This window comes from Xenopus laevis, chromosome 1S (assembly GCF_017654675.1).
Source record: "Xenopus laevis strain J_2021 chromosome 1S, Xenopus_laevis_v10.1, whole genome shotgun sequence".
Classification (NCBI taxonomy): domain Eukaryota; kingdom Metazoa; phylum Chordata; class Amphibia; order Anura; family Pipidae; genus Xenopus; species Xenopus laevis.
The window spans coordinates 2571873-2677072 of NC_054372.1; the positions used below are offsets into that span (position 1 = coordinate 2571873).

Sequence of the window (105200 nt, forward strand, 5' to 3'; positions counted from 1 at the left end):
GCGAACTTTAACATCTAGAAAAGACATTTCTGGCCAGAAAAATGATTTTAAAGTTGTTTAAAGGGTGCAACGACCTGGACAGTGGCATGCCAGAGGGGGATCAAGGGCAAAAATGTATCTGAAAAATCTGCCTGTGTGTGCTTGGAAGAGATAGTGTAGGGGGAGAGCTGTTAGTGATTTCAGGGACACCAGTCCCACTCCCCAACACTGCTAGACTAATAGCACTGGGCTCTTATAGTAGTAGTAGTAGTAGTAGTAGTAAAACAACAAAAAAATAAATAAAAGCAGTCCTTACAAGGACTACTGTTATTGCAGCAGTCAGCAGATGAGATCAGAAGCAGGACAGCTGCCCACTGCAGCTACATACAGAGCACTGCAGTAGAAGGTAGATTACTAGCCAGCAAAGCTACCTAAGCTAAAATGTCCCTCAAACCCCTGCAGACTTCTGTCCCTCCAATAACAGAGCAGTATCAAAACGATTACTAGCCAGCAAACTTTCAACTGTCCCTGAAATCACTAACAGGCAGCAGCTCTCTCCCTACACTATCTCTTCAGCACACACAGGCAGAGTGAAAAAACGCTGCAGGGCTTCGGTTTTTATAGGGAAGGGGAGTGGTCCAGGGGAGAGCTTCCTGATTGGCTGCCATGTACCTGCTGGTCTGGGGTGAGAGGGCAAAAAAAAGCGCCAACAATGGCGAACCCAAAATGGCGAACGTCGCGCGACGTTCGCGAACTTCCGGCGAGCGCGAACACCCGATGTTCGCGCGAACAAGTTCGCCGGCGAACAGTTCGCGACATCTCTACTCCACATAGGGTAAAGTCTGAAAGTTGGGAGTATCTCTTCCTACTCTGTATATTCTCGCTCTCACCCTGTGGGGTCTACACTGATCATTGGTGCTGTGACTATATGCCTATCTCCTGATGTTACATGTCTTATCTCTCATTGAACTCCTATATGGATTATGTTCTTTAATAAATCTATGGCTACACTAAAAGAACCACTGGCACCCAATTATTGTGCACAGCATACAGTTGTAGTCGCCCAACACCCTGCCTCCACACGATTGTAAGGGCTCACCCCTAGAGAATTATATCTGGAGCATATATTGGTGTAAAGCTGTTAGATTAACAGTGACACTCAATTTTACTTTAGCCTTACTTTGCATTAGTTCACTCAAATTCCACTTTCATGCTCTTAAATTCGCACGTTGAAACATGAGGCCCACCTTGTTTGACCCAAATTGATGGGTCAAAAAAAATGCCCATTGACTTCAAAGTGTTTAGAGAATTTTCTGCCATTTTGCAAATTTTTGGCAAAGAGAAACAGGTCTGATTTGTCCATCACTATTAAATAGGCATTGACTCGGGGTCCACTAAAGAAGCCCAAAATCAGCCATATCGTCTAAACTATTGCTATTGTTGAGCTCAGCTCAGAAGCAATGTCATTTTGACTTCCCATTGGATTCAATGCATTCTACCCAATTTTGACAAATTTGAAGGATATTTTGGGAAACTGTATTTTTCATGGTAAAGAACTATTTTGCCATGGCACAGAGACTGCAATTGGTTCCAGGTTTTAGAATATTCTTCTCCTTCATTCTTGTGTCAATACGAATTACCAGTGACATCAACAAACTGAGAGGGTAAGTCTTAGGCCGGTAAATCATCCTTGAGGCCCTCCTTTAGGCACATTTCAAAAAGTCATCATTGTTCCAAGATACTTTAGTGACTAGAGCACTGCAATTAATAGTGTATAGTGATGGGTAGATTTCTCCTGTTTTGCCGAAAAATGTGCAAAAAGAAATTCGTGACACACACAAATTTGGAGGCGCGTTCCAGAAAAGTCATTCATGCCAATTTTGATGCCAGCATTAAAGTCAATGAGTGTCTGAATAGTGCTGACGTGCGCCGATTTTGATGCAATCGACTTTTCGGACAAGAGTCCAAAATTTTTTGACGCCGCCGAATTTTTGTAGGAGCTTAGCAAATTTATTCATCGGCGGCAAGATGCGAAAATTCACCGCAAATTCACACCAATTAGTGAAGCTACTAGTGAAGCAGAGAGAGAACCTCTGAACAATGGAAGAATAGCTCTCATTGTACATCCAAGTGCATAGAAAATCTCTACTGAAGATGGAGAGGAAGGCTATAGAATTTTGAATGAGAGGGTACCTACGTTTCCAAAATAGTGATAAATGAGTGATAGTTCCTGGGGAGTAGGTTCAAATTGTATCTTGCACTGATTCAAGAGACAATAACAGGTTTCAGAGTAATCCCCATACCTGATAGTGGCATCTTGTCCTCAGATACTCAAGTTACCCCTCTGGAAGGAACAACAGATGCTGGAGGGCGTTAGGTAGATACATTGCAGCAATGACTGATGAGTTTGGTAAGCATCAATATAATCAAAATACATTATATATATATATATAAAAAGATAACAGGTATAGCACGCACTCCAAGTAGAATAAGTATTTATTGATTAAAAGGAATCATTATAAAAGCATCAACGTTTCGGTTCTTGGCCTAGAACCTTTGTCAAGATGCAAAACCAAATGTTTGTTATATATATATATATATTATACATCTCTATATCTAGTGTTCCCCAACCAGTGGCTCACAAGCAACATGTTTCTCACTAACCCCTTGAATGTTGGTCCCAGTGACCTCAAAGCAGCTGCTTATTTTTGAATTCTTGGCTTGGAGGCAAGTTTTGGTGCATAAAAAACAGCTGCCAAACAGAGTCTCCTGTCAACTGCTGGTCTACAGAGAGGCTACCAAATAGTCAATCACAGATTTATTTGGAATGCCCTGGAAGTATTTTCAGGCTCGTGTTGCTCCCTAACTTTTTTTTTACATTTGAATGTGGCTCATGGGTATAAAAGGCTGGAGATCCCTGATCTAGACACTTGAGGAGGACATCCAGAATGTTTTCCACAGATATGGCTGGGGTAAAGAAGGTTCGATACTGGCCCAAATATATGTTCTGTAATATAATAACTCAGGTGGCTGATTGGAGCGTTTCTTTGTTTCATGAATCAGGGGACTCCTGCAAAGCACTCTTTTGGGGCCCTGAAACTCTACAGAGATCAGAAAGCCTAGTACATAGGTCAGACAAAATTATGAGCTTTTGAGCTGGAGAAGTATAAATATATTCTAGAAAGTTGTAAATGGAATAAAAACATTTGAAATTAAAAAGGAAATTTAGGCAGGGTGTTTTTTAAAAAATAGTTTGCCCTGTTCTGCATGTTGCTTACATTTGTATTGTGCGCTAAATTTCTTCTTAAAAACTCCTACAACTGCTTTCCTCACTAATTGTGGTTTCTGCAGCCTATCTCATATTTTGGCACTTCTTTTTGCCACAACCTCACACAGTTTTGCAGTATTTTCAGATTGTGGTACACACACTGCTTTGTGTTTAGTGATATGCAACACAGCGCAGTAACTTTAGAGAGACTATAGAAAAACGGAAAACATTTTCTTGAAAAATTAAATGATTTTTGATGCCGTTATTGAACATGGAAGGAATTGGTGCCAATTGGGTGCATTGCAGCTTCCTCCTTGGACCCAAAGCCAACCTTCTACAGTCTCTCTATGATTTCCAATTGTTTATTAATTTAAGGATCTAAGATATAAATGCATAGAAAGGCACGCAGTTCATGCTAACTGATAATTTCTTGGAAGGATTTAACTAGGGTGATTTTATTAAAATTAGAATTTGAGTTCATGTCACAATGTGATTTTTGTGTTCTATCAGGATTTTTTTTCACAATCAAGTTTTTCCCATTTGATTTTTTTTAAATAAACATACAAGCTGTCGAAGGAAAATATCACTAATGGCAAAATAAACTTGACTGCACTTAACTGTGTCTCCTTGAATTTTTAAAAAGAAATGCAAATTCAAACATTGATTTATCAGTATCCCCCCATTTAACATTGTAAAATATTCAGAATTTTACCAACCAATGCCATTGGCATGTTGACATTTATTCAATAATTATGTATGTCTGCTATTATTGGATGGCTTATTCTGGTTCCCTGTTAAATATTGTTTTGAGTTCATCTCTGGTTTTAACAAAATAATATAACATTTGGGTAGAAATATACAGAAGAGAAGCCCACAGCTTGAAGAGATTATGGCAAATATCTCCACTGCCACCATGTATTTGCCTTTGGTGCTCAGATAGGCCGGGATCATTGTGATCCAAACACTGCAGAAGAGCAACATGCTGAAAGTGATGTACTTGGCCTCATTAAAACTGTCCGGTAATGTCCGAGCCAAGAAAGCTACAATGAAACTCACAGATGCCAACAATCCCATGTAGGAGAGGACAATATAGAAGGCAACTACTGAGCCTTCGTTGCACTCAATGATGATTTTTCCTTGTACAGAAATTGTGTCCAGTTCCATGAAGGGTGGAGAAATGGCCAACCAGGTAATACAAATAAGAAACTGAATGAATGAGCCAATGAGAACAATGCATTTTGCCATTTTGGTCCCTATCCATTTTCTCCATGAGTTTCCTGGCTTGGTGGCTTTGAAAGCAATGCAAACCATGATAGTCTTGGCCAGGACACAAGAGACCGCTATGGAGAAGGTGATTCCAAAAGAGGTTTGCTGGAGCATGCAGGTTATATCTACAGGGCATCCTAGAAACAAGAACACAGAGAGGAAGCTCAGCTTGATGGAGACAAGGAGAATAAAGCTCAGATTGGAATTGTTGGCCTTCACAACTGGAGTATGTCTGGATAATATAAATATTCCCAGTGTAACTGCTGCTATCAGGAAAAGGAAGAAAGTGATGACTATAAAGGCAACACCCAGGGAATCAGCATAAGAGAGAAACTCAATTTGCTTCTCAATGCACATGGTTTTATCTTTATTAGGCCATTGACTAGCTGGACATTTTAGGCAGGTTTCTGTATCTGCGAGAGAAGAAAAATAATATTATCAATTGTGAGATACTGTTTCCAGTTCAATATGGCTCATTTATTAAGCTGATTTGTGCCACAAGATCCTTATGGCAACTATTGTCAATGACATGCGAAGTCCAATATTATAGCATAAATATTACTATCATTCCTTATATATTTATATTGCACCCACATCTCCCACAGCACTTGAGATTATACATCATTCTTAGTAGTTTTGTTAAATTACCACTTATACTGGAGATCTCCCCCTCTGAGCAGGGGGCACAGTCATAACAGCAGGGCGGCACTCTTTTCCTGGGGATTTTTCTCTGGCCAGGAGGGCAGTTGGCCGAGCACTGGGATTTTAGAGTCTGTCGATAAATATGAAAGTATTAGTGTAGAGCCAAAATGTCATCTACGCAATATGCCATTTTTGTACCCACAATGCCTTCTTCTTTTAGCCTGCAATGAGCGCAGACTTTTCCACACCCCGGCTAATGCACTTGTGGGATCCCACACACGCAGGACTGCAAATCATGTGACAAACAGACGTCTCCTGAAGAGCGGAGTATATATCTTAAATGCTGTACTTACTGCTTCCTTTGCTATACATTGCACATTAGTACATGGGGACCAGGACCACCATCAGAAATCGCAGGGCCCCATATGACAAAATTTCCTGGGCCCCCTGGGCTGCGCCCACCACAAGCCCCACCTACAGGTCCGCCTTCCCCACCACAGAGTAAAAAAACAAAAAAAAATATTGGCGGCTAGGGTTTCCACATGTTAATAAAAAATAAAAAGATATTGGTGGTCAGGGCCCCCCATAAAAAAACATTTGTGGCCAAAATTGGTGGTCAGGCCCCCCCCCCACACATTATAAGAAAATTGGTGGCCAGGACCCCTTAAACATCCATGCCTTCCCAAAGTCAGCAGCTCTCAGAAAGATGGGGGGCCCAGTTAATCTAGTAAGTGTGGTGTAGCCGGGGCCCCCCTTACCCTCGGGCCCCCTACAACTCTCCCACCTGCCCCCCCTGATGGCTGCCCTGACAGGGACTATGTTCTATAAGATTTGATCACGGGGATATTTGCCTGCTCAGCTAACACTTGTATGCGGCTGACTAAATAATTTAAGCAGAGTGGAACCAAGTGGTTTCTAATTGTGCAAAGATACTGTTTAATAAATCTCGCAGAAGTATTTGATGCTACAAAGAGGATTTCATTTACTGGTTTCCCTGCACAGTTTAAGTCTCTGCAAGTTGGATTAAAACAACCTGATTTTGATTTGAGCAACTTGGGAAATCCTTACCGACCCAATCCTGGGGATAATTTGGCTTTCTAACCCTCCTCCAGAATTTTTTAACAGCAATCCATTGATTCGGATATTAACTATAATACAAACTCATTTCGACACAAATTAATTTTATTGGGTGTATCATGAATTCATTTATCCACGTAAAGTATTTATAATGAATTGATATTTAGAATAATTGATTGTACATGAATTAGAGCAAATCATGAATTGTTGTAGATTTGTTCCTTCTATTTGAACTGCTAAAATTATGAATTGATGCTATATATATATATATATATATATATAATATCAAAACAGGGGGGTTGTGGGAGCTCTCTAAAGGCTTTAAAGTATATATATATATAAGTATAATAAATGCTATTGCATATGTACACAAAACAGGGGTTATTTTGTTACAAAGTTATGATCATAAAATTGATAAGCCACCATACCACGTCAAGGTAAACCCCGAATGGCGGTCCCTAACTTATTTTATATTTTATGTGCATTTTAGCATTACCTGTAATCAATGTCCGTTGAACGCTGTTTTTTCACTAAGGGCTACTACCTTGACGTGGTATGGTGGCTTATCAATTTTATGATCATAACTTTGTAACAAAATAACCCCTGTTTTGGGTACATATGCAATAGCATTTATTATACTTATATATATATACTTTAAAGCCTTTAGAGTGCTCCCACAACCCCCCCGTTTTAAACCCCCCCGTTTTGATATTGTATATATATATATATATATATATATATATATATAGATTCCACAGTTATATATATATATATACATAAAATGGGGATGTTGATTAATTGAAAAGACTTTTTAAGCTTTTGAATAAAATTGAATGGATTAATACTCTTGTACTGAGTGCAGGTTGAGACCTTTGTTGCTCTAAATAATTATCTTTATTTTTGTCTCTTGCACCGTTGGTTATTTGTGACAAGGTAGACTATTTCTGAATTGCAATAGAGTGCACAGCCATCTCTTTATAAAAACTTGCTATGGTAAGACTGAAAAACTTGCCCCCATTTGTAAATGATGCCGAGGTTTTAGCTGTGTCATTATGTTGTATCACATGGGTGACGTATATCTGTAGGTCCCCAGACATCTCTTCAGGGGTTGTGGAGAGTCAGTGGACATTTGTGAGCTACTGGCCAATGGTTGGAAAATGGGAACTACTGTTTTTCATAAAGCCCCTCCATTGCTGCACATTTGGGTTCAAGGGGTTAAAAAGATGTCAAGGACTAATTTATTTTCCCTACTTTTGTAAGAAGCAACGACTTGCACTTTGCCCAAGAATCCAGCCCTGCCTGTGGTTATTCATGAGAGGCATCTAAGCGGCATGTTACACCCTAAGCAATCCCTTTTACTTGCCTCCCTTTTACTTGCCTTCTTATTTGTGGCTTTTCTCCACGTTATTTTTTCACTGTTGACTTCAAGATTGCCCTGGGACTTGGACCAAGAGAATTCCCCAACGTCGGTTTTTATGATTCCCCGTTCTCTAGAATAAATCCAGTTGGTAATCAAAAAATACACGGGAACTTCTCCATCCTTGTCATATTCCATTTGTCTCCCCCAGGGATCCACAAAGTGCAGGTTTCTTACGTAATAGTGCAACTGTATAAAGAGATTATATGAATAGCAAATGCGATATATATGATACAGGTATGGGATTGTTAATCGGAAACCCCTTATCCAGAATGTTCCAAATTATGGAAAGGCTGTCTCTGATAGACTAAATTTAATCTAAATAATCCTAATTTTTGAAAATGATACTTGATAGTACTTGATCCCAACTAAGATATAATTCATCCTTATTGGAAGCAAAATTTGTTTATATTAATTTCCTAGTAGACTTAAGGCATGAAGATCCAAATTATGGAAAGATCTGTTATCTGGAAAGCCCCAGGTCCTGATCATTCTGGATAATTGGTCCCATACCTGTGTGTATATATATATATATATACGGATAAAAATCTTTATGTAGTGTCATTGCAATAAGTATCTCTCGCCTTTCAAGGTTTCCAATTATTGTGCTATATAAATAAATTGATTGATGATGATGATGATGATGATATGATAAACTTTGCCCACTGACAGCTTCTAACTGGATTATGCCCGGATCATTTCATGTAATTATTGTGCTATATAAATAAAATTATGATGATGATGATGATATATAATGATATGATAAACTTTGCCCTCTGACGGCTGCTACTCTAACCCTAACCCTAACCCTAACCCTAACCCTACTACTACTGGATTGTATCCAGGTCATTTCATGTAAATTGCTCTTACACAATTAATACAATAAATTAGTCCAGAGTGAGTTCTATTTCTGTAACTCTGTGTGCAGCTTTAATCACAGAATTAAAGTGGGGTATGTATAAAGATGGTTATTGTTCTTTAAGCCGCACCCCTCTAGACCTGGCGTTGACGGGACTATGAAAAGTGGTTGAAAAAGGAGTGTAAAAGCACCATTTATTTTGCTAGAATTACAGTATTGTTTCGTTGCTGTACAATTTTAGACTTTTGAACATAAATGAATGAAATCTATTACTTGATTTCTGAATGTATTTCTGTGGATATATTTCTGTGTGTGTCTTCCCAGCAGAGAAAGTCTATTGTGCAGCGCGTGTGCCATTGTGTAGACGGATTTGTACACTTTGTCCTTTGCTGAAAGAAATCGCCAGTTTTGGAAACTTTCCTCCCCAGTGCAATTCCTTTTAATGAATCCATAAAATTCTCTGAACAAACTGTTGTTCTCTTGATCAGGAGTCCAACATTCCAAAAATATTGCCAGTAAATCTGTGGATAACGGGTCCTCTGTGACGGATGATGCATAGTCGTTGAAAAGATTCAGTAATATCTCACTCTGATTGGCACGCTCATTAAACATGATGCTACCATTAAATAAGCTAATTATAGAAAGTAAAGGTGAAAACCATAGGACTGGAATCACCAACGTCTTTTCTTCAATTAGTTTTTCTAAATTTTTCATTGATCTAAAAATGGGAGCAGAAGGGACCCCACACAAGACTATAACCTCAGCAGTTGAGTATTTCACTCTTTCAAGCTTTATCCGGTTGTTGGATGAGTCTTCCGTTAAAGTTATGAAGGAATCAACGCAGGCGCCATGTTTGATGATCTCATTCTGGAGGTTCTGACTCTCTCCGCTGTCATCAGCAACTGCCACAATAATCACCCAGGTCCATCCTAAGCGTTCCAGAAGCTCGGCAATAGCAACATGTCGGATATAGTCATTGATTCCTGTACTAAAGAAGTTTGGAAACAACACTTTGTCTCTTAGAATGGGATTTGTGGCGCCATAACTGATCTGGAAACAAAGGAAAATAAGTACTGAAATACCAATAAAGAGAATAAGGGGCTTATGTATCAATGGTCGAATTTTAGAGTAATGAGATTTTTTTTCAATGCTCATAAATTCAATTTTATTCACAATTTGAAGGTGTTATTTATGAAAAATGTGAAATTCGATCAAATAGTCGACCGATAATTAAAATCGAATTTGAATCAAATTTGAATCGAGTTTTCCTCTGGAAAAAAAAATCAACTTAATTTTTTCAAAATAATTTTTTTTAATTTTTTTTATGGGTTGGACATTTTCGAAGTTACACTTGGCAAAAATTTGGCTCATCAAGACTATTAACATCTTCACATAGTTCAAGGGACCTCTGTCATTGACTTCTACATGAATTTGGCAGTTTTTAGGTGGAGAATAGTCAAATTAGAACTGTTTCCAGGGCTGAGGTGTGATCTCACATTTAAATTTGAGTTTTGACAAAAAAAAATAGAAAATTCGTCTTGATAAAGGCTTTTCGCCGAAACGTCTGGGTGATTCTCATTTCTGGCAAGGGTGTCTGCTCACTTGTTTGACTTGGTATACGCATTGTGAATTGGTGGGATGTAAATGCTCAAAAAAATTTAAAAAAATGTTTTTTCTCTCTTTGATATGTAAATACTCTGGATTCAAATTGACTGTATAAGTTTGTCAATGCAATTATATTATATAAAAAAAGCTTTTTAAGAATACCACTGTGTGAATATGGTAATGATTACTTTTTGAGTGTGCACGCCCTATATATTTTCAATAGGTTCACTATAGAGGAAGCAGACTCTACAGGGGGGCATAGAAGGTATAGTGGGCCCAGTGAGTTTTGGGGGCCGATTCACTAAGGGTCGAATATCGAGGGTTAATTAACTATCGACTATCGAATGGTCGAATAATCAAACGATTTTTACTTCGAATTCTTCGATTCGAAGTCGTAGTCATATTCGAAGGTCGAAGTAGCCCAAAAAAAACTTCGAAATTCAAAGTTTTTTACCTCCGAATCCTTCACTCGAAGTTAGTGAATCGGCCCCTAATGTATGTCTATGACAAGTGTCTTAAAGCACTTATACCGCTGGGTTCAATGACGTTAAGTCTCCTCTTTGGGTTTGATTAGACCTATTCTTGTTCATACTGTAATTTTTAGCCAGTCTGTATTCCCCCCTCCATCCTAAAATAACAGACTCATGATGTAAAGTTAAACCTACCTTAGTAGTACCTAAAATACTTGTGCATTTTTTGAATCCTTCATACACATTGCCTACCACCATTGCCCACAAATGGTTTCATTTGGTTTAGCTGTATCAGCTGTGTGTGGTTATAACACAGTATTGAATGTGATTGGTCTATATAACAACCTACCTGCAGTGCAGCTGAAGAGAGAAATAAGTACCACTGTAATGGAAATCTGTAAATGTGATCTTAATGTGCTGCTCTAAAATACCACCTGCCATGGCCTAAGGGCATTTAAGACCTTGTACAAGAAAGTCCAGTCAGGAGAGCACCTGGGATTGAAGGAGAAGTCCTTCCTGGGTGTTATCACATTTCCTTTAAATAAATCACTTGTGTCATGATACCCATAAGACTTTTCCCTGCCAAGCCTTCATTGACTATGTGTGCTACTGAGCATTTTATTGATCAGACCTTTACAGATCTTGTTATACTGAAGTACCACTCCCTGCTCTAGTAAACTGCTGACTGATTACTCCAGGTCGACTTGCACCCTCTACTCTGCCTTTTCTTCTGCAAGCCAGTTGACTGCATACAGCAGAGATCTTCCTATATACTCCAATCCTTTCATTGATTGGTCTACAAAAATGAAAACTCCAATTGTGTTTCAGCTCTCATGAAACATTTTTCTGTTGCCTTTGTTACACCCATTTCTGAACTTTTGTTTCAAGGACTGCTGATGTTCCCACCTCACAGACCCTACGATGGTTCCACCATTGGTCTTATTACCATATCTGTTCCTTCTCAAGGTACAATGTAATCTGTTTCAGCTTCTTTCTGGTCTAAGAACATTTTTTGGAGACTTTATTTGTAAAAACAATTCAGTGGCTGTAGCTGGGTTCTGCTTTTGCTGGAAGAGGGAAGTAAGTGGTAGGCATTGCAATAATTATTATGCTTAAACAAGATCACCATTGAACTTTTTCTTAAAGTTGCCAAATCTTTCTCCAGATTAGATCTTTATGGAGCATATAATCTCATTCCTATCAGGCAGGATTATGAATTCAAAACTGCTTTCAACACTCGAGCACTTATTCTTGCCTTTGGGCTATTTTTTGAGACTACATAAAGGACTTTGTCACCTTCTTTTGTCCTGTGTTTTAAATCTAGATTATATTGCCTTCTGAAGATGAACTTGTCTCTCTTATTTAGAAGGTCCATTTCTAAATAAGAGTTTCATGATCTTCTTTCTTGGGTATTTTATCTCTTCCTCTGGATTTGAAATGGATCCTGATAATGGTTTCTCAGATTGTGGTTTCCATCACTGCCCTTACCAGAAGGGGAACTAAAAGGATCCCATGGTCAAAAGTTCAAGTGATTTTTGACAAGTTAAAACATGCCTTATGTCCTGCTTCAGTTCGGGTTCATCACACGCTCCCCCCTCTTCATTCTAGAAGTAGATGTCTCTAATCTTGGCTTGGGAAATATATTGTCTTTTTACTCTCAAAAAGCTCTTGTGAGAAAAAAAATGATTATATTGGCAATTTTGTACTATCGGATACCAAACTCATCTTGGAGAAATAGCATCATCTTTTGGAGGGATACTCTGAACCTGTTGTCATTCCCTCTGATTATAATCTCTACTAAGTCTCTACTTAAAGACTTAACCCTCACCAAGACCAATAATCTTTTTTTTATTCTGCAGGATTAGATTACTTTTGGTTTGTTAGCATTCTGCCCCAAAGAATACTAAGGCTGTTCCCTTTTTCAATTACCGTTCAAGCTCCAGCTTCAATCAAACCATTGACAACGTTTCCAGAAATTATTGATGACTTTTTTGATTCAGGATTTCACACAGGTTGTTTCTTTCTGCTTTCATCGTATGGTCCTCTCCACCCTTTCTTTGGTTCATGGTCTAATATTGCTATGGACATTGTTGATTTGGCCAAGTTCTCAAATATGGCGACTATACTGGTTGTGGAGAGTAATATAAAAAGTCTGAAGACCTTTGTCCTAGAACAACAGTAGATGTAAGAAAATGCAAAATAAATGCACTGTTTTTCCAACATCTACATGCAATATTTTTTGTGACAGCCTCCTGCAAACGGATACCTTCAGATAAATTATAGGGATGTTTGTTTATATTTATTTTTAACAAGAAAGACAAATATTTTACTGCTTTTTAACGGAAATATAGGAGTAAATTTGATTAACAAGTAGATTTACCTGTGTGTATCCATATACACCAAACAGCTGTGCTATAGGTAGAGATGGAACTGAAGACTGATCTCCAATAAATCCAGGGATTTCCCCTTTGTCCCTACAGGAATAATTAGGAACCACATTCCCAGGGCCAGATAATATCTGCAGGACACTCCTTATAGCGAGACGTGGATCAAAGCAAGAATCATATACATCATATCCCAGAGTGATGTTGGGTAACAGATCAGGGTTCTTGTTGATCTCATCAATGGCAAAGAGAAAGGTGCGGATTTCCTCATAATCTTCAATATATGGACTGTGGGGAAATATTATGTGTTAGTGAGTAACTACAAAGCTCATTCACAAATACAACCTCAAATGTGGCATGCAGTAATGGAGGCAAAGTTGTGCACAAACTGATGCAATTCATTCATGTGTCCAAGCATGTTCCTTGCACTTCAGCCTAGTTTCACCTATTTCTGCCTGATTTGTGTATTGCAATGCCTTTTAAGGGTAAAAACCCTGGAATTACTGACATCCTTGGTATGTAATGTAAATTCAGGGTTGCATCAATATCTGCTACTGACATGCACCAAGCAAAATGCGAACAAATGCTATTATTGATACAGGTATGGGACCTGTTATCCAAAATGTTCGGGACCTGGGGTTTTCCGGATAATGGATCTTTCCATAAGATCTAGAAAACCATGTCAACTTGAAATCAACCCAATAGGCTGGTTTTGCTTCCAATAAGGATTAATTATATCTTAGTTGGGATCAAGTGCAAGCTACAAGTACAAGTTGTATATTAAACTTTATAAACACTGGCAGGGTTATCTCTTTGGGTTCTAAAATACTGCCAATTTTTTCATAAATTACTGAAAGTTTGCCCAGGTATGGTAAACTTTGTGATTTTTTTAGTTACCAGCCTTTGGTTGCCAAAATAGGTGTCTGTGGAGTTTATTTATTTAATTAAGCAGCTAGCCTGTTTATTCAGCCCAAATTGGAAGAAAACATGTTCATGGTAAAATCACAGAGACTTTTCAAGGACTGATATAGCAGATATATGGCCATGCCCAAAGGAACGTTACTGTACTTGTACGAGTCAACTGCCAAGTTGGTACCATGCAGAGAAGTATGAGGATAAAGCACAAGTAGAAGAAGAAATAGCCAAGGTCCATGACCAAGTGACAACCCAGGGCTTTGGGGACAGTGCTGTAACCTTCAGTGAGAGGCCAGAAGAAGGCAGGAGATCACACACTAATCAACCTTCAATCGTTTCATGTTTCCATTCCGAGAAATAAAGGGATGCAGTATTTAATTCTTGCCTGAGGTTCTACCGTCTTCATAAAAGAGTTAATTATCCTACAATTCCTATTTATTCTAAATTGGCATACTAGTGGAGAATATTAGCTCTAATAAAATGACTTTGTTCGTTGAATTGCTGCACCTTATTGTTATTTCTACAGTGTCATCTTTCTCACAGACTAATACTGAACAACTGAGATGTTTGAAAGCTTCAGCTCACAGATCTAACAAACTAAAACACAGATAAGAAGACCTGGGACACACGCTATGTCAGATTCATGTGTAATGACAATTTCTATAACACTCACTCTATGCAGAAGGGTATGGATCTGATAGGCCCAATAGGAATATATTTCACTCCATGATTCATAGTGAACACTCCTCCAATGATGAGGTCTCCATCCTGAATGTATTTGTATTCATACTTGGGCTTTGTGATGTGAATACGGCACTGTAAGTCTGACCCACTCAGCTCAGTACTGCAATGCATTAGGCTCAGGGCTGCCAGGCACAATATCAGTTTAATATAATGCAGTGAGCAATTTCTCACTGAGTCCCACGTACAGATTATCATCTTCTCCTGTTTTCTTTATGTAATCGAAACTTAGAATAAATAACATCTAATGCTTGTTGAGTGAGGAGGTGTATTTAAACATCAGCATCCTTATAAATAGTCACTGCCTGGGGATATTTTTCTGGACTCATATGAGTTCTAAAATATGTAAAGTCCTTTTTTGTTGCTCTCTGCAAATAAACACTATAATCATTGCCAGTTAGTAGTTTTTAGCTTTCACTGAACTTCTGCCGCTCTTTAAACATTAATGTTGAAACTGAAAAAAAAGTTTAAATGTTCTTTAACCCTTTCACTGCCAGCCAATTTGGACAAGTTGGTACTTTTTTTGCCAGACCATTTTTGAACATTTTGTGCTCCTTCACTTTAGGGGCCTTTTCTGGGGGTATCTTTTAGTTTACCCAGAAAAACATGATATTGTTTTCAGGACAACCTAAGATTTCAAATTATGCTAGAATTGTGTTGCAATTCCACTTCTGTAAAAAGATATGGGCTTCTTAGGGGCCGATTCACTAAGGGTCGAATATCGAGGGTTAATTAACCCTCGATATTCGACTAGGAATTAAAATCCTTCGACTTTGAATATCGAAGTCGAAGGATTTAGCGCAGATAGTTCGATCGAAGGATAATTCCTTCGATCGAACGATAAAATCCTTTGAATCGAACGATTTGAAGGATTTTAATCCAACGATCGAAGGAATATCCTTCGATCAAAAAAACGTAGCCAAGCCTATGGGGACCTTCTCCATAGGCTAACATTGACTTCGGTAGCTTTTAGATGGCGAACTAGGGGGTCGAAGTTTTTTTTAAAGAGACAGTACTTCAACTATCGAATAGTCGAACGATTTTTAGTTCGAATAGTTCGATTCGAAGTCGTAGTTGAAAGTCGAAGTAGCCCATTCGATGGTCGAAGTAGCCAAAAAAAACCTTCGAAATTCTAAGTTTTTTACCGTCGAATCCTGTACTTGAAGTTAGTGAATCGGCCCCCGAGTGTATAAAAAAAAATAAAAAAACAGTGCATGATACAAACGCATATATCAGAAACATATTTTATTTTATGCACGAGAACACTGCAGATTTAAAAAGTTCTGTGTCTCCTAAACATGCCAATACCAAATATATATAGTTTTATGAAGATTTCTCACTTCTATAGATCAAAACCTAGAAGCAGCAAACTACCAAATTTCCACAGCACCGCTTCACAAAACTGCATTCATCTGATTTCAAGGCCAAACATTCCACTAACAGTAGGTTTACCCTAAAAAAATACACATTATTGGAAAGAACAGATTCTAACGAGTTCAAAATGGGTAAATATATAGTTGTACTTAAAACTACCAAGTTGCAATTCTTTCCTAAAATTAGCAGTTTATATGAAAATGTGTTACATTTTTGAAAAATGACTCCAAAGTGTCCAGTCTACAGCATTGTATCTCTAACATATCAATACATACCAAGATAAAAAACCCTAAACATGAAAGCCCGGGGTCCGCTGAACAGTTTGATGCCCAATATGCATAGGTACCCCTAAGTTTGATGGTGTATAGGGACCCCAGAATGACGACACCCCATACTAGTTATCAGTTCTGTTATTCCAGATACTGCAAAATCAGCACATTTACAGCATTTTTCAAGGGGCAAAAGTACAAAAATGTATGTTCACCCCAGAAAACGATATATTTTTAGAAAGTACACATTCCAACAAATCTAAAATGGTTATGCATGTCTTTCTACTCCAAAGTACCAAGCCGAAAAGCTTTCCTAAATTTGGCAATTTTTATGACATTTACGAAAATCTCATCACTACTCATCAGTACATACCAAGATAAAACACCCTAAATCTAAAAGCCCGGGGTTAGCTGAACAGTTTGATGCCCAATATGCATAGGTACACACCTAAGTATGTGGCATACAGGGGCCACAGAATGAAGACACCCCATAGGAGTAATTAGTAATTCCTGGCAAATCAGCACATTTACAGCATTTTTCAAGGGGCAAACATAGAAAAATGTATGTTCACCCCAGAAAACCATATATTTTTGTAAAGTACACATTCTGACGAATCTAAAATGGGTATGCATGTCTTTCTACTCCAAAGTACCAAGCCGCAAAGCTTTCCTAAATTTGTTATACATACCAAGATAAAAAACCCTAAATATGAAAGACTAGAGTCCGCTGAACAGTTTGATGCCCAATATGCATAGGTACCCCTAAGTATGTGCTGTATAGGGGCCCCAGAAAGAAGACACCCCATTTGAGTTATCACTTCTGTAAATCTAGATACTGCAAAATCAGCATATTTACAGCATTTTGTGACGGGCAAAGGTACAACAATGTATGTTCATCCCAGAAAACCAAATAGTCCACCAATAGACTCCAAATGGGTTCTAGGAGGTCCCCCATAGGCTAAAACAGCAATTCGGCAGATTTTAGATGGCGAATCGTTGAAGTCAAATTTTTAAAGAGACAGTACATGATAAATTTCGATATTCAAATTTTTTAATTTTTTTCAGATTCAAATTGAATTTGGACTATTCCCTTGTAGAAGTACACAAAAAATAGCTTGAAATTTGAATTTTTTTCATCTGAATATTCACCTCAACCTTTGATACATCTGCCCCTTGGGTTTATTAACCATGAAATGTCTATTGTAATAATACCTCTCGCCAGCAGGGGCGCCTGCTGCCTCTACTTCTACTCACAGACGACACGCACCGATGCTTTGGGGTTTGGCAAGCCGAGTCTAGAGGGGTTATTCTCACTATTTTCTGAAAACCAAATCCACACCAATTTTTCAGAATATTTATAAAATCGTGAAAAAATCCAGATCATACAAATTTTCAGATTTGTCACCGAAAACTGCAAATTTTTTGAATTTGTTGCTGAAACCTGCAACTTTTTTGGATTTGATGCCCAAAAACCACAAAATGTTGAGATTATTAAACAAACCCCAGTGCAGATCAGGATTTTAACAGGACATCTGCCATTGACTTCTAAGTGAACTCAGCAGGTCTGAGTTGGAGTACATTTTTTTTGGGGGGGCTTTTAATATAATCTGGGTTTAATAAATCACTAAAAAATTTGAGTTTTTATGTATGAAAATATGATGGTTTTCCCCTTTAAAAGCCTGACATAAATAACCCCTTGATGTCAGTGTCTTTTTCATTCGGCAAGCCGCGTGATGTCATCGAGCTTGGAGCAAAATTAAAATTTTAAAGGGGCCATGGTGAATTGTTCATTGCCCAACGTCGGTCTATTTCTGACCTACTGTAGGTGCGCTTCTAGTCTCTTTCTCTGTTCCTTGGCCCCTATTTGTTTCTGACTACCCTTCTATTGCTGTCTGAACTGACCTTTGCCTGTATTTGAATATTCTTTTTCTCAGGCGGCTCCTGCAATGCCGCCCTCTCGTCACTCAAGGCTGGGTCAAGCCGACCCGCACCCTATGTCCCAACATTGGCCATCGCGCTCTCCTCCCCATGAGCACATACTCCCCAACTGTGACTGTGCGTGTACAGGCCTGCAAAGAAAGAGGCTGATGTTCTTCTGCTTAGGAAATATGTGAGAAAGGTTTCTAATTTTATTCCTAAGCAGAAGAACATCAGCCTCTTTCTTTCTCCTGACAACTTCCTTGACTACTTGCTGGTCAGACTGGTGGGAAAATGACCAGCAGGTGGCGCTGTTGTAACAAAATTCATTCATATTAACAGTACATGTATCCCTTAATATCTTGGAATTAAAAATAAATAAATTATGAATGTAAATGACAAAAGTGCTTAGAATAGTCCCCTCATCAATTTTATATTCACTTACTTTAAAGGTTTACCTATGCTTTAAAGCAGCTTATTCTTCAAGTACTCAAAGATTATAAGCACAGAAGTCAGTATAGTTGATATATGTGTGTGTGGAGGGGTCGTGTGTGTGTGTGTCTGTGTGAGTATACTGAATATAAATAATATACACTGGGTTTCATTTAAAGGGGTTGGCCATACACAAGCAGATAGAAGCTGCCGATGGACTGACTCAGCAGATCTGGCCAGAAATCAACTAGATGTCAATCAGGCAGGTTTGATATTCCCATTGGATCAATTCTACATCTGCACACTGACACCGTCCTCGATCTGCCTGCATCAAAATGATAAGGGCCAACAATCGGATCAGCCCAAAATGGCAACCTCACCAAACAAGTGGATTTTCTCATTTGAAGTTGGTGCACATTTCATGTTTAGTTTTCTCTGCCATTTGCTCCTGACTTAACTTCTGTCCACACCCTAATATTTAACATGAATAATAAAGGGCAGATTTATCAAGGGTTGAATTGAAAAATCTAATTTAAATTTAGATTTTCAACTTATTTTTAAAGTACTTCGACAATCGAAATTTGATTTGAATTTGAAAAAAATTAGACTATTCAAATATTGAAATTGATCATGTACTGTCTCTTTAAAAATTCGACTTTGACTATTTGCCATCTAAAACCTGCCGAATTTGCATAAAGGGGACCTCCTAGAACCTATCTGGAGTCATTTGGGGGCAAATTTATCAAGGGTCGAAGTAAAAATTAAAATTTTGAGATAGTTTTAGTGTACTTCAACTAGGGAATAGCCCAAATTCGAATCTAATTTGAAAAAAATTTGAATATCAAAATTTATCATGCACTGTCTCTTTAAAAATTCTAAAACCTGCCGAATTGCTGTTTTAGCCTATGGGGGACCTCCTAGAACATATTTGGAGTCATTTGGTGGATTTTGAAACATCAAAGGTTTTTTTTTTGGAAAATACTTTGATTTGAATTCGATCGAATACGATCCAAATTTGAAACGAACGATCGACTACAGCCTATTCACCGAAGTTAAAACATTCGATTTTTTTTTAATAAATTTCTGTTGGTCTTTTTTTATTCGAATTTCGAGTTGATAGGAGTTAATAAATAAACCTGCCCCAAGGTCTCCTTTATTTTTTTCAGTTACGGAAGTAACCCACACTCTGGAAATCTATTCTGTATGAATAGCAATACAATTGCACAGTGAGTGGGTGCTTAATGGGTGCTGCTGCTGGAGATAATAGAAGTCACAATGAACACATCACACTGGGCTTACGAGAGTCTGTAACTGTCACAATGTGACAATAATTTGGTGTATAACTCGCACCTTCTTGAGCTGAACATTTATTGCTGGCGGAATTCACAGCTGATGATTCCAAGGAGAACTAAAAGGAAATAATGAAGCACTGGGGACATCTTGTGCATGAAACAGATACAGCAGTTAAGGAGAAGCAGCTGTTCAACGTTTTTAGGCCCAACATGAAGATCACAAGGAAAACATCTGGGCTGGAGTCAGTGATATCAGGGCCTGGAAATGCAGGAAACCTCGAGACTCCATTGTAACGAGAGAGCAGAGAAAGTTGCGAGTCATTAGTTGTTGTGCATCTTCCAGGCAATTCAATGACAGTTAGATGTCCTCTGCCTCAAGTAGGGTTGCCACATGGCTGGTACTACACTGGCCTAGCCGGCCAAGACTTGGGCCAGTATTAGAAATTTACTGGTAATATATTTGTTGGTAAATATGTAATTACTTCTTATTCTGTGTCCCCCTCCCCCACTTTCAGATCAGTCCTGTCCTCTCCTGTCTCTCAGTCACCTGCAAATTCCCCAAGTTTCTGCTGCATTTGGCCAAATCTGTCTCACCTCATTTCATTGCTAAAGGCAAATGGAGCTCATATTGGAGCAGGGGCTGGTGAGACACCAGGAGAAAAACCCAGTGGGACCCGCCAGCCAGACCACTCCCTGTATGACCTCTATCTCTGGCCCAGGTATTGACCGTAAGAAGAAAAAGATACACGTGGGGGAGCTGCTGTTGGAGTGGGGGGTCCGGGGGTCTCTGAGGCAGAAGTCCCAGTGGACCATGGGCCCCCCAGTCTGACACTGCAGTGGGATATAGAAAAGTTTCTGTTAGTGACAATGAAAAGATCAAAAAGAGAAAATTACAGTAAGAGCTGCCAATGTGTTGTCAGGGAATGTAAAGGCACTTTTGTTTATACGTTATCAAGCGAATAGAGACAATGAACAGACTGACCAGGCAACTGACTCACTGATTTACTAACATTTGTAAAAGTTTTTTGAAAAACATGAAATACATGAAAAACATGAAATAACTTAACTCTCGATCCTTTGACTGAGTTTGGAAAGTGCCAAAGAGCTGATTGTCGTGTACCTCAAGTGTATGGCAAAGAGCAATCACATGAATTAAACCTTCTGGGGAATGCAAATACCCATAACAATAGTGATGGGCGAATTTATTCGGCAGGCACGAATTTGCGGCGAATTTGCGCGTTTCACCACCGCAAATAAATTAGCAAATTTGCAGGAAATTTCACAGGAACTTGGAGAATTTCATGGCGAATCGAAATGGGAGAAATCCACCCATCACTACCTAACAATTAAGTGAAGCAATGATGAAAACTAAAGACTTGATTAACTGCCATTGCTCTTCCTAGACAAGGGACATCTGAGAGGGACAAGGGTGAAAAGTCTCACTGACAAGAGAACCTGACCTGTCCCCTCATCTGCATTGGACATTGGCCTAATCACAATAATGAAAGAGATCCACTGGCCGACATTCATATCAATTGAACTGAATCTGGTCTTGCGACTCCCTTATTCTTCCTCATCATTATGAATATTAACATGTACCGGCCCATTCCCACCTGTAACTGGTTCTTGGTAGTCAATATCCTTAGTGAATAGGCCGGGATCTGCACTTACTTTCTCAATGTCCCCATCATGGTTGAACACATCTATTTTTAAAAGGTGGATTTAAATGATTACTGTTGACATAATTTATCCTTAATGATTTGCGGTATTTCTATCAGATTGATTGTCCCCTATGGGCCCATTATCTGTATTACATGACACGTTATAACTTTTTCCTGCACAAGTACTAGGGGCGATTGTTCCCAAGTTGCTTTCTTTGGATGTTCTGGAATGTTAGTTTCCCCCAACAGCATTTGTTTCAGCTTCTGGGTTGACATTATAATTTAGGACCTCAGTTCTCTCATTGATTCTTCTGGCATCATCCACAATCAGTTCCTCATGCAAGTTCTCCTTAGAGAATGTTGTGTTTACACTTAGCTGAAAACATTTTCCACCTGCTTTCAAGTTGCAATTCTCTTCATTCTGTCTGACTTCTTCATAAGTCTCCTTGGCCTTTCTTCTTTCCTATTATCTTCATTCTGTCTGAATTCTTCATAAGTCTCCTTGGCCTTTCTTCTTTCCTATTCTCTTCATTCTGTCTGACTTCTTCATACATCTTTTTGGTCCTTTCTTGTTTCCTATTCTCTTCATTCTGTCTGACTTCTTCATAAGTCTCCTTGGCCCTTTCCTGGTTCCTATTCTCTTGATCCTGTCTGAATGCTTCGTAGGTCTACTTGGCCCTTTCTTGTTTTCTATTATCTTAATTCTATCTGAATTCTTCATATGACTTCTTGGCCCTTTCTTAATTCGTATTCTCTTCATTCTGTCCGACTTCTTCATAAGTCTCCTTGGCCCTTTCTTGTTTCCTATTCTCTTCATTCTGTCTGACTTCTTCATACATCTTTTTGGTCCTTTCTTGTTTCCTATTCTCTTCATTCTGCCTGACTTCTTCATAGGTCTACTGGACCCTTTCTTGTTTTCTATTATCTTGATTCTATCTGAATTCTTCATATGACTTCTTGGCCCTTTCTTGTTTCCTATTCTCTTTATTCTGACTGATTTATTCATAAGTCTCCTTAGCCCTTTCTTGTTTCCTATTCTATTCATTCTGTCTGAATTCTTCACACGTCTCCTTGGCCCTTTCTTGTTTCCTATTCTCTTCATTCTATCTGATATCTTCATAAGTCTCTTGCCCCTTTCTTATTTCCTATTCTCTTAATTCTGCCTGAATTCTTCATAAGTCTCCTTGGCCTTTTCTTGTTTCCTTTTCTCTACATTCTGTCTGACTTCTTCATAAGTCTCATTTATGGGGTGCCGTTTGTCCCAAATACATTCTGTATACAAAACTATCCCTAATACACAGAATGAATGTCTCTCATGGTATATAAGTATTTGTGACCATACACAGAGAAAAAAAATATACAAAAGACTTATTTCTATTAAAGAATGAAAACAAAATCTGGTTAGTGCACAAAAGGATGTCATTATATCACAAACTCCATTCTGTACAGTTTAACAAGCAATCTGTCTCACAAATGTATAACCTCCATGTAACGGACGCACTTATGTGCAAAGTTACTTACAGAATGAATTATGTAAAAACAAAGTTGGACATAATTTATAATAGTGTAACTAACTAGTGCTTGTCAAGCTAGATTTGACTGACAAAATAGATATCTGTGACAGAAAGCAAGATTTTATAGTACAGGATTCATTCTTTCCACAAAATGACAGTTTTGTTTCCCAAAACAGATAAAATAACCATTCTGTGAAGCAACACTGTCAGTCACATTCCTGAACCAATAAGAACAAAGCTTATTGCCATATACAAACAAGATGAGAAGTGGCCAGCTCTGCTCCACATGGCTAAGCCAAAGTATCTGAACTGATATAGAGGCGCCTCTAATGTCCCCTGTGCTGCATAGTAATAAACATGAACAAACCTTTCCTAAAAGAGCTGCTGTTAAACACTACAGGTTCATAAATGGAAGTGTGTACAAATGGCTGAGAAATATAATGCTGCTGTCACAGCCGGCACCCAATACCAGAACAAGTGCCAAGTACCCTGGTCTCGGCTCGGCTTCACCAGTAGTGTGACCACCGTTGGGCTTCGGGAGGAGCCCTCAGCTTACTTGGGTGCCACCTGGACTTAATGAGGGGTACAAGGCGAGATGTTCTGGCTGGCGAAGGGGCACGGCTGTTAGCAAAGTCTTTTTGGGCCGAAGGTCACGGTACAAAGGATTAGGCAGAATCATAGTCAGGCAGGCTGGGTCGAGGCAGGCGGATAGCAAGGATCGTCAAACAGGCAAAGGGTCAAAACCAGGTGATCAAACAAGGGGTTAAACAGAAGCGTTGTCAAAAGCAGGCAAAGGTCAGGTTCCAGAAGTAAGAATAGTCAAAATAGCCAGGCAGGGGTCAAAACTGGTTTAGAATATAACAGACAGATTAGCACAAGGCTCAGGAGCTCCAGGAAATTCAATCCTATCACGGGCAATGACAAACTGTGGGAATGCCCCTTTAATACTTTCAAATTTGGCGCCATTGCACGCTGACGTCATCACGCCAGTGCGCATGTGCCTTTAAATCCGGAAGTGCGCATGCGCACACGCACTAAGAGAAACCCGGAAGAGGAGCAGCGCGGGGCGCCGGGAGTCCCCGCCGAGGGGGCGGCAAGCGTCCCTGCCGTCCCCCCACTAGACCACCAGGGTGAGATTTCGTTACATTACCCCCCTCTCTAGGGGGGGCCACTGGACCCCCAGGTTTACCAGGAAATTTGAAGTGGAATTGCTTCCTGAGGCAGTCAACCTTGATGTCTTCAACTGAGACCCAAGAGTTATCCTCAGGACCAAAGCCTTTCCACCTAGTAAGGTATTGTAGCTTACCACGCACAAGACGGGAGTCAAGGAACTCTTGGATCTCATATTCAGGCTGACCTTCAACAAACACTGGGGGAGGAACAGACAAGTGACGAACATTAGATGCAGGTTTTAAAAGGGAAACATGAAAGGAGTTAGAAATTTTGAAATTAGAAGGTAATTTTAGACGAACAGAGGAAGGATTGATTATGGCAATGATGGGATATGGACCAATGAACCTGGGACCAAGTTTGGGAGAGGGAACCTTCAGTTTAATATTCTTTGTAGATAACCATACCAAGCCCCCCACCTTGTACTGAGGTGCCTCTCTACGGGATCAGCAGCTTTTTTCTGAGCCGAGGAAGCTGTGGACAGAGAGTTGTGGACCTGGGACCAAATCTTAGAAAATTGTTCTACAGAAACATTGGCAGAGGGTACAGGAGAGGCAGAACCAGAAAAAGAAAAAGCTTTGGGATGTAATCCATTAACTACAAAAAAAGGAGATTCCCCAGAGGACGAGTGGGAAGCATTATTATATGCAAATTCAGCCCAAGGCAACAGTTCAGACCAAGTAGACTGGTTATGGGACACATAACATCGAAGATATTGCTCAATGGATTGGTTGACCCTTTCAGTTTGGCCATTTGTCTGGGGATGGTAGGCAGAAGAAAAGGATAACTCCGTACCCACTAAAGAACAAAAAGCACGCCAAAATTTAGAAACAAACTGAACCCCTCTGTCTCAAACAATATTTTCAGGAAAACCGTGTAACTTAAAAATATGAGTAATAAACAGGTCAGCCAGGGTTTTAGCAGAAGGAAGGTGTGGAAGAGGAATAAAATGAGCCATTTTACTGAACCTGTCTACCACCACCCAAATCACAGTTTTCCCTTGAGAAGAGGGCAAATCCACAATAAAATCCATGGAAATGTGGGACCATGGTTTGGCAGGAATGGATAATTGATTTAGCAGACCCTGGGATAAACTATGAGAGCATTTAGATCTTTGACAAATTGTACATGATTTAACAAAAGCTTTAGTATCCAACTTAAAAGAAGGCCACCAAACATGACAGGCAAGTAAAGAAGTTGTCTTTGCAATACCTGGATGACCTGCCACCTTTGAATCATGAACCTCCCTCAACACTTGTTCTCTAAGCTCCTCAGGTACAAACCATCTACCAGATGGAGTTTCAGCAGGAGCAGAAGACTGTAAAGGGGACAATAAGGAAGAGAGATCAGATTCTAAGGCTGCCTTTTTTGAAAACACATCTGAATAACTAGAGTAGACAGAAGGTAACCCTTCGAGTATGGTAGTGGCCACTATTGAAGGAATACAAACACCCCCACACTGAGACCCCCACTGAGTAACCTCCCCAGCCACCCAATCAATAAGGGGGTTATGGACCTGGAGCCAAGGTAACCCCAAAATAAGAGGGGAAGAAGCACCTTCAAAAAGGAAAAAAGCTATTTCCTCACAGTGAAGATTATTTACACACATAGATAATAACACAGTCTTTCTGAAAATTTTACCTGACCCTAAGGGTCTTTTGTCCACCGCTAATAGCTTCATGGGAACACTTAATGAGACGGAGGGAATATTATGTCTGGCTGCGAAGGCAGCATCCAGGAAATTACCCTCCGCCCCCGAGTCCACAAAGGCGGACACCAAAATAGAGCTCATAGGCCAGGTTAATTTGACCGGTAATAGAAACCTTGAGGCAGATTGGGGAGAGGAAACTCCTGTACCCAAATGGAGCTCCCCTTCTCCATTTAGGCTTGGGAGTTTCCCGGCCTCTTAGGACACAAGTTTAGAAACTGGCCCTTCTCTCCGCAATATAGGCAGAGACCCAGGAAGCGACTGCGTGCCTTTTCCTCAGGGGATAGATGAGTAGTGCCTATTTGCATAGCTTCCTCCTGAGGAGAGGGCACAGAGGCCTTAGAGAACTTATCAGAGGTAACTAAGGCAGATTTATCACTGGAAGCTCCAGGAAAATTTGAAGAACCCTTTTCACCCCTTCTCTCCCTCTGTCTCCTATCCACCTGGATGGCAAGGGACATGAGATCGTCCAGATTAGAAGACAGAGGATAATTAACAAGACTGTCTTTGACAAGATCAGACAGCCCTATACGGAACTGGCTACGTAAAGCCAAATCATTCCACCGGGTCTCTACTGCCCACCGGCGGAACTCAGTGCAGTACACCTCCGCATCCCGTTTCCCCTGGCGTAACTTACGAATCGCAGTATCGGCCAAAGAGGCACGATCCGGGTCATCATAAAGTATGGCCATGGTCTCAAAGAAAGTATCTAAGGAGAAACGGGCTGGATCAGAGGCGGGCAGTCTAAGAACCCAAACTTGAGGGTCACCCTGTAATAGGGTCATGACAAACCTTACTTTCTCCTCACCAGTTTGAAACGAGTGAGGGAAAAAACCAAGGTATAATTTACATGCCTCTTTAAAGACAAAAAATTTTGTTCTATCCCCACTGAACTTATTGGGAAAAGCAATTTTGGGTTCCTGGGGTCTAGCAGAATTACCCCACATAGCAGAGGAACCCCCAGGGGAAGAGACTACTGGACTGATTGGCTGCTGTGTGGTTTCAAGCTTGAGGGTCAAATTGTGAAACCCCTGAAGCAAGTGGTTTTGTTTCCGCTCATGGTCCTCCATGCACTGTAGCAGGGCAGTAAGGAGCGCTTCGGTGGTAGTTGGAGGAGGCGTAGCGGAAGCAGCAGCAGAAGCACCGTCTAGACTTTCGTCCTCCATGGCCCGTGATAATGTCACAGCCGGCACCCAATACCAGAACAGGTGCCAAGTACCCTGGTCTCGGCTCAGCTTCACCAGTAGTGTGACCACCGTTGGGCTTCAGGAGGAGCCTTCAGCTTACTTGGGTGCCACCTGGACTTAACGAGGGGTACAAGGCGAGATGTTCTGGCTGGCGTAGGGGCACGGCTGTTAGCCGAGTCTTTTGGGCCGAAGGTCACGGTACAAATGGAGCAGGCAAAATCGTAGTCAGGCAGGCTGGGTCGAGGCAGGCGGATAGCAAGGATCGTCAAACAGGCAGAGGGTCAAAAACAGGTGATTAAGCTATCGCCCCATATCACTAATTAATACTGATATAAAGATCTTTGCTAAAACTCTATCTGAACGGTTAAATTTGCAGCTACCTAAGCTGATACATTATGACCAAGCGGGGTTTATAAGGGGGCGAGATGCGGCTGATAACATTAGGAGAACAGTAAATTTAATGGATATAGTGAATAAAAAAAGGTTGCCGTCTATTGTGATATCTCTGGATGCCGAAAAGGCATTTGATCGGGTGGACTGGAGGTATCTCTATGCAACACTTGAGATCTTTGGCATTAGGGGTCCATTTCTAAACGCAATCAAGCGCCTTTACGGTAAACCAATGGCAGAAGTGAGAGCTAGTAACATTAAATCTGGAGCTTTTGAAATTAAAAGTGGGACACGTCAGGGGTGCCCACTATCTCCCCTCTTGTTTGCCCTCTGTATAGAACCACTGGCACAGTATATTAGGCAAAAAGTGGATATTACAGGAATAGAAATCGAAGAGGAGGTTTATAAGTTAAGCTTATTTGCAGATGATATTTTATTAACATTGGGCCAACCACAAATTTCATTACCGAACTTATATAAGGCCCTAGATGCTTTTGGCCGATTCTCGGGATATAAGGTAAACCTATCTAAATGTGAGGCATTGAATCTGAATATTCCTTTGGAAATTGCAGAACGGTTGTCAGAGTCATTTAACTTTAGATGGCAACCGGAGGCGGTTAAGTACTTGGGGGTAATGTTAACTAAAAGATACCAAGATCTAAATAGATTTAATTATGTACCGTTGATAGAAAAGCTTAAAAAAGATCTGATAAAATGGGAAGGTTATAGTATATTGTGGTTGGGACGTATTTATAGCGTGAAAATGAATGTTTTGGCAAGGATTCTCTATTTATTCAGAACAATTCCTACTAAATATCCGAGGATGGAATGTAGAGCTCTACAAAAGGCTATAGAAAAATTTGTGTGGGAAGGAAAAAAGGCCAGAATAAGCAGAAAAATCCTATTTAAGCATAAGCTTAAAGGAGGGTTGGGGCTTCCGGACCTATTCTCCTACTATAAGGCGGCCCAATTCGTACAATTGCAGGCATGGCATCTAAAGGAGGAACAACCAAGATGGGTTAAACTTGAACGGGATCTACATGTAGAACTAAATCTGTTTGATTGTATATGGAAACCCCATCAATTAACTGAGATTAAGCAGTCTACTTCCTGCGTAGCTCACTCATTAAAATTATGGGCAACTTATAAATGGAAAGATAAGCTATGCAACCAGGGATCCTTAATGACTCCTTTGTTTCGGAACGAGGATTTCTTACCAGGTACTATTGTATCCGATTTTTATTGGTGGTCATCAAAGGGGTTATTAAGGGTAGGGGATTTAGTTGAAGGAAATAAAGTTGTTACTTTTAATAACCTTAAAGTATTATTTGATATTCCCATACGTGAATATTTTAGGTATTTACAATTGTCACACTGGTTAAAAGAACTGATAAAGAAAGGGTGTGCAGTTAATTATTCTAAATATGAATTGGAGTGTAAATATGGACAAAAAAGGAGTGAATCTATCTCTCGCCTGTATTATCATATGATTCATAGTTGATAAACAGTCTCCAATGTTTCAGTCTAAATGGGAAGTAGATTTCGGGTGTCTAATAGAAGAGAAACATTGGAATAAAATATATGAAAATGTTTCCAAAATCTCAATAAATACTATGTTAAAAGAAAATTGTTATAAAACTATAATGAGATGGTATATGACTCCGGAGAAAATTAATAAAATAAATAGTATGATACCTTCTCTCTGTTATAGAGGATGTGGACAAAAATGCACTTATCTACATATGTGGTGGGAGTGCCCACAAGTAAATAAAGTCTGGGAGTTGGTATTCCAGGAAATTAGTTTGATATGTAATATACAGGTTCACCCTTGCCCTATAATTGCTCTTCTTAATTTAATAATAAAAAAGGAGGACTATACGGAAAATATAAAAATGAAAAAGATATGCTTGGCTTCAAGATTAGTTATTGCAAAACATTGGAAAGGCCCAATACCTCAGACCTGGGAACCCATACAAGCTAAAATAGGGGAGATTCTGGTTATGGAAAAAATAACAGCTTTATCAAAGAATGAGCTGGAGAAGTTTAAAATAATATGGGAACCTTATATTGCCAGATTTCCAACTGATATGGGTCTAGGTTAATGAGGCTTAAGAACTATTTTTTTTTTTTTTTTTTTTATAGGAGATGTAACGTTGCGATGTGCTCTAATCTACATATAAGTGGATACATATGATTCGGCTTCTTGCCCCCCCTTTTTTTTTTTTTTTTTTTTTTTTTTTTTTTGGGGTTTAGTTTTGATTTAATGAAGGGGTAGGAGGGAATGAAAAAATAATAAAAGAAAGTGATATATTGTGATAAAAGAATATTGTAATTTGTATTTATGCTGATGTGTATTTGATATTCTTTATTTTATACGCAATAAAAAAGAATTTAAAAAAAAAAAACAGGTGATCAAACAAGGGGTTAAACAGAAGCGTTGTCGAAAGCAGGCAAAGGTCAGGTTCCAGAAGTAAGAATAGTCAAAATAGCCAGGCAGGGGTCAAAACTGGTTTAGAATATAACAGACAGATTAGCACAAGGCTCAGGAGCTCCAGGAAATTCAATCCTATCACAGGCAATGACAAACTGTGGGAATGCCCCTTTAATACTTTCAAATTTGGTGCCATTGCGCGCTGACGTCATCACGCCAGCGCGCATGCGCCTTTAAATCCGGAAGTGCGCATGCGCACACGCACTAAGAGAAACCCGGAAGAGGCGGCGGGCGGGCGTCCCCGCCGAGGGGGCGGCACGCGTCCCTGACGTCCCCCCACTAGACCACCAGGGTGAGATTTCGTTACAGCTGCACTTATAATGATTGTAGAGAAAGTAAAGTATGCAAAACATAAATATGATCATTTTATGTGATATTGCTATTCTTATAGTAGTAACCTGCTTGTGTGGCCATTTTGGTTAAGGGCATTCCTGCTGTTTTGCCATTAACTTATGACTCACTCCTGTTCCTCTTCCTGTCTAAGCTGAGAGCAATAATGGGACAGGCCACACCCACCTGCCATGTTGTATTAAATGTACCAGAAGTTACTGTGCTTGTCTGGCTGCTTTGCCTGACTCTCAGAGTCAGTTATAAGTTTTGTATATGATAGTTAGACTCCAATGTCTCCTCCTAGCTGTAATCTTGCACCAATTAGCTTGTAGTAACCTCTTAATAATCTTCTTAGCTATAGTTCAACTACTACATAATAGCTTTAGCCAGAGACTTGGGACTGATCATATGCACACATACCTCCCAACTGTCCCTTTTTCAGAGGGACAGTCCCTCTTTTGACAGCTCAACCCGCAGTCCCTCATTTGTACTGGAAAGTCCCTCTTTTCTCTGCACTGAACAGCCAGAAAGTTTCTAACTTAATTGGCTTTTGGCAGAGAGGCCAGTACAGCTAACAGGTGCAACTAAGATACTTTATAACAATTTTGAGATAAGAAAATTTTAACAGTTTAGATAAGGAGAAATATTTTCACATTTTTTTAACCTGCCAAACTTTGTAAAATGAACATGGTAATTAGGGGTGTGGCCACAAAATGGGTGTGGTCAAAAAAATTGCTGCACTACATGCAAAATAATTTTTTGTCTCTCTTTTTATTTCCAAAATGTTGGTAGGTATGGTCCAACTACTACATAATAGCTTTAGCCAGAGACTTGGGACTGATCATGTGCACAGTGCATACCTCCCAACTGTCCCTTTTTTGGAGGGACAGTCCCTCTTTTAACAGCTCAGCCTGCAGTCCCTCATTTGTACTGGAAAGTCCCTCTTTTCTCTGCACTGAACAACCAGAAAAAGAAACAACATTTCTAACTTACAAGAAGTCATCTGTAGTGTGGGTACTTCAATGTGGTAAACAAATTACTCACCACGTAAGGGAAGTGGCCAAAGTGCAGTGCCCTGAGCCCTCAGCATAGGGGGCGGACAAACCGAAATGTAAAAAGGAGCAGGCACTCAATGAGCGCAGACTTCCAGCAGGCACCAATTCAAAGTGTAAAGATCTTTATTGTATCCAAAATTTCTAACTTAATTGGCTTTTGGCAGAGAGGCCAGTACAGCTAACAGGTGCAACTAAGATACTTTGTAACAATTTTGAAATAAGAAAATAAGTAATTTTAACAGTTTAGATAAGGAGAAATATTTTCAAACTTTTATAACCTGCCAAACTTTGTAAAATGAACATGGTAATTAGGGGGTGTGGCCACAGAAAGGGATGTGGTCAAAAAAATTGCCTCGCTACATGACAAAAAAAATTTTTGTCCCTCATTTTACTTCCAAAATGTTGGGAGGTATGAATTACTGGGCTGTCCAGGTGAAAACCAGGCAGGTGGCAACCCTAGGGGTAGAGCAGTGGGAAGAATGAAATAAAGGTGAATACGTTGCCTATTTATTGTGTAGGTTGTGGGTCTGTACAATGGGCCCCAGCACTTACTTTCTGTTCAATAAGGCCGTGCTTTATGGCATCATGAGCCTCGTTTACTAATGTGAGTGACGTGCAAAAGGTTCAGTTCCCCATCAATTTCCCACAATGCTCCATACAACATCCAGGCACAATGGCACCCGCTACACACAGTTATATGGCAGATTGGCTCAAAATACATTGTACTTGTGCCCCCCGAAACTCTCTCATCTCACAATCTCATTCACATTGATGGTACAAGGGGCACATTGGCACTAGGCCTTTTGCACTTTTTGCTCCCATTTTTAAATATTTTAATAGTAAAAGAAACCCTGAGTCTATATGTGGGTGGGGGTCAAGTTTCTGTTACTGTTGGTCCATTAGTCGGGCAGGAAAGCCAAATTCTGGGGGGGGTCACTAGATTTGTCACAAACTCCATGAGATCCGATCTATAAAAAGCACATTATTGTTGCAGTAATAATAATGATAATAATAATAATAATGATAATAATAATAATAATAATGATAATAATAATGATAATAATAGTAATAATGATAATAATAATGATAATAATAATAATAATAATAATAATAATGATTATGAGATCCGATCTATAAAAAGTCAATTTATTGTTGCAGTAATAATAATAATAATAATAATAATAATAATGATAAAAATAATGATAATGATAATAATAATAATGATAATAATAGTAATAATGATAATAATAATAATAATAATGATAATAATAGTAATAATGATAATAATAATAATGATAAAAATAATGATAATGATAATGATAATAATAATAATAATAATGATAATAATAGTAATAATGATAATAATAATGATAATAATAATGATAATAATAATAATAATAATAATAATAATAATAATAGTAATAATAATAATAATAATAATAATAATAATAATAATGATAATAATAATAATAATGATTATGAGATCCGATCTATAAAAAGTCCATTTATTGTTTCAGATCCTACACAAATATTAATAATAATTCTAATAATAATACAAATATTAATAAAACAAGCAATATACACTGACAGTAAATAAATACAGTATATATCTATATATAGGGCTGGATCATTTATTTTCAGAGGTTTCTTAGAAAACAGGGAATAATGAATCAGATTCCAATTGTCTCTTCGGCTCCGTCTTCCTTCTGTGAGAGACAAGGTGGGGGGTTAAGGTCACTTGGTTCTGGTTCCGCCATTAGATGTTTCCCCCCTCACAGAGGTCACTGACCCCTCGGCTAGCATATAATAGAGTTAACCCAGCGCTGCAGAGAGGCAGAATAGGAAGAAAAATAATGACCAATAGCAAAGCCGTCTTGCCATTCCTGAATCTCTGTATTTATATTGAACCCCCCCCCCTTTCCTCCTTCAGAGATATGGAATTTCGGGCAAGTGTCAGGGGAAGGATTCCTTTGCAGGGCCAAGTTTGATTTAGGGGCCCATTGGATGTAGAAGAGTTACTTAAAGGAGAAGGAAAGGTAAAAACTAAGTAAGCCTTATCAGAAAGGTCCATATAAATATACCAGTAAACCCCCAAAGTAGTGCTGCTCTGAGTCCCCTGTCAAAAGAAACACAGCATTTCTTTCCTTCTATTGTGTACCCATGGGCTTCTGTATCAGACTTCCTGCCTTCAGCTTAAACCTCATTGCCCTGGGCAAGAGCATGCTCAGTTCCCTTCTCTACTGTAATCTGAGCCCAGAGCAGGGAGAGACTCAGGCAGGAAGTGATGTCACACCACATTAATACTGCAGCTCCTATACTAAACAAACAGAGAGCTTCTAGAGCTTTTTACTCAGGTATGATAAAACATTCTACAGAATAAATATAACATTCTAGCTTGCACTATTGCAGCTAATCTATTGGCAATAAAATGCCTTCATAGCTTTCCTTCTCCTTTAATGTACAAATGATATTGTTACATTGAACTACAAGTCCCAGCCTCCCACTTACAACCAATGTTCCCCCCATCCTCTGTGACCCCCCCTGTTCCCTATACTTCCAGCTGATGTTCCCCTGTTCTCTATACTTACAGTCAATGTTCCCCTGTTCCCTATACTTATAGCCAATGTTCCCTATACTTACAGCCAATGTTCCCCTGTTCCCTATACTTATAGCCAATGTTCCCTATACTTGCAGTCAATGTTCCCTATACTTGCAGCCAATGTTCCCTATACTTACAGTCAATGTTCCCCTGTTCCCTATACTTACAGCCAATGTTCCCTATACTTACAGTCAATGTTCCCCAGTTCCCTATACTTACAGCCAATGTTCCCTATACTTACAGCCAATGTTCCCCAGTTCCCTATACTTACAGCCAATGTTCCCCTGTTCCCTATACTTACAGCCAATGTTCCCCAGTTCCCTATACTTACAGCCAATGTTCCCTATACTTACAGTCAATGTTCCCCTGTTCCCTATACTTACAGCCAATGTTCCCCTGTTCCCTATACTTACAGCCAATGTTCCCCAGTTCCCTATACTTACAGCCAATGTTCCCTATACTTACAGTCAATGTTCCCCAGTTCCCTATACTTACAGCCAATGTTCCCTATACTTACAGCCAATGTTCCCCAGTTCCCTATACTTACAGCCAATGTTCCCTATACTTACAGTCAATGTTCCCCTGTTCCCTATACTTACAGCCAATGTTCCCCTGTTCCCTATACTTACAGCCAATGTTCCCCAGTTCCCTATACTTACAGCCAATGTTCCCTATACTTACAGTCAATGTTCCCCTGTTCCCTATACTTACAGGCAATGTTCCCCTGTTCCCTATACTTACAGCCAATGTTCCCCTGTTCCCTATACTTACAGCCAATGTTCCCCTGTTCCCTATACTTACAGCTAATGTTCCCCTGTTCCCTATACTTACAGGCAATGTTCCCCTGTTCCCTATACTTACAGACAATGTTCCCCAGTTCCCTATACTTACAGGCAATGTTCCCCTGTTCCCTATACTTACAGCCAATGTTCCCTATACTTACAGTCAATGTTCCCCTGTTCCCTATACGTACAGCTAATGTTCCCTATACTTACAGCCAATGTTCCCCTGTTCCCTATACTTACAGGCAATGTTCCCCAGTTCCCTATACTTACAGCCAATGTTCCCTATACTTACAGTCAATGTTCCCCAGTTCCCTATACTTACAGGCAACGTTCCCCTGTTCCCTATACTTACAGGCAATGTTCCCTATACTTACAGCCAATGTTCCCCAGTTCCCTATACTTACAGCTAATGTTCCCCTGTTCCCTATACTTACAGCCAATGTTCCCTATACTTACAGTCAATGTTCCCCTGTTCCCTATACTTACAGCCAATGTTCCCCTGTTCCCTATACTTACAGCCAATGTTCCCTATACTTACAGTCAATGTTCCCCAGTTCCCTATACTTACAGTCAATGTTCCCTATACTTACAGTCAATGTTCCCTATACTTACAGCCAATGTTCCCTATACTTACAGTCAATGTTCCCCTGTTCCCTATACTTACAGCCAATGTTCCCTATACTTACAGTCAATGTTCCCCTGTTCCCTATACTTACAGCCAATGTTCCCCTGTTCCCTATACTTACAGCCAATGTTCCCTATACTTACAGTCAATGTTCCCCAGTTCCCTATACTTACAGCCAATGTTCCCTATACTTACAGCCAATGTTCCCCAGTTCCCTATACTTACAGCCAATGTTCCCTATACTTACAATCAATGTTCCCCTGTTCCCTATACTTACAGCCAATGTTCCCCTGTTCCCTATACTTACAGCCAATGTTCCCCTGTTCCCTATACTTACAGCCAATGTTCCCCTGTTCCCTATACTTACAGCTAATGTTCCCCTGTTCCCTATACTTACAGGCAATGTTCCCCTGTTCCCTATACTTACAGACAATGTTCCCCAGTTCCCTATACTTACAGGCAATGTTCCCCTGTTCCCTATACTTACAGCCAATGTTCCCTATACTTACAGTCAATGTTCCCCTGTTCCCTATACGTACAGCTAATGTTCCCTATACTTACAGCCAATGTTCCCCTGTTCCCTATACTTACAGGCAATGTTCCCCAGTTCCCTATACTTACAGCCAATGTTCCCTATACTTACAGTCAATGTTCCCCAGTTCCCTATACTTACAGGCAATGTTCCCCTGTTCCCTATACTTACAGGCAATGTTCCCTATACTTACAGCCAATGTTCCCCAGTTCCCTATACTTACAGCCAATGTTCCCCAGTTCCCTATACTTACAGCTAATGTTAAACAAAAACACGGGTGGTGAAAGATTAAAGCGGAGCTCACCCTTCCTTGTGGCGTCTCGGCCGCAGCTCTCGCGATACTCCGGCAACTCCAAGCCGGCATCTGCAGGACAAAACTATGTATCGCTGTTCGGCGCTGGCCAGTCCACATCAAGACTCGCCACACTTGTTCTTTGAAAAAGCGGCTTTATTCGAATTGCAATGAGTGATAACAGGCAGTGGGTAAGTGGTGCGAACTAACGCGTTTCGTGCCCTCTCTATTGGCACTTCATCAGAGTTCAAAGTGTGTCTCGTGATAAACCATTATATAGAGTGTTAAGTGTTAAACACCTGTGTGTATAAATTAATTAACATAAATCCAATCCCCTCAATTGTATCAAAACATCCTATTGGACACTGGTGAATCCTAAATTATAATACTAGATGAATTCTTCTCAATAGATTGTCATATATTTTATAGGGAATACAAGCAGTGGATAAAATCAAAAAATAAAAAAATAAAGGCATAAATACAAATATAGACTTAAAATGATTTCTGTGGAATTATATATTTAAATATTTAAATAGTGATATTTGTGAATAAACCCATTTAATACCAATACACTATAAGACCAATACTTTCATTTGTTCACATCACATATGAATTAATTGTGTATATACATAAAATCTCAATTAAATAAATATAATACATACCGTGTAAATATAGTGTAACAATTAAAACCACCAAGCTTTTAAATAGGTGTTAAAAAGTATATATATGCATGTAACAGCATTAATATTTCATATATAGTTCATATATAGTTGTTTAATATTTACTTAAATTAATATAGCTGTATCATGCATATATAACCACATACATTATTCATTTCTGACACACGTGAAGTATATATAAATTCCAAATGTTACTTAACAACTTTATTCATTTATCTTATTGTATTTTATTATATATTATTTTATATTTTATATAAGAAGGGACACGGAGGAATTGTAGTCTCACCCTTGTCCTCCATAGGGCTCCGAAAAACTACAGCACTATCAAACGGGGTTGTAATTGTTAACACTCTCATCACTGCTTTTGATCACATCTATATTCTACCTAGATAATACTTCCTTTTTATATCCCTTTTATTCTATATAGGACTTAACATCACACTCTCTATTCAATCCTTCAGGTGATACTGTTTCTAATAAAAGTATCCACTTGATTTCCTTTTTGGACAACAGTTTATCAATATCTCCTTTTCTTTTCCCCAGACTGACAGTTTCAATTGCCTGGAATGATACAAAGTATTCGTTAGCATTGTGTTCACTTACTACATGAGCAGCTATTGCTGAGGTTAAATCGTTCCTATTTATACAGGCTATATGTTCTAATACTCTGTCTTTTAATCTCCTTTTCGTTTTCCCTACATATTGTTTTCCACAACGACACGTAGCCAAATATATGACATTCTCAGTACGACAATTGGCATACGTGTTGTTATTGTAAACTTTATTTGTAATGGTACTCCGTATATCTTTCGAAGGTTTAATAAACCTACAACATTTACAGATCTTTGCTCCACACTTAAATGTACCCTTAACAGTTAACCAATTTTTATTTGTTTTCCTTTCGGGTAACATACTCGGTGACAATTTGTCCCTTAAATTCGGTCCCCGCCTATATACAAACTGTGGTCTACCTATATCAAGTTTCGACAATATCGGATCTGATCCCAGAATTTTCCAATGTTTATTAATAATGCGTTGTATGTCACTCGCTTCAGAACTATATTGGGTAATAAATTTCAATTTCTTCACCTTGTCATTATTTTCTCGTTTCCTACACTTCTGTTTGTCACCTAGTTTCGCAAGTAATTCTGATCTATCACTCAGGACTGCCTTTTCATATGCCATTTTTATTTCCCCAGTAGTATAACCCCTCTGTAACAGTCTATCCCACAGTTCCATTGCTCTCAATTGGAATGCATCCCATGTGGAACAATTACGTCGCAATCTCAAAAACTGTCCAATCGGTAGGCTACGTAAAAGGGGTTCTGGATGGCTACTTTGTCTTAATAGAAGTGAATTTCGACTTATCGATTTCCTATACACATCAGTGTGCACCACCCGGTGGTCATGCACAAACCTTATGTCCAGGAAATCAATAGTTTTCTTGTCACTTGTATATGTAAACATGATATTCTTATCATTAGTGTTACATTGTTTGACAAACTGATCCAACTGTAACTCACTACCTTCCCATACAAGTATCAAATCGTCAATATAGCGATAATACCTTTTCACATTAGGGAATAATGGGATCCTATGTATGTGGAACTTCTCTAGCCAGCCCATAAACAAATTTGCATATGAGGGTGCAAACCGCCCCCCCATAGCTGTCCCGCATTTCTGTAAGTAATAGGTCCCACTAAACATAAAATAATTGTGATTCAGTAGGTACTCAACTGAATCAAGTATAAACTGATTTTGTTCCTGGCTGTATAATTGACACTGTCTCAGCCAATAATGTAATGCTTGCAAACCATCAGTGTGCCTAATCGAAGAATATAGTGCTGTGACATCCATTGTTACCCATAAATAATCGTGATCCCATTCAATCTCACTTATCTTGTTAATGGCATCACCACTGTCCCTGAGGTATGAAGGTAACTGAACGACAATCGGTTGTATTAATTTATCAATATATTCACTTAACCCCTCATTGAGGGACCCTATACCGGCCACTATGGGCCTGCCCTTAGGTTTTTTAGGGTCCTTGTGGACTTTAGGAAGTGTGTGAAAAATGGGTGTCCTCGGATGCTCCACCCATATATACTCAACCTCATTGTCATTCAGTATCCCCATACCTTTCCCATATTGGATCAGGTTACGCAACTTATTTTGAAAAATCTTAGTGGGATCTGCCTCCAATTTTATATAGTTACTACTATCATTCAGTTGTTGTAAAATATCCATTACATAGTATTCCCGATCTATCACAACTATGGAACCCCCCTTATCAGAATTCCTAATCACTATATCTTGATTGTTAATGAGAGATTGCAGAGCCTGTTGTTCAGACTTGGTCAAATTATTTTGTTTTTGTTTAGCTGTTCTGGCTTCCAAATTAGCTGAAAGTTGTCTCAAGTCTTTTACAACTAGGTCATAAAATCTCTCAACAAAGGGGCCCCTATGTCCTAATGGGTTAAAGTGTGACTTAGTTTTTAAATTGGTATGGGTCACTGTTCTGCTACTATCTACAACGTCTTGGGGCAGTATTACAATTTGATCATCATCTGCCTGTAAGGTATCTATCACCTCCAAAACATCCTGTGTAAGATAATTCTGTATATCTATATCCCCCATTATTTGGTTTTCACAGTTGTATTTGGGACTAAAAAATCTCTTAAGGGCTAGTAGTCTGGTAAACTTATTTACATCCACAATCGTATCAATTAATGAAAAATGTGTTGAAGGGCAAAAAGTCAATCCTTTGTTCAATAACATCTTATCCCCCTCTGTTAACATATAACCAGATAAATTAATTACCAGATCCTCAAAGTCCACATCATCACGTATTATCTCTTCTTCGCCACCATCTTGCTCTTGCCTTTCTTGGGTCCTGTTGTTCTTTTGATGTTTATTATTTCCTCCTCTCTTGCCCCTTTTCCGTTTTCTGTTCTTTTTCTCTTGATCAGATTGATTGATTCGTCGTCTTCCTCTTCTTGGCTCACATCCAGATCGCTGCCCGATGTCACTAAAAAAGAGACACTAGGGGAAGAAACTTCAGACCCTGCACAGGATATATCAGCATTAATTCTGTTTCCTTGACCTCGATATCTCTCTGTTTTTAAGGTTGGCTTCATACGCTCCCATCTCCCCCGTTGTGGATTCATTCTCATTCCCCAGGAGAATACTCTATTTTGGTCATAATCCGATTTATCCCTTAGAAATTTTCTCTGTTTCATTTCCATAATCTTGTTCTCAAGGGTGTCAATATCTGTTTTCATCTTCTTAATAAATTTTTCAAAATCTGAATTGCCCTTATACACATTCATAGTTGTTTCTAATTGAGTGATTTCTTGTCCCAGTCTCTCCTGTTCCTGCTGGTATTTATCTATAAGTATTTTCATCAGTTTCAATGAACAGTCAGTTAACACCCCATACCAATCATCCATTAGGCCCTTATCCTGTATTTCAAAAGCTGGAAATTTTTTGATCCGCAGACCACGTGGTACTCTACCCACTTTTAAGTAATTTTGTAGTGTAGTAATTTCCCACCAAAGCTTCAATTCTTTTATCGATAGTTTTTGAAACTTCTTTAGCAAAGTATGCATATTTGTATCCGGCTGTTCAGTTTCAGCCGTTACCGGGATATTACTCGTAACACCTTCAGCCACTTCAAATATTGTACGTGCTTTTTGTAATCTCCTGGTGTTAATTTGCTGTAGATTCCCCATCCCTTCTTTCGTTGTTAAGTCCACTCCCACTGCCTCACTCAATAATGCACTTGTAGCCATAATAGGCCTTACTGTGTGTTATATACAAATATAAATAAATATGCTCACATATCCGTACGTACACACTTCAGAATGATCCGTCGTACGCTTCTATCATCCAAGGCACATCGGGGTCTCAAACGCTTCCCATATCACACCCACGGAGTTAGCGAATTATGTGAAACAAAAACACGGGTGGTGAAAGATTAAAGCGGAGCTCACCCTTCCTTGTGGCGTCTCGGCCGCAGCTCTTGCGATACTCCGGCAACTCCAAGCCGGCATCTGCAGGACAAAACTATGTATCGCTGTTCGGCGCTGGCCAGTCCACATCAAGACTCGCCACACTTGTTCTTTGAAAAAGCGGCTTTATTCGAATTGCAATGAGTGATAACAGGCAGTGGGTAAGTGGTGCGAACTAACGCGTTTCGTGCCCTCTCTATTGGCACTTCATCAGAGTTCAAAGTGTGTCTCGTGATAAACCATTATATAGAGTGTTAAGTGTTAAACACCTGTGTGTATAAATTAATTAACATAAATCCAATCCCCTCAATTGTATCAAAACATCCTATTGGACACTGGTGAATCCTAAATTATAATACTAGATGAATTCTTCTCAATAGATTGTCATATATTTTATAGGGAATACAAGCAGTGGATAAAATCAAAAAATAAAAAAATAAAGGCATAAATACAAATATAGACTTAAAATGATTTCTGTGGATATTTGGGACTAAAAAATCTCTTAAGGGCTAGTAGTCTGGTAAACTTATTTACATCCACAATCGTATCAATTAATGAAAAATGTGTTGAAGGGCAAAAAGTCAATCCTTTGTTCAATAACATCTTATCCCCCTCTGTTAACATATAACCAGATAAATTAATTACCAGATCCTCAAAGTCCACATCATCACGTATTATCTCTTCTTCGCCACCATCTTGCTCTTGCCTTTCTTGGGTCCTGTTGTTCTTTTGATGTTTATTATTTCCTCCTCTCTTGCCCCTTTTCCGTTTTCTGTTCTTTTTCTCTTGATCAGATTGATTGATTCGTCGTCTTCCTCTTCTTGGCTCACATCCAGATCGCTGCCCGATGTCACTAAAAAAGAGACACTAGGGGAAGAAACTTCAGACCCTGCACAGGATATATCAGCATTAATTCTGTTATTATGAACTATATATGAAATATTAATGCTGTTACATGCATATATATACTTTTTAACACCTATTTAAAAGCTTGGTGGTTTTAATTGTTACACTATATTTACACGGTATTTATTATATTTATTTAATTGAGATTTTATGTATATACACAATTAATTCATATGTGATGTGAACAAATGAAAGTATTGGTCTTATAGTGTATTGGTATTAAATGGGTTTATTCACAAATATCACTATTTAAATATTTAAATATATAATTCCACAGAAATCATTTTAAGTCTATATTTGTATTTATGCCTTTATTTTTTTATTTTTTGATTTTATCCACTGCTTGTATTCCCTATAAAATATATGACAATCTATTGAGAAGAATTCATCTAGTATTATAATTTAGGATTCACCAGTGTCCAATAGGATGTTTTGATACAATTGAGGGGATTGGATTTATGTTAATTAATTTATACACACAGGTGTTTAACACTTAACACTCTATATAATGGTTTATCACGAGACACACTTTGAACTCTGATGAAGTGCCAATAGAGAGGGCACGAAACGCGTTAGTTCGCACCACTTACCCACTGCCTGTTATCACTCATTGCAATTCGAATAAAGCCGCTTTTTCAAAGAACAAGTGTGGCGAGTCTTGATGTGGACTGGCCAGCGCCGAACAGCGATACATAGTTTTGTCTTACAGCTAATGTTCCCTATACTTACAGCCAATGTTCCCCTGTTCCCTATACTTACAGTCAATGTTCCCTATACTTACAGCCAATGTTCCCCTGTTCCCTATACTTACAGTCAATGTTCCCCTGTTCCCTATACTTACAGCTAATGTTCCCCAGTTCCCTATACTTACAGCTAATGTTCCCCTGTTCCCTATACTTACAGCCAATGTTCCCCTGTTCCCTATACTTACAGCCAATGTTCCCCTGTTCCCTATACTTACAGCCAATGTTCCCCTGTTCCCTATACTTACAGCCAATGTTCCCCTGTTCCCTATACTTACAGCCAATGTTCCCCTGTTCCCTATACTTACAGCCAATGTTCCCCTGTTCCCTATACTTACAGCCAATGTTCCCCTGTTCCCTATACTTTCAGCTAATGTTCCCCTGTTCCCTATACTTACAGCTAATGTTCCCCAGTTCCCTATACTTACAGCTAATGTTCCCCTGTTCCCTATACTTACAGCCAATGTTCTCCTGTTCCCTATATTTACAGCCAATGTTCTCCTGTTCCCTATACTTACAGTCAATGTTCCCCTGTTCCCTATACTTACAGCCAATGTTCCCTATACTTACAGCTAATGTTCCCCTGTTCCCTATACTTACAGTCAATGTTCCCTATACTTACAGCCAATGTTCCCCTGTTCCCTATACTTACAGCTAATGTTCCCCTGTTCCCTATACTTACAGCCAATGTTCCCCTGTTCCCTATACTTACAGCTAATGTTCCCCTGTTCCCTATACTTACAGGCAATGTTCCCCTGTTCCCTATACTTACAGCTAATGTTCCCTATACTTACAGTCAATGTTCCCTATACTTACAGCCAATGTTCCCTATACTTACAGCCAATGTTCCCCTGTTCCCTATACTTACAGCCAATGTTCCCTATACTTACAGCCAATGTTCCCCAGTTCCCTATACTTACAGCTAATGTTCCCTATACTTACAGCCAATGTTCCCCTGTTCCCTATACTTACAGTCAATGTTCCCTATACTTACAGCCAATGTTCCCTATACTTACAGTCAATGTTCCCTATACTTACAGTCAATGTTCCCTATACTTACAGTCAATGTTCCCTATACTTACAGTCAATGTTCCCTATACTTACAGTCAATGTTCCCTATACTTACAGCCAGTGTTCCCTATACTTCCAGCCAATGTTCCCCTGTTCCCTATACTTACAGCCAATGTTCCCTATACTTACAGTCAATGTTCCCCTGTTCCCTATACTTACAGCCAATGTTCCCTATACTTACAGTTAATGTTCCCCTGTTCCCTATACTTACAGCCAATGTTCCCTATACTTACAGTTAATGTTCCCCTGTTCCCTATACTTACAGCCAATGTTCCCTATACTTACAGTTAATGTTCCCTATACTTACAGGCAATGTTCCCCTGTTCCCTATACTTACAGCTAATGTTCCCTATACTTACAGTCAATGTTCCCTATACTTACAGCCAATGTTCCCTATACTTACAGCCAATGTTCCCCTGTTCCCTATACTTACAGCCAATGTTCCCTATACTTACAGCCAATGTTCCCCAGTTCCCTATACTTACAGCTAATGTTCCCTATACTTACAGCCAATGTTCCCCTGTTCCCTATACTTACAGTCAATGTTCCCTATACTTACAGCCAATGTTCCCTATACTTACAGTCAATGTTCCCTATACTTACAGTCAATGTTCCCTATACTTACAGTCAATGTTCCCTATACTTACAGTCAATGTTCCCTATACTTACAGCCAATGTTCCCTATACTTACAGTCAATGTTCCCTATACTTACAGTCAATGTTCCCCTGTTCCCTATACTTACAGTCAATGTTCCCCTGTTCCCTATACTTCCAGCCAATGTTCCCCTGTTCCCTATACTTACAGCCAATGTTCCCTATACTTACAGTCAATGTTCCCCTGTTCCCTATACTTACAGCCAATGTTCCCTATACTTACAGTTAATGTTCCCCTGTTCCCTATACTTACAGCCAATGTTCCCCAGTTCCCTATACTTACAGCTAATGTTCCCTATACTTACAGCCAATGTTCCCCTGTTCCCTATACTTACAGTCAATGTTCCCTATACTTACAGTCAATGTTCCCTATACTTACAGTCAATGTTCCCTATACTTACAGCCAATGTTCCCTATACTTACAGTCAATGTTCCCTATACTTACAGTCAATGTTCCCTATACTTACAGTCAATGTTCCCTATACTTACAGTCAATGTTCCCTATACTTACAGTCAATGTTCCCCTGTTCCCTATAGTTACAGTCAATGTTCCCTATACTTACAGCCAGTGTTCCCTATACTTCCAGCCAATGTTCCCCTGTTCCCTATACTTACAGCCAATGTTCCCTATACTTACAGTCAATGTTCCCCTGTTCCCTATACTTATAGCCAATGTTCCCTATACTTACAGCCAATGTTCCCCTGTTCCCTATACTTACAGTCAATGTTCCCTATACTTACAGCCAATGTTCCCCTGTTCCCTATACTTACAGCCAATGTTCCCCAGTTCCCTATACTTACAGCCAATGTTCCCTATACTTACAGTCAATGTTCCCTATACTTACAGCCAATGTTCCCTATACTTACAGCCAATGTTCCCTATACTTACAGCCAATGTTCCCTATACTTACAGTCAATGTTCCCTATACTTACAGTCAATGTTCCCTATACTTACAGTCAATGTTCCCTATACTTACAGCCAATGTTCCCTATACTTACAGTCAATGTTCCCCTGTTCCCTATACTTACAGTCAATGTTCCCTATACTTACAGCCAATGTTCCCCTGTTCCCTATACTTACAGCCAATGTTCCCCAGTTCCCTATACTTACAGCCAATGTTCCCTATACTTACAGTCAATGTTCCCTATACTTACAGCCAATGTTCCCTATACTTACAGCCAATGTTCCCTATACTTACAGCCAATGTTCCCTATACTTACAGTCAATGTTCCCTATACTTACAGTCAATGTTCCCTATACTTACAGTCAATGTTCCCTATACTTACAGCCAATGTTCCCTATACTTACAGTCAATGTTCCCTATACTTACAGTCAATGTTCCCTATACTTACAGTCAATGTTCCCCTGTTCCCTATAGTTACAGTCAATGTTCCCTATACTTACAGCCAGTGTTCCCCTGTTCCCTATACGTACAGCTAATGTTCCCTATACTTACAGTCAATGTTCCCTATACTTACAGTCAATGTTCCCTATACTTACAGCCAATGTTCCCTATACTTACAGTCAATGTTCCCTATACTTACAGCCAATGTTCCCTATAGTTACAGTCAATGTTCCCTATACTTACAGCCAGTGTTCCCTATACTTCCAGCCAATGTTCCCCTGTTCCCTATACTTACAGCCAATGTTCCCTATACTTACAGTCAATGTTCCCCTGTTCCCTATACTTATAGCCAATGTTCCCTATACTTACAGCCAATGTTCCCCTGTTCCCTATACTTACAGTCAATGTTCCCTATACTTACAGCCAATGTTCCCCTGTTCCCTATACTTACAGCCAATGTTCCCCAGTTCCCTATACTTACAGCCAATGTTCCCTATACTTACAGTCAATGTTCCCTATACTTACAGCCAATGTTCCCTATACTTACAGCCAATGTTCCCTATACTTACAGCCAATGTTCCCTATACTTACAGTCAATGTTCCCTATACTTACAGTCAATGTTCCCTATACTTACAGTCAATGTTCCCTATACTTACAGCCAATGTTCCCTATACTTACAGTCAATGTTCCCCTGTTCCCTATACTTACAGTCAATGTTCCCTATACTTACAGCCAATGTTCCCCTGTTCCCTATACTTACAGCCAATGTTCCCCAGTTCCCTATACTTACAGCCAATGTTCCCTATACTTACAGTCAATGTTCCCTATACTTACAGCCAATGTTCCCTATACTTACAGCCAATGTTCCCTATACTTACAGCCAATGTTCCCTATACTTACAGTCAATGTTCCCTATACTTACAGTCAATGTTCCCTATACTTACAGTCAATGTTCCCTATACTTACAGCCAATGTTCCCTATACTTACAGTCAATGTTCCCTATACTTACAGTCAATGTTCCCTATACTTACAGTCAATGTTCCCCTGTTCCCTATAGTTACAGTCAATGTTCCCTATACTTACAGCCAGTGTTCCCTATACTTCCAGCCAATGTTCCCCTGTTCCCTATACTTACAGCCAATGTTCCCCAGTTCCCTATACTTACAGCCAATGTTCCCTATACTTACAGTCAATGTTCCCTATACTTACAGCCAATGTTCCCTATACTTACAGCCAATGTTCCCTATACTTACAGCCAATGTTCCCTATACTTACAGCCAATGTTCTCTATACTTACAGCCAGAAAGGAAAAGGCAGAGTGTGAATATCAGAACCAGCGCCAAACTGAGGATCTCCAGGAGCCGGAAGCTACAGGGTCTCTCCCTGCTGCTGCTGCTGCACAAACTTCCATAGGGAAATACAGACACTCCTGCTTCATCTGCACAACACAAATAAGAGTCTAATAATCACATCACATATTAACCATTGTGCTGCTCTTTGTATAACAAACTAGTAAATAGCAGCAGAACAAGGGGGCATATGTATCCCAAGCTATCCAGCTCTTTCTTTCCTTGCGTTCTCTTTCACTTCAATTAGACGGTAATGAGTGCAGGCCATGAAGCTGAATTCATTAGAAGTACCGGTGATTTTTCACAAGCTCTGATAACCTTAAATTAAGCTCGGCCTTCTACCCGGACCATAGGAAAGAGAGCAGCCCAGAAGCAGGAAGTACATAGGAAAGAGAGCAGCCCAGAAGCAGGAAGTACATAGGAAAGAGAGCAGCCCAGAAGCAGGAAGTACATAGGAAAGAGAGCAGCCCAGAAGCAGGAAGTACATAGGAAAGAGAGCAGCCCAGAAGCAGGAAGTACATAGGAAAGAGAGCAACCCAGATGCAGGAAGTACATAGGAAAGAAAGCAGCCCAGAAGCAGGAAGTACATAGGAAAGAGAGCAGCCAGAAGCAGGAAGTACATAGGAAAGAGAGCAACCCAGATGCAGGAAGTACATAGGAAAGAGAGCAGCCCAGAAGCAGGAAGTACATAGGAAAGAGAGCAGCTCAGAAGAAGAAAGTACAGAGTAATTATATTTTGTGTGAAGAGGCTATGAAACAGTAGCTTTCTATAGAGACACATTTTACTCATATGCACATAATAATACATTAGTCTTAAACAGAGAGACCTCTTGTGGCTGAATCTAAAACCTCCTGTTACTATGGGTTACGCAGCTGATCCTTTCTATTTGCCTTGTTAGTGGCCTCTAACTGAATTTGTTAATGGAAATAGTCGCCAGGCCCACTTAAGAGACTAAAATAACTTCTAAATATGTATTGCAGCAATATTTCTTTTATATTTGCAAAAAAATGACATGAGTTGCCCTTTAAACTCTAAACCATAGCCAGCTTTAGGTGGAGTGGGATTTTGCCTATTAAAGGTGTTGTTCACCTTTAAATTAACTGTTGGATGATGTAGAGAGGGATATTCTGAAACAATTTGCAATTGGTTTTCATTTTTTATTATTTGTGGTTTTTGAGTTATTTAGCTTTTTATTCAGCAGCTTTCTACTTTGCAAATGTCAGCAATCTGGTTGCTAGGCTCCAAATAAACCTAGCAACCATGCATTGATGTGAACAAGAGACTCAGATATGAATAGGAGAGGCCTGAATAGAAAGATGAGGAATAAAAAGTAACAATAACAATACATCTGTAGCCTTGAGTATTTGTTTTTTTAGATGGGGTCTGTGACCCCCATTTGAAAAATTTAAAATTTGCTTAGAACTGATTGATTTATAACATACTAAAAGTTAACATAAAGGTGAACCACCCCTTTAACAATGTAGGGGACTGTAGGCTTATTTACCCTTTATTAAGACAGTTCCCTAGGTTTTAGAAGACTAAGTGGATCCTTAGTTATAGATAGGAAGTTGTTTCCTTTAACTGAGTTAAGTATTCTTCTGCAGTTCAATAACTGGCCAGGAGGTGTCATTGTTCTACTGTAGAAATAGGGGAAGCGCACGAGGGCTCTTTCTCTTTCTTTGGATTCTACCTTCCTGGAAGGTAATGGAAGTGTAGGTGTAGATAGTATAAGAATACTTCTATTATACCTCACTCCAGGACTGAGAGATAGGAGTAGGGTAACTAGTAAGCAGCATGAGCTCCACCGAGGAGAATTAGAAGGATTAGAGTCGTGGGTGTAAAACCCATAGGTTAGGGACTGAATTGTATCACTGTAGCTTGTCAGGGTTCCTCTTGGGAGGCCTGATACTTGGGATAAGACACGATCTCTGCTGTTTGGATTTTAGCCACTAATGGATAAAGCAATTGTACCTAAATATTGATTTGTGTAGCAAGTGCATTGTTTCCCAGAATCCCCCACTGAACCATCGCATTACAGCTGTAACTCACGTGGAATTTTGCAGCATTTAAAGAGAGGGAGGATGTTTATCCCAGAGACGATCACGGCGACTCCAAGCAAAACCCAAACCATCATTCTGAGATCTCCTGAAATAGAATGTGGGGAGAGTAAGAGGGGTGAAGATTCATTCACGTACCCTAAAACCAAAGTCCAACCTTTTGCCCAAGTGAACCCTATACAGAGCTGCCCATAACTGAAGAGGTCACAAATCGTGATGGGCAAATTTGTCCCGTTTAATTTGCGAAACGGGTGGAAAATTTGCAAAAGGCATCAAAATTGTCGATGGTGAAACATGGAAATTCGCTGCAAATTCACGCCTGGCAAATAAATTTGCCCATCACTAGTCACAAATATTTGATTTGGCCTCACAGGTAGAGACCCAACCTGGCTGATGTCCTTCTTCTTCTTCAGCAATGAGGTTCATCCTTTGCTCAGAGTTGCCTATTGGGGAGACTGAGCCCCTCAGACACTGCCTTGAGCCCCAAGTTTAGGGACCAACTGTCTCCTTGATCCAGAAGAAGGTGGAGCATCAAGTGTTTGCTCGGCCGGAATATTTCAGCCGGTCACTGCCCACACTGCCGGCCATTGGCTAAAATTGCTCTGACATGTCACTACAGCGTTGGACTGGGGGGCCCAGGACCCACCAGACCTCCAGCCTCAGGGGCCAAACCCCTGGACCCCCCAGCCTAAAAACATTACTCAGGCTGCTTCTCTGAGCACTTCTGAAATGTATATTCTGCCGTGAGTATTATATAATGGTCTTTATAATGATTTTACAGTATATATATTTATATATAGTTTATGTATAAGAATTTGGGGAATCACTTGATTATCAGGAACCTGAGGGTCATGAAGCAAAGGTTGTGGGGGCTCCCCATTGCGTTGAATCAATGCTGAACTGGCTATTCTTGTAATTAGCAATGTCTCAAGGAGCGAAGTTTTTGGTTTCTACCTTTACTTGTGTGGGTATAAATTATTGCTCACAAGTAAGGTTTAAGCACTGATCCTGTATATTTGTATTAATATTTGAATTATTATTATTTATAAAATTATTGATATTACTAAAGGTTCACCCCTTTATAACAACATCCATTTTTTTGTATTTTTTGTGTTTCCTGAGAAATTAGCAGTTTTAGACGGCTAACACCTGACTTTAGCTGCATTGTTAGAAATGTTGTGGCAAGAGCTCAATGCATTGCCTGTATATCCCTTGTCTTTCAGACAGAGCTGCTGAGCTGACACACATGAAGGCTAATAAATGATTAATTACTAATTACACTCTTGGGACCATTCGTTACTTACCGTTATCATAGAGGAGGTAGAATAATAAGCTGAACCACACGGACCCCAAAGACATGTAGCCGCTGATCTTCATACACAGGGTGCAACATAATGGGGTCCCTCCGCCTGTTACACAAGAGGTGCCATATAGTCACTTACAAGGGACACAGCACATTTCTGCTGCAACAGCTTTAGGCCTGTATTAAAGGGGAACTGTAGCCTAAACTTATAAGTATTTTTCCCAGTGCCGGGCCAAAAGCCTAATCCACCCCTCTGCTTATTAAACATATTCCACAGGCCTCTTCTTCCTACCCCTAGTTCCACCCTAATTCTCCTCATTCTTATGGGAATTCTACCTCCTTCCAATTAAAGAACTGTGTCTGCTGTCTGTATATAGTGGGTATGAGCAGCATTGGGAAAAGTGTATTTCGGTTTCAAATGACAGTTATTTGTGGACTGTGTCAGATTCACTTAAACGTAACACCCTCACTTTTTAAAAAAGTCCCCAACCCTCCATCTTCTGCTGCGTCAGCTACTCTGACACTCTCACAATAATGTTTCCAAAGTACCCCCTACTATAAATGATAAGGATATTAGAAGTCACTGAGGGGTTGTTCTGTGACCATATAAAGGCACAAGGCTGCAGGCTGAGTTATACAGGGAACTCTGGGTATCACTCATGTATTATAAGGGATATTGTACCCCCTACTGTAAATGATAAGGATATTAGAAGTCACTGAGGGGTTGTTCTGTGACCATATAAAGGCACAAGGCTGCAGGCTGAGTTATACAGGGAACTCTGAGTATCACTCATGTATTATAAGGGATAATGTACCCCCTACTGTAAATGATAAGGATATTAGAAGTCACTGAGGGGTTGTTCTGTGACCATATAAAGGCACAAGGTACAGGCTGAGATATACAGGGAACTCTGAGTATCACTCATGTATTATAAGGGATAATGTACCCCCTACTGTAAATGATAAGGATATTAGAAGTCACTGAGGGGTTGTTCTGTGACCATATAAAGGCACAAGGCTGCATGCTGAGTTATACAGGGAACTCTGAGTATCACTCATGTATTATAAGGGATAATGTACCCCCTACTGTAAATGATAAGGATATTAGAAGTCACTGAGGGGTTGTTCTGTGACCATATAAAGGCACAAGGCTGCAGGCTGTGTTATACAGGGAACTCTGAGTATCACTCATGTATTATAAGGGATAATGTACCCCCTACTGTAAATGATAAGGTTATTAGAAGTCACTGAGGGGTTGTTCTGTGACCATATAAAGGCACAAGGCTGCAGGCTGAGTTATACAGGGAACTCTGAGTATCACTCATGTATTATAAGGGATAATGTACCCCCTACTGTAAATGATAAGGATATTAGAAGTCACTGAGGGGTTGTTCTGTGACCATATAAAGACACAAGGCTGCAGGCTGAGTTATACAGGGAACTCTGAGTATCACTCATATATTATAAGGGATAATGTACCCCCTACTGTAAATGATAAGGATATTAGAAGTCACTGAGGGGTTGTTCTGTGACCATATAAAGGCACAAGGCTGCAGGCTGAGTTATACAGGGAACTCTGAGTATCACTCATGTATTATAAGGGATAATGTTCCCCCTACTGTAAATGATAAGGATATTAGAAGTCACTGAGGGGTTGTTCTGTGACCATATAAAGGCACAAGGCTGCAGGCTGAGTTATACAGGGAACTCTGAGTATCACTCATGTATTATAAGGGATAATGTACCCCCTACTGTAAATGATAAGGATATTAGAAGTCACTGAGGGGTTGTTCTGTGACCATATAAAGACACAAGGCTGCAGGCTGAGTTATACAGGGAACTCTGAGTATCACTCATGTATTATAAGGGATAATGTACCTCCTACTGTAAATGATAAGGATATTAGAAGTCACTGAGGGGTTGTTCTGTGACCATATAAAGGCACAAGGCTGCAGGCTGAGTTATACAGGGAACTCTGAGTATCACTCATGTATTATAAGGAATAATGTACCCCCTACTGTAAATGATAAGGATATTAGAAGTCACTGAGGGGTTGTTCTGTGACCATATAAAGGCACAAGGCTGCAGGCTGAGTTATACAGGGAACTCTGAGTATCACTCATGTATTATAAGGGATAATGTACCCCCTACTGTAAATGATAAGGATATTAGAAGTCACTGAGGGGTTGTTCTGTGACCATATAAATGCACAAGGCTGCAGGCTGAGTTATACAGGGAACTCTGAGTATCACTCATGTATTATAAGGGATAATGTACCCCCTACTGTAAATGATAAGGATATTAGAAGTCACTGAGGGGTTGTTCTGTGACCATATAAAGACACAAGGCTGCAGGCTGAGTTATACAGGGAACTCTGAGTATCACTCATGTATTATAAGGGATAATGTACCCCCTACTGTAAATGATAAGGATATTAGCTGGGCTGTGTTAACAAACTAGTATGGGGTCCTGTTATTAGTAATATCTGCCCTGGTTACATATAGTTAATGTATCTCTAACTAGTGACCTATAATTTCTTTATGAACAGAGGAAAGCTGTGAGATTGAAGCCGATGTACAGGGAGAATTAGGGAACAAGTCTGACCTGTAGTTTGGTTGGTAGAAGATGGAAAAGACCCGGGAGAGACTGGAATATCCAAAGTTGTGTCAGTTTCGCTTGTTAAGATACTGGAGAATGAAACTCCTTGAACAGACTTTGCTTGTCCTGTCAATAATGAGACAATAATGAGACAATAATGAGACAATAATGAGACAATAATGAGACAATAATGAGACAATAATGAGACATTATTATAAGAATAGACTGTGGTGCCATTAAGGGTAGGGGGGCCCCTAGTAACTGCTGGTGACCTGTGGCACAACTGATACAATTGATTAAGTGATCAGCATTTATTCAGCTCACAAACAAAACGTCCGTAAATGCTGATCACTTAATCAATTGCATCAGTTGTGCCACAGGTCTCTGGCTTTGTGATACACATTTTTGGGCTTTGGGCAGTATCGGGCCCAATACCTGAAGGCACCTGACACCAATCCGGTGATACAGACCTGGAACAGCACTCCAATTTTGGGATTCCTAGTAACTGCTGGTGGCTTGAATAAATGGGGTAAGTTCCAATTTGCCGTTTAAAGGGCATGTAAAGGCAAAAAAATAAAATCCCATTTTTACTTTCTTTAATGAAAAAGAAACCTATCTCCAATATTTAATTAAAAAATGTGTACCGTTTTTATAAGAAATCTGACTGTATGCCGTGAAATTCCCCCTTTGCTTTGAAACATCAGACGGTCACTAAATGCTCTACAGGGAAACGATCATAATTTCAACCAGCAGGGGGAGCTCCTTCCTTACTTCATTGGCCTCGAGCAGCTTAGTTTGTTTCCCTATAAAGCGACTGTGTAGAGATTTGTATCCACAGACCCAGTGCAGTCTGTATATTCTGATTATTTATCAGTCTTGTGTATCGGCTTCTGGCAGATATTATTTGACTTGTGCTGTTTTGATCATTTATAACGATCCCTAAGCAGCTCAGATCACACTGAGCATGTGCACAGTCTTGGTCTTGCAAAGATGTATAACAAAGTTACAAGATGGTGACCCCCTGTGGCCAACTTTGAAAGCATAAATCATTTGTTTGATTAGGCTTGTGGTGCAGTAAGTTCATGTTTATGTTTAGTATATAAAATACAGCATTTCTAGCCTTATTCTATTATACACTTTACTTCCCCTTTACTTGTGTGCCGGACTTGCTGCTCGTGATTGCTAAATGGTGATATAGAGTGGGGTCTGTTGGGGGATCTCCAGCACCCCTGTACATACATGACTGATATATTGGAGACGCACCTCTGGAACACAGTCATTTATTTGGCAGGAGAGAGTGTCCCATTAGTGTCCCATTAGAGAAACTGAAGGTATCTAGGTCTAACTACACCAGGGCAGTAACTCATAGCAACCCATCAGCCATTAGTTTGGTTATTCTACTGCCATAAATGTGGTGACCTGGACTGGACTGACTGAGATGACAGTTTATTGGCTTGTATATGAACGCTAAGCCTTGGGCACCCCAATAGATATCCCGCGGGTGCTCAATGACTTGGCTCTGGAGAATGAACTGATTTAGAATGAATTCAAAGATCTCATTGGTGCCCCAGTAAATCAGAAGCTTTATGTTCATATTAAGCCGAATAGATCCTGAACTAAAATAATTGCCTTTCAGATGATATGGCTGATGCTAATTGCTCCAAGGTAGCCAATCAGCATCTGATGAGTTTGCTACTGATCAAATCAAAGACCACACCCTACTTTTGATGGGTCTCTTTTATTTATTTAACTTCACAAGCTGCTCTTCTTTCCTCAGACATACAGCAATATCCAATAGCAGCTTCCCAAATCTACAGTAAAGCAAAGCCACTAAATACAAGGCGACACCTAGAGAGACACCACCCTGACCCACAGCACCCAGATCTTTGCTTTGCACCCATTGCCACACTTACCCCCCTGACAGCATCTCCAGAGGACACTGCAGAGACACAGGAGTGGGTGAAGCAGCGAAAGAACAGCCAGACAGATGGACAACTGCCACATAATGTCCCCTGTATAATAATAAGGAAAAGTTACATCACAGGGTCTCCATATAGAGTCTATATCCCTTTAGCAGAAAAATGGCCCTATCGGGGCTATTAAAGGGTAAGTGGATGAAACATCGGATTATTTCTTTCATTCCTGAGCTGCTCTCTTTCCCATGGTCAGACATGAACCTCCCATTGGATAAGTGAATCCAATCTCCTCACATTACTTACGAGAGAACTCTGGTTTTCTGTTCTTTATGCTCCTGGACTGCTCTCTATCCCATGGGCTCAGGGGGGGTCTTTCAGAAGATTGACCCATAGCATCGATCTCTTTGATATCCATTAGCAAATTAAAGCCAACTGATAGAACTGGATGGAGACTGGATGTCCACTGTTACCCTTGGCCAATGCAATTGGCAGAATATATTTTAGTCTAAACTCCACCCTACAACCTGACCATGGGAAAGAGAGCAGCCCAGGAGCAGGATATAGAGAGAATAAGAATGCTAGGGTATTCAATTTATTGAATTGTGAGAGATTCTCATTTCAATCACCCAGGGAGAGCGTCCTGCTTGAAACAGCTGAATAAAAATAAAATGGAACAGGGAAATGAGAATGAGGCAACGCAGAATCACTTCCCCTAAATCTTTCCCAGACAGTTGCATTAAAAGAGACCTGGGTTAATGGAGTAGGGGAAGGACAACACTGTTTTACAAGTAGGTCATTTAAATAAAACATGGTAAAGTATTGGGTCTCAGTACATTGGGTCTCAGTTTGTCCTGTGCATTGAGAAATAGACGTTATCTATGAGTATCAGCCTGTCTTTGTAATAATGTGAGTACAACTAAAAGGGTCTTGAAAGGGAGGTCACTTTCACCCACTGAACTTAAAGGGAGGCAGGAGGCCAAAAAAGTCAAAGTTCCCAAGTAGCAGCCCCTCAGAAGATCTGGTTGTTATTATATCACTTTAGAACTGGTCCGACTTACTGGCAGAATATGAAGGGATTGGGCTTGGCGAGGTCTCCCTATGGTCGGGAGAGGTCCCTCTTGGCTCTGCAGTCACTGAGTTTTGTTCTAAAGAGAAAATGAATTTTTTTTTATTTAAAACAAAGTTGATTTAGGTCATTTAACATTGTGCATTAGACGCAGAATGGTTTAAGCCATGCCCCTCTGTATATTACATTCTGTTTAATTCCTGTTGGGCTTTTTCCAACTGTATCTATTGCTGTAACTCAGTAATTATTCAACTGTGGGTTTGGTCCCTAGTGGGGCTGGGGCAGTGACTTGTCCAGTCTGAAGATCATCTTGGGAGACATGTGACTGGCTGTCCCAGCTATATTATGTAACTGACCAATGGAAGCACAGTGGCTAGTATTAAGGCTACTAGTAATGTTTATCATTTCTGCGGTCCAACCAAAGGGCTACACTGAGTTCTTATGTATCTATATCTGTGTCTATAATTGCTCTTACATAGAAGCTGTAAAGGGGGGAAATATATTGCTGTAAAACAGGACTGTCCAACCAGTGGGACCAGGGCATAAGTGTTTTTTATTCTAGTCCTGGACTCAACACATGGGATATTGGGTAATCAGTGACGGACGTGACTCACCTCTTACAGTCAGATGAATGTGGATCTGGGTCATGTTTCTTTTCCCATTTATGGCTTGATGCAAAGAATAAGTGTAATTTCCACTGTCTCCTTCTGTCAGGTCCCTCAGCAAGAAGCTGCCATTCTTAGTATGGAAGTTGAGGCGGCCATTGTACTGATCAACAACATCAAGTCCATCTTGGTAGGAAGCCATCCATTGATCCCCAATGTACAGATCAGCCATCATCAGTTTTGTATCAAAGTCAGTCCTTTCTCCCAGGGAAACAGAATCTCCCTCTTCCACCAGTATCTCCTGCGCACTGTCCCCTCGTCCCGTAGCTGCACAGAAGCAGAGCGTTCAGTGAGAAGAGACTGATATCACTATACTTCGATTATTTAGGCAATGTCCTTCTATGCAGAATAAATGCTGTATGATAGTCACACCTTCCATTTAAACCGGAGGCCCACAGCCCTGCTACAAAGTCTGCTTTAATCACTAAGCTCAAAAACCTGTTTTTTTTTTTTTAAATAATATTATCTATACAGAACTGGGTAAAATGGTGGACACGATATCCTAATCTCAGGACTCAGAAGGGGTTAAAATATGTGTCCAAACAAAGCCAATGAATGAAATAAGGAATATGACCCTCCAGCAGGTTTAGGCAGGGCCTCTGTGGGAACAATACATATTACTGGGAGTCAGGCCAGCAGGTGATATTAAGAAGTTAAGTTGCCCTTTGCTCGTGCAAAGTTAAACAATTGATATATAATTTAATTAAAGATTAAATGCCAACTGTGACTAGACAAAGAGGAAAGAGGTCCCTGCCCTGTAGAGCTTGCAATCCTAATATGAGACTTACATACTAGAAGGGAATCATGGCCGTGGCATTGCCTCATAAGCTCTGAGACTGGGTCAGTTGTTCTGCCAGGGCTCTAATGGGCTCCAATGGGCAGTCTTGGAGTTTAGTTCAGAAAAGGTCAATGGAGAATTCTCATTGGAGGAATTCAGGGAAAAGCAGCAAGAAAGGTTTATGGTGGGATACAGCAGTGGATGTGGGTGGTCTGACCCTGCAGTAGAGTCAACCAAGATTTCATGGAGGTGCAGAGTCATTAATGGCTTTGACAGTCATGAGAAGGACAAGTAGAGTCTGCACATTATGGGTTAGTGGAAATACAGTGTCGGAACTACTGGGGGTGCAGGGGGTGAATCGGCAGAAAAACTCTCCTCCGGAGGGGGGGTGGTTGCATGGCCTGCACTCCTATTTACAGTATTGTGGAAATATATAGGATAACCCTATACAACTATGAAGGAGAGGGAAGAACCAACGAGTTCCCCAAGATAGGCTTGAGTCTGTAGAGTCCATAGAATGAGAACATCATCAGTAGTGGGTTTAAGTTTGAGATGGGGGTCAGCAGACAGCTAGGGGCAGGGAAAGAGTAACACATGAATGAAGGACCACATTCAGTTCAATGAGAAAAACCTCATTTCAATTCTCACTTCAAACCTCATCACAAGGTGTATTGAGTGAAAACTCAATATAAGTCGATGGGAAAATCTGAAACTGAATTAGAAAAAAATACAGAACCCAAGGGCGACCCAGAATTAAGGGCGAAAGGTATTTTGTTAGTATAAGTGCCAAGGTACTCTCACAGGGGGGCAACAAAACATCTAGGGGCCGATTCACTAACTTCGAGTGAAGGATTCGAAGTAAAAAAACTTCGAATTTCGAAGTGTTTTTTTGGCTACTTCGACCATCGAATGGGCTACTACGACCTTCGACTACAACTATGACTTCGAATCGAACTATTCAAACTAAAAATCGTTCGACCATTCGACCATTCGACAGTCGAAGTACTGTCTCTTTAAGAAAAAAACTTCGACCCCCTAGTTCGCCATCTAAAAGCTACCGAACTTAATGTTAGCCTATGAGGAAGGTCCCCATAGGCTTTTCTAAGTTTTTTTGATCGAAGGATATTCCTTCGATCGTTGGATTAAAATCCTTCGAATCGTTCAGTTCGAAGGATTTTATCGTTCGATCGAAGGAATAATCCTGCGATCGTTCGATCACACTATTTGCGCTAAAATCCTTCGACTTCGATATTCGAAGTCGAAGGATTTCAATTCCCAGTCAAATATCGAGGGTTAATTAACCCTCGATATTCGACCCTTTGTGAATCGGCCCCCTAAACTTTGCCTGAAAATACCCCGAGTGCTCTCAGCGAAATGATTGCCACTTAAACAAAGGAATTCAATGGGGTAACACAATTTGCTCCAGTGCCCAGTGATGCCATTGAATTGCTGTATTCAGCCATCTGAATTTTTTCATTGTTAGAGATACATTTTTGGAGATAAAATGCAAGTTTTAGATTGATGTTTGTAGAAAACAATGCTAATGTTTAATACAAGTACTGCATTTTGGTAGTGTCAAGCAAAAAGGGCTATTTACTTATTTGTTATTAGTGATGGGCGAATTCGCGGCGAATTTGCGTGTTTCGCCGCGAGCGAATAAATTCGCGAATCGTCTGCGAAAATTCGCGTCAAAAAAAATTCGCCGGCGCCAAAAACGGGCGCCGGCGTCGAAAAACGGGCGCCGGCGCCAAAAACGGGCGCCGGCGTCGAAAAACGGGCGCCGGCGTCAAAAACGAGACGCCGGCGCCGTTTCGCGAATTTTTCGCCGTTTCGCGAAATTCGCGAATTTTTCGGCGAAGCGAAACGGCGCAAATTCGCCCATCACTATTTCTTATGTCATAATGTGTATTTTACAAAAAGATATGGTCTTCTGTGGTCATCTTACTTTGAGGGCCTTTTTATCTTCCAGTATATATAGATATATATATATATATATATACAGATTTCTCCTGTGGTTCTTTGAAAATGTACTTTTGTTCTACTGTCAGAAGTCTCTATAAAAAAAGAAATTCTTGGTATTGGTCTTCTCAGGAGAGATGGACCTTTCCAAACAGTTGTGTGTTCATGTCTTTAAACAAAATCTTATACATCCCTCTATATCTAAATAAAAACTATTACAAAAATAAATAAACATTTACCCTGTAAATTGAAAGAGCAAAAAATGTCTGAAACCTGTTTGGCAGGTTGGTAACTGTCAGTAACTGAAAGGCCAAGTAGGAACCGGTTAGCAGGCAATTGTGGCCGCACCATTGCGAAATATGTAGAAAAAACGAGGTTACAAGGAAGTGTCACACAGAGTAAAGCAAAGTGCACTGGTGTGAGCAACAAGGAGACTTTGTACAGAAACTCAAGCTAAAAAGGTATGTGATGTGGCTCATTCTCTCAGTCTTATGGGCAGATTCACTGAGGTGAAATGTAATTTCTGGGAATTCTGGGAATTTTCTGTAGAAAAAGAACCTACTGATTTTCTGTCTCAGCATTTTAGACAATTTGTTAGTACATAGGACAGTTTCTTGGTGTATGGACAGACAGCAGTCGCATCAGGGCCCCGTGCAGAGGAGCAACAGAGAAGAAGCTCATATTCTGCCCCCACTAAGCTTAGGGCAAGTGCATTTTAGTGCCTTTTATTGCCCTTCACAGGGGAACAGAGGAGCTTTCAGTGAAGTGGCTGAAGACATGAGTGTGTTTATAGGTCAGGGCACATTGGAGCCATTTCATGGCACTTACCTTTCACCATTACCTCTGAGCTTTAGTCTAAGCTTTGTGGCTCCTTTGGGAGGGATGGGGGTAAATCCATATGGACTGTACTGAAGGATCACAGGGGAGATGCACAATGGGAGGTGAAAATGGCGCTCAGGGTGAAAACTCAGAAAGACTTTTTATGTTTTAATGATCGTTAACTGAATAAGTCATTGGATGGAAGAAGAAAAAGAAAAGACGCCATGGGGCTGAAATAAAGAAAAGGGAGGGAAGCCTGTACTTGGGCAAGAAAAGAACCCCATGCTCACGTGAGAGTAATACTCCCCCTACAGGCTGCGTCGCTCCTCCCAGGTAATAACATTTGTTTCTGAATCCTTGTACTCTGAGCTCATATCAGTATGGATCTGAATGGTTTTCAAAGCAGAAATGAATACTCAATATTTATACTCAATATTTATACTCAATACTTATACTCAATACTTATACTCAATATTTATACTCAATACTTATATTTATACTCAATATTTATACTCAATACTTATACTCAATACTTATACTCAATATTTATACTCAATACTTATATTTATACTCAATATTTATACACAATACTTATACTCAATACTTATACTCAATACTTATTCTCAATATTTATACTCAATACTTATACTCAATACTTATACTCAATATTTATACTCAATACTTATATTTATACTCAATATTTATACACAATACTTATACTCAATACTTATACTCAATACTTATTCTCAATATTTATACTCAATACTTATATTTATACTCAATATTTATACACAATACTTATACTCAATACTTATACTCAATACTTATACTCAATATTTATACTCAATACTTATATTTATACTCAATATTTATACACAATACTTATACTCAATACTTATACTCAATACTTATACTCAATATTTATACTCAATACTTATATTTATACTCAATATTTATACACAATACTTATACTCAATATTTATATTTATACTCAATATTTATACTCAATATTTATACTCAATACTTATATTTCTACTCAATGTTTATACTCAATTATTGTACTCAATACTTATACTCAATATTTCTACTCAATACTAAGGGGCCGATTCATCACAGGTCGAATATCGAGGTATTCGACTAGGAACTAAAATCCTTCGACTTCGAATATCAAAGTCGACGGATTTAGCGCAGATAGTACTATCGAAGGATTATTCCTTCGATCGAACGATTAAATCCTTCGAATCGAACGATTGGAAGGATTTAAATCCAACGATCGAAGGAATATCCTTCGATCAAAAAAACTTAGGAAAGCCTATGGGGACCTTCCCTATAGGCTAACATTGACTTCGGTAGCTTTTAGATGGCGAACTAGGGGGTCGAAGTTTTTTTTAAAGAGACAGTACTTCGACTATCGAATGGTCGAATAGTCGAACGATTTTTACTTCGAATCCTTCGATTCGAAGTCGTAGTCGAAGGTTGAAGTAGCCCATTCGATGGTCGAAATAGCCCAAAAAAAACTTCGAAATTCGAAGCTTTTTACCTTCAAATCCTTCACTCGAAGTTAGTGAATCGGCCCCTTATACTCAATACATATACTCAATATTTATACTCAATATTTATACTTAATACTTATATTTATACTCAATATTTATACTCAATACTTATACTCAATATTTATACTCAATACTTATACTCAATATTTATACTCAATACTTATACTCAATATTTATACTCAATATTTATACTCAATACTTATATTTATACTCAATATTTATACTCAATATTTATACTTAATACTTATATTTATACTCAATATTTATACTCAATACTTATACTCAATATTTATACTCAATACTTATACTTAATATTTATACTCAATACTTATATTTATACTCAATATTTATACTCAATATTTATACTCAATACTTATATTTATACTCAATATTTATACTCAATACTTATATTTATACTCAATATTAATACTCAATATTTATACTCAATACTTATATTTATACTCAATATTAATACTCAATATTTATATTCAATACTTATATTTATACTCAATATTTATGCTCAATATTTATACTCAATACTTATACTCAATATTTATACTCAATACTTATACTCAATATTTATACTCAATATTTATACTCAATATTTATACTCAAGCAAAGCAACATACACCATCGATTGATTTGGTTGCACCAAGGTATTTAGAAAGCCATACAATGATTTTAAGCAAATGTTGGTCAAATACGCACAGTTATAAATATGCTCCTTATGTCTAGAATTTATATCACTTAGCAGTGGCATAACTAGATATTACTGGATCCCACAGCAAATTATTTTTCATCCCCCGAAAATGTCTAGAGATCGGCTTGTTTACCGGAAATTGTATATGAATACAATATATATATATATAGAGCCTCGTGGGGCCCCTGTAGCTCCTGACCCTCCCCCCCCTGCAGTCTCAGGGTCTGCTTCCTCTGTAGTTACACCCCTGTCACTTAGATTGCAAGCTGTATGGCACAAGGGCCTCATTACTCCTCTGTTTCTCAGCACATTTATCTCTGCACTCTGCCCATTCCTTAATACCTGCTGATCCCCAGCCCTGAATCACATCTCATCTTCAACCACCCCTGGGGCAATTAAGGACTAAATACAAATCTTTGCTTCTGATTAAAGAACTGGTGACATTTCAGGCAGAGTTTTGATCCTCATTTCTAATAAAAGCAGACGGAACAAAGACAATGTACTGCTGTAACCTTCCAATAAATGGGCAATGGATAAGTGACTGCTCCCCATACAGACTCAAGTCTCACTCCCAATCACTTACTTGTTAGCAGGACCAGAACTAAGAAGAAGTGTAAGAAGAAGTAGAGGGGCTTCATAGTCCTCCAGGGGTTAGACATGTGCCACTAACAGATCAGGTGACTGTCGAGCAGAGAACTGAACGTGTGTGTCATTAAGCGCATCAGATACCATTACATGGTTATGGCATGAATCATTTCCTTATGCAATAAGTTCATTCCTAGTGAGCGACGCACCTCTGATCTACATTTAATTTACTTATGTTCCTGTTTTGGACATTTACATATTTACTGGGTGTTTACCAGGCTGGGGCAGCGGAATAATGTATAAAGATTAAATAGGTGGGACATGGTCCCTTGCCATATTTTATAAATGTTTAATGAAACAAATTGCTATGGGTTATTTTATATAGGAGGGTCCCTAGAAGTTGTACAACCTCTGGTACTTACAATGTTGTTTAGCTTTTAGGGACCCCCGCTTGTACAACTTAACTAATTGGATGGCCACTAAAAGACTAACATGACTACACAGCAGCTTGTTTATATAAACTATAGTAGTACTTATCTGTTATCTACTGTGTATCCTGTGCTTGAATGGCTGCCCCCATGGCTACACAGCAGCTTGTTTATATAAACTATAGTAGTACTTATCTGTTATCTACTGTGTATCCTGTGCTTGAATGGCTGCCCCCATGGCTACACAGCAGCTTGTTTATATAAACTATAGTAGTACTTATCTGTTATCTACTGTGTATCCTGTGCTTGAATGGCTGCTTGTTTATATAAACTATAGTAGTACTTATCTGTTATCTACTGTGTATCCTGTGCTTGAATGGCTGCCCCCATGGCTACACAGCAGCTTGTTTATATAAACTATAGTAGTACTTATCTGTTAGCTACTGTGTATCCTGTGCTTGAATGGCTGCCCCCATGGCTACACAGCAGCTTGTTTATATAAACTATAGTAGTACTTATCTGTTATCTACTGTGTATCCTGTGCTTGAATGGCTGCCCCCATGGCTACACAGCAGCTTGTTTATATAAACTATAGTAGTACTTATCTGTTATCTACTGTGTATCCTGTGCTTGAATGGCTGTCCCCATGGCTACACAGCAGCTTGTTTATATAAACTATAGTAGTACTTATCTGTTATCTACTGTGTATCCTGTGCTTGAATGGCTGCCCCCATGGCTACACAGCAGCTTGTTTATATAAACTATAGTAGTACTTATCTGTTATCTACTGTGTATCCTGTGCTTGAATGGCTGCCCCCATGGCTACACAGCAGCTTGTTTATATAAACTATAGTAGTACTTATCTACTGTGTATCCTGTGCTTGAATGGCTGCCCCATAACTACACAGCAGCTTGTTTATATAAACTATAGTAGTACTTATCTGTTATCTACTGTGTATCCTGTGCTTGAATGGCTGTCCCCATGGCTACACAGCAGCTTGTTTATATAAACTATAGTAGTACTTATCTGTTATCTACTGTGTATCCTGTGCTTGAATGGCTGCCATCATGGCTACACAGCAGCTTGTTTATATAAACTATAGTAGTACTTATCTGTTATCTACTATGTATCCTGTGCTTTTTATGGCTGCCCCCATGGCTACACAGCAGCTTGTTTATATAAACTATAGTAGTACTTATCTGTTATCTACTGTGTATCCTGTGCTTGAATGGCTGCCCCATGGCTACACAGCAGCTTGTTTCTATAAACTATAGTAGTACTTATCTGTTATCTACTGTGTATCCTGTGCTTGAATGGCTGCCCCCATGGCTACACAGCAGCTTGTTTATATAAACTATAGTAGTACTTATCTACTGTGTATCCTGTGCTTGAATGGCTGCCCCATAACTACACAGCAGCTTGTTTATATAAACTATAGTAGTACTTATCTGTTATCTACTGTGTATCCTGTGCTTGAATGGCTGTCCCCATGGCTACACAGCAGCTTGTTTATATAAACTATAGTAGTACTTATCTGTTATCTACTGTGTATCCTGTGCTTGAATGGCTGCCATCATGGCTACACAGCAGCTTGTTTATATAAACTATAGTAGTACTTATCTGTTATCTACTATGTATCCTGTGCTTTTTATGGCTGCCCCCATGGCTACACAGCAGCTTGTTTATATAAACTATAGTAGTACTTATCTGTTATCTACTGTGTATCCTGTGCTTGAATGGCTGCCCCCATGGCTACACAGCAGCTTGTTTCTATAAACTATAGTAGTACTTATCTGTTATCTACTGTGTATCCTGTGCTTGAATGGCTGCCCCCATAACTACACAGCAGCTTGTTTATATAAACTATAGTAGTACTTATCTGTTATCTACTGTGTATCCTGTGCTTGAATGGCTGTCCCCATGGCTACACAGCAGCTTGTTTATATAAACTATAGTAGTACTTATCTGTTATCTACTGTGTATCCTGTGCTTGAATGGCTGCCATCATGGCTACACAGCAGCTTGTTTATATAAACTATAGTAGTACTTATCTGTTATCTACTATGTATCCTGTGCTTTTTATGGCTGCCCCCATGGCTACACAGCAGCTTGTTTATATAAACTATAGTAGTACTTATCTGTTATCTACTGTGTATCCTGTGCTTGAATGGCTGCCCCATGGCTACACAGCAGCTTGTTTCTATAAACTATAGTAGTACTTATCTGTTATCTACTGTGTATCCTGTGCTTGAATGGCTGCCCCCATGGCTACACAGCAGCTTGTTTATATAAACTATAGTAGTACTTATCTACTGTGTATCCTGTGCTTGAATGGCTGCCCCCATGGCTACACAGCAGCTTGTTTCTATAAACTATAGTAGTACTTATCTGTTATCTACTGTGTATCCTGTGCTTGAATGGCTGCTCCCATAACTACACAGCAGCTTGTTTATATAAACTATAGTAGTACTTATCTGTTATCTACTGTGTATCCTGTGCTTGAATGGCTGCCCCCATGGCTACACAGCAGCTTGTTTATATAAACTATAGTAGTACTTATCTGTTATCTACTGTGTATCCTGTGCTTGAATGGCTGCCCCCATGGCTACACAGCAGCTTGTTTATATAAACTATAGTAGTACTTATCTGTTATCTACTGTGTATCCTGTGCTTGAATGGCTGCCCCCATGGCTACACAGCAGCTTGTTTATATAAACTATAGTAGTACTTATCTGTTATCTACTGTGTATCCTGTGCTTGAATGGCTGCCCCCATGGCTACACAGCAGCTTGTTTATATAAACTATAGTAGTACTTATCTGTTATCTACTGTGTATCCTGTGCTTGAATGGCTGCCTCATAACTACACATGGCTACACAGCAGCTGGTTTAAACTAGGTTAACTATATAAACTATGTAATATATATATATATGTGTTTTGTCAAGGTTTATCTTATTGTGTTTTATTTTTTGGAAAGCAGTTAGTTCTTTCATTATGTTGGTTAGTAACGAGGTTGGGTTTGTTATGGTCATCCGCAAATAGTCCAGTCAATAGTCCAGTCAATAGTCCAGTCTCTGTGAGAGCTTCCACCATCAGTGCAAAAATGAGAGGCCACATTGGGCACCCTTGTCTGGTTCTGTTGGATATGTTGAAGGCATTTGACAGGGCCATTGGAATTCCTACTCTTGCAGATGGCTCCGTGTATAGACGCATTATTGCTTTAAGGATGTTGCCTGTAAATCCTACTTTTTCCAGGACTTCTAGTATATATTGCCATAGACCAGGGTCCACTCTCAGTACTATTTATCTTCCTCTCCTCACTCAACCTCTTTTCTCCTCGTCTCTTTTCTTTACAAACTATAATCCATTTTCTCTGCTATATGTATCAGGTCTAATAGTTTCCTGGTATTGTCGGGAGCCTCTCTGCCCATTACAAATCCATCTTGATGATTTGGGACTAGTTTTGGGAGAAGCAGAGCTATTCTATTGGCCAATATCTTGGGGTGGATTTTCATATCTGTATTCAAAAGCACAATTGGCCTATAGTTGGTGCAGACATCTGGGGGCCCTCGATATTCGACTGGGAATGAAAATCCTTCGACTTCGAATATCGAAATCGAAGGATTTTGTGCAAAAAAGTTCGATCGAGCGATCGAAGGAATAATCCTTCGATCGAACGATTAAATCCTTCGAATCGAACTATTCAAAGGATTTTAATCCAATGATCGAAGGATTATCCTTCAACCAAAAAAACTTAGCCAAGCCTATGGGGACCTTCCCCACAGGCTAACATTGGGTTCGGTAGGTTTTAGGTGGCGAACTAGGGGGTCGAAGTTTTTTTTTAAAGAGACAGTACTTCGACTATCGAATGGTCGAATAGTCGAACGATTTTTAGTTCGAATCCTTCGATTCGAAGTCGTAGTCTAAGGTCGAAGTAGCCCATTCGATGGTCGAAGTAGCCCAAAAAACACTTCGAAATTCGAAGTTTTTTTACTTCGAATCCTTTACTCGAAGTTAATGAATTGGCCCCCTGGTGTCTTAATAGAAATTCTGAGCTTTTTTTGTTTTCCTTTACTTAGTAATTAAACAGCTTGGTGAGTTTGTGTGTTAATAATAATGTAATAATTACCCGCCAGGACCCGGAGACTCGCCTTTCTAAAGATTTTTAATTGTGGCTTCTACCTCCTCCTCCTGCTCTGTGATGGAGTCATTAAGTGAATGTTATTGAGGGGAGTTTTACTGTAGTCAGGAAATCATTCATCTTCCTAGTGGGGGGGTTGTGTTATAGAACCCTGTATAATATTCCGCAATGGATGATGCAATTTCTGTTATGTTTGTGATATGTTTCCCTTTGTGGAGTAAGAAGGTGATTCTAGTGTGGGCTGCACATCCTTTCATTTGTTTACCAGCATTTCCTCTGCTTTGTGACTTTTAGTATTTTATTTTTTGTGACATTATTGTGTCTTATTGAGTTGCCCTCTGAGTTCTTCTGTTTCTTTGTATATGTCTCTTTTTTTTCAGCATTTGTGTTTAACGTTAGACCAATCCCATGAATTAGTATTAACTAAAGTGCCGTGCTATAAATTCATTTTATAATAGATAGGCATTAGAGATGAAAATTGATTATAAATAAAGTGCAGTGCAATGGAATTGATTCAGTTAAATTACAATTAAAATAAATCCACCCACAATGAATCGATTAAAAATTGTGGCAATATTGTACGATGAGTGATTGAGGTAAGAGCGTCCGAAATTGGACAACAATTAATTAATAAAGCGCTTGGCAGTGCTAATTCAATAATTCATTAAAGCTCAGGTAATTGATTATAAATGAATTAGAGTAACCGCATTGATAAGGATAAAATTGAAAAAAAGGTTCTTGAAATGAAATAGGAAAATGGAAAAGGAGAGAGGTGGAGTTGTCCCAAATCTACTAGTGTTCTGGTTTGGTTGGTAGGGAGTCATTCATCCGTCATACACAGCGTCCAGCCTGTTCTTGTGTTTTAATATCTGCTATAATGGGGGCATGGTCTGACCAGGATTGTGTTGGTATAAATGCATCCAGGGCCGGCCTTAGACCTATTGGACCAATTGGGCCCAATAGGGCCCCGCACCTCTGGGGGCCCCGCACCACAGGGCAGCACAGATAATATTTCCCTCAGCACATGATGCTGCCTGGCCTGCCCCCAACTTTGAGAGTCCAGCCCATCCCCAAATCCATAGGTCCAGCCCACCCCCAACTCTGATAAGCCAGCCTATCCCCCAACTCCATAGGTCTAGCCTGCCCCCAACTCTCATAGGCCCAGCTTTCCTCCAACCTTGATAGGCCCTGCCTGCCCCCAATCCAACCAAGCCTGCTCCCAAGCTGAATCGGCCCAGCCGATACTTGGTGTGTCAGTAGCCAGCAACACTTTAGTATAGAGAATGAACAGCACCATCCACTTAGAGATAATTTAAAAAGCCTTTATTTGTGCTCTTATGGGCACATGGCCTGAAACGTCGCGGGGATGCCCATAAGAGCACAAACAAAGGCTTTTTAAATTATCTCTAAGTGGATGGTGCTGTTCATTCTCTATACTACATGGTTGGTCGATGGGAAGTGGCCGTCGCAGAACGTGCACCACCAAGAAAAAACATAAAGAATCCGTGTGCTGACTACTCTTGTTTCATCCAGTAGCCAGCAACACTTTGTCTAGGGGCCCCGCCAACATGGTCCCAATTGGGCCCCACATTTGATAGGATCAGCCCTGATATGCATCAATGAGTGAGCCTGTTGTTTGTGGGTCAGGTCAATTCTTGGAAAGGAATCACGTCTCGGAGAACAGTTTGTATACACTTTCCAATAATGATTGTGGTAGGGTTGCCATCTTTTAAAATGCCGGAATCTGGACAAGGGTCAGTGGCAGCGGTGTCAGGGGTGGGACTGATTACATTAGAGGTGGGCCAGTGACATAAAGAGGTGGGTCAATGACCCAGCAGGGTGGGACAATAATACTAAGGGCTGGGACAATGATGCTCAGGGGTGGGACAATGACGTGGCAGTCCATGATTGGCAACATCTGGAGTGAAGCAGAGTACAGGACTGCCCCATTTTCAAATTTCTGAAAACCAGGTAGGCAGAACCGCACAGTGGGTGTAAAAACTTGACGGTCCGGTTCAAAACTGGAAAGGTGGCAACTGTAGATGGATGCACTCGGATATTGTTTGTGCTATTCTAATAGGGTTATGTAATAAAAGGAACTAAGGAGCAGTAACCCATAGCAACCAATCAACAGGAAGCATTTACTGGTCATCTGTTTAAAAGCAAACATCTCATTGGTTGCTATGGGTTATTGGTCCTGTGCAAACTTAGTGACCTTTATTACATATAGGGGTAAGTGTTTTGAGGGGTGGGCACTTCCCTTGTGGTCTATAGGCGTCCGCTGTTTGATCTAGTGCAAAGTTATAGTCTCCTGCAACCAATAGGCATCCCCTCTGAATACTGTGTCTCATATTAAGCCTTTTACCTGATTGTCGTTAGCTACATACACGTTGGCTATTGTATATAACTGACCATTAAGAGCAGATATCTCCTGCAGCATCTGTTGTGATTTTATGGGAGTCAAATGTAACATGTCTAGAAATTAAAACCTCATAAGTAGAGGTTTGTGTTGTGTGTCCAGAAGTGGTTGCGTTGCTGTAGGCACCACAGTGGGTCCTGTTCACCAAAACAGTAAGCGTGGGGGGGTCTCCTGCAGCCCTGTCTAGTATTTAGCCATTCCTCAATAGGGTGCAAGTGTGGTTAGTAATTAGTACATGACCCATTTAAAATGAATAGGTATTTGGGAGGCCTCATGGGGTTTTCCATTCGGTTTCCAGGAGAGGGTGGTGTTCTGGTGTTGTCAGCACTTCATTTCCACTGTCTGGCCCGTTGCTCAGCCATTTTTGTATTGTTTTTTGTTGGAGTAGTAAAGGGAGTTCCGTTTCTCTCCACTACTAGTTTTATAGGATTTGCCCATCTCTATTGAATTTTGTGCTCTCTGAGGGCTTTAGTTGTGATCTGGAATGATCTTTGTTTGGAGAGATCTGTGTATAGCTCAAGATCTGGATACTTATCTGGCCAACGTTCCTTCTTCTTTGAAAGCGACAGGATTTTTTCCTTGGTTTGAAGAAGTGGAGTTTGGTGAGGACATTGCGTGAGGCAACCTCTGTTGGGCTTGGGGACCGTGTGGATACTGTCTATCATTAGTTCTATTTGTAGTGTATCCAGTAGTATACTGCAGAGCAAGTCCTTGAAGTAGGCCTCAAGTGTTCCTATTTTTATCACCTCAAGGATTCCCCTTATACGTATATTACAGCGGGGACACCTATCTTGTCTGTGAGCATAGCTAGTTCTTTTTTCATAATGTCTTTGGAGTCCACCACTTTGTTATGTTCTGAGGTAAACTCGCCCATTTTGAGCCCAATGCGGTCGGTCTGTTCCCTCTAGGTTCTGTTCTAAGTTCTGTTCAGCATGGATTTAATTTCTGCTGCTGTGACTGGGGGATTGTGTTTTGGGCCTCAGTTCTCAGCTCTGCTTGTTGGTCCAATATGGCGCCCTTCTGTTTAGTGAGCTGCTCCGTGAAGAACGCTTTTTTGGGGTCCTTTTTCGCAGGGATTTTAGGTCCTATGATTCACCAATGACTCAGGGCACTCAGTGAGGCTTTGTAATGGGTCAAATAACCAAGGAAAATGCTTAATTTGAACTTTTGTGGGAAGCTATTAGGAGAGCTCCAGGAGGAAGCGTCCGCTCACATGTAAGACTTGGCTCCGCCCCTTATCTGTGTTTTTTTAGTATTTTTTTAGCTTTTTATTCAGCAGCTCTCCAGTTTGCAATTTCAGCCATGTGGTTGCTAGGGTCCAAATTAGCAACAATGCACTGATTTGCATAAGAGACTGGAATGAGGAGTAATTAATAGCAATAGCAATACATTTGTAGCCTTACAGAGCATTTGTTTTTTAGATGGGGTCAGTGACCCCCCATTTGAAAGCTGGAAAGAGTCAAAAGAGTCAGAAGAAGAAGGCAAATAATTCAAATATATAACAAAAAATTATTACATCTATAAAGTAAGCTTAAAGGTGAGCCAACCCTTTAACAAAATTCCTTACACCCAAACACACACGTCACAACCCACAAACGTTGGCTTCTTTCCCACCTCCATAACCTGTGGCCTATCAGCTCCCAGTCACTCCAATGTACTAAGTCCCAGCCAATAGCAGCTAAATCCATATTTCTGCCTGCAGACTTATATATATACAGTATCACATATCCTACATCAGTCCAGTTTTGAAACTATCAACATTTTCAAGTGTCAACAGTTTCTGTTCCCTTTGTGATTGCTAAAAACAGTGAGGTTGCCATTAAGCCTTGGATATGTGACTGTCACATCAGCAAATGTCACCGCTCTCTATTCACTTTGTCTTAGATTTAAGGTACAAGGGGTTGAAGTGGGAGAGAGAGAGAGATCTGAAATGTGGGTGGGAATGTTCTTTATCTTTTACATTTGTACCATGTTTTAATTAATCATTGATGTTACTTTATTCAGTCAACTCCACAATCATTTCATCAGTATTTACACCCAACACAATTGTTTTGCTTCTAATAACGATTCATTATATGTTAGTTGGGATTATGTACAAGCTACAAGTATGGGACCTGTTATCCAGAATGCTCGGGACCTGGGGTTTCCAGATAACGGATCTTTCTGTAATTTGGATCTTCATACCTTAAGTCTACTAAATAATCATTTGAGCATTCATTAAAGCCAATAGGCTGGTTTTGCCTCCAATAAGGCTTAATTATATCTTAGTTGGGATCAAGTACAAGCGGCTGTTTTATTATTACACAGAAAAAGGAAATTGTTTTTTTTTACAAATCTAGATTATTTGGATAAAATGGAGTTTATGCAAAGCTTTCTGCATAATGGGTTTCTGGATAACAGATCCCATACCTGTACTGGTTTATTATTACAGAGAATAAGGAAATCAGTTTTAAAATTTTGAATGAATCGCATAAATGGGAGATGGCCTTCCTGTAACGTGGAGTTTTCTGGATAATGGGTTTCCGGATAACAGATCCCATACCTGTACAGGTTTATTATTACAGAGAATAAGGAAGTACATTTTAAAAATGTTAACTACTTGGATAAAATGGAGTCTATGGGAGAGTGCCTTCTGTAATACTGAGCTTTCTGGATAACGGGTTTCTGGATAACGGATCCCATACCTGTAGTATGAAATGTATGAACTTCTGTTGTCATTATTCTGTTCCCTCTAGTGCTGGGATAATTCACTGAGCCATTGTACTTTATTGAGAGAGTAATGGGGATCTTGCGCGATTTCTAATGTTTTATACAATTTGTTTTTATTGGTCTAGTTACTGGGGGGCCCATGCGAATCCACCATGAAGATCATTTCCGGAGGGGCCCCACTCCGTGTAGTTACGTCGAATTCTTTGTACAGTTGAGTCTGTTTTTAGGATTATGTATTTTCACTCGAGGTTTTATCATTGCCCTGTAATAATACTACTAATAATAATAATAATACTATTAATAATAATACTAATAATAATTATAATAATAATTCTATTAGTAATAATAATAATACTAATAATAATATTACTACTAATAATAATAAAAATAATGTTATGAATAATACAAATAATAATACTGTTATAATAATTATTGTTATAATAATAATACTACTAATAATAATAATAATAATGCTATCAATAATACTAATAATAATACTAATGCTATTAATAATAATAATAATATTATTATTAATAATAATAAGAATTTTAATATTAATAATAATAATAATAATAATAATGTAATTCTGCAGTTGCTCCAAATAAAGAGTGTAGCCACAAGCGTAGTGGGGTAGTCAGGAGGTTATTTATTAAATTACATTTTTTGGCATAAAAAAACTATTTCATTTTTTTGCCACAACTTTTTTGTCCCTTCATAAAAAAAATGTAAAATAACTGTTTCTTGACCACCTTTTTTTCGACCACCTCAGCAAACAAGAACATACAGAATTTGCTCCCTTGCCCTTAACAATGAATAAAGTACAATACGAGCCTTCCCCGAAACCCCCTCCCCATCATTTCACCTACCAATGTATTTTTAAAAAAAATGTTGGGGCACCAATTTATTTAACTTGTAAGGGGGGCCCTGGCACCAATGCTTTTTAAAAAAAACTTTGATGGGGGGCCCTGGCACCAACATTTTTTTTTAAACTTATAAGGGGGCCCTGACCATCAAAAGCTTTTTATAACTTGTGTGTGGGGGGGGGTTACTTTTTTAGCGCTGATGTCTGTGTGGTCTTTTAACTGTGATGTGGAGTGGGCAGGGCTTGGGCACCAGGGTGGGCGGGGCCCAGCGTGCCCAAAAATGTTGTTGTAAGGGGCCCCATAATTTCTAATGGCGGCCCTGGACAGGGGGAGATACTAAATGTAGCACATGGGGGGCACTTTCCCACTGTCAGACTGTAGGGACAGACTTGGGTCTTGGTTCCGTTTGTCTCACCCAATCCCACCTTGGTCTCTGCCTGTCGGATACATTTGCAACTGCCTTGGACTGTGCTTCTTACTGACCCCTGGGATACGGGGCCAAGACTCGGGCCCTTGAGTGGAGAGACTGTTATTATCAATCAGCTTTCTGCTACAGGGTCAGAATCTGTTATATCTGCCTCGGACTCCTGGAACATGGGGTGCTGTGACCCTAAAATCAAATAGTCACTTTCAACAAACCCTCATCAAGTCACAATGGAGGTATTATTCATGTAATGTATAGGGAAAACTCTTTTACTGTATCTATATATATAGAGAGAGAGAGAGTCAGTGTCAGACTGGGGGGTCCGGGCTCATCAGAGCTGATATATCAGGGGCCCGTACCTCCCCCTGGCACTCCGACAGCCCCCCTGCCCCTGCCAAAATATTACATTACTCTCTCCATCTTACTGTAATTTCCCTACTGTCTCATCTTGCTCTGATGTCTCAGTCTTCCCCATGTTATCTCCCTGTCACCCTACTGTCTCTCTTTCTCTGAGCTGTCTCTATCTCACGCTATTCACCTGGATTAATGCACAGGCTACGCTATGCTTCGTTTTATTTTTATCTGCTCTGCTGTGCTTGGGTCCAGTTGGGACGGGTGCACAGTAGTGATGTGTTGATCAAGAAAAACTTGACCCGCACCCGACCGTAACTCACTCACCCCTGATCCGCACCCACTCGCACCCGCGACTTCCTTGCATGCAACGGCCTTGCCTTGTCCGACTGTCTAATCTCTCCCAGCAGTTACCAACTGTGAACCTGCCCCGACCAGACCAAGGCCAGAAGCGGGAAAAAAAATAAATAGAAACGAAAATACAAATAATAATTGAAAAGCTAGATCATGGGCTCCTACTGTCTTCATCTTGTCCTACTGTCTCCATCTTGTCCTACTGTCTCCATCTTGTCCTACTGTCTCCATCTTGTCCTACTGTCTCCATCTTGTCCTACTGTCTCCATCTTGCCCTACTGTCTCCATCTTGCCCAACTGTCTCCATCTTGCCCTACTGTCTCCATCTTGTCCTACTGTCTCCATCTTGCCCAACTGTCTCCATCTTGCCCTACTGTCTCCATCTTGTCCTACTGTCTCCATCTTGTCATACTGTCTCCATCTTGTCTTACTGTCTCCATCTTGTCCTACTGTCTCCATCTTGCCCTACTGTCTCCATCTTGCTCTACTGTCTCCATCTTGTCTTACTGTCTCTATCGTTCCCTACTGTCTCCATCTTTCCCGTCTCCATCTTGCCCTACTGTCTTCATCTTGCTCTACTGTCTCCATCTTGCCCTACTGTCTCCATCTTGTCCTACTGTCTCCATCTTGCCCTACTGTCTCCATCTTGTCTTACTGTCTCCATCTTATAACATAAAATTAGAGTGCTGTTACCCATGCAGGTGTGTTCATCATCTGTTGTGATGATAGGTACTCACTAATGGGTCCCAAGCCTGCAGATGGAGATGTATTCAAAGGCAAATCTAAGAATTAGTGGCACACCATCCGTTGTAAAATAGTGAACAAATTTTATTTTGCCTTCCCAAAGTAAGTCAGACAACATTTCAGACCACTCTGGGCCCTTTTTACACTGAGTGCAGTGAAGACATGGAAATGTGCCATATTTGGGGTTTTTTTAGAAACAATCTCTTTGTTATTTTTTGGCTCCCTATATCTGCTGTTACTATCTGATTGTTCCCCCTCTTATTTGCCATCATGGGAACCTGTTGAAAAGATGGCACATTTGGTAAACATGTTTGCAGAAGTTTTGTGGACAATATTTCCTACTTTCCTACTAGCTGTAGTATATTTGCTCACAAATACCATCCGCCCGTCCTCATTTGTTTTCTTTTTATCATTTGATAGTAAATGTTTTCTATCATGTTCTGTAGAGACAGCAATACTTTTAATAAATATATCATCAGGATACCCTCTCTTTTTAAATCTCTCCACCATTTCTGCTGCCCGTTTAGTGTATAAACTATCATTACTTACAATTCATTTAACTCGTGTCAATTGTGTAAGAGGTAAAGAATTTTTTAGATTATCTTCATGAAAGATCCAGAAATGTAATAGGCTGTTCCTATCCGTTGATTTTCTGAATAAATCTGTAAAGAGGGTCTGTCCTTCCCGTGTTGTTTGTACATGTAGGAAATGAAGAGTCATTGGGTCACAGGCACAGGTACAATTTTAATTATTTTCCATAGTGTTAAGGTAGTGGTAAAATTCTAGTAAACTTTCTTAAGTGCCATCCCACAATATTAATGAATCATCTATGTAGCGCAAGTACGGCATACAATGTTTTACAGAGAGGGAATAAGGATAAATTTTATTTTCCTCCACACTGGCCATATGAATATTAGCATATGTGGGTGCAACATTACTACCCATTGCCGTCCCTTGCTGTTGTACTGTATATAGTAGGAGTCTCCCAACAAGAAATAATTTTGGTGGAGAACAATCATCACTTGGTGTATAGGCTTGAAAAAGGGCCCAGAGTGGTCCGAAACGTTGTCTGCCTTACTTTGGAAAGGCTAAATAAAATTTGTTCACTATTTTACAACGGATGGTGTGCCACTAATTCTTCAATTTGCCTATTGTCTCTCTCTTGTCCTACTGTCTCCATCTTGTCCTACTCTCTCCATCTCTCTACTGTTTCCATCTTGTCCTACTGTCTCCATCTTGTCCTACTGTCTCCATCTTTCCCTACTGTCTCCATCTTGTCCTACTGTCTCCATCTTGCCCTACTATCTCCATCTCACCCTACTGTCTCCATCTTGTCCTACTGTCTCCATCTTGCCCTACTGTCTCCATCTCGCCCTACTGTCTCTATCTTTTTCTATTGTCTCCATCTCGCCCTACTGTCTCTATCTTTTTCTATTGTCTCCATCTCGCCCTACTGTCTCTATCTTTTTCTATTGTCTCCATCTTGCCCTACTGTCTCTATCTTTTTCTATTTTCTCCATCTTGCCCTACTCTCTTCAGCTTGCCGTACTGTCTCTATCTCGCTCTACTGTCTCTATCTTTTTCTATTCTCTCCATCTTGCCCTACTCTCTTCAGCTTGCTGTACTGTCTCTATCTCGCTCTACTGTTTCCATCTTGTCCTATTCGCTCCTTCTTGCCCTTGTCTCCATCTTGTCCTACTGTCTCTATCTTGTCTTTCTGTCTCCAGCTTGCCATATTGTTTCTATCTTTCCCTACTGTCTTTATCTTACTCTACTGTCTCCATATCGCCATACAATCTCCATCTTGCCCTTCTGTCTCGATCTCAAGACATGATGAGGTATATTGGCTATAATTCACCCCCTCCCTGTTGGTGGGAAAGTCCAAAATACTGCTGACGGCTTTACTGGTGATTACATCTGTCTTTAAGGGCTCTGGCACACAAGGTGTCTTAAAAAGAGGTCAATTTGTGGCACCCAGTGGTATAAACCTGTATTACATTTATTTGCTCATTGGTGTCAGACAACCATCATATAAAAGCAAACATAATGTTTTCCAGGAATAGGACAAAAGGGCTAATACCAAGCTGCCAACTAAGCCCTAAACCTGAGGTAGACGCTAATAAGACCCAAGGTCCAGCTGGGTGAGGCACTGAGGAAACCCAAGGCACAAACGTAGAAGTTAATGAGAATTGTATCCCTGATTCCACCTCACATGTCTATATATACAACCCCATAGTATATCTGTTTCACTCTCCAGTACAGCAGTGAGGGGAGTGTAATGGAAAAATGGCTTTATCTCTAGTAACAAGGCAAGTGGGCCACTCAGCTGGGAATTATAGAGTAAGGTCTTGGAGCAGGATTGGGCCTTGGTCCCCAAAAAAAAGGAAAAGGAGAGGTTCTGTATTTGTGAGAGGAACCAAGTGACCCCTGAATATTTCCTGTGGATCCAGTCACTTGGGTGCCAATGGCATAGTTAATTGGGTTTGTTCGTTTTTCCGCACCTTCTAACCACCCATCACCACTGTTCAGAAGTCCTTTAATCCTAGACGTGCCGACAGCTCTTGAAAATTAATTTAAATTTTGTACAAAGAGAAAGGAACTGCAAAGAAGAGCTAACGAGGTCGCACAGCCTTGTTAATAAACATAATTGGAAGGTAAACGAACTCGTAAAGTTTGAAGAATTCTCAGCAAGAACTGAACGGCAAAACCAATCTTTTAGAGACACATGGCTATGGTGGTTCATATTTAGAGATTCAAAAAACATACAAACAACATAGCCAGGCAGGGCCGCCATTAGAAATCACGGGGCCCCGTACAACAAAATTTTTGGGGCCCCCTTATAAATTAAAAACAAATTGGGATCCCAAAAAAACAATTTAAAAAAACATTTTTTTTGAAAAAAAAAACTGGTGGCAGGGGCCCCCTTATAAGTTAAAAACCAATTGGGGCCCCAAAAAAAATGTGAAAAAAAAAAATATTTTTTTTTAAAAAAAACTGGTGGCAGGGGCCCCCTTACAAGTTAAATAAAAATTGGGGCTGCCAAAAAAAAATTTAAATTTTCTTTTTAAAAAAAAAACAATGGTGGCAAGGGGCCCCTTACGAGTTAAAAAAAAAATTGGGGCCCCAAAAAAAAATGTTGGTGGCAGGGGCCTATAGAATATTAAAATAATACATTTGTGGCCAGGGGATTTAAAAAAAAAAACCACACAAACTGGGGTTCAGTAGGATTGAACTCATGGCTTCAGTACTTCAACTTCGCCTCCTTTCGTGACTTCGGGTCTTTGCGCTGCTTCAGGACTTCGGCTTCGGCTTTTTCCGTGACTTCGGGTCTTTTTGGCGCATCGGCTTCGGCTTTTCGGCACTTCCGCATTCGGCAACGCAAGAGGCAAGACGTACGGCTCGGGCGCTCGTAAGGGGGGCCCGGATCTTCAAAAAATGCAGCGCTGCCGGGCCCCCCTTCATGCCCGGGCCCGGTACGCTTGTCCCCCCTGTCCCCCCCTGATGGCAGCCCTGTAGCCGGGATACATGCAAAAGTGCTTGATACACATTAAACATATATAGAACCCGACTATTTAGCCCACAGATCGCTACACCATTACTTGTGATGACCATTCAATTAGCTACACGACAGTAACATGTTGGAGTACTTGCCGTGGGCATTGGGTCGTCCATATACTTTATGACTTACCGATAACACATAAAGCTGTAAGGAATTTTATTGTATACTGTGTGGAACTGATTGTACTGATATGACATGTTAAGTGTATGAAGATATTTATTTATAACCGATGTGTGGCGCCCCCTCACCTTTTTATTTATTGTATATTATTTCTTTTTGTTTCGCTATATACCATGTCCCCTTCTTTCTTCTGTATCCCCCCCCCTCCATTTGTTGGAAACCATTTAAATAAAAACCTATTGAAAGAAAAATAAATTCGATTGTAGGTGTAAGTTGGAAACAGTAAAAGGAATAATTGATGCCTTGTAAAATGATTATTATTCATTCAAAATAAATCCATTGTGTCCACACTTTGGTCTGGAGTCATTGTTGTATCTTGTGAAAATCAATTAAGAATAATAAATTAATAAAGAGCAATAGTGTAAGGGGTGCTAATTACATAAGCAACAATTCACATTCCACTAGTCTGTAGAAGAAGGAATCACCCAATAAAACATAACATTTAGGGGCTGATTCACTTAGGGTCGAATATCGAGGGTTAATTAACCCTCGATATTCAACTGGGAATTGAAATCCTTCAACTTCGAATATCGAAGTCGAAGGATTTAGCGCAGATAGTACGATTGTACGATCGAAGGATTATTCCTTCGATCAAACGATAAAATCCTTAGAATCGAACGATTCGAAGGATTTAAATCCAACGATCGAAGGAATATCCTTCGATCAAAAAAAGTTAGCCAAGCCTATGGGGACCTTCCCCATAGGCTAACATTGACTTCGGTAGCTTTTAGATGGCGAACTAGGGGGTCGAAGTTTTTTTTAAAGAGACAGTACTTCGACTATCGAATGGTCGAATAGTCAAACGATTTTTACTTTGAACCCTTCGATTCGAAGTCGTAGTCGAAGGTCGAAGTAGCCCATTCGATGGTCGAAGTAGCCCAAAAAAAACTTCGAAATTCGAAGTTTTTTAACTTTGAATCCTTCACTCGAAGTTAGTGAATCGGCCCCTTAATATCAAAAGAGGGAATTGATGAAATATAAAAACACTTAAAATGATGATGTATCCCGATCTGGTTTCACAGTTGTAAGGATTGCAGTATATGTGAGTAATGAAAGTACTGGTCCCACCTAGATCATTACATCAGCCTATTTGCCCTCTAATAGTAGTATGAGTTATGATGGGGAGCAGGAGGGTGTCTGCTAAATAAATTAGGAGGTTCCTATTGTGGGTGAAAACAGCGGACAAACCAGCACCTTGTTTGCTGGACCTTGATGTGTCACACAAGTGTTAATTCCAAAATGGTCTTCAAGGAGAGTAAACTGACACTTTGTCCTCAAGTAGGTGTGGCCTGTTCCCTATGTCTTGTGTTAAAGCAACACCAAAGGTTTGGACATGAACACAATGGGTTAAGTAACCAAAGGTAGTGCATAGAAACTGAGGACAGACCCAGTGCACTGCATTATTATTTATTGTTCTTAATTGATTTTCACAAGATCCAATTATTCCTTTTACTGTTTCCAAGTAACACCTACAATCGAATTATATTTATGAACAAGGCTGTGCGACCTCGTTAGCTCTTCTTTGCAGTTTCTTTTTTTTTTGGTACATAGTTCATTGTAACCAGAGACAAAATGATCTAGAAAAATTAAACTACGAAAGTTTCAGTTTCAACCCAACCGTAGCTCTTTTTACAGGACTCGGACTGAGGTTACACTTTCCAGAGACAAGTCATCATTTGCCACCAGAACTGTTTGCCGGCACAACATAAAGAACATAAACATAAGGGAGACTGAGACAGAAACTCAAACAACTTTATTCCCCCAAAAACAATCATTTGAGAGCACCATTGTGCTTTATTCCAATGTAAATTATTAGTATTTTTATACAAAAGTGCAACCTCTATTTCTATAACATGTTAATGGTGAACTGAAAGGTGGCCCTTTAAATCCAAATTTCAAGAGAACAAAGACTGGAAGAGAAAAGAGAGGGGAGAAAAGTGATTCATTTTAAAGGAAAAGTCTGTAGTGAGTTTGGTTTCCAAAAACATATTAAGTCTCATGTGCGATGCAGTTTCCAGATGCAAATCAGCCCCAATTCTAATCTCATTGCAGCCGTGCACCATGTTGGATCAACCACAGTTGTGTGTAATTCACAATAACATGCACTTTTTTATAGGAGCACCTGATCAATGTGAGGGGGGCCCTACATTTCTAGTACATTGAGGATAAGTGCACTAGAAGAGCTGAAGTTATAGGTCAAAAACCAGAATTTTGACAACCCAAGTAACCTGCTGCTTAGTAGTTTCACCTTGCTTCATTGTAGTAGCGGCACTAGTCTAGCCTAGTGTATTCCATAGAAACCATAACCATGTCAGTTCAGTAACATCAAATACAGCAGTAAATGGGTCAGAACATCCCTGAAACACCTGAAAGCACACAAAAGGCATGTTTCCAAAAAAATAAAGTTTTAGACACTTGCACCACCGATCAGGATCTCCAACAAGGCTTAGAAGAATCCAGAAACATTGCGGCCAGATATGCTGTCCTGCTTCTAGATGCTGGAGACCATAGTGTCTTCTTCTGGGAAGAAAGTAATGCTGGGAATAGGGGGTGGGTGAGTTCTTTGGGGATCTTTTTTCCTCAAGTGGCTGGGATGTTATTAAAGCTTGAGGATCAAGGATGATGTCCTCGTGGTTTTCCAGAAAACAAAAAAGTTCAAGACCAATTAAGATACAAAGACAAGTAAGAAAGAGAATGAAAGTCTTTTAGTGAAATAATCTCTAATATTACAAGCTGGATAAATTGCCTTTGCTTTATGTAGGTCCTGGAGGAATAACTGAAAGGAAAGCAGTTTGTGAGAAGATATCATCTAAGAACACGTAATCATCCTAATTTAGATATATATTACGTTGTATGAAGCATATTATTAGCATATTATGGCTAGCCTAGATTTAGTATAATGTAAAATTTGGGATAGGGTGAGTTTCCTATGTAGAATAAATATTAGTGAGAAGAGGGGACAACCTTGGCGGGTTCCATTTGTTAAAGCAAGAGGACTAGATGGTTGAACATTAACACCAGCCAATGGATTTGAATACATTTAAATATGAATGCATGAATTTTACATTTACAAAGTATTGTTGTTATGTAGGTGCCTTCTCCACGTCCAAAGAAGCAGGGAAGGCGCTTGACCAAACCTTGTTTGTTATGTCAAGTCTACAAATCTTCTGGCAGAGTCCTTTTCTATAGAATTCAGTGAAGGTATAGCCTGCGTTTAATCTTTTTTTTGCAGTGTGAGCAGCAGCCCAGAGCACACGTAGCTAAGGATGAGCGAATTTGACCCATTTTGGTTCGCCAAAAAATTGTTGCCGGAGAAAATTTGCCGAAATGCATTAAAGACTATGGGCAACAAATTTCCGCTGCAAAACTCAACAAAAAAATTCGCTCATTCCTACATGGATCATGATTGGTGCCAATGGCACACAAACCATGGCCTAACAAGACCATTACTGTTATGGGGGCTTCTGAACCTCTGGGCTGGATCCACACATAAAATGCAGCAACAGTTAAACACTAGGGTTGTGTACATTTTGGTGAGTAAATGTAATTGGCCTAAAATCTACTTACAGTGTAGCATTTAAATATTAGATATTGATTCTAGCACATTAATGGCGATTCTTAGAAGAACCCAAACCATCACGTCCACAGTCCCTGAAATAGAAAGAGAAGAGAGTGAGGGACATGTAGCTGCAGCTTATATTCACTAATCTTTATTCAGAGATGGGGAGGGGACCCAAACTCTATTTTAATAATCTCCAAAAGTCAAAGGTTAAGGAAGATTTCCTAGTTTGGCAATATCACCAGTAATCTGATCACAAGAGGAGGCAATGGAGGCTCATCTTGAGAGGCACCAATGGCCTGATACAGTCCTCGCCCAAATGGATTTTCAAACCTGCCTAAATGGTATCTGGCCAGTACCTTTATTTTGGCCCCATATGTGGGTCATTATGTGTTCAATCATTCTGCACGCAGTACTGCCAGTTTTACTCAGGAATCTCTCATTCAGATGTGGCCTCACTGTTACACCGTACAACTTAATATGTGGGTGATGTGGAACTTACTCAAAGGCTTCAGCCACAACATACAAGGCCTTCAGAGGTGAGCTTTAAGACATTTGCCAATGTCCTACAGACATGAGTCCCTACATTTATGGAGTGCACCACACCTATTTCCTTTCCACAATCCTTGGTGGAGCTTTATCTTGATATAATAATTACCCCTCACTGTCTTTTGCTGCTTCTAAGAACTCATTTATGGGTTTTCTTTTCTACTGAAGCACTCTGCTACCTAAGAGCATTCTCAGCACTGTGGTATTATATATATATATCCCAAATGTAATTACTCTTCTTGTTCTTCAGAGTTGTCTGTCTTTTGTATTGTTGCCATTGCATTGCTCTCATTGGCTGCAGTGTAACCCCACCCTGCCCACTCACATATTGCTGCTAATGTCCAACTTACCAGCATTGTCTGAAAGGGAATTAGTACCTGATGTGGTGTCGTGGTGGCCAGACGACAACCGTCTTGGATCCATTGTCACCGCCTTTTGTTCTAAAAAACAAATATATATATTTTAAAAGTGGCACACCAGTTTTCAGACCAATCAGAAGCAGTCATTAATACATCTACAAAGCTTAGTATTAAGCTTGCTCAGTGATGTCACAAGGGAAGGGCCAAACACAAAAGTTCCAATATAATATATAGAGCCTTAGGAAACAACCTTAGAAGGACAGATCTTCATTGTCAGGGGGCTCCTAAACCTCCACATTGGTGCACCAGCCCAACACATACGGTATTCAATGAACTTTTTTTTAGAGTTGTCTCAGCTGTAAATACCCCAGAGATGTAGTATATTGAAGCCCACCACACTTTGAGTAGCACTGATCACTCACCTCTTACAGTCAGATGAATGTGGATCTGGGTCATGTTTCTTTTCCCATTTATGGCTTGATGAACAGAATAAGTGTAATTTCCACTGTCTCCTTCTGTCAGGTCTCTCAGCAAGAAGCTGCCATTCTTAGTATGGAAGTTGAGGCGGCCCTTGTACTGATCAACAACATCAAATCCATCTTGGTAGGAAGCCATCCATTGATCCTTAGTATAGAGATCAGCCATCATCAATTTTGTATCAAAGTCAGTCCTTTGTCCCAGGGAAACAGAATCTCCCTCTTCCATCAGTATCTCCTGCGCACTGTCCCCTCGTCCCGTAGCTGCACAGAAACAGAGCGTTCAGTGAGAATACGATAATATCATTATACTTATATGTATAGAACCCAACAACACATTACACTTACAGGACATATAATCATTAAAGTTTCAGTATGACTATGGTTTCCTATGAAACTTACCCAAAAGCAAATTCCTATTTTCAGTAATGGGAAACTTTTGTAAAGGTAAGAAAAGACTTAGGTCCACCATGTTCTTAAGGTTACAGATATATAGAAACATTGGGGTAACAGTCACCCTGCTATAGTTCCAGGGGTACCCAGGGTACAAATAAGCACTCACCCCAAATCTCCCCCTAACTGACCTTCAGACTGGGCCCCCTTAGCTCATAACAAGGTTACAGATATATAGAAACATTGGGGTGTCACCCTGCTATAGTTCCAGGGGTACCCAGGGTACAAATAAACACTCACCCCAAATCTCCCCCTAACTGACCTTCAGACTGGGCCCCCTTAGCTCATAACAAGGTTACAGATATATAGAAACATTGGGGTGTCACCCTGCTATAGTTCCAGGGGTACCCAGGGTACAAATAAGCACTCACCCCAAATCTCCCCCTAACTGACCTTCAGACTGGGCCCCCTTAGCTCATAACAAGGTTACAGATATATAGAAACATTGGGGTGTCACCCTGCTATAGTTCCAGGGGTACCCAGGGTACAAATAAACACTCACCCCAAATCTCCCCCTAACTGACCTTCAGACTGGGCCCCCTTAGCTCATAACAAGGTTACAGATATATAGAAACATTGGGGTGTCACCCTGCTATAGTTCCAGGGGTACCCAGGGCACAAATAAACACTCACCCCAAATCTCCCCCTAACTGACCTTTAGACTGGGCCCCCTTAGCTCATAACAAGGTTACAGATATATAGAAACATTGGGGTGTCACCCTGCTATAGTTCCAGGGGTACCCAGGGCACAAATAAACACTCACCCCAAATCTCCCCCTAACTGACCTTCAGACTGGGCCCCCTTAGCTCATAACAAGGTTACAGATATATAGAAACATTGGGGTGTCACCCTGCTATAGTTCCAGGGGTACCCAGGGTACAAATAAGCACTCACCCCAAATCTCCCCATAACTGACCTTCAGACTGGGCCCCCTTAGCTCATAACAAGGTTACAGATATATAGAAACATTGGGGTGTCACCCTGCTATAGTTCCAGGGGTACCCAGGGCACAAATAAACATTCACCCCAAATCTCCCCCTAACTGACCTTCAGACTGGGCCCCCTTAGCTCATAACAAGGTTACAGATATATAGAAACATTGGGGTAACAGTCACCCTGCTATAGTTCCAGGGGTACCCAGGGTACAAATAAGCACTCACCCCAAATCTCTCCCTAACTGGCCTTCAGACTGGGCCCCCTTAGCTCATAACAAGGTTACAGATATATAGAAACATTGGGGTGTCATCCTGCTATAGTTCCAGGGGTACCCAGGGCACAAATAAGCACTCACCCCAAATCTCTCCCTAACTGGCCTTCAGACTGGGCCCCCTTAGCTCATAACAAGGTTACAGATATATAGAAACATTGGGGAGTCACCCTGCTATAGTTCCAGGGGTACCCAGGGTACAAATAAGCACTCACCCCAAATCTCACCCTAATTGGTCTTCAGTCTTGTACCCACCTGTGTGTTAATAAAGTTATTTCTGTTTGCTGAGAACCTGTCCTGCCTGACTCCCACCTCTCCTTGTTTCTTAGTCCTTCTATAATTATAAGGACTGTAGAAGCCTCTGGCTCCTGGTCAATTTCCGAATTGTTGTCACATTTTTTGCTCCCCCAACTTCCCCCCAATCTTCTTTTGGCACAAACTCTGCTTTAAACACCAACTTAAGGATTTTAAGGATTTGCATAGACTTAACCAACTTCTGTTCGACAATTCTGCTGCTTATCTGAAGCTCCATGTTGGGTTGGATCTGTGCAGGTGCCTCCATGGAAAGCCCAAGGTCCCCAATAGGGAGATGATGATGATTGTGGCAGAGTAGTAAGATGATTCTGTAGGTGATGGTTTTATTGACCAGTTATGCAATTGTGAAATCAGAAGATATTTACTTGTCTCATGCCATACACACAGCACTGCTTTAATACCCAAAATGAGAGTTTTAATTCTCCCATGAGGCATTATGGGCGGAGACATGCAAATCACTCCTTTAGGTCCCATAAACCAACTATTCAACCATAACCGCTGGTTTATAGCACAGATAGAGCCTAATGGTCCAGAGCCAAATATCCAAACTTGCACATAGACTGTTTCAATCTTGTTGCATCCCATCAGTTTCTCTGCTATAAACCAGCGGCTCTGGATACATTGTTGGCCAATGGGACATAAAGGAGTGATTTGCATGTCTCCGCCCATAATGCCTCATGGGAGAATTAAAACTTTTATTTTGGGTATTAAGGCAGTGCAATGTACATGACACAAGACAAGTGAATCCATTCTGATTTCTGAAGACTTTATGCTGCATGTTTTGTTTGGTTTTGGCTCCTTTTAGTCTCACCCTAAGCAGGTTCAGTTCTCAGAATTGATCAGTTAGTAATAAAGTTCCAGACGTGGGCGTGTGTTTGTTCAGCAAGAAAAACCCCAAAACCCAAGATTATGTGCGAAGCAAGTGTGGGAAGTTCTTGTTTTCTGCAGTGGGTTTGCTGCAAAAGTTTCAGTTTAACTGGACGACGTCTCAATTGCACATTGTGAGGCAAAGAATGAGCAGCCCCAGAGCAACTACAACTCTCAGCAAAATGTCAGAAACAAAGGTAAATTATTGTGATTTATTGTGTTTCCTAAATCATCCGACAGATGGAGAATTAGGCACAAAACAAGATGAATAGATTTCCATGTATTAAATCAGCTGTAGGTTTCAGAAGCACAGACTTAACCAAATATTGGGAACTCAATGGGCCCCACTATGTCTCCACTTCAGATTTATTGTATTAATGTCTGAGTCCTCTCTTCTGATTGGTGCAAAGAATTTCTTATTTCACTTTTTATTTCATGTCCCTGGTGGTTTTGGGTCTTTATTTCCAGCTGATGTTTTGTTGTCGGACATTTGCTTTCTGTACATTTTGCTCTTATAAAATTCTATTTTTGAAAACTTCCAGTGACATCTGGAAAGTCAAATCTCTTGGGGTGAGTTCTTATTTGTACCCTGGGTACCCCTGGAACTATAGCAGGGTGACACCCCAATGTTTCTATATATCTGTAACCTTGTTATGAGCTAAGGGGGCCCAGTCTGAAGGTCAGTTAGGGGGAGATTTGGGGTGAGTGTTTATTTGTACCCTGGGTACCCCTGGAACTATAGCAGGGTGACACCCCAATGTTTCTATATATCTGTAACCTTGTTATGAGCTAAGGGGGCCCAGTCTGAAGGTCAGTTAGGGGGAGATTTGGGGTGAGTGCTTATTTGTACCCCTGGAACTATAGCAGGGTGACTGTTACCCCAATGTTTCTATATATCTGTAACCTTGTTATGAGCTAAGGGGGCCCAGTCTGAAGGTCAGTTAGGGGGAGATTTGGGGTGAGTGTTTATTTGTGCCCTGGGTACCCCTGGAACTATAGCAGGGTGACACCCCAATGTTTCTATATATCTGTAACCTTGTTATGAGCTAAGGGGGCCAGTCTGAAGGTCAGTTAGGGGGAGATTTGGGGTGAGTGTTTATTTGTACCCTGGGTACCCCTGGAACTATAGCAGGGTGACTGTTACCCCAATGTTTCTATATATCTGTAACCTTGTTATGAGCTAAGGGGGCCCAGTCTGAAGGCCAGTTAGGGGGAGATTTGGGGTGAGTGCTTATTTGTACTCTGGGTACCCCTGGAACTATAGCAGGGTGACACCCCAATGTTTCTATATATCTGTAACCTTGTTATGAGCTAAGGGGGCCCAGTCTGAAGGTCAGTTAGGGGGAGATTTGGGGTGAGTGCTTATTTGTACCCTGGGTACCCCTGGAACTATAGCAGGGTGACACCCCAATGTTTCTATATATCTGTAACCTTGTTATGAGCTAAGGGGGCCCAGTCTGAAGGTCAGTTAGGGGGAGATTTGGGGTGAGTGCTTATTTGTACCCTGGATACCCCTAGAACTATAGCAGAGTGACACCCCAATGTTTCTATATATCTGTAACCTTGTTATGAGCTAAGGGGGCCCAGTCTGAAGGTCAGTTAGGGTGAGATTTGGGGTGAGTGCTTATTTGTACCCTGGGTACCCCTGGAACTATAGCAGGGTGACTGTTACCCCAATGTTTCTATATATCTGTAACCTTGTTATGAGCTAAGGGGGCCCAGTCTGAAGGTCAGTTAGGGGGAGATTTGGGGTGAGTGCCTAAATGAAAGTCTGGTCATGTTGATTATGAGAGACGGGAGAACTAACAACCATTACAACCTCATAGTAAAATTCTCCGTCCCACCATTCCCGTCGTTAGAACCTCCCCACCGGCCATTTACCACAACTTAACCAAAACAAAAGTCTCGTGAAGCTTCTGAGGGAAAGCGAAACACTCGTCTCCAGTTGCCTCCCTACCCCACTCTTTAGCTACTCACCAACTGTCAGGATCAGCAACAAGACAATGGAATCTGTCATTTTTAGAACGGCCGACATTTTGTACAATTTGCATAATGTTCCTTTTTACTTCCTTCTTCCTGTTACGTCATTAGAGAGGCCTATACAAGGGACTAACTGCAAGGGGGCATCTCTTCTTTACTACTCACACAACATCTGACAAACAATAAGGTTATTATTTAGCTCAGTGTCTCTCACATGTGACAGTTGCGTTTGTTCAGAGAAGTTTCCTGCCACTTTGATTCTCAGAAGAGTTTCCTTAGTGGGAAGTTGGTGGTTACCTGTGTGTGACATCAATTCAGCTGATCGGCGTGTTTTTGCTCAACCTTATACCCCATGTAGAATAACTCGTATGCAATTCTTTTCTACAACAATTACTTCCCGTGAGTGGGCCTGAGACACATCCCCCTTGATGGGCGCCATTGTGGCTGGAGAAGAGCCGATGAGCTGCTCACACATGGGTTTCTCATTTAAATCTATTCTACTATAGTTCTTCTTCTCTTATAGGGAAAAATAGCTGCACTCATTATAGGAAATAATAGTCCCATCTCCTCTTAGGCTCACAGTGTCCCTCACATTATTCCATTGTGAAGTGATGGATTCTGGGACTCGAAGCCTCTTTGTTATCCAGAGAATCTGTGCACCAACCACTATGGAAAGCAGAGAGACTTCCAGTCCCACAATCCTTCACTTCACAATGGAAGAAGGTGAGGGAGGGGCTGCATGACACTGTGAGCCTCAGTGGGTTGGGATATAATTTTTATTCAGTCTGTGGAACTTCAGATCTTTTTGCACATTGGGCTATTGGACATTGGAGATATGAATAGAGTTGCCACTGGCTGGGATTGTTTTCCAGAAATACTAGCGACCCTGGCTGTGAGCAGATCTGGAGAATGACAGTTGCTGGGGATCAGTATATCGGTCAAGTTTGCAGATTAAATGACATGACAGTTGGGCCACTAGTTCTTATGTCATTTCTGTTACATCCCTGGCAAATAAAATGCTACGACAGGACCAGTGATGTAACACAATGCAGAGGGTAAGACACAATTCAGTGGTTTGAATATTGATTTACATCACTAGTAATAATTGGCAAAACAACATGTAACTGGGCCCCCCCTGCAACAAAAATCTTAAGAGGGGCCGGGCGCACACACAGCCACCCCTGACCCCTCCCACCTCTCCTCACTAACTGTCAGCTCACCATTACTCTCCAATACACTGCCCAACATTTTTGAAATAAAAAGAGGGACAAAAAAAGCTGTTGTGAATAGTGCGGGAAATGTTTTTGAACACGCCCATTTTTGTGGCCCCTAATTCCCATGTTCATAATGAAGGTGAATTGCCCTTTAAGCTGTGAGTCCGACTTTTCCCAAGGGACCTGTTATCTTATATTGTTACAATTACTCATTTGCTTATCTCAAAATTGTTACAAATGTATCTTCTCTGCACCCCCTGGCAGTTCTGGGCTCTCTGCCAAAAGCCAATTAAGTCAGAAACACTGTATGTTTTTCTGGCAGTTCAGTACAAACGAGGGACTGTGGGTTGAGCTGTCAAAAGTGGGACTGTCCCGCTGAAAACAGGACAGTTGGGAGGTATGGTCAGACCCTCCAGTTCCTCGGGGCCCCTTGTGAGCGCTGGGTCTCCTTCCACTGATACAATGTACGACATCCAATAGAAACAGCTGCTGTGACTCTAGAATAAGTCGTTCCTATAAACAGTTTCATCAATATGTTTCTAAGAAATTTCACATTTTTATATTTTTTTACACAATTTATGTAACTTTGCGTTATCTGCCCCCCCCTTCCTTTGTATCAGAATTTGAGCTCTGATATCTGTACCCCCTCTCCCCCGACTCTTACTCAAAAATGTGGTCACCCCTCCAATTGGCACCCCATGTAGGAATCAATGTGACAAATTCTGCATTAAAGGAGAACTAAAGCCTAACTGAAGAAGTAGGTAGAAATGTTGTACATGATGTTTTGTGCTTCTGTACCAGCCCAAGGCAACCACAGCCCTTTAGCAGTAAAGATCTGTGTCTCCAAAGATGCCCCAGTAGCTCCCCATCTTCTTTTCTGCTGATTCACTGATTCACATGCTCTGTGCTGCTGTCACTTACTGAGCTTAGGGAGCCACTCACAATATACAGTACACATAGAATAGAAATGTCACAATATAAGGCTGATTAGTAATTAATACACATAATTACTACATGGCAGCACAGAAACCAGTGCAATTAGCATCAGAATTGAATAATCAGCAAACCTGTGGCATCAGCTTATATTACAGCCAGGGAAGCTCATTTTCTGCTGGATAATTAGTGACGAGCCCTAAGCTTAGCTTCTCAACAGCCAATCAGAGCCCACTGAGCATGTGAGTGTCACAGACACTTTCCAAGATGGTGACCCCCTGTGACAAGTTTGAAGTCCTGGATCATTGCTGCTATTGACAAGCTCAAACTTTAGCCTCCTGCAATAAGTTCACTATAGAAAATAGGACATTTTTAGCCACATTCATTATTAGAGTTTAGTTCTCCTTTAAATAAGGTGAATGTCTCCTTTAAGTATATCCCCTGTATTTAAAGGGTTATCTAAACCTTTTGCAATTGAAATTCATCTTCTATTTTTTTCTTTGCTATTAACAGTTTTAGACCGCTAATACCAGGCTTTTGGCTCAACAGGTCCATTTGACACTTTCTGTATTGTCCATTAACCCTATGATTTCTGCAACTCATTTCAGGCACTCTATGGTACTACCCAATACTCCGTGTCCCCAATAAATACCTACAATACTGACATTGTGCTACTCAGAGAGGGTACGAGCATTAGTATGTTGATTTAGCCAGAGTTCCCAGTTACCCACAATCCCTCTTTACAAGGCATTGGCCTTTCTCTATAACCCCCCATGTCTTAATTCAAGGTCAATATCCCTCAGCTGGAAGTGTGACACTAAGTGGCAGTTACTATATGACAGTCTGCCAGTAGATGGCAGTGTTTGTTACTGCATTTAATTAAAACTAGATGAAAACATTCTGGCTCAGATCATTTTTACTATTTTATATAGACAGTAAATATATATATATATAAAGAACGTATTGTACCAGTCCTGTGGGTATTTGTGTGTTTATTTCAGTTTATAACTTTGTTTGTTGTTATTATTTACTATTTATTAGTTTCTGGCTGCAGAGAGAAGAAAGACAAAGGTTGGACAGACATAGGGAAAGTCTTTAGTTCTCAGTAGAAGACAATTTAATCCAGTTTAATATAAGGATATGGGAATTTGATCCAGTTTAATGTAAGGATATGGGGGAACCAATCAGACGGAAGAAGCAGTATTTGTAAAGGGGAAGTTATTTACACAATGTTGTGAGACATCACTTGTACTGACTGTTTAACGTTTCCGACAAATCTCTCTCCCACTGGAGCTTGCGATCTAATCTCAATATACTGTAACAAGTTCCCACAACTGCGTGAGTTTCATTAGGAGCCAATTGGACTACCTGTATTTTTTGGGTTGTGGCACCTGTACCTGCAAATGTGTAAATTATGACTTTATGATCAGGGGAAATCGTTCATGTAACAGCCTGGCTTGTAATAAGGGGAAATTATTCCTACAGCAGTCTGACTGTCATCTGCTAACAAATAATATTCCAATTTTGTTCATATAACTTCATATAACAATCTTGACTTTTAGATCAGGTGAAATAGTTCATATAACAGACTGACAGTCTCTTTCTTTCTCCTGACAACTTCCTTGACTACTTGCTGGTCAGACTGGTGGGAAAATGACCAGCAGGTGGCGCTGTTGTAACACAATTCATTCATATTAACAGTACATGTATCTCTTAATATCTTGGAATTAAACATAAATAATGAATGTAAATGACAAAAGTGCTTAGAATAGGCCCCCTCATCAGTTTTACATTCACTTATTTTAATTGTTTACTTATCCTTTAAAACGGAGTCTATGGGAGACAGCCTTTCTGTTGTTCAGAGCTTTCTGAATAACAGGTTTCCTGATCACAAATCCCATGCCCAATAAAACCACGGAAATAATGACAATGGGAATAAACACAGAACTGAATATGCTGAACAGCCGCACAGTTTATTTAAAGGCGAACAACCCCTTTAATAGAAATATGAGGAATAAAAAGTAGCAATAAAAATAAATGTGTAGCCTTACAGAACATTTGTTTTCAGTGACCCCTATTTGAAAGGTGGAAAGAGTCAGAAGAAGAAGAAGGCAAATCATTAAAACAACTACAGGTATAAAAGAAATAAACAATGAAGACCAATTGAAACGTTGCTGAGAATTATCACACTATAACACACTAACAGTTAACTTAAATGGGGAAGCACCTTGTCTACGACATCCATTAACATGAACAATAAGGTGCAATACTGGTGCTCTGATATCTCCCACGGTAGCCACTAGCAGGGACCATGAGCCCAAAAGGCTTTGCAAAAGGTAATCAGGCAACGGAAGGACTAGGGATGCACCGAATCCAGGATTCGGTTCGGGATTCGGCCAGGATTCAGGCTTTTTTTCAGCAGGATTCAGATTGGCCCGGATCCTTCTGTCCGGCCGAACCGAATTCGAATTTCCCGGAGAAGGAAATCACGTGACTTTTTGTCACAAAACAAGGAAGTAAAAAATTTTTCCCCTTCCCACCCCTAATTTGCATATGCAAATTATGGTTTGGATTTGGTTCGGTATTCGGCCAAATCCTTCGTGAAGGATTCGGGGGTTCGGCTGAATCCAAAATAGTGGATTCGGTGCATCTCTAGGAAGGACGTGATCTGGATTATAATCTGCCTGTTCTTGAGGTTATTATCTGCATGTTCTGGATTATAATCTGCCTTCTTTGTATTATAATCTGACTGTTCTTGAGGTTATTATCTGCATGTTCTGGATTATAATCTGCCTTCTTTGTATTATAATCTGACTGTTCTGGATTATAATCTGCATGTTATTTTTGTTATTATCTGCATGTTCTGGATTATTATCTGCCTTCTTTGTATTATAACCTGACTGTTCTGGATTATAATCTGCATGTTATTTTTGTTATTATCTGCCTGTTCTGGATTCTAATCTGTCTTTTCTGTATTATAATCTGCATGTTATTGTGGTTATTATCTGACTGTTCTGGATTATAATTTGTATGTTTTGTGTTATAATCTGCCTGTTCTGGATTATTTATCTACCTGTTCTGGGGAGTAGGAATAATGTGGCAGACATAATAGGTGGTTGGGACAGGAGAGTCTCAGGAGAGCAATGATAAAGTTGTAAGATGTAGTGACACAAAGAGACCAGCAGGTGGCAGCAAAGCTCTATGGATTTTGTCAGCTCCCACATAACTTTTCTCTGTAGATCAGTGATCCCCAACCAGTAGCTCGTGAGGAACATGTTGCTCCCCGACCCCTTGGATATTTCTCCCACCGGCTTTAAAGCAGGAGATTATTTTTGAAAAACGCGAGCGGTTCGCGAACGGTTCGCGAACCCCATAGACTTCAATGGGAAGGCGAACTTTAACATCTAGAAAAGACATTTCTGGCCAGAAAAATGATTTTAAAGTTGTTTAAAGGGTGCAACGACCTGGACAGTGGCATGCCAGAGGGGGATCAAGGGCAAAAATGTATCTGAAAAATCTGCCTGTGTGTGCTTGGAAGAGATAGTGTAGGGGGAGAGCTGTTAGTGATTTCAGGGACAGATGATAGTAAGTTTGCTGGCTAGTAATCTGCTTGATACTGCTCTGTATTGGAGGGACAGAAGTCTGCAGGGATTTGAGGGACATTTTAGCTTAGGTAGCTTTGCTGGCTAGTAATCTACTGTTCTCTTTAAACAACTGCCATACGTTGACCTTGTAGGCATTGTTTGCCCAGTTTTTTTGGACGCAGCCACTGAAGCACAGTTGCCATAAAAAATATGCCATATAAATGCTGAAAATAGTCATTTTTCGCCATACGTTGACCTTGTAGACATTGTTTGCCCAGTTTTTTTGGTTGCAGCCACTGAAGCACAGTTGCCAGAAAAAATATGCCATATAAATGCTGAAAATAGTCATTTTTTGCCATACGTTGACCTTGTAGGCATTGTTTGCCCAGTTTTTTTGGTCGCAGCCACTGAAGCACAGTTGCCAGAAAAAATATGCCATATAAATGCTGAAAATAGTCATTTTTTGCCATATACGTTGAGTCAACGTATGGCAAAAAATGACTATTTTCAGCATTTATATGGCATATTTTTTCTGGCCTCTGTGCTTCAGTGGCTGCGGCCAAAAAAACTGGGCAAATAATGCCTACAAGGTCAACGTATACACTACTACAGCGGTGGATACGGATTACGTAAAATATATGAATGCTGCTTGAAAAAAAGTAACTCAAGTGGTTTTTCTAGAGACGATAATATTATCAATATTTAGACAAAATGTGAACAAGCTCACACAGCTAGATGGCGGGTTGAAGAAAACAGTGTGCAAATAATGCCTACAAGGTCAACGTATATACTACTACAGCGGTGGATACGGATTACGTAAAATATATTATGGCTGCTTGAAAAAAGTCACTCCGGTGTTTTTTCTGGAGACAGTAATATTATGGATATTTAGACAGAATGTGAACAAGGTCACACAGCTAGATGGCGGGTTGAAGAAAACAGTGTGCAAATAATGCCTACAGGGCAAATAATGCCTAAAAGGTCAACTTATACACTACTACAGCGGTAGTAAAATAAAAAAAAGTAAAATAAAAAAAAATGAATATTAAAAAAAAAAATTAAAGTTGGTGCTGCTGAACTACTAGGAGCAGCAGATTAGCACACCAGTCCCACTCCCCAACACTGCTAGACTAATAGCACTGGGCTCTTATAGTAGTAGTAGTAGTAGTAGTAAAACAACAAAAAAATAAATAAAAGCAGTCCTTACAAGGACTACTGTTATTGCAGCAGTCAGCAGATGAGATCAGAAGCAGGACAGCTGCCCACTGCAGCTACATACAGAGCACTGCAGTAGAAGGTAGATTACTAGCCAGCAAAGCTACCTAAGCTTAAATGTCCCTCAAACCCCTGCAGACTTCTGTCCCTCCAATAACAGAGCAGTATCAAAACGATTACTAGCCAGCAAACTTTCAACTGTCCCTGAAATCACTAACAGGCAGCAGCTCTCTCCCTACACTATCTCTTCAGCACACACAGGCAGAGTGAAAAAACGCTGCAGGGCTTCGGTTTTTATAGGGAAGGGGAGTGGTCCAGGGGAGAGCTTCCTGATTGGCTGCCATGTACCTGCTGGTCTGGGGTGAGAGGGCAAAAAAAGCGCCAACAATGGCGAACCCAAAATGGCGAACGTCGCGCGACGTTCGCGAACTTCCGGCGAGCGCGAACACCCGATGTTCGCGCGAACAAGTTCGCCGGCGAACAGTTCGCGACATCTCTAATAGGGGCTACCAAATGGCCAATCACAGCACTTATTTGGCTCCCCATGGACTTTCATGTTTGTGTTGCTCCCCAACTCTTTTTACATCAGAATGTGGCTCATGGGTATAAAGAGGTTGGGGTCCCTGGTGTAAGGGATGAGACGTGTAGTTTGGGGTCACTAGACCTTAATAACACAACTTGTCTCTATAGACATTGTGCCCCGGCTTTATATTGGGATGTAAGTGAGTCTGACAATCAGACAAGTTACTGCTCTTCCTCCAGGGAGAATTGATTTGTGTCTGACCTGTTGTTTAGATTCTAATGGGTCTAATTAATGTTCAGGTACTGGGGGCATTACTGTCATACGTATACAGGGCCGCCATTAGAAATCACGGGGCCCCGTACAACAAAATTTTTGGGGCCCCCTGGGCCCGCCCACACTGACGACCAAGCTCCACCCCATATCCCGCCCACTCCACATCGCAGTTAAAAGACCACACAGACATCAGCGCTAAAAAAGTAACCCCCCCACACAAGTTGTAAAAAGCTATTGATGGTCAGGGCCCCCTTATAAAAAATTGGGGCCCCAAAAAAAAAAATTAAATTTTTTTTTTAAAAAGAAAAAAAAACATTGGTGGCAGGGGCCCCCTTATAAGTTAAAAAAAACTTGGGGCCCCAACAAAAAAAAATGTAAAAAAAAACTAAATAATAAACAAACATTGGTGGCAGGGGCCCCCTTATAAGTTAAAAACAAATTGGGGCCCCAAAAAAAAAATTTGAAAAGAAAAATAATTTTTTTTTGAAAAAAAAAACATTGGCGGCAGGGGCCCCCTTATAAGTTAAAAACAAATTGGGGCCCCAAAAAAAAATTTGAAAAAAAAAATAATTTTTTTTTGAAAAAAAAAAACATTGGCGGCAGAGGCCCCCTTATAAGTTAAAAACAAATTGGGGCCCCAAAAAAAATTTTGAAAAAAAAAAAATTTTTTTGAAAAAAAAAAAAACTGGTCGCAGTTAAAAAAATTTGGGGCCACCAAAAAGAAAATTAATTTTTTTTTTTAAAAAAAAAAACAATGGTGGCAAGGGGCCCCTTACGAGTTAAAAAAAAAATTGGGGCCCCAAAAAAAAAGTTTTAAAAAAAAGATTGGAGGCAGGGGCCTATATAATATTAAAATAATACATTGGTGGCCAGGGGATTAAAAAAAAAACACAAACTGGGGTTCAGAAGGATTGAACTCATGGCTTCAGGACTTCAATTTCGGCTCTTTTCGTGACTTCGGGTCTTTTCGGCGCATCGGTTTCGGCTTTTCGGCACTTCCGCATTCAGCACGCAAGAGGCAAGACGTAAGGGGGGCCCGGATCTTCAAAAAAATGCAGCGCTGCCGGGCCCCCCTTCATGCCCGGGCCCGGTACGCTTGTCCCCCCTGTCCCCCCTGATGGTGGCCCTGTACGTATATATATATATATATATATATAACAGTCCAGGGATAGTTAGCAGCGCACACTGGATTTTTAAAAAAATTAATTTATTTATTAAATTTTAAAAGAGCATAATACATGCATCGACGTTTCGGTCCTGTTCTTGGACCGTTATCAAGAAGATAACGGTCCAAGAACAGGACCGAAACGTCGATGCATGTATTATGCTCTTTTAAAATTTAATAAATAAATTAATTTTTTTAAAAATCCAGTGTGCGCTGCTAACTATCCCTGGACTGTTAAATATTCGACATTGTGGTAGCACCTGGTACAGTTCTTTCTATTGGTGTGCGAACAGCTCTTTTTTGTTTTTTGTTTATATATATATATATATATATATATATATATATAATACACAAAAGCCATGAATATCCTGTAAATTATATCCTTATAAACGGTGACTAGTGATGTCAATGTTGTCACATGATTCACTAAAACTTGAGTATTATAATAAACTGCTTCTTGCTCTCGGCCTTCGGCCTCGTACTTTTATATGGTCATGAAACTCCTCAGTAACTTATAATATCCTTATATTTTACAAGAGGGGGTGCTTTATTCACTATATCTATTACATAGGTTACTCAGTGTATTTATAGGGGGCACTGGCAGTCAGTAATTATAAATATAAAATACACAGGGTGACATTACAGAGAGTGACCAGCAGAGGGCAACATAAACCAAGGGATATAGAGGCACCAGACGTGTCCTTGGGACTTCTCTATGACTGTAATACAGAGTTATTGTGATGTTATTGTAAATAATGTTTATTTATTGTTCTAAAGTTTTCAATAAAAAAACATAAAACTCTTTGATAAATATACCCCCCCCCCATTGTGTTGTTGGGTCAGAAACCACTCGGGGGCTCCAGGGGGCTGTGGGGGTAGAATTCTATAAATCATATAGTTACAGTCATAACAACAGACGGGGGGGCTGTACAATAAATAGTAACACAAAGAAGCAGGAGGATTAGGGGCAGTTGTCACAAGAGCTGACAATCTAAAGGATATGGGGGGGTCTGATTATTTTGCTCAGGAGTTAGTGACTGAAGAGACGTGAGAGGTCGGGGGGGTAATTAATGGGACTATTAGTCTGTTACTGGAATCCCTCTGTATAACTAGCAATGCTCATATTAAAGCTTCACACAGTCAGTGGGCGGAGCAGAATAATAAGTGGGTGGGACAGAATAATAAGTGGGCGGGACAGAAATGCCAGATACCTGCTCAGATACCTGAGTTCAGAGACAGAAACACAAAACACTGAAATAAAATATAAAAGACAAACAAGTCCCCCCCCCAGTTTAGCCCTGAGCCCCCTGAGCCTGTGCAGAGTCAGTGACACAATTTACTCCCCCCCGGGACTTGGATGGAAGTCTCCGTATTTACAATGAAATATAAAAGTGTCAGTTAAAGGGCCGGTGTAGAAATGACAGTTATTAGTCACATGAAATAGAATTTCACTTTGATGTTACATTTAAACCCCCCCCCCCAGCGCCAGGGAATTTCTCTTCATGTCCCACAATTTGACCAATCGCTGATTTATTAATGACTGGGGGGGGACATTACTGAACTTGCCCCCGGGGCACATGAGAAACTACAGTTTCAGATCTTTCTCCTTAACCCCCAAATAATAAAGAATAAGACAACTGAAGTCATTTATGGGGAGACCAATAGACTGAGGGGGGTGAGTTGTGTCAGTCGCCCCCCCAACGAAACTTTCACCTTCATCTGATTCAGTTTTTTACTGAGACGATATTTATTCCACCCCCCCCCGACCTGTGGGACTGACGCCTCAACTTTCATTCCAACCAGAGACACAGTGTGGGGTCTCCTCTATCTCTCCCCTCGGGTACCCCACTTTCCTCCCGCACCCCAAATATATTGTTAGAAACTATTGTCTTATTAATAATTTGTATAAGTTCTATGGTCGATAAACACAACTCACCAAGGTGATATTTAAATATATTTAATGTGTAGAAAATGTGTTACAGAAAATACATACAAATTAACAAATACCTAGCCAGTCAAATGCTCTATTGACAGCCTACCAAAATAATATGTATGTATCAATATGTTGTATAAAAGTTTTGTGTATGTCTGTATTATGTGAGAGTCAGTGTGTGTCTGTGTGTGTGTCTGTGTCCAGTGTCAGAGCGAACTTCTCTTTGTTCAGGAATTTATTCAAAATCTGTGAGATACACCTCCCCCAGCCTACTCATAAGACATTCCATACATTTCCTGTAACCTAATCCATTTGACTTAGGGAATAAATAGAGTATGGTAACCAATGTGTGAAGGATGTGTGAATGACAAGTCATGAGTGCACAAATGAAACATATTCAAACTTAATCAATACTGGAATATAACCATTTTTCCAATACCCAATATTTAACAAATCCCCCTTTGCACATTTGACTTGCCAAGAACATATTATCCCATAGTCCTTCAAACTACATCCCAAAAGACATCCAGAAATGTTTTCATATTTCCAAAGTCTGATGCAAATAACATAACATAATTGATTTAATATCATGTAATGAGATGGTAAGTAGTGATAGTTCACCAGAATTAAAAATATCCTATCTATATTCTAAAGTTGGTTCCATCTTCTAGTTATTCAATCATGTCCTCCTGATGTGGATTTAAAAATCTTTCATTACAGCCTTTACTCATAGCACTGTGTTTAGTTGCAGTTGACATTGAATTCTTTATCACACCTTTCACGATCTTGCAATAAAATGTATCCATAAACATCAAAAATGGAAAATTAAGAGCCAAGTACTCTGTTCTGGGAGTCACTTTCACAAAGTTACAGTCATTTCATTTCTTTTGCAACACAATATATGGCAAACATTCCTCCTGTGATTGATGCCAGATGTGTCTATGCAGAGGCTTCCTACGACCCTTTGGTCCAGTTGGGTCTGGCAGATGTAAGCCTTGACTTCCATAGTTGATCAATCATGAATCATCTGTATAGAATCAGGGAATTGCACCAGTACATGTATTATCAATGCCATTTTTTTAAGGCCCCTGGTCACTTTGCAGTTACCCTGATACAGAACAATCATATGTTAGTCCATACAGTGTGAAACGAAGGTGTGACTTGAATAAGCAATAAACACCACAGTCGTTGGCAGGCTCTTGGAAAACTGCAGACTTTCAGTAATGGAACCAGACAAAAGCAAATTTAAAAAGATTGAGACACTTTGTAAAAAGTTCTTATAGTTCAGAATGAAAATAATTTTTCATGAAATTATTGATATCCTTCAGTTAAGTCATCCTGAATCACAGTCCGTATTACAAACAACTTTACTTCTGGAACCTGCATTTCTCCTTGAACGATGGTGCTCCTCTTCCATTGTCGATTGTCTCTTCCATAGTCTCACAGAATTTCATCCATCTCGATCTATAGCTAGTGCAAAAGATGCACTTATTTATTTAATCTAAACTACTATCACTGTCTTACCATGCCATTCTCATGAATATGATATTACACTGTATATTAAATACATCTCACATTCAAACAATGTCCTCCACAGTGAAATCACTTAAACCTTTTGTGAATACCAAAAAAACAAAATATTAACAAACATAAACTATGTATTCACATTCCCAATGGATAAAATAAAACATTCATATGAGTCCATATAAAAAGTAGTTGTCCATTTTAACCTTTCCTTAAAAATGTTGTAAACAATATCTAAATCCATGTGAAGGGAAACTTTATTAATATGTGTATTTAATTAATTCCTAGCTTTAATTTTACTTTGCACAGCAGATATATTAGACATGGAAACAAACAGTTCTCCTATTTTTGCAAATAGTGGTGAGAATATACATTGTCCTATAAATATCATGTTTGTAAGAAGCAAAGTTAATTGTTTTCTCTGATGAAAGAAAGCACTTTATGGTTATCTTGAGTTCTTCTTGTTTTCCTTAATGTTTATAAGAATGGAGTCAAAACTAATTCGGAACACGTATCATAAAAAAAAACATATGTCCCACAGTTCTCATGAGCTTTAATTACCAAAGGTCAACTATGTGACCTCATGTCATTTGATCCCAAAACCCATCTGTTCAAGACATTCTTAAAACCAAAGGTATCCAACCAATAAATCAGATATCGGTTATTAAAGCAAATAACTGTACATAGTCAAAATAAGTGTATTCAATTTGTAGACCACCTTAAACATCAGTCACAGTTAAATGTACCCTCAAGAACACTTAAATGATATCCATGTATGATATAGGAGTTGTATGTTCAAATAAAATGCTATTCCCAGCATTTGCCCCATGCTTTAATAAATTCTGTCTGCATAAAAGTTGACCGTTGTTCAAATAACACATCTTAAAAATATACCTTAAGGATGACATTTCTATAAAACTATCTTTCTAGATACATTTCGTACTTAAATGATCTAATCCCTTGCTGAACTACTCATCTCTGTAGGAAACCAGTTCAAGGTTTTGACTACAATGATATTGATACTATAGTAGTATGGTACTATAGGTTAGATTTCTGACAATTTCAGAACAAAGGCTCATGGACATTACTTTTTCCCTGTTATGAATAAAAAACAATTCTGAGCTTGAATTCATATTGTATATCACAACAATAGGATTAACCAAACCTAAACTTATATATTTACAGTTCATAATCGTTCAAAGAAAAAGTTATTATTAATAATATAATTATTAATAATATAATGGATCCATATTCATCACTTCTATGGTTATTAAACATATACATCTTATAATATATCTGACAGTTTCAAATATTTTATCACATGACTGGCCAGGTCATATAATAATCCAAACTATCAAAGGTTTATAAGATGTATATAGAATACTCTTTAAATTCCTTTTCCTTAACCTGATCATATCAATACGTACGTTATTATGTATGTTCAAAAAGAAAAAAATTTCCAATTCATTGACCTGCGCAGGATTTCCATATGTGCACCTAAAAAAAAAAATAAAAGTTATGCATAGTGTAGTCAACTAAGACCAAATTAGTTAATGTGAAGGTTTATTACATTACTACCATGCAAACATGCTCATGTTAGTCTTTACATTTTCCAATGTAAAAATTATTTTCACAGAAATCTACATATCATGCATGCTTTCCCCCTTTATGTACTACAAGAAAGCTTCTCCTTTATATCCTCTTTATCCATGATGCTTTAATGTGGAAAAGGAAGCCATATCCTACAATAATCATAACAAGTTAGAGCACATTTCATTTAACAAACAAAAAGTTACTGGTCTCAAAATTCTTTAGTCCTTCATGAAATGTATCTTTCCAACATTTACATATCCTGTTACAAATCACTCAGGGTCTAAGCTTTAGCCTTTACTTTCTTGTGAATCCCACTATCAAATGCTTTTGTTCCAATGCTTCCTGCCTCACACTTAAATTTGTTATATTTTTATGTGAAAACATGTGAAACATACAAATCCCATTATATACTAAGATGTATTTAATCTTTTAGCTCTGTACTTATTCAGCAAAGGTAAGTGAAATAATTGCATCATTTGCAAATATACCAAAAAATCACTGTAATTAGTGTCCCTAAATTTATTAGCAATTTACATGGAAATATAATGCAGTATTTAGGAAATAAGATTTGTCTATCTGCCCCCCTTTTATACTGTAGACATATGTTCATTACATAAACACCATGTTCTGGTTGAACAGTTATGTAAATTACTCAGTGGTGTAACCTGAGTATTACTAGTATGCTCTTTAGAGCCAAATCTTACAATTTAGAATATGCAATGTATAAATTTATAATTTGGGAAAAACCAAGTCAACATCTAAACATTTGTCAATCTGATTTGATTATGAAACATCAATATCAGTCCCACTTGAAGTTCTATGGATATTACTATTTAAGATATTTAGATCAGTGGAAGCAAAATATCCTCTTTGTTCTGGTTAAAAAAAAAACATAACATGACACCCAAGGATGGGGGTGGGTAGATTGGAATCCAGACATGAAAACAGTGCTGGTGCCAAGATGCACCAAATTGTTTTGAAACTTACAAAAAATCATTCTCAACTTACTCACTGGATTTCCTTTAAATCTTCCCAGTCTTTCTTATAACCAATACAACATTTGGTTATAAATTATAAAAAGTTACCTTCTAATGTTTAGGCTATATACAAAATATAGCTCTACAGAACCCATACTGCATATAGATACAGTTTAAGCTAGACAATAAATCATGATACAATATTGATATTTATAATTCCACTGACAAAATAGCTATTTAATAATCTTAACCTGGCATTTGTCTAAAGAGCGAGTAGAAGATATTCTACAGTATAAAACAGTTAATACATATTAAACTTCACTTTTCCTGCTAAATAGTAAAAAAACATTACGATCATTACTGCATATTTCCATGTAAATATTACTTTCTTAAAAATTGTATCCAATCATATTTATTTACTCATACTTTCTCAAACCTTTAAAGAATAAGTACTAACATTTCTCTAGCCCTATTCAGTAATCATTCCTTGTTTTCATTAACAAAGAGTAACTCCTTTTGTCTTCAGCCCTAGGTCTTTTGCAAGGACAAACTGGTCTGTCTATGGGACATTGGGATTGGCCATTCTGTGCATCTAGTTGCTTCGCCTGAACTTTCTCATTTATCAGCCCGGAATTTTTATCAGTATGATATATTTTCCGTTTTAAACGTTTCATTCTATAACATCGTTTTTCATAATGCCCAAGACGATGACAGAAATTACAAGTAGAATATTTATAATTCTGTGTTTTGGCTTTATGTAACTGGCATATTTCTTTGATCACATGCTTGTTTGAGGGGTCTGAGCTCTGCTGTACAAGATGTCTCCTATACTTATCAATGTAAGTGGCTGCTTCTGTAAGAGTGTTAAACATTGAAGCACGGACAACAGCTCCTGTATCTAAGTATTGAAACTTCTTTACAAAAACTCTCACCATTTCTTCAGGAACTTGATCTTCTTTAATACCCATAACCAGCCTGTACGCTTGCTCAAATATACCCATAAACACAAATGGGTCATCGTCTATGGAGGTCTTCAGATCATTAAGCAGTGCAGTGTTAAAAAACTCTTCTCCATTAATTATATAATTAAGTTGCAAAAGCCTCTCCCTTCTAGAGCCATATATTAGATTCCCATCTATATCAATCCCTGGCTCAGTCACTGGTATTGATAACCTATTGGAAATCTGTATTGGCACCCAAAGTTTAAACACTTTGTTTTTTTGTTCCTCACTTAAATCATATTTCTCTATATGAGATTCAAATAAATCAGAAATCATGAGGACATTTAACTTGGGGTTGAAATGCGGAATCTCTTTCACA

General features: G+C 39.7%; 3 protein-coding genes across 3 annotated transcripts; all 3 read right to left on the minus strand.

Annotated features, from left to right (window-relative positions):
• Positions 1-3828: 3828 nt before the first annotated feature.
• LOC108704047 (extracellular calcium-sensing receptor) lies at positions 3829-26652 on the minus strand. Its single transcript, XM_041577304.1, has 8 exons — positions 26598-26652; positions 21521-21610; positions 14556-14748; positions 13153-13255; positions 9289-9558; positions 7611-7838; positions 5162-5285; positions 3829-4926 (listed from the first exon to the last, which is right to left on the minus strand). The coding sequence occupies exons 1-8, from the start codon at positions 26650-26652 to the stop codon at positions 3998-4000; spliced, it is 1992 nt and encodes a 663-aa protein (XP_041433238.1). The 3' UTR covers positions 3829-3997.
• A 10687-nt stretch (positions 26653-37339) lies between these two features.
• On the minus strand, positions 37340-41284 carry LOC121399256. The gene is made up of 2 exons (XM_041579317.1): positions 39747-41284; positions 37340-37487 (listed from the first exon to the last, which is right to left on the minus strand). Exon 1 carries the CDS (start codon positions 40715-40717, stop codon positions 39776-39778), a length of 942 nt encoding a protein of 313 aa, XP_041435251.1. The 5' UTR covers positions 40718-41284; the 3' UTR covers positions 37340-37487; positions 39747-39775.
• A 5587-nt stretch (positions 41285-46871) lies between these two features.
• Positions 46872-84615, minus strand: LOC108704058. Its single transcript, XM_041577316.1, has 9 exons — positions 84070-84615; positions 83639-83728; positions 56563-56880; positions 55941-56027; positions 54880-54978; positions 52973-53092; positions 50370-50474; positions 49058-49153; positions 46872-47096 (listed from the first exon to the last, which is right to left on the minus strand). Exons 1-9 carry the CDS (start codon positions 84350-84352, stop codon positions 46930-46932), a joined length of 1365 nt encoding a protein of 454 aa, XP_041433250.1. The 5' UTR covers positions 84353-84615; the 3' UTR covers positions 46872-46929.
• Positions 84616-105200: the final 20585 nt, after the last annotated feature.

What these genes read in the sequence shown, in the direction of transcription:
- LOC108704047 (XM_041577304.1), bottom strand. Translation starts at nt 26,652, where the DNA reads ATGGCCATACTTTATGATGACCCGGATCGTGCCTCTTTGGCCGATACT. An exon ending in CTACCAAGAACCAGTTACAG is followed by an intron (nt 14,749 to 21,520) that starts GTGGGAATGGGC and finishes TGTGCCTGGCAG; the next exon opens with CCCTGAGCCTAATGCATTGC. An exon ending in ACATCACTCTGGGATATGAT is followed by an intron (nt 9,559 to 13,152) that starts GTATATGATTCT and finishes CTTTGTTTCCAG; the next exon opens with ATCAGTTATGGCGCCACAAA.
- LOC108704058 (XM_041577316.1), bottom strand. Translation starts at nt 84,352, where the DNA reads ATGGAAGAGGGAGATTCTGTTTCCCTGGGACAAAGGACTGACTTTGAT. An exon ending in CATTCATCTGACTGTAAGAG is followed by an intron (nt 83,729 to 84,069) that starts GTGAGTGATCAG and finishes TTTGTTTTTTAG; the next exon opens with AACAAAAGGCGGTGACAATG. An exon ending in TTCTACCAACCAAACTACAG is followed by an intron (nt 50,475 to 52,972) that starts GTCAGACTTGTT and finishes CTTGTGTAACAG; the next exon opens with GCGGAGGGACCCCATTATGT.
- LOC121399256 (XM_041579317.1), bottom strand. Translation starts at nt 40,717, where the DNA reads ATGGCTACAAGTGCATTATTGAGTGAGGCAGTGGGAGTGGACTTAACA.